The sequence below is a fragment of the Mirounga angustirostris genome, unplaced genomic scaffold (genome assembly GCF_029215605.1).
Source record: "Mirounga angustirostris isolate CCGP_5_RB_7025 unplaced genomic scaffold, mMirAng1.0.hap1 SCAF_6, whole genome shotgun sequence".
Taxonomy (NCBI): Eukaryota; Metazoa; Chordata; class Mammalia; order Carnivora; family Phocidae; genus Mirounga; species Mirounga angustirostris.
In genome coordinates, this window is record NW_026991714.1 from 75,425,836 (window position 1) to 75,547,731 (window position 121,896).

Here is a 121,896-nt window from a genome sequence, read left to right on the forward strand (position 1 = left end):
CACATGCTCAACAAATGCTGGTTTATTTCACTTTATCCTGTAGACCAGGAGTGGGCGAATTTTTCCTATAAAGGGCAAGATAAAAACTGTAGGTTTTGCAGGCCAAAAAGTTTCTGTTGCAACTAGTCAACACTGCTGTTATACCACTAAAGTGGCCATACACAATAAACAGATGATTGTGACTGGGTTCTAACAAAATTTTATTTACAGACAGTACAGGGGCTGGATTTGGCTTGCACACCGCTATCTGCTGAGCTTTGCTGTCAACCAATGTTTCCCAAACGTTGCATCAAAAAACCAACCAAACAAGAAAGCTCAGTATACGACATCACAATGATGCCCAGAAAGGAACCATTTAACTTTTAGTACTCACTGATGGAGAAAATACCTAACACATAACTCATACATGTACTCTCACTGTTCAAGAAACTTCTACATACATATGAAAAATAGTAGTACTTTACATATATATCATTTATTCAGCCTGGAGATCATTGGAGTGTGAACTTTAGGGCTTTTGCAATGATGTGCAGCTTGTCACGGTCAAGATCAAATGGAAGAAGGTGCAGAGTGTTCAATTTGTGCATTTAGAAGGGTAGGGTAGAGGAGAGATTGAAGGAAGGGCATGATCGATATAAGGTTTTGCTTTCAGAGCATTTCCTGATGTACAAGTGAATGCAGGAAACAAGCAAGAGAGCTAATACTTCAGCAGTCCTTATAAGTGTGAGGTCATGTAAAAGTCAATGATTTCTGGGTCTATGAGCTGGAAAGCCCATAGAATTTGAATTTATAACACTAAGAATAAAGAGAGGAGGAGCCTAAGGGCGCCTGGGTGGCTCAGTCGGTTAAGTGCCCAATTCTTGATTATGGCTCAGGTCATGATCTCAGGCTTGTGAGATCAAGCCCCGCATGGGGCTCTGCACTCAGTATGGAGTCTGCTTGAGATTCTCTATCGCGCTCTGCCCCACCCCCAGCTCAAGCTCTCTAAATAAATAAATAATATTTAAAAAAAAAAAAAAAGCAGGAGCCTTAAGATAGTAAGCCTGGGCTTCTGTGTCTTTAGGAAATCATACATCTAGGGAAGCAGAAACCAAGAGCCACCTGGTTCCATTTTCCACATTCAGAGAAAGTAACAATCATCTTTCCCATTTGATAACCAGGTACCTGAGGCTGCTAGCAGTTAGGTTAACAAGTCTAAGGTCAAGAAGGGTGGGAAAAGGATGAGGAATCTCTCAATACAGTACACAGCTTACTTTTCCTATTATATCTGAATAGAGAGAAACTGAGGCAAAACCAAATAGTGCTGGGGGTATGCCAGCGCTAACCTGAAAAAAAAAAAGCCATCACTGTTCAATTGCCTTGGTCTAAAATAAACACTCTTCTCTTGTTGTTGTTGTTTTTTGACACCATCAAATCACCACCTTGGATTTGATGAGGACACTGATACACATGGAGTTTAAGCAACTTAGGAGGTCACGTAGTCTATGTCTGATGGCACTGTCTACCTCTGGAGCATGCAGTACTGTTATCCTAACAACCTCTGGAAGTGTCTGGGTTCCAAATGACTTTTCAACCTTTTTGTGTGTGTCAGTTTAGTATTCACAGGTATCAGATTCTCATCCATGCTATTCATGTTCTTTAAACATGCATCTGCATCTGTAAATATATGACTGAATGAACAGGCGAAGAGAGGCATCTGCAAGTCAGCAAGCACCATGAGGATTATTCTTGTAAATCCAAAGACTGAAGAACCTGTAGAACTCTACACAGCTGGAAATATCTAAACTCCCAATGTCCCACTTCAACCAGGATCCACTTCACATCCAGATTCCGCTTGAAAATGAACTCTGTCTGGGGTGGAGCAAGATGGCGGAGGAGTAGGAGACCTGGACTTCATCTGGTTCCAGGAATTCAGCTGGATAGGGACCAAACCATTCTGAACACCTACGAACTCAACAGGAGATCAAAGAAAAGAATAGCAGCAACTCTCTGAACAGAAAAGCAACCATTTTCTGGAAGGTAGGACGTGCGGAGAAGTGAATCCGAGGCGATATTCAGGATAGACGGCGGGGGGAGGGGGCCTCCATTGGCCCTTCTGGCAAGTGATAGAGCCCGCAGAGCACAAAATCGGAACTTTTAGAAGTCGGCTCCACTGAGGGACGTCGCTCCAGTGGCTAAGCAAGGGGGGGGCGGTGGAACCCTCGTGGGACAGTGTGGTCTCAGGACCCTCAGGGTCACAGAAAGTCCGGGGGTGCCTGAGTACAGCAGAGCTCCCAGGTACTGGAACAGGAAAGGCGGCTACAGAGACGGAGCCGAGGCGTGGGCTCTCAGCTCGGGGTTGTCATAAACTGTGATCCCGGCACAGTAGGACCACTGCTCCTCCAGCAGGGACCCAACAAGCGGCAGATCCAGGGAGACTCACCTTCCTCTCCCGGGAGGAGCGGCGTGGGAGTGCACCGCAGGGATCTGCTGGGTTTGGAGACCCCACACAGGGTCGGGTGCCAGAGATAGAAACGCTCAGTCACAGGCCGGGTAAGCACGGAGTGTGGCCGGAGACTGGGGAGACGGGAGTGACTGACTGCTTTTCTCTGGGGGCACACTGAGGAGCAGGGCCCCAAGTTCTCGGCTCCTCTGGGGCGGAGATTGGGAGGCTACCATTTTCACTCTCGGCCTCCAAAGCTGTACGGAAAGCTTGCAGGGAACAAAACCTCCTAAGAGCAAACCGGAGCAAATTACTTAGCCTGGACAGAGCAAGGGCGGGGCAATTCCGCCTCCAGCAAAGACATTTGGGAACCACGGCAACAGGCCCCTCCCCTAGAAGATCCACAAGAACAGCCAGCCAAGACCAAGTTTACCGATGAATGAGAACGGCAGAACTCCAGCGCTACGGGAATACTGCACATAGAATCCATGGCTTTTCCCACATGATTCTTTAGTCTTTCAAAGTTAATTCTTTTTAACTTTTTTTTTCTTTTTCCCCTTTTCAACTAACATCTTATCAATCCCTTTTTTAAAAAACATTTTTATTTTTCATTTTTAGAGTCGTATTCTATCCCTTCATAGTAGTTACCCTTATTTTTGGCATATATATAAGTTGTTCTCTCTTTAAAATTTTGAGATAGTTTCTTCTAACAGATCAAAATATACCCTAAATCTCTAGTGTATGGCTTTGTTCTAGTCTCCTGCCTGATCACATCTCTCCTTTTTTCTTTTTTTTTAAATACTCTTCTTTCTTCTTTCAAACAACTTATCTTATCAATTCCTTTTATAAAATCTTTTATAATTTTCATCTTTACAATCATATTCTACCCCTTCATAATATTAACCCTTATTTTTGTACATATATAAGTTTTTCTTTCTTTAAAATTTTGGGAGGCACTTTCTTCTAACAGACCAAAATACACCCAAAATCTAGTGTGTGGCACTGATCTATGCACCAGCCTGATCATATTTGATCATATTCTGGTTTTTTTTTGTTTTGTTCTGTTTTTGTTTGTTTTTATCTTTTTCTTTTTCTTTTTTTCTCTTTTTCCTTTTTCTTTCTTTCCCTTTCTTTTCCCCCGGTTTCAGGTCTCTTCTGATTTGTTTAGAGTATATTTTCTGGGGACATTGTTACCCTGTTAGCATTTTGTTCTCTCATTCATCTGTTCTCCTCTGGACAAAATGACAAGCCAGAAAAAAATCACCTCAACAAAAAGAACAAGGGGCAGTCCCAACTGCCAGGGACCTACTCAATATGGACATTAGTAGGATGTTGGAACTAGAGTTCAGAACGATGATTTTAAAGATACTAGCTGGGCTTGAAAAATGCATGGAAGTTATTAGAGAAACCCTTTCTGGAGAAATAAAAGAACTAAAATCTAACCAAATTGAAATCAAAAAGGCTATTAATGAGGTGCAATCAAAAATGGGGGCTCTAACTGCTAGGATAAATGAGGCAGAAGAGAGAATTAGTGATATAAAGATCAAATGATGGAAAATAAAGAAGCTGAGAAAAAGAGATAAACAACTACTGGATCACGAGGGCAGAATTCGAGAGATAAGCGATACCATAAGACAAAAAACACTAGAATAATTGGGATCCCAGAAGAAGAAGAAGAAAGAGAGAGAGGGGCAGAAGGTATATTGGAGCAAATTACAGCAGAGAACGTCCCTAATTTGGGCAAGGAAACAGGCATAAAAATCCAGGAGGCACAGAGAACCCCTCTCAAAATCAATAAAAATAGGTCAACACCCCGACATCTAATAGTAAAACTTACGAGTCTCAGAGACAAAGAGAAAATCCTGAAAGCAGCTCGGGAGAAGAGATCTGTAACCTACAATGGTAGAAACATTAGACTGGCAACAGACCTATCCACAGAGACTTGGCAGGCCAGAAAGGACTGGCAGGATATATTCAGAGCACTAAATGAGAAAAATATGCAGCCAAGAATACTATATCCAGCTCGGCTGTCATTGAAAATAGAAGGAGAGATAAAAAGCTTCCAGGACAAACAAAAACTAAAGGAATTTGCAAACACCAAACCAGCCCTATAAGAAATCTTGAAAGGGGTCCTCTAAGCAGAGAGAGAGCCTAAAAGTAACACAGACCAGAAAGGAACACAGAAAATATACAGTAACAGTCACCTTACAGGCAATACAATGGCACTAAATTCCTATCTTTCAATAGTTACCCTGAATGTAAATGGGCTAAATGCCCCAATCAAAAGACAGAGGCTATCAGATTGGATAAAAAGACAAGACCCATCCATATGCTGTCTGCAAGAGACTCATTTTAGACCCAAAGACACCCCCAGATTGAAAGTGAAGGGGTGGAGAACCATTTACCATGCTACTGGACACCAAAAGAAAGCTGGGGTGGCAATCCTTATATCAGACAAATTAGATTTTAAACCAAAGACTGTAATAAGAGATGAGGAAGGACACTATATCATACTTAAAGGGTCGATCCATCAAGAAGATCTAACAATTGTAAACATCTATGCCCCTAACATGGGAGCAGCCAATTATATAAGGCAATTAATAACAAAAGCAAAGAAACACATCGACAACAATACAATAATAGTGGGGGACTTTAACACTCCCCTCAGTGAAATGGACAGATCATCTAAGCAAAAGATCAACAAGGAAATAAAGACTTTAAATGACACACTGGACCACATGGACTTCACAGATATATTCAGAACATTCCATCCCAAAGCAACAGAATACACATTCTTCTCTAGTGCCAATGGAACATTCTCCAGAATAGATCACATCCTAGGTCACAAATCAGGTCTCAACCAGTACCAAAAGACTGGGATCATTCCCTGCATATTTTCAGACCACAATGCTTTGAAACTAGAACTCAATCACGAGAGGAAAGTCGGAAAGAACTCAAAAACATGGAGGCTAAAGAGCACCCTACTAAAGAATGAATGGGTCAACCAGGAAATTAAAGAAGAATTTTAAAAATTCATGGAAACAAATGAAAATGAAAACACAAGTGTTTAAAATCTTTGGGATACAGCAAAGGCTGTCCTAAGAGGCAAGTATATAGCAATACAAGCCTTTCTCAAGAAACAAGAAAGGTCTCAAATACACAACCTAACCCTACACCTAAAGGAGCTGGAGAAAGAACAGCAAATAAAGCCTAAACCTAGCAGGAGAAGAGAAATAATAAAGATCAGAGCAGAAATCAATGAAATAGAAACCAAAAGAACAGTAGAACAGATCAATGAAACTAGGAGCTGGCTCTTTGAAAGAATTAACAAGATTGATAAACCCCTGGCCAGACTTATCAAAAAGAAAAGAGAAATGACCCAAATAAATGAAATCATCAATGAAAGAGGAGAGATCACAACCAACACCAAAGAAATACAAACAATTATAAGAACATATTATGAGCAACTCTATGCCAGCGAATTCGATAATCTGGAAGAAATGGATGCATTCCTAGAGATGTATCAACTACCAAAACTGAACCAGGAAGAAATAGGAAACCTGAACAGACTTATAACCACTAAGGAAATTGAAGCAGTCATCAAAAATCTCCCAACAAACAAAAGCCCAGGGCCAGATGGCTTCCCAGGGGAATTCTACCAAACATTTCAAGAAGAATGAATACCTATTCTTCTGAAACTGTTCCAAAATAGAAATGGAAGGAAAACTTCCAAACTTGTTTTATGAGGCCACCATTACTTTGATCCCCAAACCAGACAAAGACCCCATCAAAAAGGAGAATTACAGACCAATATCCTTGAGGAACACGGATGCAAAAATTCTCACCAAAATACTAGCCAGTAGGATCCAACAGTACATTAAAAAGATTATTCACCACGACCAAGTGGGATTTATTCCTGGGCTGCAAGGTTGGTTCAACATCTGCAAATCAATCAATGTGTATAATACATTAATAAAAGAAAGAACAAGAACCATATGATCCTCTCAATAGATGCAGAAAAAGCATTTGACAAAGTACAGCATCCTTTCTTGATCAAAACTCTTCAGAGTATAGGCATAGAGGGTACATACCTCAATATCATAAAAGCCATCTATGAAAAACCCACAGCAAATATCATTCTCAATGGGGAAAACTGAGAGCTTTCCCCCTAAGGTCAGGAACACAGCAGGGATGTCCACTATCACCACTGCTATTCAACATAGTATTAGAAGTCCTAGCCACAGCAATCAGACAACAAAAAGAAATCAAAGGCATCCAAATTGGCAAAGAAGAAGTCAAACTCTGTTTGCAGATGATATGATACTTTATGTGGAAAACCCCAAAGACTCCACCCCAAAACTGCTAGAACTCATACAGGAATTCAGTCAAGTGGCCGGATATAAAATCAATGCACAGAAATCAATGGCACTCCTATATACCAACAACAAGACAGAAGAAAGAGAAATTAAGGAGTCAATCCCTTTTACAATTGCACCCAAAACCATCAGATACCTAGGAATAAATCTAACCAAAGAGGCAAAGAATCTGTACTCAGAAAACTAGAAAATACTCATGAAAGAAATTGAGGAAGACACAAAGAGATGGAAAAACATTCCATGCTCATGGATTGGAAGAACAAATATTGTGAAGATGTCAATGCTACCTAGAGCAATCTACACATTCAATGCAATCCCCATCAAAATACCATCCACTTTTTTCAAAGAAATGGAACAAATAATCCTAAAATTTGTATGGAACCAGAAAAGACCCCGCATAGCCAGAGGAATGTTGAAAAAGAAAAGCAAAGCTGGTGGCATCACAATTCCAAACTTCAAGCTCTACTACAAAGCTGTCATCATCAAGACAGTATGGTACTGGCACAAAAACAGACACATAGATCAATGGAACAGAATAGAGAGCCCAGAAATGGACCCTCAACTCTATGGTCAACTAATCTTCAACAAAGCAGGAAAGAATGTCCAATGGACAAAAGACAGTCTCTTCAACAAATGGTGTTGGGAAAATTGGACAGCCACATGCAGAAGAATGAAACTGGACCATTTCCTTACACCACACACAAAAATAGACTCCAAATGGTTGAAAGACCTCAATGTGAGTCCATCAACATCCTAAAGGAGAACACAGGCAGCAACCTCTTCGACCTCAGCTGCAGCAACTTCTTCCTAGAAACATCGCCAAAGGCAAGGGAAGCAAGGGCAAAAATGAACTATTGGGACTTCATCAAGATAAAAAGCTTTTGCACAGTAAAAGAAACAGTCAACAAAACCAAAAGACAACCGCCAGAATGGGAGAAGATATTTGCAAATGACATATCAGATAAAGGGCTAGTATCCAAAATCTATAAAGAACTTCTTAAACTCAACACCCAAAGAACAAATGATCCAATCAAGAAATGGGCAGAAGACATGAACAGACAATTTTCCAAAGAAGACATCCAAATGGCCAAGAGACACATGAAAAATTGCTCAACATCGCTCAACATCAGGGAAATCCAAATCAAAACCTCAATGAGATATCACCTCACACCAGTCAGAATGGCTAAAATTAACAAGTCAGGAAAGGACAGATGTTGGCGGGGATGCGGAGAAAGGGGAACACTCCAGCAACTGTTGCTGGGAATGCAAGCTGGTGCAGCCACTCTGAAAAACAGTATGGAGGTTCCTCAAAAAGTTGAAAATAGAGCTACCATATGATCCAGCAATTGCACTACTGGGTATTTACCCCAAAGATACAAATGTAGGGATCCGAAGGGATATGTGCACCCCAATGTTTATAGCAGCAATGTCCACAATAGCCAAACTGTGGAAAGAACCAAGATGTCCATCAACAGACAAATGGATAAAGAAGATGTGGTATATATATACAATGGAATATTATGCAGCCATCAAAAAGAATGAAATCTTGCCATTTGCAACGATGTGGGTGGAACTGGAGGGTGTTATGCTGAGCGAAATAAGTCAATCAGAGAAAGACATGTATCATATGACCTCACTGATATGAGGAATTCTTAATCTCAGGAAACAAACTGAGGGTTGCTGGAGTGGGGGTGGGGGGGATGGGGTGGCTGGGTGATAGACATTGGGGAGGGTATGTGCTATGGTGAGCTCTGTGAATTCTGCAAGACTGTTGAATCACAGATCTGTACCTCTGAAGCAAATAATACATTATATGTTAAAAAAAGAAGAAGAAGATAGAAGGAAGGGAAGAATGAAGGGGCGGAAATTGGAGGGGGAGATGAACCATGAGAGACTATGGACTCTGAAAAACAAACTGAGGGTTCTATAGGGGACGGGTGGGAGGATGGGTTAGCCTGGTGATGGATATTAAAGAGGGCACATTCTGCATGGAGCACTGGGTGTTATACGCAAACAATGAATCATGGAACACTACATCAAAAACTAATAATGTATGGTGATTAACATAACATAATAAAAAAAAAGAAAATGAACTCTGTCTTGTTTTGTGGGTTACTATATCTGTTACAGTGGAGAGGACATAATAATGGTGAAAATATATCCAAGATGTCTGTTGGGTCTACATGTTTCTAATATAACCGGCTAAAGTATCTCTAAAAATCTAAGAGCTGCTTTAATTCAAACAAGAGAGACTGAAATACTAATTGTGAAGTTTCTATTTAGATTCATTTTGGGTCTTTCCTGGTCCCGTTTCCTTTGAACTTGAACCTGCAGTCTCAACATCCACTCCATCCTATTTCCACGTGCCATACAGCACCACATGGGGCGACCAAACTTCCCAGTTACTCAGGACACAGGACTTTGAATATTTTTTTTTAAGATTTTATTTATTTATTTGACAGAGAGACACAGCAAAAGAGGGAGAAGCAGGTTTCCCATGGAGCAGGGAGCCCAATGCGAGGCTCGATCCCAGGACCCTGGGATCATGACCTGAGCCGAAGGCAGATGCTTAATGACTGAGCCACCCAGGCGTGCCAGGACTTTGAATATTAAAACCAGGACAATCCCAGGCAAATCAGGACTATTCGCCACACTGCCTATTGTTCACTGAAAAAAAGGCTGGTAGAAATATGGCCACAAAGGTCCCTTCCCCAGGGAGCCTGATCCACAGAGCTTGGTCCCATTGCTGAGAAGTGAGCTGACCTACAGTGAAAGGCTGGGATGAGAAAAGGAAAATAGTGCCTGGATTCCTGATGGTTTCCTGAATTCTCACTTCACTACAGGAGGACCAGCTGCATCTCTACCTTTTAGTTACATAACACGCTTGTACAGCAAATTGCCTGGGTTTTATTTATGTATTATTTTGGTTTAAATTAGTGGAGGTAGGTTTCTGTTATTCAGAACTAGGGTAACTTTGGTCATTATAATATCCATCACCAGCACTGTCCAAACAATTAAAAACTTTTTTTTTAATCTCATGCCCCACTGACAGGTCAGTAGTACGGTGTTTGCGAACCAAAGGGAGAATTATTAATAGCTTCTGGAGCAGGAACAAGGTCTATCCATTAATGCTTCAGAAAGAGAAGCACTAATGGAAAAGTGGCACCTCATTTCCAATTTTCTTCGTTAATGAGCACATTTCATTCTCAGGCCAGCAATGACTAGTTCAGAGTCCCTGGTGCCACGAAAGCTCTAATCTAAAGGCTAGCTCGCTCTGTCGTGAAATCACAGTGCAGATAAATGCTTAGATGTCCAGGCTTGAAAACAGATCAGGAAATTACAACTACACAAATGTTTTAAAAAGTGTTATCTCCTAAAATCTCAAGTCAAGTGCAGTGATATTCGGTGAAGGAGAAGAAGATAACAATCATTTATGAAAATCTCAGGGTCTGTCTGAGCCCTGAGTCACCTCCTACTCGCCAGGATTAAAGCCGGTTCTCCTCCTGGTCCCTGTTGCCTGCCTCAGTCTCTCCCCCATGAGGGTAGAGGAGTATAAGTCACAAAGAGACAAAGAGAAGGCCCAGGGTGGCTGAGTGAGCTCTCCCTTCCTAGGATAAGGCACTAGGGAAAGCAACACAGTTTGAAGTAGGAATTGATCATGAATCTCACCATTTTGCTGATACCAACACAGTGCACACCACGATCATCCCTCGGTTTGATAGCAATGACCTCCTGATTCATTCCCCTGCTCCCTCCATTTCCCCTGAAGCCAAGCCCTCACAAAAGAGGCAGACTATGATCTTTTGAAGCCAGACATCAGACTGTGCCTCTTGGCTTCTAACACTCTTGAGTCCCCGTCATACTTGGAATAAAATTCTAACTCCTTACAATAGCTTATAAAGCTCTATGCCTGTGGCCCCTCCTCTCTTTCCCCAACTGTGACTCCTACCATTTTGCTCCTTGCTCACAGTGCTTTAGCACCCTGGCTTTGGTTGTACTTGAATGTGCTGAGCTCATGATTCTTTTAGGGTCTCTGCACGAGCTATGCATTCGTCTGGAAGGCCCTTACCTAAAAAATTTGCAGAGATCTTCAGTGAGTTCTCAACTCAGCTGTCACTTCCTCAGAAAGAACTTTCCTGCCACCCTATCTAAAATAGCACCTCTGCCCCAACCCAGTCACTCTCCTTCCCCTTATCCTGCTTATATTTTACAGATAGCATGCATTTCCTGATTGCTTATACATATATGTGTGTATATCATCTATGACACAGACACACACACCTTTTCTGGGTCTGACAATACAAGCCACTATTCTAGGTAGTGTGGGAAAAGCAGAGCATGCAAAGGATTTTGGTTGGAATTTAAGTTGCTGTTGGTATTGTCTGTCTCCCTCACTAGAATATAAAATCCATGAGGGCAAAACCTTGCCTCCTCAAGCACTGCCATAACCCCAGCTCCCAGCACACAGTAGGTCTGCGATCGAGGGAGGGAATGAATGACTACTGGAATGAACAAAGAAAACACAGCCAAGTTCAACAACTAGCTCTTCCACTTCCGGCCATGTTGCCTTTAGCAAGTTACCCATCTTCCCTGGACCCTAATTTTCTTTACCTCTAAACTGAGCATAATTACCTCCTCCTTCAAGAATTGTCATGAGGAATAATTGAGATAATTCACCTAAATCCTCTAGAGAGTGAGCTAGAACTTAGTAGGTGCTTAACAAATGTCCTGTCCCCTCACTCATTCCCCCACCTTTCCAGGGATACCAAATCGGAGTAAAGCAATGCTTCACAAGTCAACAGAGTAGCTACTGGGTTATGCGTCATGAATTCATGAATCCACCCAAGTACTGAAATTCTACCATTTATTCAATTAGATTTCCGTGTCCCTGCCTAGTCCTATAAAAAAATGCAGATATTCCTGGAAGAAAGTATTCACAAGGTTATCTCCATCTTAATAAAAATCATTTTTTGAATGATTTTTCTTTATGACCGGAAGTCCTGCAGGAGAAATAGAAATCAGAAACCAAAGATGCCAAAGAGCAGCTTCCTAGATGCCTAGAGGGTGTGCCATCTACCATCACAGCCTGAAATCAGAGTCACAGCTAAATCATCAGAGATAAAATAACTGATTCTTGGACAGGAATGATGAAAGAGATTTGTCTTCAACACGGATATCCCTCAAGGTTGGTAGGTTGGTAGCTACCCCACCAATGGATACTCCTGGTGGAAAATTCCTGAGTGGCTGAGCCAGATACAAACTGAATGTTTTATTGGCTAGAGAAGTGATCATATTAAACTAGCGATGACATCATTCCAAAAGACCTTAAGGTTTCTTTATAATTTAGCCAAGATGGCCCCAGTCCTGCTGTGATTCAGCTTTATACTGATGCCTTCTGTTCTGCTTTTACTCCTAGAGGGAGAAGAGGGAGGAAGAGGCCCCAGTCAGCTACTTTCTTTCTTCCCACCATCCCTCCTACCAAGATGCACTGAAACAAGCTCACCTAAGGCACTCCAGGACACCACTAGAACCTCTGACATAGTCTGAACCTCTGATGTTGGTACCCTCTCCTCTCATCTTCCTTCAATGGCCCTGAAGTATCTCACCAACCTTGTCTTTTCTGGCCTTATAGAGTCAGTAGCCTCAAAATACCTGGACTCCCTGGATTACAGAGAATTTAGAATCCACACAAAGTCCCCAGAAGCCTATCACCTTGTGGGTCGGGTCTATGACACCATTTCAAGGACATTCCTTTTATTCATTTAATCTCCTTCAATGATGTGCTTCCTTTCCCCACCTCCATCTACCACCCCCAATCCAGATAAGCTTTTGAAGTTGAAAGTCCTTTAGAAAATAAATGAAATTCTATCATTTTATAAAATGTATTCTGTTTGCATTCCAAGATATGTTTTTAAGTCTATCATATCCAAATATGTGTCATCATGGGTAGATTATTACTAACCAACCTGGTTTGGCTGAGATGTCGTAGCTTACTCTTGGTTCCCTACATAATCCCTTGTGTAGTTTTAAGCCCAAATTCCTAAAATAAATGGCTCTGGATTCAGTAAACAGACATAAATAAGACTGATCTTTGGATAAATATAAACTTTATTTTTATGGAAAGTGTCGTTCACATTTGACACACCCATACCTGAAATCCAGCCAAGACAGTCTCCTCTCTTACAGAAATCTGTGTAGCTGCTATTTCTTAGAGAAAGAATTCTAAATCAGGGAGCTCAGAGGAATGACCTAAAATTTCATCAGTGTCCTAAATTCTGTGCTAGTAATTTTGGAATCATAATTTTAGAACATGAGATTGCACTGATAACTAATAATACTACAAAAACTTGTTGCTATCTTTTCTAAGCCTAGATCAAAGGTTTTATAAGCAAGGAACATTAAAGCTCCAAAAAATTAATCATTACTATGACATTTGCAGGAAACCCAGGTTAATCTTTTGCTTTGAGGGGCCACCTTGTCCTATGTACTAAAAGCAGAAGAAGTGGGGATGGACAGCAAAGTCTTGTTTAATATCAGCTTACTTCAATGGTTAAAGAAAGATTTTTCAAGTAAAAATTTCCTGACCTGTGGCTTAATATTGTGTAAAAATCTTCCTTGCTGTTTAAACTTTGCTGATGAAGAGGAGAAGAAAACAGGAGACACCTCCTGGGGTCATTTATTTAAAGGTCTTCCTGAGAACTCTTGTGACACATCAGTGACAACTGTGCCCATTGGTTGTTTTCTCTATTTTCAATTCATTTTGTCAGTAATTGAGTGTGTGCTAGAGGCCAAGCATTTTGCTAGGGTCTGAGGGGCAAGTTGACCCATTCCTACTCTCCACATAAGAGCTCAGTCTTAGAGCTCGCTTGTTGTGACCAGTGCCCCAGTGAGAATGATGAAATCATCATTTGCTTCTGGAGCCCACCCACCCTCCTCTCAGTGCTTTGCTCTCTCCAAAGTCTCAGTTCTAAAGCATTGCTTGGAAAATAGTTCATACTTATATGAGTAAATCCATCACTAACTTCTCCTTTCTCTTTACCTACAATCCATCTTCCCCAATAGACTAAGAATTTACCATTATGGAAGAAATACAGTAATACATGAGTACTGTATTTCAAGGATAACACTTTTTAAAGAAGACCCCAAGAGAGGATAAAGTTTAGCTCAGCAAAGAACTTTCAGGCTATGAGACATCTAGTTACCTGGTGCTTTTCATCTCTTCTAGTCACAAGAAGTAGAAATATACTAACATCAACACAAAGTAGAATTAATAAGTACACGCATTTCATGGACCAAGAGCAGAAAGTGAAGAATAGATAGCCATTCGGTGGCATCCTAAATGGAAACTGGAATGATCCAAGGCAGTTACTGTTCTCCATCCCTCTCTCTCTCTCTGAGGGATGACAGGATTTCTAACTCCTGTTCCACTGAGTTTGGTCCATCTTGTATCCTCAACCAGCTTCTTCTTATAATGCACCTTGTGTATGGCTCCATGTGGCCAGCAGGCCTAACTCCATTCAGTTTCAGCCCTTCTACCCATCACCAACTATTATCAGTCTTAGTTCTTCCATCCAAATATGAAGGAGGAAAACAGGAAGAGAATATATGAGTCAGGGTCTGACTGGTCCAACTCATCTCTTCAAGCCAAGCTATAAAATTTTCTGACTAACCAATGCGCAGGCAAATACTGGATAAGGTATTCACTTCTAACCCAATTATCTGGACCCAGAAAGTATCAAGAGATCAGAGTCTGTAGGGCTGTCTACATGGGATCTGGACAGGGCAGAATGTTCAAGAAGTCTGGATAGGGGCAGGGAATGAAACATCCTTCAGTGGACCCAATCTCTGTATTCCTAACCATGAAATATCTGTAGGATGTTATACACCAGGATCAGCCCCTCCTCTCTTCTTCCTTTCCAATTATTACAGACTTTTTTGTTGTTGTTTAAATCCATTTCACATCTGTTTGCTTGCCTCCCACATCTCTTTTGTTCTCCTTTACTTTAGGCTCTCAACCTTCAGAACATACTTAGTATTGAAACAAAGCAAAATCCACATGGATCATCCAGCAACCATGATTGCCTACTTCTGTAGCAATCATGACAGAGGGTGCTCAGAAAACCTCCGTCTGCAGTTGGCCATAACATTGAGTATCATTGAGATAAGTGGGCAAAGAGAATTGGATGTCCCCAAATGCCCTTCACAATGGATCCAGAGAGGAGCCCAGGGGTCTCTGCATTGCCCTCTTTTCAGCTCACGAGATCATACTGACCCTGCCTCACAACAATATTATTTGGTTTCTTTTTTATACCTACATGATCTCTTTAAGTCCCTCTCTCTCTTTGTCTTTCTCTCCCTCCTGCCAGGATGTTAGCCCTAATCTCAGTTATTGAGGGGGAAAGAATTTATTGCTGGTGGCAAGTTCTCCACTTGCACACAATACTATGGCTGGAAAAACTATGCCATGGAGGACAGAAAATAAAATCTTCCCTGATATAAAACCCCATTATAAAATGTTCCACTATTCTACAAGTTCAACTATCCTTTGGTGACATTGCAAACATCATGTAATAGTGATGCACCTGATGCTGTGGAAAACTTGCAAAGTAAACATAATTTTTCTTCCCTTCAGATGGGACTTTTTGATGGATAGGAGTCCCTTGAATATTAGAGGAATGCTAAACAGAGTGGAAGGTACTCAACCAAGTTCCCTGGCTCCATTATTGGATCTATTATTGACCAATCTTGTGACTTTGGACAAATCATCTAATTCCTACTGCAGCTCAGTTTCCTTGAAAGTCATGTGCTGTGTTGCATGCTAAATCAAAGACTATTGGTTGCCAGGAGTAATTCCTCTCACCACCTCCCCCCGCCGCTTTCTTGCTGGTGGAGCTCATCTCCCACAATAGAGGCTAAAAATGACCATCTCATTTCTCTAGTCTCCTCTGTAGTTAGGACATGAGCATCTAACCAGTCTTGGCCAAAGGAAACTGATCATTCTGCCTGGGGTCTTCTGGGAAAGGTGCTCCTTCCTACTAAAGGTAAATTTCCCTCCTATATGCCTTTGGAGGCTCTCATGCCCAGAGCTGTGGTAGCCATCATGACACAAGGACAAGGAAGAGAAGAGGATTATATAGAATCGGATCCACAGCCCTGCCCCCTTGTGAATTACCAACCCTAGAAGTTATTAAACAATTTGTTCTCATTCTATTCTCAGCCATTTTCACTTGGGAATTCCATTGCTTACAGCCAAAATAGATCCTTATTGAATAGATGCCTTGGTCTCTAAGACCTCTTCCAACTTTAACAACATATGATCAAGTTGTCCTCTTGATAGATAAACTGCAAATCTTGATTTTAAGGATCAATAGTGAAGAGACTTCAGAAAACAATACCAGACTTAAAAGCATTGAGAGCAGAGAGTTGTTGGTATGCTGTGGCTTGAAAAGCCCAGACATGAACCCACCCCAAACATCTCCCACTGTCTTTATACCTTGGTTGGGGGAAGGAGCATCTATAAGTCCATATCCATAATATTCTGACTGCCCATCATTTGAAAACTCTTCCTATTTTAGGAATCTGTCTCCCACGATGGAAGCCCAAGAGAGATTTACCTTCTTCCTATCCCTGGCTACCAGAGTAAGAGAAGATGACAAAGGCCTAGCCAGTTGAATGCTTCTACACAAAATTTTGAGTCTTGGGAAGTGGGGATAAGGGGTACCAATGCCATACTAAAGCTATTGACATCAGAGTCCTTAGTCTTGACAGGGCAGTGAACCTATCACCAGTGGTGACTCCCCAACCAGACTATATCTGTGGAACTTGAATAAGAATTCCAGATGCCCAGTCTCCCTTGGTCCTGCCTGCATTTTGAGCCTGTTTTTTCCAAAAGCTTCTGGGAGCTATCCCCAGTATATCCCCATAATTACTGTTTTCTGGTTTTGGCTAGCCAGAGCCTGCTTTTGTTTATCATAATCAAGAAACCCAACTGACACAGAGTCAAAATCTTGAATGTGAAGAAATATATCTTCAAAAGTCTAGATTTCAAACAAATCTGTGAAAATAGATTTTGGAAGAACAGCTAAAATGTTTGAAGGACATCTAGAAATTTACAATACCTCTGGTCCTACCAAGAGAGGAATATCAGCCTTTGGAGGCAGTGAGGGAACGAAGTCAGACCTCCCTGAAGCAACCTCGAGCATCCCTGAGAACAGCCTCCCCAAAGACTTCAGAATATCGTTAATGGTCATTTATGATGTCAGCAAACACTCTCATTTCTCATTGCCTCCCTTCAGGGAGAATCATGATTGTCCTTCAAAAGTGTTTTTGACAAAAACTAATGATGTATTGTGTGGTGACTAACATAACATAATAAAATTAAAAAAAAATAAGTCTGGGCATAGGATGCACTTCATGAAAACAGTAATTGTGTCTCTAATAAAAACATCTGTGACTTGAAAAAAAAAGTGTTTATTTGTTTTTTTTAAAGATTTTATTTATTTATTTGAGAGAGAGAGAATGAGAGAGAGCACATGAGAGTGGGGAGGGTCAGAGGGAGAAGCAGACTCCCTGCCGAGCAGGGAGCCCGATGCGGGACTCGATCCCGGGACTCCAGGATCATGACCTGAGCCGAAGGCAGTCGCTTAACCAACTGAGCCACCCAGGCGCCCCAAAAAAGTGTTTTTGACATATGCTTAGTGAGATGTGTGTATTTGGGAACCAACATTGAGTAGAATGACTTTTATTAAGAGTGACACCTACAGGGACTCCTGGGTGGCTCAGTCAGTTAAGCGTCTGCCTTCAGCTCAGGTCATGATCCCGGGGTCCTGGGATCGAGTCCCGCATCGGGCTCCCTGCTCAGTGGGAAGCCTGCTTCTCCCTCTGCCTGCCGCTCCCCACTGCTTGTGTTCTCTGACAAATAAATAAATAAAATCTAAAAAAAAAAAAAAAAGAGTGACATCTGCAGAATTGTCTGAGGACAAAAAAACCTACACATTCTCCATTCACGGTGGAGTGGTTTCCCTATCCCTCAAAGACCAGACTTCCTGCTGCAATTATAAAAACAGGTTACAAAATTAAATAAAACAAAAGGAAAACGTAAATGGGAGCTATATCAAAACAAAGATAGTATGTCCACTGTAGGCTAACATTGTTGGTAAAAAATACAGTGAACAAAATAAGAGGGAAAAATATTATCACTAGAGAGAAAACAGGAATCAGTACAGTTGAAATAGAATATAGTGAAAGAAAAATAAAAGATTCAAATCGGTAAAAGAAATCAAAAGATCGGATTAAAATGAATAGTGAAAAGGAAAATAAGGTCACAAATAGAAATCCAAAAGGTAACCTGAATCCAAAAGGAAGCACTATTTTTAAAAACTCTAATTCAAAACAAGAAAGTTTATCAGTGGATGCAAAGCCCTAAAACGTGTGTGTGTTTTAAACAAAAGCCACTCCATTCTCAGTAAAGATAAGGAAACAGCAAAAATCAAAGCATTGTCTTTAGAGGAAGCTTTAGTCTCTTGAATGGCCTTCAGGAACAGAGACCAAGGGGGACAAAGAGTAAAGCAAGGTCCATCTATAACCTCCCAGGACAACTATCTTGTTCGTTCGTACCCAGTTAGGCTAAATGCTCTGTCTCAGTGAAACACAGCCCCGACAATTAGGCAAGCATACAGCCATCTTAATGTTTGCTTTTGCTGTCACCTTTCAGTGAGCCCCTACTGTATGCACGTGAATATGAAGCCAGTCACGTTCACGTAAGTTCTCTCGTTTAATTCCCTCAACAACCCCGGTTCACTGATTGTCAAGCACTCTCCACACACCGGGTATTAGTTTGCTATTGTTGCTGTCATAACTTACCACAAATATAGTGGCATTAAGCAATAACCATTTTTTTTCTTATAATTCTGGAGGTCAAAAATCCAAAATGAGTCTTATAGGGCCAAAATCCAGGGGTTGGGGTCAGCTGGTTCTTTCTTCCTGCCTTTTCCAGCTTCGAAAGACTGTCCTCATTCCTTGATTCCTCAAGTCCTTGGTTCCTCAAGTCCTCATTCCTTGGTCCCTGCCTCAAAATGCCTATTCATTCTCTACTCCCACCAGTGCGTTGTCTTCTCCAATGCTGAATTTTCTTCTCCCATCCCTTATGGTTATAAGGAACTCGTGACCACATTGGGTCCATCCAGATAATCCAGGAAAATGTCTCCATCTCACAATCTCTTAGTACATTTATGTGGTCCACTTTTTCATAGAAGGTGGCATCCACAGGGTCTGGGGGCTTAACACGTGGGCATCTTTGGGACCATCATTCAGCCTCCCACACACCGGTTGTGTCAGACTTTTTCGAGGGGTAGGTAGGTTAGTTAATAGTAACCGCATCACTTTCCCCATTTTAATGATTATATTAAAATGAGATGAGCTGTCGGCATCAGGAGAAGCCGGATGAGGGGCATACGCAAAGTCTACTTTTGGTAACATTTCTGTAAGCCTAAAATTAGTGAAAAACAAAAGGATATGAACAAAAACAGCAACAACAAAGATTTTCCTGGGAGTTTTATGAAAAACAAAGGTCCTCGGGTCCCTCCCAGGATGATAGAATCGCATCTCCGAAGGCAGAGCCTAAGGATCTGCAACTGAAACAAGCACATGATCCTGTTTCACAAGAAACTCTGAGAACTGCTCATTTGAGATTCTGCCAGGGCTCCTCAAAAGGTTACCTGGCATCTTTCAGAAATGTAAATTCTCAGGCCTACCTCTGACTGACCAGTCAGAACCTCTCCTGGGCATGGGGGTCTGGGAATCTTGTGTTTAAACACATTCTCCAGGTGATTCTCTCGCACAACGTACTTTGATAAGCACGTGACTGCACGCTTTTAAATGGTAGAATGTAACTATTATTATTAGCAGTCACTTCTAGCCTGAGATTGCTGAGGATCAGTAAATAAAATACTGCAAATAAGGTAGCTACTACATGTCAAAACTGGAACAAAATTCCAGGTTCAGCTGAAATCCTCATCAAATTGTCCTTTAATTCTGATAGTTCACCTTTAAGTGTATAGCATTCAAATCTTTCCCAAAATGAAAATATATTACTCTGCAGGAACAAATCATTAAGATGAGCCAATTACAGGGGCACCTGGGTGGCTCAGTTGGTTGAACATCTGACTTTGGATTTCGGCTTAGGTCATGACTTCAGGGTCGTGAGATTGAGCCCTGCATTGGGCTCTGTGCTCAGCACAGAGTCTGCTTAAGATTCTCTCTCTTCCTCTCCCTCTGCCCCACTCATGTTCTCTGTCTCTCTGAAATAAATAAGTAAAATCTTTTTTAAAAAATGAACCAATTACATTCATTAATCACACATGAATGAGGTAACCTATTACAACCAGACTTGAATGAGACTCAGGATCGTAGGTTTTGGTTTTTTTTAAGATTTTATTTATTTATTTATTTGACAGAGAGAGAGAGAGCACAAGCAGGGGGAGGGGCAAAGGGAGAGGGAGAAGCAGACTCCCCAAGGAGCAGGCAGCCTGATGTGGGGCTCGATCCCAGGATCCCAGGATCATGACCTGAGCCGAAGGCAGATGCTTCACTGACTGAGCCACCCAGGCGCCCCAGGATCGTAGTTCTGACAGCCAGAGGGAAATCTGATATCACTGACCCAACCATATATGTCAAAACTATCAATCCAAATAGTCCTTCCTGCAATTATTTATTCTACTGTCTACATAAGCATACGCACACCTCTCAGATGTAACTCCCCAATAATGAGATCCAGAAATGAGGTGAATCTTACTTCTGGAGGGATAGACGAGGAGGCAGTTCCTATGTGTGCCGGAAGGAAGAAACTCTTCCCACTCCAAACCCACTGCCTGCTTCTTGGGCCCAGCACACTGAAAGGCCTAGAGACCAAAAGGGCACTTGGTAATGCAACTCAAAGCAAAGAAAGAATATGTCACCAAAAAGTACTCTGAGAGATTGACCATCGCAGCAAGTGCCAGGTCTGCTCACAGGTCGGGGGCATGCCTGCAGGGTCTGAGCACCTGCTCAGTACCACCATCCACCTTGGTCTGACCTGGGTGTAAGAGATGGACCCTCATGATTGGCAGTCAGCACCAGAAGCGAGGCAGGGCCCCAGGAAAGCGGAGATAGACACTTAAAAGCTTCCAAAGGAAGAAAGAAGTTTCCACCAGGACCTTGAGCAGAGTAGTGAGCGGTGGAGTGGGAGTTTGAGAGGCAAGCCGAAGAGCCACGCACACCCACCACCTGCCTGCAGACGCCATGTGAGTTAAAATGTACACATCGAGCCTCAGTTACGTTTTGCTGGACCTGGATGTGTCCGACTGACTGCAAGGATGTTCACTAATGAGCCAAACCCCCATCCCACCCACAGGCAAAGACAGAACTCCGAATGGACAGAAGGACAGGAACAGGTGTGGGCCAAGCCCTGAGCGAGCTTCGGTGGGAGAAGAAAGTCAACTTCTACAGAGCCTCTGGAGGCTCCTTGGGGGAGCCCAGAGTCACTGTGTGGGCCTCAGTGCCAGGCCATGCTCTTCCTCCAGATTCCAGAACTTGGCTCTGTGCATGACGTGGGAAGCTGGCCGGCCTCCCACTCTGAGCACTTGCAAATACTAGAGATCTTTCAAAAACTTGCTGATTTCAGATCCCCATTTTTCCAGCCCATAAAACCTCAGGCTATAGAGAAAAATCTATGGATTTTTTGAAGGAAACAAAGGTGAGGGAAATAAATTCTGGAAATGATTCTGGGGTCTGTTTGATGGTGGCTCAGCAACTTCCATCAAAACCACCTACAGCCCGATTTGAAATAATTTTAAGGTGTTTTGTAAACACTCAAGTCCTTAGCAGCTCTTGCCCGAGGGATGGAGGCCAAGAGCCTCCAAGCAGAATGCAAGGAGGAGAGAAACATGCTCTCTCTGCTCTCTGAGCTGTCCTGACTTGCTGGCCCGCTTCCAGACTACCTGATTAAATCAGGACCTAAATTTGTCACTGACCTGTTTTCCCATCTCTGGTGTAGTCAACTCAAGTAAGCCCAGTGCTCTGCAGTTATTTTCGTGTGAAACTCAGGTTTAACCTATGCTGTCTTTCATACCTGCATTTTGCAAACAGTAGCCTATAACTAGTTATGGTCAGAAGTGGGGAATGACCCAATGGTGTGGGGGCCAAAGATGCCCAGGAGAGATCCAAGCCAAGAAAACAAGATGCCCTTCCAGGAATGAGCTCATACACGTGCTATTTCCAGATCCCTGCTGAGGACACAAAAGGCTAAGGAGAAATCCGAAAAATCACGGAGCTGACCTGATTCCATTCAACATTTTTGAAAGTTGTAGCTCTGCACTGATTGAGAACCAATCTCAGCCCAGCACCGGCCCAGCCCCTGGGATTGAGAGCTCTTTGGTGAGTTGTTCGATGCCTAGAATTCTAGAACAAGGCACACAAAAATAAAATACACGGCTCCCAGCCCCCAAGAATGCCCAGGCCGGCGGAGGAAAGACGCGTGAACGTTGACAAGGGGACGCAGCAAGTGCCTTGTTGGAGGGGAGCCCTCGAGGGAGGAGCAGGGATGCTGGGCGGCCGACCCAGACTGAGGGGGTGCGAGAGCTGAGAGGACAGTATACTCGGAGGGAGCGAAAGGGACCGAAAAGGAGAGAAATCCTACACCACGAGGACAATGGTTGCCAAGCCTCAGTGGGCAGAAGAACCTCCAGAGGGCTTTTGTCAAAATGCAGATTCCCAGGCCCTCCCTCCCCCGACTGTATTGTTCACTGATGCCTCAGTGCATCCCAGGAATCTGATTTTTCACAGCCTTCCCCAGGGGATTCTCTGACACCTGGTCCTAGTCCCCATTTTGAGGAATACGTTGCCGAAGCCAGTCCAAGGTCACGGCCAGTGTGGCAAGCGTGATGCTCCAGCACCCCGCACAGAAAAGGCGTAAGGACTGACTCTGCCTGTCGTTTCTGGTCTTTCAGCCGCCATCCGCTCACACCCCGCTTCTGGCCTCCCAGGCACCCTCAGGCCCTCTGGAACCGAGGCCCTCGGCACCCCAAGGTCAGGGGAAGGTCTTGAGTTACCTAGGACCAGGATGAATTCGTTTTTCATCCTGACCTCCGAGGAACAAAAATCTGTGTCTTTAATGAAAAGACTGTGAAACATCCTCAGGGAGGCAGGACTGGTTTGCAGGAGGGTCAGGGAACCTTTCCCGGGGAGCAGCAGAATCAATCGTGCCTTGCGGGTGGCCATTTATTCAGCTTGTGGGGAGAGTTACCCCAGGGCTGTGCGGGCGGCCGGCTCTTCAAGGGCTCACCTAGCCCACACCCGCCTCTCAGGGCGTGTGCGCACTGAGGGGGGCTGCATCTCTGTGCCGCCCAATGAGTTTTAGGTCTCCCTCCCTATTTTTAGACGATAAGGGGTGACAGTCTCTGATAAGGCCCCAGGGATTCTCCCCAAAGGGTGCTTGAGCAGGTCTGCACTTCCCTGAAGCATCCAGAAGAGGAAAGAAGTTTTGAAGGGCTGATGCCAACAGGAGCCTCCCCCCAGTGGATATCGCTCTGTAAGACAATTCACACCGACCACCCACCCTCTAAGGAAAAACTGCTCAGGACACACCCCTCGGCACTGCTTTCCCCAACCGGACTGGTCGTATTTCTTCTGTCCGGTGCCCCCTTTGCTGTATCATGTCCCTCCAGGACTGATGCGCTCTCCGACACGGATGCATCCGCCTTCCCAGTCTCTTCCACTCCCATCCTTCCGCCTGTGCTCCCTGCACAACCTGCCCCTGGAGCCTCCTTACAGGTCTCCGGGGGCCCCGCAGTAACCACAGGCTCGGAACCAGCCTCCTGACTCCAGTCCATCCCGCCAATGCTGTCAGGCGTGTATCTGCTGCCCACAGCTACCGGCTAGGGACTCCTCGGCGCAGGGGTCCCCCAACACCTCCGTGAAAGAGCTTCTTCCCCATCTTCACCCCACGTGGCAGCCAAACAGATCTTCACGCTGGTTCCTTCCAGTGCCTTGTTTGCATTGTTGTGGCTGCTCTTAAACTTTGTTTTCAGGGCGCCTGGGTGGCTCAGATGGTTAAGCGTCTGCCTTCGGCTCGGGTCATGATCCCGGGGTCCCGGGATCGAGTCCCGCATCGGGCTCCCTGCTCCTTGGGCGCCTGCTTCTCCCTCTGCCCCCCCCCCCTCTGTCATGAATAAATAAATAAAATCTTAAAAAAAAAAAAAAACAACTTTGTTTTCAGAAACGTTCTAAGTGCAGGTGGTCAACAACCAAACAATGTAGAAGGTAAGAGGTGAAAAGTACGTCTCCCTTCGCCACTGACTCCCCTCTGTGCACCCCTCCCGGAGGTAAAAATGCTGCTGGTTTTGGAGCTATTCGCTGCGTCTATGTCTCTGTGGATACATGTCCCCCCTTTCAAAATAAATAAGAGCACACGACATACACTGTTCTGCACTTGGCTTCTGTCACCTAATAGTGTCTTAGGGATTGTTCTGTATCAATACATAGGATCAGATCACCTTCATCCTGTTCAGCAGCTGTGGAATATTGCATTATAAAATTTATCATAATTTATGTCACCAGTACTCTAATAAAGAATTTGATGAGTGCAGCCTTTTGGTACTAAAAATTATGCTAACCCATACATCTAGCCCTAGTCAGAGGCAGGTTTACTGAAACTAATGAAGCCCAAGCTTCCGTGTCCCCCCGTCGCAGGGGTCCTTCGGTATATTTTTTCCCCATAAAGAGGGAACCATGAAATTATATATATGCTTCAAGACCCACAAAATCTGGAGCAGCACCTGGATGTAGTATAAATTGTCTATGAGAGCAGAGGCCAAGTGTGTATTTTACATTTGAAAAATGTTGCTGAATTCCAAAATCAAGTCCGTAATCCATGTTCTTGCCACCTCCCACAATGCCCCTGGGCTTCTCTTGACACCTCTGGTGGGATACAACCCTTTGCACCTTGCTTCAGTTACTCAGTTGGTTGTCCTTTCTTCTTCATGGGGCTGCAAGCACCCTGAAGTCAGCACTCAGGTCCTCTGTCTACTCTGCCCAGCACCCATCATAGGGCCTTTGCCCAACAGACACTCAAAAATGGCTCCATCAGCTTGAAGTCCTTTTCAGATGCGATAGATATATAATCAGTCAACAAAATACGTATTAGGTGAATATTAATATTCTGCATCACCTTAAATACAATTTAATTTTAGATCGTGTCCATGAGATACCAGCTCTGCCAACTTTACGGATTTAATGACTATGCTCTTTCTCATCATTAAAGTCACATAAAAAGTAGTATACAGTGGTGGCCCAAGGCCAAAGACCTACAAAATATTACCTAATATATTCCTTTCCCCTCTTCATTATTAATATTAAGCCACTGATATTGCAGTCTAAATAGAACCTTGCAAAGAAATTTAATTTGCAAATATGAAGAAGAAAAGCATATTGAAGCCGACACAGGCTGGCTACCCCATTCTCATTATCTTCTATTACTTTGCCATGGAGGCAAATTTCATTTGTTAGACATAGTTCATTCTTGACAAAACAGCACAAGGTATTAGAAAACTCTTCAACTTGTTTGCACTGTTTGCCAATAAGTTTGGAGGCATTCACGTTAAGGTGACCAGAATATGCAGGCATTCAATTGGATGGGATACATCATTTCTCATTTTAAGCAATATTAAGTTTAGCAATGTTGGAATCTGTGAAGGCCTCATTTGTCCTCGATCTAATAAAAACTGACATTAGAGTATCCCCAAATTCCATTTTAGCATTACTGTACATTAATCTGAGCCTCTTTGACTATCATTAGATATTTACCTGATTCCAACCCAGCCAGTCCCTCCGCACTTCCTAAAATCTTTGCTCTTTCATTAACCCCAGTATCCTGTAACTTTGATATGCCTCATCATCCCCTGGGAAGTTTCTTAAAAACACAACCTCCTAGTCCCAACCCTACAGTGTGTGACTCAATAATTTCTCTAGTCAAAGTCTAGTCCCTACCACATAGTCTTGACATCACCTGGGAGCTTGTCAGAAATTCAGACTCTCAGGCCACACCACAGCCCCACTGAGTTAGAACCTGCCCAGTTAACAAGATCCCCATGAGACCCATATGTGCACTAAATTGGGAGAAGCACTGTGCTATACCCCTCTTCCTTCCCCTCTTTTCTGTTTGTCTCCTTGACTCCATCCCCTGTCGTCTAGTCAAAGACATTATTCCCTAAATCATGTCTTAATTTTCTTCTGTCTTCACCATGTGAGGTATTGGAAGCATAGCAGTAAGTGAGTCAAATAAAGGTTCTACCACCATGGAGTTTATGTTATCTTCAGGAGGACAGGTAATAAGTAAGAGCAACAGATGAAAGAAAATAGGGAATGACTGGGATTGGTTAAGAAAGAAAGAAACACAGCAGAACGAGAATGAGTCAGGAACCACCATTTCTATTTTATAGATGAGGAAACGAAGGTCAGAGGTGACAGAATCAGGAGAGGGTCACACAGCTAATAAATGGCAGGTCTCTCTAAAACCAGAGTCTACTGTCGTGACACCTCTGCTAATATGGCGTCATGTAAAACCAGGTGGGATTCATCCATACCCCCTTGTTGCTCTTATTTTCCCAAGATTTCTGACCCCTCTGCTCCTAATTTCATGGTGGGGAGAAAAAAAAACCCAACCTTTCACCCCAACCCCAGAAGGTCCAACTGTCCCTCCCATGCATAAGGAAATTGACCATTTTGTTCATAATTTAAAAATTCCATCATCTTATCTCTGGGGGGAAAAAAAAAACAACCCTGCTTCTCTGTATCTACAATAGTAGACATATCTGTATCATCGAGAGTGTCTCCTTGAATCTTTTCCCAGAAGTGAGGCAGGTAATAAACTAAAATACACCTAGCTTACAGAAGAGATCCCAACTCTTCTCTCTTCCAAGGTAGAAAAACTCTAGGCCAATACCAGTCAACTTTAGGCAAATACCTTCACAAAGAGGAGTGTTTCATTTTCACAGGTACTATGCTAAAATATCCTCATCCAACTCTGATTCTCTGAAATGTTGATATCATTTGTGATCCAATAGAAATATTCAGGGTCTAGAATATTTTAACAAACCAACCACAAACACCATATGTGTTTGTTCCAAGAAAGTCTTTTACAACTTTGCCCATATTTAAATGTGACGACTACAAATAGATTTCATGCACAAACACCTAAAAGAAAATTTGGTGCTTGGGACGCCTGGGTGGCTCAGTTGGTTGAGCGTCTGCCTTCAGCTCAGGTCATGATCCCGGGGTCCGGGGATCGAGCCCTACGTTGGACTCCCTGCTCAGCAAGGAGCCTGCTGCTCCCTCTCCCTCTGCTCCTCCCTGCCCTGCTCATTCTCTCCGCCCCCCGCAATTAAATAAATAAAATCTTTAAAAAAAAAAGAAAATTTAGTGCTTGTTGAATCAGGTAATGGGAAAAGATTTTGGTTTCAACAATAGTATTAAACTTTAAAAGTGTGCCTTGAAGGAAATAGTGCCTTGGCATCTTTAGTTCAATGCAAAGTAAAAGAAAAGCATTGTACAGTTGCCTTTCAACATTTTTTCCATCTTTCCCCCTTTGTGTGAGATCCCATGTGGTTTTCAAATTTGACCCTGATTACTCTTAATCATGAGTATTGCCAATAATTGGCTTATAAAACCAGACATAAGCCATGAAGTAGATGGCTTTTCCCTACAGACAAAGGCTAACTGAAGAATTGGCCCATGAAGATCTTTCTCTTCCTCTGGATGTTGCTGTGTGAGGATGTGAGGCCTGAGCCAACCTACTGATAATGAGTCTGACACATTAAACCAAGAGTGTTGGCTGAAAAATGGAGCCAGAAGTTCTAAAACAAACCAAAAGCCTACGCTATTTTTTATCAAACGCCATATTTTATCAAATCTAATGTGCCATCCACTGTAAGATACACCATTATTTTATGCACCACTAAGAGACATCTCTATCCCTGTGACATAATGCTTTCTTACATTTAGACTTTTTCGAAACTCTGTTATTGAAATAGTTCTTTTAGACTTATTTGGGCATAGGTTTTCAATATATCTCCTTTTAGACATAATAATAGGGTGCATGGAAACAAATTTAAGGTCATCTCAACACTTCACACTTAGTCTGACACTCCTTAGATCTACTTTTTCCGTATATCATCCTTTTCTGGGCCATTAAGCCCACCGGTGATGCATTTTTTTTTAAAGGAATGGTCCACTACTCTCTTCAGGACATTCCTCCAACCCAGTGGCACCCATTCTTCAAACACTGATACGCACGTCAAGCAATGACTACGTCACACTTATTGCCTGGCCACCAGCGACTATGAAACACATGGAAATATTAATATATAGAAAAAGTGTGTCTTAGAGTCACTGGAATACAGTATATGTGCCAATTCTTGTCCTTTTTGTTGTCGTGGACCCTAACCATCAACACGCAAACATGACCACCAAGAGGCCACCTTTCCACCTGCTATCACAGACTGCTAACTGCAGCTTCAGAATCAGGTCCAACAACTGGAGAGGGAGGGCCAAGAAGAGGGTCTGAGTCGCGAGATCCTATAAGGCAACAGTGATTTACTGCTTGAATGATGAATCATTGGTGAAACTCTACACTGTATCAGAAAGCAGTTCTTCAAGGCCATGGAAACTGGCTGGCAATCAAGATTATAGCCACATTATAATTCACTGTCCAACACACCCAACCTGACTGAATAGTGTCTGACATTATTTGCCATAATACAAAGAGGAATTTGGTATTACCGGTTTAGAATACAATGTTCTTAAGTCAGTGTAGTAAGTGATGGTCTATGTTCAGAGTCATTAAAAAAAGATGTGTTTATCACAGAGTATGAGGGGTGCCGGGTGAACAGAACTTGGAAGCAATCTTTATAAATTAGAATACAATTTAAGAATAAATATATTCAAGCTGATAATATATCCACAATTAAACGTCCTCCAAAATCAGTTGTGTGCAGTGAATGAGTCCTCAGCTTGTCTCCCTATATTCCCTATTCAGTCCTCCATTAAAATAAAACACTTAAAACACTCGACTATACTTTGGTCTCCAGAGAAGAAAGGGAATAATAATAGTGATAATAAAAACAAAAAATATCATGTCCTGAGTTCCCTGTGACAGGCATTGTATTATACCCTTAATTACACAATGCCCCATTTAATCTTCATGTGTGAGGTGGGCAATTTGAATATCATCATTTCCTAAAGGAGAACACTGAGGCTTGCAAGTGTTAGGGAACTTGCCTGAAGTCTCTAGCTGGGAAAGGGCAGAGCCATGATGAGTCAAGCCTGGTCTTTCCGTTGCCTAAGCCTAGTTGCTTTCCCTTACACCTCACTGACCATTGTCGCTAATTTATAAGGTGATAAAATAAAACCAGGGGTCCCAACTGAGCCTTTAATGAAGATCAGAGGGGTGTTTTATTCAACTCTCACCAGGAAAGTAGAGTCACCTGCATTGATTTAAATATGTAGCTTACTCAGATTTTGGAATCCCTCATGTAAATTGGGATATGTGAGAAATGGTTGGAGGATGCATAATTTACACATTGCAGGAAGGATTGACAACACTTAAATATTTTCTTCAGATTTACACCAACTCTCTTATCTCCATTGACAACAATAGACAGTACCTGGTTGTACGGAAGTATAAAGAAAGAGAAAGAGACAAGGAAAGAATGAATCATGGCAGTGATGACAGACATATGGACATAACCTATAATTAGACTTTTTGGAGAGCCTTATTGTTTTTCTCAGTAGCAATATTCAGGGCTGCCTATGGGCATAAAGTGAGGCCATCTTGCTTACTGGCTGTGTAACCTTGGGCATTATCTATAAAAGAGGTAATAATGTCTTCTTTTCAGAAGTTTAGGACTGGTGTATGGGATGTGCCGTACACAGTGTCTGACCCATCTTGCACTCATTCATTCACGGATTTTTCCACTCCATGTTCGCTGAGCACGTACTATGTTTCAGGAATGTCTCTAAGTACCAAGGATACAGCAGTAAACGATGAAACAAAATAAGACACATACCCTACTGTGATGAGGTTCGGAGTTTCGTGAGGAAAACTACATTAAATAAAGAATTAACTGTGAAAACTATGCTCAAACAGAATAACTAACTGAAAAAGCTCCCAAAAGCAAAACCTGGAAAAACAGGAGCAAGAAAACAGTATTTGATTATAACCCAAAATATAAAATAAATATTCATGAATCCATACAGATATAAATGAATGAATGAGTGAATGGGGGAGAAGAGACAAATCTCCCATGCAGAAGATTTCCAAATACGGGATCCTGGGTGGCTTAGTTGGCTAAGCAACCAACTCTTGATTTTGGCTCAGGTCACGATCTCAGGGTTTTGGGATCAAGCCCTGCACTGGGCTCAGTGTGGAGTCTGCTTGTCCCTCTCCCTCTATTTCTCCCCCCTCCCACCTCTCTCCTCTAAAATAAATACACAGCACATTACCTCTGTGATCTTCCTAAAAACACATCACTCTAGTCTAATCATGAGAAAAACTTCAGATAAATTCAATTAAGGGACATTCCACAAAATTCTCAGATTTGTACTCAAGATTGGTACTCCTCAAGACTGCCAAGGTCCTCAAAAAGAAGGAAAATTAGAGAAACGGTCCCAGCCAAGAACTTAAGGAGACATGATGAGTAAATGTATTTGGTATCCCTGGGTGAGATCCTGTGACTGAGAGAAGATTAGATCAAATTTAAGGAGATCAGAAGGAAGTATTGATTTTTATTAGAAATAATTTATCAATATTGGTTCATCAACTATAACACATGTGCTATATTAATATAAGATGCTAGTAATAGTAAAACTGGGTGCTGGATACATGGGAAGGTACTGTCTTCACAACTTTTCTGTAAATGTAAAACTGTTCTAAAACTAAAGTTTATTTGGGGCGCCTGGGTGGCTCAGTCATTAAGCGTCTGCCTTTGGCTCAGGTCATGATCCCAGGGTCCTGGGATGGAGTCCCACATCGGGCTCCTTGCTCGGCAGGAAGCCTGCTTCTCCCCCTGCTTGTGTTCCTGCTCTCGCTATCTCCCTGTCAAATAAATAAATAAAATCTTTAAAAAAAAACCAAAACAAAACAAAAAAACTAAAGTTTATTTTAAGGAGCCGGGCGCCTGGGTGGCTCAGTTGGTTAAGTTTATTTTAAGGAAACATTTGTAAAAAATCCGGAATGCACTTGTTCTAAACTCTAATAATCATTCTTTTAAAAGCTTTCTTAAAAAGTGCTCCTACAAAATAAGTCAATCAGAGAAAGACGTGTATCATATGACCTCACTGATATGAGGAATTCTTAATCTCAGGAAACAAACTGAGGGTTGCTGGAGTGGGGGGTGGGGTGGGAGGGATGGGGTGGCTGGGTGATAGACATTGGGGAGGGTATGTGCTATGGTGAGCGCTGTGAATTGTGCAAGACTGTTGAATCACAGATCTGTACCTCTGATAATCTGTACACAAATAATGCAATATATGTTAAGAAAAAAAAAAAGAAGATAGCAGGAGGGGAAGAATGAAGGGGGGAAATCGGAGAGGGAGATGAACCATGAGAGACCATGGACTCTGAAAAACAAACTGAGGGTTCTAGAGGGGAGGGAGGTGGGGGGATGGGTTAGCCTGGTGATGGGTATTAAAGAGGGCACATTCTGCACGGAGCACTGGGTGTTATATGCAAACAATGAATCATGGACCACTACATCAAAAACTAATGATGTAATGTATGATGATTAACATAACAATAAAATTTTTTTTAAAAAAGAGAGATCAGTGTCTAACCCGCTCCAGGATGCCCTGCTGTGTCCACCTATACGGAGAATTGCTGGCACCTCCTGTTTAAAAAAAAATGTTTAAGTTTTGCCTCACCTGCCATGTCATTACTCAGTAAAGGAAAATAAATAAATAAGTAAATCATAAAGAAATAAATAATAAACATTCAAGGCCAGAAAAAAAAAAAAAGTGCTCCTAAAGACAGGCCTCTGGAAGTAGGAGAGCAGGCAATTGCTAGATTTGACTTCTGACTTCTGTTTTTGCACATTTATAAATGATTTTCCTGAGGCAGTGTTGGAAGAGCTGAATTTGGGCTCATTAAAGAGTAGCTAATGTTTTAATTCTAAGATTTGCTTATTTAAAAAAAAAAAAAAAGATCTCCTTCCTTAGCCAGAAATCCTATACCACTCACTACTGGAGTCATTCCTGTGAGTCAGGCTTGCCCAGGGCCACTGCCTGGGGGAGGGGACGGTGTCCCCCCCAGAACATGATGGTTTTGTCCAAAATGCTGCCATTAATTAGCCCATCAGCCTATGAAGGAAACTAACGTGTATTAAATGCCTGCATGCTCAGCAATGATGGTAAGGTCCTCAGTCAGAAAATCCTTGCTCTTTTATAGCACTTCTGAAGATAAGTATGAAAACCCCCATTTTACAGACGAGGAAACTAAGGTTCGAAAATGATGAGGCAGACCAGCCAGAGCTGGCTCCCTGCTTTTTCTATCTGACGTGGAATAACTGTTTATTTTACATGCCACAGGAGAGTCCTAATGAGATGGAATCAGTTTTAAAGGCCTGTCCTAGCTACAGTCTATATGAGAATGTACAAAGTTCACAGAATGGTAAAAATGTCAGTCTACTTTTCCTGCTAAAATTAAAAAAAAAAAAGAAAGAAAGAAAGAAAAGAAAACAGCTCCTCTAGCAGAGTCAACAGTCAGATGTTGGAACTCAAAGAACGCAGCAAAGTAGGTCTTGCTGAATTAAATGTGCCTTTAATTGGTGTTTTGGTTGAATGTCCCTTTTGCAGCAAAAGGAATCCAAAGTAAGTGCCATTAACATGGAGCTCGTTTTCCAACTGAGTGAACAGAACTGGGGGAGGTTGTAAAGTTTGGTTGTTCTATTTTCAGTGGCGCTCTGTTGTGTGAAGTTAATGGATTAGAAGTAATTTGTGTGGACAGGCCAAAGTATTCCCAGCCACCATATCCAAAAATATCCTAGCTGGCCAAAGCAAACAGAACCTGTTCTGCATTTTACACCGCGAGTCACCTTCTCTTGGCCCAGGGCTCGGGCATCACAGCAACCCCCCCACCCCCAAAACCAGGCATGCATTGTGTGTTTTGACACAAACTGCATATACTGTGAGCCCTGACAAGGTCTCTTTTATGTTTCTGTCAGATAACAGTATAAAGGAACTCTTCCCTTCGCGCTTCATTAGTAAACCTTTCAGGATAGGGAAGTAAATCATTGGAACTCCTGTTCTGCTTCAGTAATCTATAGCTAACATCCTCTGAATATTTCAGAGTCTGCCAGACAAGGGGGAAGCACTTTCTATAATTATTCTCAAATTACCCCGTTTTAGAGAGAAGGAAATTAAGCATCAAGAACATATGGGCACCTGGGTGTCTCAAGGTGGTGAAGCGTCTGCCTTCGGCTCAGGTCATGATCCCAGGGTCCTGGGATCGAGCCCTGCATTGGGCTCCCTGCTCAGCGGGAAGTCTGCTTCTCCCTCTGCAGCTCCCCTTGCTTGTGCTCTCTCACTCTTTCTCTCAAATAAACAAACAACCCCCCCCCAAAAAAAAGAACGTAAATAATCTCACCAAGATTTCACACTAGTGGATGAGAGAATTGGAGTCCCAGGAGGCAGGAAATCTGGCTCAGGCACCCCACCATCCCACCAGGTATGACGGCTCCGCCCCGCACCCCGGTGAGTCCCATCCTGACCTCCCCACTGAAACCACAAACCAACAATTTCTGAAGTTGGAATTCAGGTTTGGGAGCTGCTTCTCCTTTCACCAACCTCGCGGGTCACTTCGTTCTCAATTTTTCAACTTTTAGAGGAGAGGGTCAAAGACTCTCCAAATCTCATTCTCTGTCTCTTCTTCCTGCGGTTGGGAGCTGCGTCCTGGATGCTCCACTGGGAAATCGGCTCTGAGCTTCTGGCTCGCTAGCCTAGAGCTAGAGCTAGAGCCCCCCCTGCATGCTTGCCCTGCAGGGGCTCAGATTACAAAAGAATCAGGGATTGTTGCTGCTGGGAGGGAAGTTAACACTGAAGTGGTGAGGTGATCTCTGAGGGCAACACCCCCCTTCCAGGCTCTCTGTAGTGACTGCCATTCCTGGGACAGAAACGAAATGTAAAGCAAGCCCTCCCGCCCTCTGCCCTTCTCTTTTCTTTATGCCACTGCATTCCAACACAACAAATTCAGTTTTAATACATATTTTTTTCCACCAACCAGTGTATTTAGCGAACACTTCACCAACAGCAGTATGTAGATTTTACCTTAAAAATAATTACCATTTTAAGTAACAACCAAATACATTCTTATTATCAAAATGCAAGTAATACTGAAGTGTTTTTAGCTGCCCATCATTTCTCATTCATGGTGACCTATTCTTTGTTTTAATGAATGCTAATTTCTATCAGATCTCTCCGAGGGTAGTAACTCTTGGACATTCTATGTTCTGAATTGGCTGCTTCAGCATGGAGCTGCCTCTTCTCAAATGCTTTTGGACCCTGACTGTTCATTTCTTAATTTCCTCATCCCTGTTTTATGATTATTGAATGTCTAATGTAGGTTGTATGGTAGCAACATCTAGAATAATGTTTGACCAAATATCTGGGTACCATGGCCTAGCCAAGTTGACCTATGAAATTAACCACCACAAAAAAAAATCCCTAGGTGGATGCAGATAAGAGAATTGAGATTCGGAGACGAAATTTCTCCCCAGTGATTCGATTACTATGTATACGACAGTATGTCCCTCGGGATAAAAGTCCCATGAAAGCCGAGACTGTGCCTGTTGGCTCCAGTAACCCCAGTACCAAGTGTGATGTGAGCACTCAATGAAAACTGTTCCTTCTGCTGCAATCCTATAGGCTAGACATCTTGATAAACTTCTCATTAGGGAAAAGACTAGTTACCCACCCGAAATGTGTCTTCGTAGTAAAAAAACTTTATCAGATCTGGGGCAGCCTTGGAAGGACAGTCCCCCCACATAGAATCCGGGCAAGGCCATATGACCAAATTTTGACCAATGAGATATAGCCAGAAGTGTTGAATGGGGATTTGGGGATTTAAGAGAGGGACACAGTGTCAAACCCCTTTCTCTACCTTGCAGTCTGGATTACATAGATGATGATGAGCTCAGTCAGGATCCTGGCACACGATACTGAGGGTCATGTCCTAGCTGAGGGCAGGAAGGAGGCTGGGCCCCTGATCAAATCTTACAGCCACCCTGGCCCCACTCACTGCTTCCTCTGGACTTGAGTTACACAGGAAAGAAAGAAACCTTTATCCTGTTTAAATCACTGCTATTTCCTATTATAAGAACCCAAACTTAATTCAAGTTCATATAATTCCCACTAAAAGATCTGGCAATGTGGATATATCAAAGCACATTCATGTAAATGCATAATTGATCTCACAAGAAAGAATACAAATTTAAGGTGGGTTAAAAAAAAAAAAGTCAGGGAGCCAGGACTCTTAAATGAACTGCACCAACCAAAATGGAACATAAACTGGAAAATATTTGCCCCCTGGCAAAGGGAAATGAAAATGGAATTTGTCTCAAGCTTTACTCTGAATGAAATACAATTTCTGCTATTTTTAACCCCTGACCTTTCCTTACATAAGTGTTAGGATATATATAAGATGTATCTTACATCTCTCCATAAAATATATATACTTACACGTACATGCACATGCACATATACGTATATTTCATCTACATTCCATGTTGGCTCAGAAATCCCAAGGGAAGAAAATTAAGATAGAAATGTGTCCCAGAGAAAGCAAATGCAAAACCTCTTTGGAGGGACACTCTCTCACAACCCAGTGGGCAAACTCAGGTTGCCCAGGATTCCCACATATAAAAAGCACCTACTGAATATAACCTCACAACTTAAAATGACAAACTCCAAGGACAAAGGACACTTTCAGAGAGCAAGGACAGAAACAATTCGACTGCTAATCGCCTCATATACTGTAATTATCATGTATAGTCTATAAAAGAAATATGTTCACCATGTTTATGAAATAAAAGATGGAATTTAAAACAAAGAAAAATAAACAAGACTGCACCGCTCTATAAAAAGAAACTAAGCAGAACTTCTAACACGCATGCATGCACGCATCTACATTTATGCAGATTTATTCAGCCAAGTTTAAAAACTCAATGGATGGATTAAATGGATGGTTCTAAAGCAGATCACAGTGTGGAGAAGGAAATTCATGAACTGGAAGGTGTATCTGAAGAAGTTACCAAAAGGTATCTAATCCGACTTGTAAAGAGACGAGAGTCGCTCGGTCCAGGGACACCTGAAGACATGAAGATCAAGAATGTTATAGAAATGAGGGAAGGTGTGCATCCCCAGGTGTGGGAAGCAGAAGGCTCCTCCAGGAGTCTGTGTGAAGACAGATCTGGCACTGGAGGGGCCATGCCAGAAGCCAGGTCTGCCCCACCTGCATGGACCATGGTGTAGCACAGTGTCCTGGAGAAGAAAAAGAATGTACAAAGTGCCGGGCACGCACAAACACATTGCTTGTTTAGTCCAAACGAAGTATGGTAAGCCAGAGATCATCAGTCCCATCTCACAGAGAGAAAACTGATGATGTTCAAAGACATTAAGGAACCTTCCAAAGCCACTCAGAGTAAACAGTAAAGGCCCGTTCCTTTTGCTCCCACCCTGTGCCATTTCCTGGTGTGAGACCCCTTTGCACAAAACATGAAACCACTTATTATCTCATCTTCTCTTCTTCAGAACAAGAGGAAATAGCCCTCCTGCCCTAATCGCTTCCCAGAGTGGCTACAAGGATAAAACACAAGTATATACAACATCTTAAATCCTAGAGATCTGTGATTCTCAAAGCACATTCACGTTGTTGACCCTCCAATGTAAATGCATGGTGTTGCTAACCAACCGTGATGATGATCTTGGAGCTCCTCATGCAAGACACTGGTTTTCAGAGCAGTGTATTTTGAGGTCTCATAAAAATCTCAGTTTTCAGTTTGCTGGGATAACGGAAGGACAGTTAACCTTCAAGACTCCTTATAAAACTGATTAATATAAAATTAATATAGATAAAAATTTTCTATGAATCTGGCTCTGAGCTAAGCATTTTCTGCATCTTCTCTCTTGTGAGCCTCACCTGGACCTAGGAGATAGGTATCACTCTTGTCCCCATTTCCAGACAGGAACAGAGCAGCTCAGGGAAGTTAGAAGACACACCTGAAGTTAGCTCGCTAGTCAACAGTTAGTTGATATTTCAACCCAAGCGACTGGACTGTAAAGTCCATGCATGTCCTTAAACATTATACTCCACCAACTCCTAATACTGACTTGGTTCTTGTGAAGACCCAACAAAAGTGCTCTGCAAATGGCAAAGGCATACTTGAAAGCTAAGTTTCCATTCTGTATAAACCACAATGAACACAAATTAGGAATTAGGCCCATTACGGCCACAACCTCAATTTTGTTTGAAAAGTTAATGCTCTCTTTACAATAATCTTGCCATTGACTTCAGTTTTATCATTTGAAAAGGTATTAATGCACACAATTAGCATTTTATTATTCTACTTCTGTTATTAACCCCCAAGTTCTTCCAGTCTTTACCAAGAAAATTTTTTAAAATCACCCCTTTTATGGACTCTGAGAAACCAACTGAGGGTTCTAGAGGGGAGGGGGGTGGGAGGATGGGTTAGCCTGGTGGTGGGTATTGAGGAGGGCACATTCTGCATGGAGCACTGGGTGTTATGCACAAACAATGAATCATGGAACTCTACATCTAAAACTAATGATGTAATGTATGGTGATTAACATAACAATAAAAAAATTTTTTAAATCACCCCTTTTAGTTCATTGATCAATGTTTTCTTTTTTTTTTTTTAAGATTTTATTTATTTATTTGAGAGAGAATGTGAGACAGAGAGCATGAGAAGGAGGAAGGTCAGAGGGAGAAGCAGACTCCCTGCTGAGCAGGGAGCCTGATGCGGGACTCGATCCCAGACTCCAGGATCATGATCTGAGCCGAAGGCAGTCGCTTAACCAACTGAGCCACCCAGGCACCCATTGATCAATGTTTTCTTACTTGGATGTGGAAAGCCTGGGTTTGCTGAGTTAGCCAGAGGTGGTTTTTTTTCTTTGTACTGTTATGTTAATCACCATACATTACATCATTAGTTTTTGATGTACTGTTCCATGATTCATTGTTTGTGCATAACACCCAGTGCTCCGTGCAGAACGTGCCCTCTTTAATACCCATCACCAGGCTAACCCATCCTCCCACCCCCCTCCCCTCTAGAACCCTCAGTTTGTTTTTCAGAGTCCATCGTCTCTCATGATTCGTCTCCCCCTCCTTTTCCCCCCCTTCATTCTTCCCCTCCTGCTAGCTGCTGCTTCTTTTTTTTTTCTTCTTAACATGTATTGCATTATTTGTTTCAGAGGTACAGATCTGTGATTCATCAGTCTAACACAATTCACAGTGCTCACCATAGCACATACCCTCCCCAGTGTCTATCACCCAGCCACCCATCCCTCCCACCCACTCCCCCACTCCAGCAACCCTCAGTTTGTTTCCTGAGATTAAGAATTCCTCATATCAGTGAGGTCATTTGATACATGTTTTTCTCTGATTGACTTATTTCGCTCAGCCTAACACCCTCCAGTTCCATCCACGTCGTTGCAAATGGCAAGATCTCATTCCTTTTGATGGCTGCATAATATTCTATTGTGTGTATATATATATATATATACACACCACATCTTCTTTATCCATTCATCTGTCAATGGACATCTTTAGCCAGAGGTGGTTTTATTGCAAAAAAATTCAAGATGCCCTATATAATGCCACATATAACTTCTCAGGTCCTTCGTTAACCTGAAGAATTCAAAATATCAGTTGAGCATGAGGAGTAGTGTACTTGTGTGAAAAGGGGGCAAAGATTATGGTTAGGCCTGAGGTGTGTGTGTGTGCGTGTGTGGTTCACACACGCACACACAGATGTTTATGTGTTTTTAAGTAAATAATGACATGATCATTAAAAAAAGAGATGATCTGGGACACGTGGGTGGCTCAGTCGGTTAAGTGTCCGACCCTTGATCTCAGCTAAGTCCAGTCTTAATCTCAGGGTCATGAGTTCAAGCCCCATGTTGGGCTCTATGCTGGGTGTGGAGTCTACTTTAAAAAGAGAGAGAGAGAGATGACGTGATAACCCTTCTGAAGAAATTATCTGAAAGCTAGGAGAGATCTTTCTGTGGGAAGTTTTTCTTTACAGTAGAGAAAATAGAGCACAGCAAATTAAACAGATTAAAGACCTAATGACTGGTGTTCTCTAATATTAATAAAGGAAAATACCAGATTGGTACCAGGTTTTTTTCCTAAAATTGTTCTTTTACAAAAACCAGTATTTGCTTTTGCTTTGGGGCTGAACTAATAATATTGCTTAAAAAAATAAAATGATGCAACATCTGGAAACTCTAATTTCAAGATCATTCACCAAACCCAAGAATGACTATGAGAAAGAACAGGGACCGAGAAGAGGAAGATACTCCACTGATGTTTAAAGGACAGAGTGTGGCGTGTCCCACGTGCTGCCATGACTTTTAGAGGGAATCTGGACTAAATAAATCCTCAAGTCATTGTTTGTGCATAACACCCAGTGCTCCATGCAGAACGTGCCCTCTTTAATACCCATCACCAGGCTAACTGTAATATGACCTACAATTAGGTCATATTGAAAACACTATTCAAAGGTGTCAGGAGAACCAAATGCTATTTCCTAGAGCACAAAGCAAAGGAGCGTGTGTGCGCGTGTGCGTGCGCATGTGCGTGTGCACATGTGCATGTTTTAATCAATTCAACACTAGATGGCTCTAGTTACAAAACCAATGCGTTTCACAAGTCTAAAATCCTGAGATGCGATAGCAGAGAACAGACGGATTCTAACCTTGTAGATCAAATTCTGCTCTCTTCCCAAGTCTTAGAGGGATTAAGAGCAGCACCAAGCTTTCGGGTTTAAAACGCTGGGCACCTCTGAAAGAGCAGGCTTACCTCCTCGAAGTTCTTATTTCACAGATTCAAACTCAGCACTGACATAGCCTTGAGGATGTAGGTTTAATTTGCTCTGTAATTATTCCACTCCGCGCTCTGATAGTACCCTAGTATTTTCAAATCACTTTCACATATGCCAATTCATTTGACCCTCTCCATAACCACGGGGGAGATGTTGTCCTCATCAAAGGCAAGGACACTGAGACTCACACAAGGGGCAGAAACTTGCTCAAGGTTACTCCTGTGTGATAGGTCATAAGTGATACAGCTCATAAATGATAACGTTAGCACTGGATTCCCCAAGTCCCAGCTCCTGGCTCCGAGTTCTTTCTACACCATAGACAAGAAGAGAGAATTAGACGTTCGCCTATATAGTGTGTCTGGCATGGCCCTTTCATTTTTAAGAATACTCCATTCCAATTCATTAAATACCCCCATTAAATACCCAAAATGTATTTTGAACTCTTAAGAAATTGAGAACAGTGAAGAAATCTTTTTTTTTTTTTGAGGTAGGAGAGGGAGAATTTTGGCTAGGAGGGAAACTTCTTGCTATTGGTACTCTTTGGTTTTTAATTACATTTGAAGTTTTTTAAAGCTTTATGTTTTACCTAAACCATCAGTAAATAATCAGTGCTTTTTACCCAAAAATTCCAGCTCTGCAGGGTGGCAAAGTCAGTTGGATATTTAAGGCAAGATTAGTTAAAATCCATAAGCCAAATAATTCACATGCAAATGATTGCTGAAAACTAGCATTTAATGAGCATTCACTATGGACCACTCTGCATATTTCTTCCTTCATCCATTCTTTCTTGCTCCAGTTCCACCAACCTAATCTCAACCACCATTACTTGCCACCTCTCTAACTGGTCTATCAAATACTTCACCTGCCTCAAATCCAAATCTCTTTTATTTGAATATATATGTGAATAAATGACTCTAAGACAAGCACATATTGATTTTTTAAAAAGGAAAGAGGTAGGCAATGTTATCCCACAACAATTTATTCTCAACCTTACAGCCAAAATATACAAGTAGATCATGTGGTTCGCTTTCTTAAAATCCTTCCAGTGACTTCCCATTGCCTGGGGACAGCACTGGAAGTCTGTGGATCCAGTGTCTTTCCCTCACTTGCCCCTTACACCTGGCCTTCTATCAGTTATCTGAATGTGCCAAAGTCATTCACACCGTGCTATTTCTACCTGCAGTAATGCCCACCTTCGCGCCTACCCCCTTCAGGTCTCGGATGTTCTGGAAGTTTCCTCAACTCCCTCCCAGGTCCACACTAGCTTAGGTCCCTATGTTGAAAGCTCTGTTTAGCATCCTGTACTCCTCTTTTGTAATACTTATTCCAACTCTATTTAATTAAGTATTTTGGGGAGTATTTGCTTAATGTGTATCTTCTGCATCCAGTTTGTCAACTCCTGAATCCCCGAAGACTAACATACTATTTTGAAGCTTTTAAAATCGTGCTTCACAACAAATTTTAGATCATAACCAGTACACACACAAAAAAAACAGAAAAGTTTCATGAACATGCCCCTTCTGCATGCAATTCACTTGATAATTTCTACTCTGTTTTAAAAATGTTGGCTACAACTCAGTTTATTGAGTTTACAGCCTGCTAATAGATTCAACCCTCATTTGAAATAACCACTCATCTAACACAATGCTCAGCAGATAGTAGGTCCTCGGTGATCATTTATAGAACAGACAAATGAAAAAATACTTACCAGCTACTACTTAAAATGATTTGTTTTTGTTTGCATTGGATAACGGTTGACTGATTATGGCTTTGTCCCTCCCTGGAGAATGGGGCCCCAGAAGGGCTAACCCCAGCCATTCTGGGTACAGTTATTTCCCTTGACTGGACTGATGGGATCAGGGTCATGGGGTGATTTCCCCTTGTCCCCGTGCCACAGACTGTCCCCTTAAGTACCCTCCAGCAAGAGAGATTGTTCATTATTTCCCTGTTTACTGTGGACTGTTATATCCCTATCACTGCAAAAAGAGAGGATTTAGAAAATAAAAAACTTTCCAGCAATATCCTAATGACACCAAATGCATTACTGTCTTTGCTCTTATGATTCATATGTCAATTGTCCCATTTAATTATCAGGCTTTAGGGCTATTTTAACTTATTTTTGAACACTTTGGTTTAACATGAGTACAGCCCTATCTTGTTGAATGCCAGGACCCCTCAAATAAGAAACCAGTTCTTTTTATTAACTAGTTAATAAATGCCTACTTGTACCTGTTGCGTTTTTCTGTTTCCACCAGACACCTAAAATCCCGGGCTTTTCTCCTCATCTCTACTTCTCACCATCCGGCACCTACCTTGCAATATGACAAAGAAAACCCTCCCAGGACGGACAGTTTTAAAATATCAACCATTCTCTGCAGGACCAGGCAAAGTCAAGGTCAGGATTCCCCATCCATGTGGGAACTGTTGGAGCCCAGGCTGAGCTTTCTCCGGAATAACCAGGGAAACTACTCCATGGGGGGTCCGGTCCCAGGGGCTTGTCCAGGGGTGTGTCCTTCATGCAGCAGTGCAGCTACAAGGAGCTTGAGTCCTCCCCCTCAACCCCTGCAGAGCTCACTCCCAGGGCACAACTCCAAGGCATAGTGTGTGTTCTGTCACCCCTGGTCACGCATCGATTTGGGAGAAGCGGAAGCAAATCAAGGCTTCCACAAGTCTGAGAACTGAAAACTGGAAGCAGAACGAACATTCCGGCAACAAGCTTTACATCCAGCATTTTAGATTCCCACGTGCGTGTTTGACGCCTCTTCCTCTATGTCCATATTCTGGAAGGATTGTTCATTCTGCACTTTCCTGTGGCCCACGTGCTTCTGTTAATAGTTGGCTCCTAGAAAATCAGACTCCTCTTATTTGAACTGAAACCAAGTGAGGGTAGCCTCTAATTCTAGGGGGCTGGTGGCTTCTAAACCCTTAAGCCAAAATGTACTCAAAATTGGGAGGGCTTTGAGTTTTTAAATTTTTTTTTAGGTGGGCTTTATACCTTTAAGAATTTCCTCCACACACTAGAGCTCTTACCAGAGAACTTAGAATCTCGAGGTTAGATCTTTGAAAATGTCACTTCCTTTATTCTTCAAGAAACACAGTTACCACTGAGGTTTCAAGCCATGAACTTCAAGCTTCGGATCTCCCGTAACCCAGTCCACAGCTGACAGTTACGCTTTCACAGTAATGGGCCCTCTTAAAATCCGTAGGAGCAGCTTGCATAAAAAAGAAGCCTGTTTTCCCACCCCAATCCGACCCTATTTACTTGGTTACATAAATGCTTTGGGTATTTCATTTTTATAAGCCAGCATTTATCTGCATACTTGACCTGAAACTCCACACTTTACTCCATGCAATACAGTGATATAAAAAAGCATGAAAAAAAAGGAAGAAAGAAAGACTCTCCCAAATTTACCTTAGCCTTCATATCCCTTTGACGGAACAGAAAACAGGGAAGCTCACATAAATAAAAGCATAGTTACCCAAACTGCAGCGAGTTCTGCTTTTTAAATACGTAACTCGCAAAAACAGCTTCAAAAGCATTATTCACATCAACTGTTTTTAAGGCAAAATATACTTTAATGTTGTAAACAAAGGAGCCTGGCTGTTTTGTAGATTCTGCGGGCTGTAGTGACCCAGTTATCTGGTCAAAGGGCTGTATGGATGAGAGGGACAGAGCGAGTTAAAGTTTAACTTTCAGGAATTGTAAACCAAACCTAAAGCCACTGAACCTTTGGAGTTTGATATGTTGATTAGAGCATAACCAGAGTGACACGTTGAATTCTCCATAATCAAGGAAACCTTTTCCGGGTGGGGATCTCTGATCACTCAGGTACAGTCCATGTGTTTTGCTTTTTCTTGCTTCAACTCTGTGAAACTGTGCAGTGTGGCTCAGTGGGAATGCAATGAGAAGAGCTTCTATCCTCTTCTATTAGAGAGCCTAATGCAGGGCACTTTCTGGCTGGTTTTTATACTAATGGAGCAACCTGAAAACAAGAGAATATATTGGAAGAATCATATAATCTCAGAATGAAATGGCAGCCATCTTCGGCTTCTTGATGTAATCAATTTCTGGGGCTAAAGAGTAGATTTACCGCCTTGGGTTCAAGAGCAGGGCTAATGTTTCCGAGAAGTTTATTTAGCAATGGCCAGATAGCTGGGAGCATTGTGGTTGACTGTTTATCCTGGTCCTAGGACCCCTTGGAAACATAAAAAATGTAATTAAAAGAGGAAAAGCATTAACATCACTGGCAGATTCTGACTTCTCTGTGTAGGTTGTAATTCCTATCATACCTTAGATTTCATATTTTCAACTCTCTCCTTCCCTCACCTTTGTCCTTCGCAACCACCCGAAACCAAAATCTAAAACACAAAAGCCCACAGAAAATAAACCCACCCAAAATCACCTTGGTGAATTCTTGCTATCTCATTTCCCAGGATCCTACTCACCAAAGGAATGCCTTAAGCTATTCGCTTTTCATTCTAGCAAAGAAAAAAAGAAAAGAAAACAAAAACAGACATGGAAAATGACTGGCTTTGAATGTGTTAAATCTCAACCTTGGGGATAGCTAATTATTAGATCTTTTTCTTGGGTTGGTTTGGGCAACCGTGCTGCTGTGGATATATTTTTCACATGATCATTTTGTTCACTCCAGAAAGATGATTCACAACCAAAATACGCTACGACTGTATCTTAAGGAAGGTGTCAGAGCACTTAACAGGAACATCCATTCTTACCAAAAATCTCTTAAACTCTGATTGAAATACTTTTGTTCCATGATTATGAAAACGAATTCCAAGGAGAATGGGCTCAAAGTTAAACAAGTGTATTTACGGTAGGACTGTTCAGATGTGTACTGTGTATCTTCAAGAAGGTGAGGAACACAGTATTATTTGTGCACTGTGCAGGTTTAGTGTTTTGCAAAATATACACTGACAAGCTCAACTTTTGTTAGAATTTAGAAGCTTCAAAGGTGTGTTGGTCTGGTCTGAAATATCCTTTATGATAATGTGCTGAAGCATATACGGTAGGAACATAAGTCCGGAGATAACAGTGCTTACTAGAATAAGAGCATTTACTTGTTAAAGGGCCAAGGCCTTCCCCTGCTAAATACAGAATAATAGACAAATGACATTGGTTCATATTTCAGGGCTATATTTTCTGGAATTATATTGATACTGCCCATTTGAGACAATTCTCACATTTTGCTGTTCCAATTTATTATTTGCCATGTGTAAGGGAAGGGGGAAGGGAATTGGGAAAAAGAAAGGGAAAAAAAAAAACTTAGTGGGCAGGGCGCCTGGGTGGCTCAGTTGGTTAAGCGACTGCCTTCGGCTCAGGTCATGATCCTGGAGTCCCAGGATCAAGTCCCACATTGGGCTCCCTGCTCAGCAGGGAGTCTGCTTCTCCCTCTGACGCTCCTCCCTCTCATGCTCTCTGTCTCTCATTCTCTCTCTCGCAAACAAATAAAATCTTAAAAAAAAAAAAAAAAAAAAACTTAGTGGGCAAATATGAATTGACAGGATGGATAGGAAAAATGCTGAATATTTATTTATTATTTTTAACTGGGCTAATAATACCAAGTTGTTTTGTGTCATTTCAAATATGACATTTCTTACACTTTATTCAGTGGACATTAATAATGTGGCTCATAAAAGGTGACCCTGTTGTCAAGTTGAGGAAAGTAGACACTTTAAAGCAGGTCTTGTTATTAGGTGGACAATACTAACAATGACAGATGTTGATTGAGCATTATATGGCCAAGCGTAGTCCTGAGCACTTTCCATGCATTCATCTATATTATTCTTAAACCAGTCCTATGAGGTAGATACTATTATAACATTTTACTAATGAGAAAATTGAGCAGGGATTAGTTACCTAGAAGGCTCCACATCACCCAGTTGGGAAGTAAAGAGCCAGATTCCCCAGCCAGGTGGTCTGACTCCGGAGCCCACACATGTCACCATCGTAAGTGTCCTCACAGGGACTGAGGATTTACTGTGTGTGTAAATGTATGCACTTCTAAGCATCTAGGACTGAGATGTTTCATTTCCTCAGCTTCATTTATAACAGAACATCTTTCAGGAACATCTATTAACATGTCTCTGAAATGGGATTCCTCAGAACACAGTTTAAGAAAGAAAAAATCCCTTTTAGAGCTCCCATCCAGCATTCATAAAACCAGAACCAACTGAAATCACCACAACTGAAAACATCTGAGGGACCTGATGGCTTAGCTGTCTTCCATCAAACAGGACCATGCCTCTCTCAGAGACTTTCCAGATTAATTCTAGAAAGAACAACAGACTCATCTCCTGACAGAGCGTGGCTGGAAGGCAGGTTCCCAAACTCCTGGGCTGTGTGGCCTCAGGCACACTACTTAACTTTCCTGAATCTCAGATTCCTGGAGTGTGCCATGAATCCACCCTGCAGAATTCAGTGAAGATTAAATGAGATGACATAGCAAAATAGTTAAAGCATCATCCCTGGCACTTGGCAGGAATTTGGCAAAACTCTCTTCCCCTTCCCATTTCTCTATTTGTAATCATCTCCAAAAAAATATCCTGAAACTTTCCAAACTTACCCATTAGCTGCTCTTTGTCAAAACTCTACTGATACAATAATAATAATAAAAAAAAAAACTCCACTGATATAGTAAATCAAAAACTACACGCAAATAATACAATCCTGATTAGTCACAGGAGTAAATGTATTCTTTTTATCCAGACAAAAAAACAAAACCTCTTATTTTCTTTTATTCTAAAAAGACAGCAACAACAACAACAAAACATAGTATGCTTTTATTTTAGAGAATGTTGCTCAAGGAAACTCTTAGCTAAATGCCCAATGCCCTTTTCTCTGAAACCCATGGGGCAGCCTGCGGTGGTGGGTGTTCATTTCATCACACAGCCAGTCGATGTTATAAATCTGTTTCAATAACTGTCTTTTAAAATCCTGTCATCCCTCAGCAAGCTGGGGAGTACGCTGGGTACCGTTGCACAATTGTTGTCATTACCTGATGTGTCTCTAAATGACTCAATCAGTTTAAACAAGACGGTACTGATCGATGGAGGATAAACACCATTTGATCTTATTCATGGAAACAGTAACCAGGCTCCTGTAAAGTGCAGTTCTAACAGTTCCAACGCCCCCCGGGGGAAAGCATCTGGAAAAGGATAAGCACCATTGCAGTGACATTACCTATTAGAAATCTAAACACCATCTGCTTCTTGGCAGATACTGTAAGATGCAGGAAGTTCTTAACCAATGATTCCTGCTGATTGGATCAGGAGAGCTGATCTACCATTGGAGTGCATCCAACTCAATCCAACCAGAATCTCAGTCTTAAGAACTATGTAGAATCTTTAACTTAATAAATTAAGGTTTTTGTGTTGAATATTTTTGATTCATCCAAACCAAAAATTTAAATATTTCCTTTTATAATCATGGCTGCCTTGACTAAAATATGCTGGTACTTTGAGCTCCCTAATTTGATTTTTTTAAGAATAAACTTAGCTTCTTTTTTTCCTTATACGGATATGTATGTGCAATTTTATCTATGTAGGGTATTAGCGACCATGTGGAAAATATTTTCCAGGTTTGTTTCTTCCAATAGGGCTCCGTCCCTGGTAATAGTAGGAGGAAGGGCATAATATGGACTAAGATAACCCCCTCCAGTCTGCAAGGGTATGCACAGTGTTCTGCCCCCAGGAACAATATGGCTAAGAGAATTTGCACATGACAATCTGGCCAGATGGAACGACTAAGTGAGCAAACTGGTTTGCAGTTCTATAAAATCCCAATTTCAGCGATGTAGTAATGTCTCCCCTTCTTCCAGTAGTTAAAAATGATCATTGTTTTGGGGATGCCCAACTGATTCAAAGAACACTACACTTAACACAGCAGAATTAACTACTGTTAATACCTTATTTCTATAGGATATTCTAGTTTACAAAGCATTTTAAACAGAAGCATCTAGACTTTTTAAAAAAGATTTATTTATTTGAGAGAGAAAGAGCATGAGCAGGAGAGGCAGAGGGAGGATCTGAAGCAGACTCCGCATTGAGTGCAGAGCCCAACGCAGGGCTCAATCTCCTGACCCTGAGATCATGACCTGAGCCAAAATCAAAAGTCAGACACTTAACCGACTGCACCACTCAGGTGCCCCTAGACTTTTTTAATGCCAAATTTCTTCATGGTCAATTCAGCATGCCTACTTTCTTCAAGGTAGCTCAGTCATTACAGCTCATTCCAGTTGTGCAAAGCTGTTAACCGCAAGATGCTCACGCAGAGTCTAGAAGCCCAGCTGGGCTCACGCAGCAGAGGGCGGATTACATAGGGAGCTTCACCTACTGTACTGGACATAACTGCCCCAGTGATGAGTAACTAAGAGGTTAGATGAAACTAGGAAGAGAGAGGGTGCCTGGGTGGCTCAGTCGTTAAGTGTCTGCCTTCAGCTCAGGTCATGACCCCAGGGTCTTGGGATCGAGCCCCGCATCGGGCTCCCTGCTCAGCGGGAAGCCTGCTTCTCCCTCTCCCACTCCCCCTGCTTCTGTTCCCTCTCTTGCTGTGTCTCTCTCTGTCAAATAAATGATAAAATCTTAAAAAAACAAAACTAGAAAGGGAGGATGAGAATCCCCATGGAAGGTGAGAGGAAAACTCGCCCCATAGGAGTCCCAGAAGGAAACGATCCTACAAAGATTCCGAGCATGGCACGTGAAAGAAGTGAAGGGAGGGATGCCGGACTATCTCCTGGAACACTGGCTGGGTGTTTGCAGGGTTTTAGGTATCAAGGCAATTTTCTTTCCTTCCTCTCAATTCACCTTTACATTCTTCTATCCAGCTTTTCTGTTAGGATTGCGTTTAGTGCTCATCTTTCCAGCTCGGGGCTTCTGCATGAAGTTAATTGGCTTCTTAGATTTGTTTAAGCCCTAGTCCCTCTGGTTACTTTCCATGGCAGTCAGAGGTCAGACGCTAGTACCATGCAGCAGAAGTCTGTGTTGGCACATGGAAATGACCAGGTCAGGAATCCTCTTGCCTGAAGACACCCCGCAGTGCCTCACAATGCGGGCAGTGACTGCCCACTGGTTAGAATCAGCACCCTATGATGATGATGATGATGATGATAATGAAATGAGTAATAGCTCTTCCGTGCTGACATAGCTCCTGCCACAGCAGGGCTTGGAGCTTCACTCCTTCAACCCTGTGGGGTTCTGTGGAGTGGGTGCTATTGCTATAAAGAGGTCAAGTCTTAGGACCATGGAGAAACTTGCACACGGTCACATAGCTAAAAAGTGGCGGAGACAGGAGTGAACACCAACAGTCTGGCGCATACCGCTCTGCAGACAGGGTGTGAATAGAACATAGAGAAGCACTGAATCTTGGAACTGGAACTAAATTTTGAGGTCCTTTATTGGACAGAGAAGAGCTAAATGAGTTTCCCAAGGATAAAAGACAGTTTTTTTTGTTGTTAGGGTAAGAACCCAAGTGTAGACCCCCAGCCCTCAGTAATTGCCCTGAATGACTTGGCTTCCTAACGCCTAAATTCTGCTAGGGTCTGAAGACACAGCACCTCCCACCTGGAGGCCACACCCTTTTCCCCCAGGGAAAGAAAAATTGGGCTGCTAGGTCTATAAATGCTCAGGGAGTCCCATATTTAAACTGCCCTAATTTGGAGCTTTAAATGGAGACCCAGATGTTCCCAAATAGCAGCTCCACTGGCCTCAATGGAATTATTCATTTAGGATAATAAGAGTATGCTTCCAGAAGTTCCTTGTTAACATACACATTAGTTGAGAGACAGGGTATGAGTGATAGGGACACTTTGAAGTACTGACATTCAGGAACACATTAGCCTAAAATCACTTAGCAAATTAACTAGCCTGGCAAAGCCATTCCAAGAAGAGCATTTAGGACATGTAAGTTGTGATGGTAGGGAAGAGAAGAGGGAGAAGAGAAATGGCCAAGGATGGAGGTGTTCTAGGGAACAAGAAGAAAATTTAAGGTATTTGAATGACCGCTATTTGTCTGATCTTTGAGGAAGAATTTACTTATTAATTTTGAATGATTATTAAAGATATTTGAGCATCACAATTACCAGATTCCTCCATGTTTCTCCCTCACTATAGAACAGGTAGTTAAGACAGGTGCACTGCCCAGAATTGGAATCATCCAAGAATGCTAGTACCTGGCCCTTTAGGATATAAGACAGGAGAAAAACCTATAAAGTCTAAAAACTCTTATTCTCACTTGCCTTTCAAAACAAGCTATAATGTCAAATACTTCCTATAATAATTTAGTATCTCAATATTTCAAAGGATCCCCTAAAGCACAGTGATCTAAAGGATGGATTCATAGCATGGCATATGGTAAAGAGAAGACATCTGCACTGCTAAAGAAGGAGGGTCCAGACCCAGAATGCCTGGGCTTGAATCCTGGCCCCACCACTTCCTAGCTGTGTGACCTTCAGCAAATTATTGAACTTCTCTGAGCCTGTTTCCTCTTCCATAAAATCAAGGTTACTTTGTGCATTGGATCAGAAATTATACATAAAGTGCTTAGAACAATAGCACTCAAGTGTGCACAAACCTTAGCTAATGCAGCTCTAACAGTCATCTCATTCCTGTGTTGCTTTCCTAGAAGAACATGGCTAGAAACAGAGAGAGGCTATGAGGTGAACATGTAGAAAATTGGAGGTCAGGTGGCTGAGAAATAACTCTCCCCTGCACTGGCCTGTGGAGCAAGTTATGGACAATTTCTCTCTGACACTGTTGCAGTTTTTCCGAGACAGAGATGTTCTCCATCACAGGCAGGGGCTCCTAACTAAGTCAGTATAAAATGATTAGAAGGAACCTGGGTCATCAGCAAGGTAGCAGAATAGAAATCTGGATCTTCACACCAGAGGGCAAGCCTCTTGGCCTGTGTTATTTTCATGATTACAACAAAGAACCCATCAGGACTCGAAGCCACTTACGAAGATGCAAATCAGTCCCCTGCACAAGCAGGACAGCAGACCTCAGAAGAGAAAATTATGGGGGGAGGGGCAAAGTGGAGCATCAGGACTGAGGAGGAAGGGGTTGGGGATTGGAGTCTACCTCAAGGGGAGTGGCTGGATGGAAGGGCAGGAAGGAGATCCCTTGGGATTACCGCATTAATCTGTCCACCAGGACTGACTGAGGGACCCCTTGCTCGAGTTCAGCATTATTCTAGACGCTGTGTTAGATACAAAGATGTATTGCACTTTTGTCCCTAAATTCAAGGGGCCCATGAAGGGTTCCCCAAGGGCCCCATCGCAGTCTTAGGATATTTAACCTCTCCCTTCCTTCTCCAAACTCTCTTACTTCGCTGGAAAATCAATTCTATTTACTATGCTACATTGAGGGTTCCTGAAAGGCAAAAAAGGTATCCTATTTCTTTTTCAATGCACAGACCTAACACACTGCTCTGCACATAACAGATTCACCCTATTGTTTGCTGAATAACAGAGCCACCTAACTGGGGAGAGCAGGACAGGAGGTAGAAGAGACCAAGAAAAACAGCATTGAGTGCCCTATATCCTACTCTGCTATGTACTTGTCCTATCTCTTTGTATTACTATGGCAACACAATGAGGCAGGCATCATGATCCCTAATTTCAAAAAGAAGAAGCTGGGATCTGGGTAAACAACTTGATCCAAGTTTATGAAGTTCTTAAGGGTAGAGCTTCAACATTGGAATCTGAGTCAGTCTGAATCCATGATCCCATGGTATCTCTACTGGGCCACCCTCCTCACTTGGAAATCAAGAATGAACAACAAAGGGCAAAATACTGTGTGTTTTATCATGTGGTGACACTAGAAAATTAGGACAGAGAGAACCAAGTCTGGAGTAGTCAGAGAGGCTGTATGAAATTTCCACTCAGTCTAGCAAATATGTATGATGAAGTGTCTACTAAGTGCCAGGCTCGGTGGAGGGGCTGGAAATAAAAAGATGAGTGCCTGTCCTTGGGCAGGGGATGGTCCTCCCTCTCTTCATTTTCTCACCTGTCCCTATACTAGTCCTTCTGCTTCTATATATTCTCAGCAACACTCAAGGCGTCTCCTTCCTAAAGTGCACAGGTGAACCTGTTAGCGTTCTATGCTGACTTAGTAATAAAGCAAGGACACTCCATCATGCATTCAGCATCCCATCCATACTCAACTCCCCCACCACCCAGGCTGTCTTCACTTCTACCTCTGTCCTCTAGAGTCCCCATCTCCCTTCTTCTCCTGATTCTTAGGCTTCTGGACTAGTCTGAGTAGAGAGAAGCTATCCACTGGAAGTTGATATAAAGTTGGGTACGTTTGATAGGTGATGACATTGGTTGACAGGGTTGTAGAATATGGAGCCATGGAAAGTCTTCAAATAGAAAGTAACATAATAAAATGGTCAAGAAAATTAACGAGTGTTACGCAGAGGATGTTAGAGTTAGAAAAAAAGGCCAGAGGTCAAGGTAAGACAACAATCCAGGTATGAAATGATGGTTGCATACATGATAATTAATGGCCGTGGGAATTCAAAAGAAAGGCAAAGTATCAGAACTCAGTGGCAGACTAGACATAAGGAGAAAGAACTTATAAGGACAATTTATGCCAAGGCATGAAAATTAGCATAAAATCAGAACTTCCATAATCCAGTTTCTTGAAAGGGAACATAAGGCTGCCTTTCATTACGAGTGTCAGATCACCTCAGGGCTACTGTACTACAGAGCTTTAGATAGCTGGATTTTTGTAAGCTCCACTCGAGGATCAAACATATTTTATTAATTAGTGGTTGGCAATCTTGGTGAGAATTGAGTGTTCAATCTAATTTTTCCAAATTGGTCTGAGGAGACCAGATGCAGCAATTAAGTTCAAAAGGACAATCTCCACTAGAAAAAAAGAGACATAATAACATGAATACAAGGATGAATGAAATACAGCACTCATAGCTCATCAGGCCCCTATAATCTGCCACACAAATAATTGGTCCCAGGGCTATTGAATAAACATCTGCTTTTAGACTGAGAAACATCTACATGGCATGCTGTGATTACCACTTTCCCAATTTGTAAGTCAACTTAGAAATTAAACATAGATGCAAAGACATTCTGTTCTTCTTAAACTATGCCATCCTAGAATTTCTAACCTCTGCCAATTCTCTTTCCCAGGGATCCTTAAGAGAGTGGGACATGGTGGGAAGAGTTGGGTATCATTACTAAGTGAAGAGAACACAATAGCCATCTGTAGCCTGATCTTACAGTTACTGGGCACATGACCACCCTGAAGCCATTTATGTATACGTATTAGCCAGGGTTCTCCAGAGAAACAGAACTGGTATTCCAATCAGTACATATACAAAAATGGTTCTGTTGTTGTCATTGTTCTAGTACCTGTAAGATACCAGTACTAGTGACTAGCACCTCTCAGATATATCTATCTGTCCATCTAAAGGGATTTATTGTAAGTGGTTGGCTTGCATGATTATGGAGACTGAGAAACCCCAAACCCTGAAGTTGGCAAGCTGGAGACCCAGGCCAGACGATGTGTATTTCCAGCCTGAAGCCAGCAGGCATGAGACGCAAGGGCCAGTGTTTCAGTAAAAGTCCAAAGTCCAGAAAAGATGGATGTCCCTGGGAAGGCAGAGTTCTCTCTCACTCAACGTTTTTGTTCTCTTCTGGTCTTCAATGGATTGGATGAGATCCAACCACATTTGGAGAAGACAATTTGCCCTACTCAGTCTATCTTTAATCTCATCCAGAAAGACATTTACAGACATACCCAGAATAATATTTGGCCAAATGTCTAAGCACCCTGTGGCCCCGTCCAGTTGACACATAAAATTAGCCATCAGAGTAGAACCTTAATGGGGTATAGAGTTCATATGTTGTCTGATTGTAAAGCTCTGCATTTCTTCCTCACCACCCACTCCACCCTCCAACACATGCAGTTTCCACCTGCTGTTAATGATTTCCCAAATCATTTTTGGATTAAAAAACGTGTTCATCTCTCGATCTGCAGTGTTACCAACAACTGGTCACTTATGAGGGTCTTTCAGAGTTTCTGATCATCTTATTCAAGCTGAGCTGAGGCTGAAGGATTTGGAAAGGAGTTTGTGGGGTCAGAGCCAGTGACAAAAGGAAAGGGGTGTATGGAGAGGTCTCCCGTGTGATATCATGCTACCAACACTAGCTGCCAGGAGTTGGGTCACATCCATGTGTATATACACATTCATGTCCACACACACATGCTTGGGAGTTCAGACATATATACACCCATATAACTACATCCTCCCAGAGGGAGCAGCTTGAGTTTGTCTCAGCCAGGGAGACTGTGGAAAGCAGCGTGGGAATGAGGCCCAGCAAGTCACAGTGGGAATATAAACAACTTACTGGTCAGTGCTCATAGAAAAAGAGTTGAAAACAAATCACACTTGAGCCAGAAGCTAGTAAGAATGTGATTTTTTTTTTTTTTTGGCATTTCTAAACACTAGCATTAGGAAAACATTTATTCATTAGGAATGATGAAAATGTAAACAATTATTAGAGAAAATATGGAATCATTCCCCCTTTTGTCCTATCATCTAGTGTCTACCTTTCTTTCATAGGCTTTTTTTTCTCTTTAATACAATGTTCTTTACATATCTATCCCGTCTCTTTAGCAGATGGGATAAATTCAATTACTGTTCATTGTTTTGTTTTGACATTTAACACGTATAGACTTGAGCTTCATTCAGCAGTTCTCAACTCAGCTGTCAATCAGTACCACTTTGGAGGCTTACAACTAACCATTTCCAGGCCCCTCTCCCAGACCAGGTGAATCTGAATCCCTCTAGGGTGGGGAGGATGCTGCCCCAGTGCAAGTGATTATTATGTAAAGCCAGGCAGGGAGTCTGCTCTTTCTCCATAGCTCCTGCATCTCTTATCTGCTGTCAGCTCGTGTTGACAAAAGCTATTCTTAAATGATTTTATTTTTAGTGCCAGTTTGGAGTATGCTGTATAGTGGTACGATATTTTAAGGATAGGGCCCTGCTTAGCAAGTTATGGCAAGTCACGATTAAGGAATTCATTCAAACTGGACACATCCTCTGAGCAGAAGATTACAGTAAAGTTGTTTTTTGGAGCATGATAAGGGGTGCCTGGGTGGCTCAGTCGGTTAAGCGTCTGCCTTTGGATCAGGTCATGATCCCTGGGTCCAGGGATCAAGCCCTGCTTGTGGCGGGTGGGGTCCCCGCTCAGCAGGGAGTCTGCTTGTCCTTCTGCCCCTCCCACCCACATATCCCCACTCGTGCTCATGCACGTGTTCCCTCTACTAAATAAAATCTTTTTAAAAAATTCAGGAGGGGGAGATTTAACAGAGTGAATATGACTTGCTAAAATCCAGGAATGCTTGCAGTTAAATCTGAAAGTTCTATTTTGACAAAGCATGTGTAGGTTAATGATTTCTCATCTGCGTTTCCTTGCGTAATTTACAGTTTCAAGCTAAATCCCAGGGATTTAATGGCTTCTTGTTGATAATTTAAAGGGCATTTTAAGCAAATAAATGTGAAATGTCTTTTGAAGCAGATCAAATGTTCCTACTCTATTCTATCTACTTCAGAATATGCTAAAAAGTGGGAGGTATTCCCATTGGAACACAAATTATGCAGTTTTAAATACAGTTTTTAAATGAAAATATATGGTTCTATTTGAAATTAACTTCCCCTCAAACAAAACGAAATGGATGTCTAGGTGTCAGGACTGTTTTGCAAGAATGATGATCTGTGCACCAGATGGACATGCTTAACTCTCCCAAGAGTTTGGGTAACTTTTTCTTTTCAAATGAGATTGTATCTGATTCCTGATTTTGAATTAGTACTTAAGAAAATAAAAAGAACAAAAAAATTAGAAGGACACACCTCTCACTCCTTGCATGTTTGTAATGCTGAGATTTAGTCCAGGCGAGTGTGTGTATGTAGATAAGTATGTATATACATATCTGCCCAGACAAGGACACACACAAAAATTACAATACAGTCATTTGTCTATTATACGTCTGCTTATTCCTTTTTTCTGATAACTTTAAGTCAGTAGTTCCAATGGAATTTTTTCTGGTATAGTTTTATTTTCTCCATAGATATTTTTACAACAGTGCAATTTCCCTAGTGCCTTAGGTTTTGCTATTTTAAGTTACTCTATCTAGGACTTCAAATGACTCCAAATAAGATGGTATATAGATTTTTTTTTTAAGATTTTATTTATTTATTTGACAGAGAGACAGCGAGAGAGGGAACACAAGAAGGGGGAGTGGGAGAGGGAGAAGCAGGCTTCCTGAGGAGCAGGAAGCCCGATGCGGGGCTCGATCCCAGGACCCTGGGATCATGACCTGAGCCGAAGGCAGACGCTTAACGACTGAGCCACCCAGGCGCCCCTAAGATGGTGTATAGATTTAAACATCAACAAACAGTCATAAAAGTATCACCTGGCCCAAAGTTTCTTGACAAAATTGCATCTATCAGCATTGCTCCTCTACAGCTGTTAACACCTTGTCTTAAAAGTAGGCTATACCTTTCAGGTGGAATCAGCAACCTCGTTAGTCAGGGCTGTCACCAAGGGAGGAGAGAGAACAAAGTCAAGGATTAAAGAGAGTAAGAGATGGGCGCCTGGGTGGCTCAGTTGGTTAAGCGACTGCCTTTGGCTCAGGTCATGATCCTGGAGTCCCTGGATCGAGTCCCGCATCGGGCTCCCTGCTCAGCAGGGAGTCTGCTTCTCCCTCTGACCCTCCCCCCTCTCATGTGCTCTCTCTCTCTCATTCTCTCTCTCAAATAAATTTAAAAATCTTTAAAAAAAAAAAGAATTTAATAAATAAATAGAGTAAGAGATAGGAAAAGAGGAACTCTATGGACATTTGAAGGTGGAGGCAGAGGGACAGAGAGAAGACCCCACCCCCAAAGTTGTTGTGTTTGGTGCCTACTGGAAGTCCTGTGTGGGTTAGCCATCAATGCCCCACATCAGGTGTCTGGCCCATAGGGGCGCCCTCCTCTCTGGCTATCTACAATCCAGAAGAGCTAAAAGTCAAGGAGAAAAAAGAACCAATGCTTTAAACTTAAGAATAGAAATTAACATGGAATCCAAGTCACATCCTGCCAATGATACATCACCTGGTCTTCTCTGAAGGCTCCACATTCTGCCAAGGAGCATGAGGAATGAGGTTTCAGGGGGGTATGACCAAGTGCAGAGCAGAGAGCTGGCAATGACCATGTATCCATTTTGGACCATGTCCAAGGGGTCAGGTCCTGAATGTGTCCAGGTGAACCATCACACAGTCTACCCTCAGCACTACTCAGATGATAATAGCTCATTTTCTTTCCAGCAAAGAGGCTAAGTTACCATAGTGCTTTAGATGACCAAAACCATTTGTCCCTATGGAAGAAGACACAAACTCACAGTAACCGCCTCATCGGTTTCCTTGTGGTATCATGGGGTTCCTCACAGAAACTCTTTAAGAGAAGCTGGATAGATATGATAATCTCCCTATTCCTTCTGCACCATTCACCTATTTTTGAATATAGTAATGAGGAGCACAGACTCTGGCCCGAGTACCTGGGTTCAAATTATGGGTCTGCCACTTGTTACCTGGGTGACCTTGGACAGACACATTAACCAACCTCCTTCACTTTATTTATTACCTGCATCATATGAATGATAATACCTACCCCATTAAGTTTTTATGAGGATTAAATGAATTTGGTTTAAAGTTTCTGGAATATAGCATATAATAAGTGTTTAGGAAAGGTTAGCTCTGTTTATTATTTGATATCTTTTCAAATTTTGCTATGTAATAGGCAAAGCCAAGGTATCTTGGTTTTTTGTTTTAACTTAAATTTTCTGATCTGATGACTATATTTAAATAAGTTTACAAACTTTTTTTTTTCTGTGAATTGACTGCTTGTGCTCTTTGCTTATTTGTCCACTGATGTGGGCAAATCATTATTCAATCAATTTTCATTATTGATCTAAAAGTACTCTTTGTATATTACAGATACTGATTCTTAGTCTATTATATAAAAATAGCAATCGTTTTCTTCCTGTCAGTGGCTTCCTTTTAACTTTTATTGTACCATTACAGATATTTATAATTTTTTTTAAGATTTATTTGAGAGAGCATGCGCGTGATGGGGAGGAGGAGCAGAGGGAGAAGGAGAGAGGGAGAATCCGAGGCAGACTCCCTGCTGAGCACAGAGCCTGAGACCTGGCTCCATGGGGGCTGGATCTCATGACCCTGAGATCATGACCTGAGCTGAAACCAAGAGTCAGATGCTTAGCTGACTGTGCCACCCAGGTGCCCCAAATCTGTTAGTCTTTTCATTTGTGGTGGTTGATATGCCTGGTTAGAAAGCCCTTCTGCATCACAAGATTATTTAAAAAACCATTTTTTAATTAAAAAAAAAAACAGTTCCCCCATCTTTTCTTCCAGTAGTTATACAGTGTTTTTAAAGATTTTTTCATTAATCCACTTACAATTTTGGTATATGCTGTGCCATGGTAGGCCAGCTTTTTTCTCAAAGTGTCTGTGATCTATCCTTTGAAATAACACCTATCAGCAAACTCCAACACAAACAAAAGTATAGGTCTAGACTTCTTTTTTTCTTTCCATTAATCTATTTGTCTATTCCTACGTCTGTTTTAATTTTAACTTTTAATGAGTCCAGTTCCCAGGAATGTTATACACTCAGTACATGCTGTGGTATTTCCTGAATGTTTTTCCTGCAAGGTGAACTTTAGACCCAATATGTCAAATTTAAAAATAATTTTATTGAGATTTAAACTGGTTTGCCTTAGATTAATAATATGGGAAGAACAGATACTTTTCAATAATAACACTTCCATGTATCCAGGCCTTACATCCTTCAGTATAATTTTATCATTTTCTTTGTAGAGTTTGGATACTTCACATTACGTTTATTCTTACGAGTTTTGTTCATATTGTTCAGATCTTCTCGTTTCATTTGCCATTTCTGTTTCAATGACAAACTTGTTTTTACTGTTCTTGTAGTATTCCTTTATTCTAATTGTTCTGCACAGTTGATTTGTCTTTAATGAGAATGAATGATTGCTGTACTTCCCTATTAAGTTTATTTGCTGTGTGTTTCTAATGTTCTTCATCAATTTAAAGATGTTTTATTCTATTACTAACTTAACAAGGTTTTTTTTCCCTAAACCAATAGTGGGTGTTGAATTTTATTAAGTGCCAGTTTTAATTTACTGGGATGATTGTGTTTTTTCTTCCTTGTCACTGAAATGAATTAATAGAATCCCTAAAATTGAATAATCTTTGTATTTTGGTGATAAATGCATTGTGTTTATTGTATATTAGTATTTTGATGCTTTGCTGTAGTTTATATCTCAACTTATATGTGATATTGGGGTCTATAGTTTTCTATTTTGTGATATATTTGTCTGGCTTTGTATCAGAGATATGAAATTGACAGATTTAGTATAAGTTCTCCATTATTTTGTATGCTTCAAAAGCTTTATATAATGAAATAATTATTTGTTTCTTAAATGATTTGTAAAACTTGCCCAATAAAACCATCCAGACCTTGTGTTATTTAGGAAGAAGACAGTGAGTTCTTTCATTACAAGTGTGTGGTTCTTAGCTTATTCAAATTTTTATTTCACCCTCGAGTTTTCTAGGTAACTGATCATTGCCTCCGTATTTGTCAATATATTGATAAAAGTATCAAGAGTCAAGAGTATCTCATCTGTGGTTATACCCATTTTTCCCACCTGTTTTTTAAAATAGATTTCTCCTTTTTACTTTGTCAAGATGGCCAGAGGTGCTAACTTACCAGTCTTTCAATCAGCTCTCACATTTATCAAGTCTACAGATTTTTCTGTCTTACTGATTTACTTTTGATTCCTTCTGATTTCGTTACATCTACTTTGTTCTGTTCTTCCTGGCCTCTTTAGCTGGACCTTTGTCGTAATTTTCAGTATTTTTTTCTAATTAATGATCAACAGTTTCCCCAGAATAGAATCTTGGCCACATCTTAGTCTTTGATGACTTATTCTCATTGACAATTCATTAGCATCACTTAGCTTACTTTTTATATTATTAGAGTAAGGGCTATATATTATATAAAGCTAAAAATAGTCAAAGGAGAATGGCAAACTGATTTGTTTACCTAGTTAGACTTTTATAATGCCTTACAAATATGAAAATTAACAAAAGTGAAATCAGACTACACTGCTGTTTTTAACCTTTTTTTTTACTTGATTCTATTCACAAATATCTATCTGAATTATATATTCTACTAGAACAGTTGTTTTATTAGATGCACTGTACCACCACTTATTCAAATATTTCTTAATCACTGATATTTAGATTGTGTCTAATTTTCATTACAATGCTAATGTGCTCTATCACACACACACACACACACACACTGAAGACTTAGGGATATTTCCTACTGAGAAGTGACAACAAAGACAAGAAACAACCAGATCAGTTATGGAAGCAACATGAAAGAAGTCAATATAACACTTTCAAAACTGCATTTCTCTTTCCCTCGGACAGTTTCTAGAAAGGAGAATAGCTTTGCAGAAGAACCCAGATGATGCTAAGATGAGGCAACCAAAGCAGCAGACAAGGAACAAGAAGGAAATATTTAATGAGCATCTTCTGAATGCCCAGGACTTTATTAGGTGCTCTCATATCCATTATCTGATTTATTTGGTTCTTTTGCTAAAAGACCAAAAAACAAACCAACAATACCCTTCAAGTTTAGGTATCAGTGCTCCTGTTCTTAGAATAAGAACCAGGGTCTTAGAAAAGTTAAAATCATGAGGTGCCTGGGTGGCTCAGTTGGTTAAGCGGCTGCCTTTGGCTCAGGTCATGATCTCGGGGTCCTGGGATCGGGTCCTGCATCGGGCTCTCCGCTCAGCGGGGAGTCTGCTTCTCCCTCTGTCTCTGCCCCTCCCCACCCCGCTAGTGCTCTCTCTCTCAAATAAATAAAATCTTAAAAAAAAAAAAAAAAAGAAAAATTAAAATCATGGTGGCCGGATGGAAATTTCAACGTAAGCTTGTCTTTCTCTGAAGACATGTCAGCCTAGTATAGAAGGGGGATTTTTTCAATAATTTCAAGTTACTATATCTACTATGAAAAACTATCATTTTTCTTTATTTTAAGCCTTGTCTAGGCCCAAATTGCCCAGGCCCAAATTAATGTATGATTCATTACTAATGCCTTAATAACAGAGAAGGAATTCTGGTTAACTTAATTTTTTGGCTGATAATATACTGATTTTTTTAAAGATTTTATTTATTTATTTGAGAGAGAGAGAGAAAGCAGGGTCCCAGGACACTGAGATCATGACCTGAGCTGAAGACAGCCACTTCACCGACTGAGCCGCCCAGATGCCCCAATATATTGATTTTTAAAAATAAGATGCCACATATTGGGACTTGGTGGGATGTTTTTATGGCCACATTCTGGAATTTTATGTACGCATATTCTCTGTTAATTTTGCCATGGTTCATGATACCTGGCCAACTAAAGAGCTATCACATGAATTCACTTCCAAAGTAAACTTAAGACCGATTGTAAACATTTCCAGGGAGAACATTAGAGCTAGTTTCTATTTCTTTATCAAGTAATGCACAGTAATATTTACTTAGCATCAGTAGGCAAATGCATAAACTTTGGTCATCAATCCTTCACAGGCCATGTCGATACAATTGGAACTCCTTCTGTGTAAAATTCCCAGGAGATATTAAATGCTTGGAACTCGTGATAAAACCAGTTATACAATTCGCATGCTGTGTGAGAGTTATTATGCAACATGGGCGCACAAACACTGGGGAAGCCCGGATTGGGTCTGGAGAGGTCCCAGTGGCCCGTGAAGCCATCACCCACCTTGCTCGCACAGACCCCAATGCCTCCCACTCGGTTATGGAGGAACGTCTCTCCTCTGCTTACCAAGTCAGAAACAGTCTTTCCGTCCACTCCATGCCCTTATTCCTCCCGTTTAGAAAAAGTCCATAAAATACATACAAAAACTTTAACATTAACAAAACTCTATTTCCTGACTAAATCGTCTAGCACAGTGCCTGGCACATAGTAGATATTCCTTTAATACTTGTGGACCTTTTTGTTAAAGTTGAGGATAATTACTTCATTGCATTTTTATTTTAAGATTTTTTTTTTATTTGAGAGAGAGATAGCAAGAGAGAGCATGATGGGGGGGGGGAGAGGGAGAGGCAGGGTCCCTGCTGATCAGGGAGCCCGATGTGGGACTTGACCCCAGGACCCTGGGACCATGACCTGAGCAGAAGACAGACGCGTCACCGACTGAGCCCCCCAGGCACCCACGTTGCATTTTTAAACCGAGAAAGCTGCTAACTTGAATCTCTGTCTTTAACCTTCCTCTCCATCCTGCCCCTCTTACCTTTGTCTGTCTTGCCCAATTTACTATTTTAAAAATTTTCCCACTTTCTCTGTTGCCAACAGCCACCAACTGATGCTCCGCTAGGGCGTTCGTCTTCCAACACTGTCTAACTTCGGGCAAATCTAGATAACAAATAGCACTTACAATGCCCTCATAGTTTTCCTTCCACAAATTGCGAGCCCAATTTATAGGTACAATTTTTCCATATGCTTTTCTGCTTTATAGCCTGGGGTTATAAAGAATGGGCGGCATACAGTATCCCCCTCACAGCTCTAGAAGCAGAAAAGTCAGCTTTTGCTCGCCTACCTGCTTCTCTCCCTTGCCTCCTTCTTATCTTTGTCTCCCTGCCACCTTCCCTGAGCCAGGACCCGCTGGTACCTGAAGCCACCAGGGTCAAGGGTCAGGAACAGCAGCTCTGACCTTGCCTAACAGTGAACTCTGGAAATTTCTACTGAAAAGTGTCAACCAAGGTGAGATGTTCATTCCAATCCACCTGTGACTTTCAGGAAGGCAGAAATCTTGAACCCTCAATAACTTCTAGGCTCTTCTTTTCTGGATCAAGTAGGCTCCAGTGTTGCAAATTTAAAACCAGAAAGGCATTGAAAAGAAGAAAAGTGAATTCAAATGTCAACTCTATTTTTCAATCACTTTGTACTCTAACTTTTACTCTTCTTGTCTCTCTCCCAAAGACAAGAACGTATTTGTAAATGCAGTGAAACCACTGACATCCATTTCTCACAGAACGCAAATTCACTCCAGGACAGAACTTTCTGGAAGTGAATGGAACAAGAAGAAAAATAAATAGTAGGAGATTAGATGCAGATTCAATTGACTTCAGATCAAGTGTAAGTTACTGTCCTTTATAAAATGCTAGTCTAAGGCCTTTCGTTTGTTCTCCAAGTTATTTATTGAGCACTTAGCATAATGCCAGGCTAAGCCTTCTGGGCAAAGAAAGAGGAGTCCAGCACAGTCCCCACACTCAGGGAGCTCACAGTGTAGCGAGAAAGACAGCCGTGCAAGCAGATAATTACAACATCATGTGCAACAGTACCAGCCTGTACGAGCTCACTTGAGAGCATGAAGGTGGTGGCACCCGATGTGAGCCAGAGAGGGTATCGAAGGAAGGCTCCCAGAGCAGGCATTTCCATCCAATTTAGAAGGATAACAGGGCCAACACAGTGAAGGTTAGATGTGGGAAGGGAAGGGGGAGGAATGATATTCCAAGCAGAGAGCCGACAAGTGTAAGACAGCATGGTAGCCCCAGTGGCAGGGAAGGGAATGAGATGGCTGGAAGAGAATCTAGTCCTGGAGGGACGATGTCTAGTCCTGGAGGGACGATGGGTCATGCTAAACATGTGAGACTTTACCTTCCCAGAAACTGATTTTGAAATTTTACCCCTTGGAATTAGAGATTAATTATAATAAGAAGTAAAATAATCTAATAGGTAACCCTCATTGGGCAGTTATCAAATGCCAGGAACGGCTTTAAGTATTTTCAATCTCTTCATGTTTAATCCTTAAAACAACCCTGTGAAGTAGGAACTATTATTATCCTCATGCTTTATACGTAAGGAAATGGAGACTCAGAGTCTCCGCTAGAATGACTGGAGGCAGAGGAACAGAAGAGGGGAACATCTTTATACAGCAGGTTTGCTGATGAGCATCCCTTTGAACCAAGTATCCCTTTGCTCAGAAAACACACGAAGGACCAGGACACATCAATGGCAGAGGAGAGAAATTTGGCAGACCTAGAAGAGTCCTCCACTTTTCTGGATTGTGAGCCCCTCCCTCACCCTGTTTTCAGACGGAATACAAGGAGGAGGGAGAAGGGAAGGGACCTGTGCAGGGTCCTGCCTCTTCCAGAAGTGGCGGTGGGGGGGGAGAGTGGGGGAGGGTTGAAAGCTCTTTCAACACATTTATTCACATAATACAACAACCCTGAGAGAAATACTACTGCTTCCTGAGTTGAGGATGCAAGGATGCCAAGAGGTTAAGGAACCTTCTGGGCACACAGTCAGAGGCAGAACGAGGATTTGAATCCAAATATCTACATCCCTATTCAGGCTTCCTCTTACTTGACGTGATAGGACGTGCCCATCTCATCACTCATTTATTCTCAACATCCTTTCTTTACTTGGCTTTCCATCCACCTCCTCCTCCTGATTCTCCTCCTGCCTTTCTGGCTGTTCCAGCTCATTCTCCTTTATGGGTTCCTCCTTATCTCCCTGACTTCCAAGAGTTGGAGTGCCCCAGAGATCAGTCCTTGGACCTACTTTCTACACGCAGCTCATAGATGATCTCACCCAATTTCACAGCTTCAATATCATCTCTAGGCAGAGAGCTTCCCAGAGGCCCAGATCGTATCTCCTGCCTGGAACTCTCTCAGGAAATTTCAGCTCGTGGATCCAACTGTCCACTCAGCCTCTCCATGTGGCTATCTACTGGGCATCTCAAAATCAGCATGCCAACAGCAGAGCTCCTGCTCTTCCCCAAATTTGCTCTTCCCCAACTCAGCTAATAGCAGTTCTATTCTTCTAGTTGCCCAGGCCAGAAAACTGGATGTCATCCTTGACTCCTCATTTTTTTTCCCTCATGATGCATCCAGTACATCCAGTACAGATATCCATTCTTCACCACCCCTGGCCCACCACTGCTCCCTCTTGCCCAGAAGGTGCAATGGTTTCTGACTGGTCTCCCTCCTTCACCCCGTGAGCTGTCTGCGGACCAGAGTGAGGTCAGAGGTGAGTGAAGCCCTGCCTCGAATGCAACATGTAGGAGCATCAAAAAACTCAGGAATCAAAACAAGTGGTGTTTTCATGCCATATTTTTTCAAATCAGAATCCATGACAAAAATATCCTAATGAACAAAATCACAAACTCTTTCATGAAAACAGGACGAGAGTGTTGGCATCACTCCCCTCCATCCCGGCCCTGCCCCAACTCTCTTCAGTGTTAGAGGGATCCCGTTAAACATCTTGTTGATCCTCTGGCCTCCCATATCAGAGCAAAAACCAAAATCCTCACCGTGACCTGCAAGATCCTTTATGGCCTGGGCCACCATTATCTCTCTGATAACTCCCACTTCTGACCTCGATCCCTCAACCCGATCCCTTCCACACAGGCCTGCTCCCTCTTCCATCAGGAAGCTCCCACCTCAGGGCCCTCATGCTTGCCGGCTCTTTGCCCAGAATGGTCTCCTCCAGACACATCCCTTACGTCACCAGGTCTCCTCACAAATCCACCCATCGGGATCACACCATCTAACATTTCACTCCCTCCTCCCACCCACACACTTCATATTCCTTATCTCTATTTTTTTCTCCTCAGAAACTATCCTTAGGACCTGCATATTTCACTTGTTTATGGTTCTCTCTCACCCACTAGAAAACTCTGTGAAATTTTTGGGGGAGAGGGATTTGTTTTGTTCTCTGCTATTTTCCTAGTGTCAAAAATTCTTGAATGACAGTAGGTACTCAGTACATTTTTTAATGACTAAGTAATACTTACTGAGAAGTATACTCATATACTTACAACTCCTGAGTGTTCTCCTTTGGCGTCAATGTTCCTAATGCCTACTTTGTATCAGTTTTGAATCCTACTGCCTCCATAAATTACACTGGGAACTACTCTTCCAAAACGCAGTGGTCTGGGATCTGAACAATTATGGGATATTAAATTAGAAAATGTATTGCACAATCTTTCTTCCAAACTGAACAAATTTAAGAGAAATGTGACTTGCTTAAAAAAAATATTTATCTGGGATCCAAGTTCATCCCTCAGATTAGATCAGTGTTGGGAGAGGAGATTGCTTCTGAGAAATAAACATTGAAGATGAGGTGTCTCTTATAGCAAATTCTGAATTTTATTTCTATGCCCTGATTTCTACGGACTTGACGCTATATCAAGATGTTATAGAGATTTTCTCAACGATGTCCGAGTGAGTTTCTGTGATCAAAAGACCTTTCTGACGTAAAAGTGTCTTCAGTTACCTTTACTAATCATTAACCAAAACTGAAGGTAGGCCTTGCAAATAAAACTTGTCATTTCACCATGAACTGTTATGTTTTGATGGAAAAGATGAAGCTCAGCAAAGAGCAAATCTACAACTTGGCCAAAAAACAATAGACTTTGCCTTCAAACATCTGGAAGACACACAATGACCAACATGACTAACCTCACCAGACTCCAGTCCACTGGTGGCCTCCCTGCTTTTGCGGGTTAAATCCAGTACAGGGGCGAGGCAGGGGGGCGGTTGAGAATGTCCTGTTGAAAAGACAATTTTAGCAACATTTGGGGAAAGTGCAAGATTTACATGTTGTCCTAAAGGCTAGTTTCTTTGGAAATCTTCCAAATGTCTTTTGTAGTTTTATTTTTTAAGAGGATTTATACTGTTTCATAGAGATTTCTAGAACTGTAGTCAGCAGCCAGTTAGCCTAATAAGCTGAATACAGGTTTCCTTTCACCCCTACCCTGTAGCATCCATAGAAAGAGGATTTACACTATAAAGTTTTCAGTAAAACTCCGTGTCCTAACCTGGATGCTACATGTGTATCAAATCACCAATATCTGAAAAATAGTTTCAAATTTGTCTTAGCCAAGATATAAAGTTAGGATTAGAAAAAAATAGAAAGAAAGAAAGAAAATCACTGCCTCTTGCCAAGGACAGCAACAGAAACCGATAACTTAATAGATGTCCCTTAAAACGGGTTGGGAGGGGTGAAGCTGATATGCACACAGCTCTGACTTAATACTACTTGAAAGAATGAGTAAAGACGGAATTGGCCGGGGTTAGAAACAGGCAAGAATTACTAGAACTATCAAGGGCAGGAATGGCCATGCTTACATGTGAGGCATGAAGTTATTCTGTCCCTATAACAACTGATGAATAGTCTCTCTGAAATCTCCTTTTTCTCTTGTTCTCTATATTTTATTGGAAGTCTTACTTTCTAGACAATGCTAGACGCTGCTTGTCTATGAGTTTGTCTATTAGTTATTACCTTAATAGAATACGTTGAATCTTTTATTGACACGACCACCTCTGCTTTACTTTTCACCCAATTTTTTATGCGTTTCCTATACTAGTAATGGCCCATTTATCTGAATCTTTAAATGACCACCAAAAGTAGTGTAGGAAAGCTCAATGCACAGCAAAGTCTTAAAAGGGTCTATGTTGAAAGCATTCAATCTGCATGTGATTCAAATCACTGTGTAACACCGTTCTTCAGTCTTGGTTGGCAGAGCCCAGTGGGCAGGGTGAAAGCCCAGCACAGAACCTTCCTGAGCCCTGACACTAAACAAGCAGGTCAGTGCATGGGAGCTTGCCGAGCTCTGTGCAAGGGAGCTTGCCGAGCCCCCATGCCACCGCGGCCTGGACCATTCAGGATGACCACACCTTTGCCCTGTGAACCTCTAACTAGGAGCAATTATCACATTTGCAATGGGGTTCAAATTATGTCCCCAAATAAAAAGCACAGATGATAAAATGCTGAAACTGCATCTTCATATCTACATAAGCATGGAGATGTGTAAACTTTTAGAATTTCTACATTTTTTTGCAAAGGCCTTCCTGTCCTCTCCTGAGTGGTCTAAGGGATAGATGATCCAGGTCCACTTTAAAAAAAAAAAATTGTTGTTGTTTTAAAACCCACATGACACCTTTATTACACAGACTAGTTTGCATGATGACTCCTATATAGCTAACACAAGCACACCCTATTCTAGAAATTTCTCTTTGGAGATTAAGTAGATAAGTATTTTAGGTAACACATTGAGTAGACAGATAAAGCTCAATCTCTCAGGATCTTAATACTCTATCCTAGTTGGTTTGGAACCACGTTCTCTTCCCACATCTGCAAGGACCATTCTGCATATTTTTAATTGACATGAGCTAATTTGTTTTGAGCATTTGGTGACATTCTAAAATAATTGGATTGAGATTTACTGATCTGTGTTCTAATTGGAGAAGGGGTATTATTCATTTGTGACTTCTAAATTCCAACTAAAATGGAACCTTTTTCAAAAAAACTCTTTTTTAATGAGGACATTTCACCAGCCGTGTTTGTGTGTGGCTGTTCGTTGCTCTAACCTTAATGACTTATTTATAGAGAATGTTTCCTAAAGATGCCCTTCATGAGAAGGACAAGTTTGGCAACAGTAATTTACTTAATTTATCTTAAATTTGGTTTCAGTGAGCAACCCTAATTAACCTGATTTTTTGCTGATAATCACTCTCAATGGAATCAAATCACAAATCCGGGGATGGATTGAGCGGCACCCAGAAGGAAGCAGCTCTCCGAGCACTGATCCAGCGCACAGGATATAGCTTGGTCCAGGTAGGAACTTCTTGTGACATCTGCTGAGATCCAGCACTGAATTCACTGAATGGTGGGAATATTCGTGGTCCTAAGATGCAAAATGTGAAAGGTCAGCTGTGTAACTCTTGATGAATGTTCTTCCCCGGGGGGGGGGGGGGGCAGGGTACGGGGATGGGGGAGAAGTCACATCATTTCAGTGTTGTAGGTGACCCTGCAGAGGATGTTCTTTCTACCTGGGGTTATCAGCTTCACCTTACTGGTCATTTGAAAGCAGAATCCTCGTTCACGGTCATAGAGACTATCGTAGCTTTAAAAAAACCACTTTGGTACATGAAAAGGCAATTGGAATTTACTACCCAAAGCTTTCTATGAAGTAGAACCATGCTAGTATTTCAAGAATCAGCAGAGAACAAACTGTCCCTGAACTAGCCTTAGTTTCCAGAGAGATTTTCTACTTCAGATGCAGGAAGATTTCTGGATGTGGGATCCCAGGACTGACCCTTTGGTCACCGTAGCTATTCCATGATGTTTTCTCATAATACCTACCCAGCCAAGTTTAGGATCTGTACTAATTTCTCTCCATGTTCAGCATTTTTAAAAAGGAAAAAGAAAAAGTCCTAAAACTGACTATTCATAGTTGTTGGTTAAGAATTATCTATATATTATTGCTGTTTGTATGAAAGCCTCCTTTAGAGAGGTTAGGACACATAGAAAAGAAAGCTAGTACTAGGCATATTAATGATCTTACTTGAAGAAATAATGCTGCCCTTTTTACAGTAAGACAAAGTATTTTAATTCCCAGCTGTAGTTTTTCACCCACATACTTTTCAAACTTAACCAAACCCATATGCTATTACAAATACAAATTTCATCTGGATAACAATAAAACATATAGCATCCTTTTATTACATATTCCTTTGTCAGATTGTTACAAAGGGTACTACATTTAGTTATGTTAGAAATGTTACCAAAAATACTTAAACTTTTTTTCTTTTAACCTTCTTTGTATCTGAAACACTCATGCAAACAGTGGTAGTAGAAAGCACTTAAACCCTTTTGAAAAGCAATTTATTAATATTTATACATAAGGATGTTTGCCTTCTGGAAATAAATCTCTAATGGTCCAAAATATAATGATAGGAATACATATAAACCTGTCTAGCATGGCATTATTTTTAATACCTCAATATCACAAACCTAAGTGTATAAAAGAAAATTATTAAGTAAACTATGAATATCTAATCATTACATTCAACAAGCAGAACTTTATGAGAATTAACCACAAAACAATGTAAATTATTCAATTTTTTTCAAAACACTAGTTCTTCCTTTCCCCCCAAATGAAATTCAGGGCAAGTCTGATGGCTTTTTGGTAACTTTTAGGTAATAAAAAAATCTTCCACTAAATAATAATATGTCTAGTGCACTGTAATAAAAACTTCAAAGTTATAGCTATTTTCTTTCCCAAGTATGTCAGTTAGATGGTGATTTCTATGTTCTTTTATGCTTTCAGAAGCATAATTTCCCATGCCAGTCTGCTAATTATGCGTTCTGACTCAGAGCTGAGGCAGAAGGAAGGGATCAAAGCAAAAGAGAGGGGGCAGAGTGTGCTTGACCCAGTATGTCAGCACTGGGCTCTCTGGGCTCAGCAGGTAGGCAGGATCATCAGAGACGTCCTTAATTCCATTGTTAGGCATCTCTCACCTGGCTTCGCTCTCCTCTGGCACCACTCTCCTGGGCCTCTAACTCCTTCTGCAGAGCTCTTTTGGACACTCTAAGCAGCCCTCCTGGGGAAGAGGGAAGATAACCCCTGATTCCTCCATGTGGCCAAACTCTAGTCCCCCGAAAGTACTCACACATTCTCTGACCAGTAAAACCTGGAGGGACGGTTGCCACAAAGCAACCACCTCTCCTTCTCACCAACATCAAAGCAGGAGAACCCACTGCTCTCACCATTAGGTATTTCAGGAATGAGTTAGACCCACCAGCCTAGTGTGTTCCCAAACACAGAGGATGCATATCAAGCTCTCTGAGTGGTTTCCTTATTTCCCCTGCCTCAGATAAATTGAGATGCACCTCACAATTCCTTTCACTTGGGGGAGATTAGAATCCACAACTCACCAGCAGTGGTCTCCAAATATCTCTGAATGGACTCCCAAACCCCCTCTCAGACTCCCTTACTGCTTTCCTAAACTCAGGGATGGGGAGCGGGAAGGAGGTGTTCTGTCAAGAATGTAAAACAATTATAGCAGCTTCTTGCTACCTCCTCATCCTGCTTGGTGGTCCAGTGACTTGATTTCATATCCAAGCCAGAGGCCAAAAAGAGTTCCATCCATCTTAAAATCCTGTTGCAAATTAAATAGCATTCGATCATTAAGTAATCATTTTAAAAAATTCTGCGGGACAGAAAATTGTAACATATTATTACAGCTATGTAAAAAGTTTACAGATAGAATATTTTTCAAAGACTCAAATAGTGATGGAGATAATTTTACAAACCTAATGCTAGGATTTAAGAACATTTGCAGTATAAAGGAAGAGAAATCAATAGGGCTGTTTTACTTTTATAATTAAAAATCTTTCCCAATAAAATAACTAAAAATATATGGCCTATCAGCTTATTACTTTGAACTTACATATTCAATTACATGCAGAAAATGTCAATAATGAAACCTCAAGTTAATAGCAACTAAATAATAGTAAACATTTAGTGGGCACTTCCATTCTAGCTGCTTTATATAAGTACATTCATTTAATCCTTACAACAACACTATGATCATCTCCAGTTTCCAGATAAGAAAAACAAGGCACAAGAAGGTTAGGTACCTTGCCCATGATTTATAAGCTATAATTCCACTGCTATTGGTCAGAATTTCTGGCAAGATTTACAGAACTAAGAGCTGTTATAATATTATCTTTATGACTGCAATTTTAGAGATTAGCATGATAGGGCATGCAAAACTATTTTGTTGAGCCTAAACTTTGTAACATGATTCACTTTGAGTAGTACTATTTATTTGTTAGCAGAACAACTAATTGGGTCAGAAATTCTTCCATAATGTAAAACCTAGAATTCTAAAACCCAGCTATCCAGATCTAAAGCCTCTAATTAAGGTCTAAATACATAGATGACTTGGTTCAATCATTTTGAATGAATTGGAAAATCCCTCCTGATTTTGGCTGCAAAGTATAGGAAGTCACCCAAGACTTCAAATGGGAGACCTGTGGTTTAATACACTCCTTGCCACATACAAGTGGTATGACCTTCAGCATGTCCTTAACCACTCTTGGTCTTAATTTCCAGAATACTGGCTAGGTCCTGCTCCCACTCTGCTAGTCATGATGTTGCAATCCTGGGATCTGCACAATCTAGTCACTGGTCAGCAGCCCAGATTAACTGGCTGGAAAAGGAGAACAGCATGTTGGAGGCACAGCCTCAGCGCTTTGAGACTTAGGGGAGACTCTTCAGTCTTCTCCACACTTCAGCCTTCAAAAAGAGGGCAACATCGGGTTTCCTTTTTTAAAAATCTCTGTACCAAAAATTAAGATAAAGAAACAGCTTAATACAATTCTGGGAGCATACCCATAAAAAAACCATTTAAAATTTGATGGTATTTGCTAAATTAGGTTTTGAAGGATTTCTTTTGTTGGATCTTTGCAGCCTCCGAGGTTGAACGTTGAATACTTGCAAAAGGAGAACTCAAAAACCAGAGGGTGACTAATTTGTGCTCTGTTATCACTAGCAGGACAAATACAGCTGTCAAAAATAGAATTTTGCAGGTTACTTAATAACGTGAGCCAGTCTTTTATATCCCAACTGATGCAACACTTTGTGCCTGTGAGCCTTTGAATTATTGTAAAAAAAAAGAGATCACAAAGTACATCTTTCGATATTGATACCTGGAAATTTCATCAAAATACCTTGGAGAATAAAGGAAAGTTAATGCCATACCCTGCATTTAGTAGACATTCAATAAATATTGATAAAAATTTATTGAATTTCAACTTCACACTTGCGTTAACACCACATAGAAATATTTTGGAAGGAAGTATGCTGCAATGTTGTTACTTTGTCAACAGTCTTTGCCTCCAGACAATGGAATTATGTGTGGTGCTTCTCCCCTTTTTTCATTCTTAACTGAACTTGCCAGATTTCCTAAAACAAGTATATTTTTGAGAGTCAAAGAAAAAAAAATCAGATCCTGCTGACCCTTTCTTCAAGAATTCTTTAATGATGTGAGTCATAAACTCTGACCTATGATGATCCTTCCATCTGGAATTTTCTCCTTAATGCCAGAAAAATACATTTTCATAGATGAGCATTTTCAGCCAACTTCCCACCCAATGTGTGATTAGTTTACATCAATTTTAATTCTAGTAAAATTAAAACTAAAAATATATTTAATAAAGATCACCCTCGAGTAGTCCAAATATTTTTAAAAGTAGACTACTTTATCATATATTTTAAAATACTTATATTTATGTATTTTTCATACTTAAATATTATTTTTAAATAATTCAAAATATGGTGTGTATTAGCACTGTTGTCCAATTACCCTGAATCTATTTTCTAAAAATTATTAGGACACAAATTTTTATAAATTATGACAGTCCCAATGCTTTCTTAATCCAGTGGTTGTCTTTAGTATGCATAAAGGATTTTTTGTTTTTGTGTTTTGTTTCCTTAGTCCCTCTTATTGAACACAGTGTGTTATGGAAGGCCTTGGGATTATAGAAGTAGAAGATGTAGCATCTGCCTTAAAATGCATATAAAGTAGTTGTGATGAAAGTGAGTTTATCCAAAATTAAAAATGGTAACATAAGACCCATTGAGTGAGCAATACAGCTGTGGGTGCCTCCTTTCTGTATGGAGCTATCAAATGGACCATACCCTGACCTAATGAGTGGGGACAAATATTCAGATATAAGGATGTTCATCATCCTGGAATTTATAATGTCAAAAAATAGATCTACCCTAAATGTCCAATAAAATATTACTGGTCACAAAAAAATATGGTCACCCTTCCATTTCCCAATTATATAGTCATGTAGAATTAGGATTTCAAAGAAAGACATGGAGAGACATCCAAACATGGTTGTTGACCTAAAAATGAGAGTGCAAAGCTATATATAGCTTCCAAATAATATTCTGAGAAATTCTTTACACACAGTAAAAATACTGGAAAATAATAAAATGTGATCTCTGTTTAGAGTAAGTTTTTCTTACTCTACATAAAGAGAGCTTGATGCTCTTTTCTTCCAAAATTTCTATAATGAGTATGGACTATTTTTATGATAAGGGGAAAAAAAAAAATCTCATGAAGTGGAAAAATGTTTAAGCAGCATTCAGTCAGCGTCAACAAATTGGGACATTTTCATGGAGAAAACCTCATTATTAAAGGTTTTCTTTAATAATATTTATATTATATATTATTTATATTTATTTATATTATATTTATATATTATATTATATATTATATTATAAATATTTATATTATAATAATAATAACCATTATTAAATGTACAGGATAGGTCCCTGGGTTCATTAGGCTGGTCTTTCAAATCTTTGTAATGTTTGAAATTTGCTTAATATTGATATCGTCCAACCCTTTAATTTTGCAGTCAGAAAACAAGCCCCAGAATTCTACAGTTCAGTAGAGACATGAGCCAGAGGTCAACCAAATGAGCCGAGACTCAACTTTGTCTACCGCCTGTTTTTGTTGTGATTTTAGATTTTAGATTTTTAAGTTGTCGTCTTTTAACAAGCCAAAAATATCAACCACCTGGCCCTTCCCAGAAAAAGTTTGCTGACCTCAACTCTAATGCTTACTCTGGTACTTTGTGTGAGAAGCGAATCCACAGTTTTTAAAGAAAATTCCCCATAGCATAAATGAGTGTTTAAACTTCCTTAAGAGAAGCGGGCATACCCTCTTTGTCTTACCCACCCCAGCCAGCTCCCGCCTGAGCCTTATTCACTCATTCATTCATTGACTCCACAAAGAGGGCCAGGTTTCCTGCCTTCATGAAGGTTATTCAAGGGGAGGCAGAAAATAATCAAGTAAAGAAACCAAAAAATTGCAGATCGTGGTAAGTGCCATGAGTATCATAAACTGGGTGGTGTGACAGAGCATAACAGGGGAACCTCTTCAAGCAAGAGGACACTGCAGCTGGAACTTGGAGGGTGAGCCCAAAAAAGAACCATGCAAGGAGCCAGGGACAAAACAGCATCTGTGGCAGAGGGGGCCACAGCACTTCTGAACAGCAAAGACATTAGTGTGTCTTAATTCCAAAGATCCAGTAAGATTGCACCAGATAAAGAAGAGAAATAAGTGGGCTCCCTCCTTCCCTTCCTCTATTAATCAACCATGAGGCTAGGTTCCTGGGAACGGTTCCCTCAAACTAGGAATAAAATGTAGCTTCATTCCCACCCTTCAAACTTTGCTCACTGTGCATGTTCTCTAATGTGGGATTTCAGTACAACCACATATCTTCATTCTAATTTGCTCATCTCCTCAACAAAGATGTACAAGTCAGAAGGCAGAAAGGATGGTGCCAGAGCCACATACATGGGATTAGGACACCATCCTTCTCCTAAAGGTGCCCCAAAGTAACTCCCTTCATCTCTCTGGTTTTGTCTTTCCTTAATTTTACTTGGTAGTTAAGTTGCAATTTTTTCTTATGAATAATGCAAAGAAAATAAGCAACTTAGGATCCCCGTGTTTACAACCGGCTTCATCTAGATGAGCACAGGGAGAAGCAGATGGAAGAACACTGTGGCGTTGACATTCTTTTCCAACCACCACACAGAAATCCTAGGGACAGAAATAGGAATTCGATCGACTTCATGGTAAAATATAGCTCCCAGGTCCTACTTTCTCTTCCATTGCCTGGTACCACCTGCTCCTGTCCCTGCTATCCAAGGACTTAAGTCATTCACCAAGTGTGTTAATACTAATCCTTTAAATAGGTAGACTGAGCCTGAGAACAGGATGGGGCCCATAGATCATCACAGACACGTGTTTCCCTAAGCTTATCACCCCAGCCACCCACAGACCAGCTTTAAACTCCTAAGAAGGCTTTGCTTTTACTAGCCAGAAATGCCAAAGCATGGGGTGGAAGCCTCCACATGAAGGAACAGCTCTGTGAATCTTTTTGTGGAAAATGTATGCCTGTATGCCTGACAGGTGACGGATGGGAACTTCAGGATCCCAAGAAACGGAAATGGATTCCCGAAGCTATTTTCAAACAGCCATGAATTTCTCCTCAAATAGCCTAATAGAGAATTGGTTATATATGAGCTCTTCAACTGAAGGTTCAAAATCTTTGCAAACTATGCCTGAGAGTGTTTTCCCTTTAACTAGAAGCACGTGGGGTTTTCCATTTAAAAATAGGTGTGAATTTCATGACTTAAATATGCAGAAACATGAACAGCTCTTTGGGACTGTGGACTTTGCTTGTGGGCAACTTCAGCATTTCTTCAATTGTTACCTGTTGAATACTGATCAAAATAAGTAGTATTACCCAAATAACTATAAAATACGGAACCAAAAATAAGTGACTCTTCATCTTCAGAACTGAAAACTTTATCAGGAGATTCAAAGCTATGTTAGCTATCTAACATAAGCAAGGACAAAAACAGTGAGATCACAATACCATACAATCATGAATTTGCATAGGATGTCAGTAGTTGTGGGGGTTTTTTAACATTGTTTCAGAGGTGCAGGGTAGAGAGGGGAGACGATGTTGAATGGCACATTGACACAGCATTAAATGACTTTGAATCTCAGAGTAAGAATTATTCTACAGCTGACCCTTAAACAACATATGGGAGTTGGGGTGCTATTCCCCCCACACACAGTCAAAACTCTGCCTGCTAACTTCTGACTCCCCCAAAACTTAATCACTATTCGCCTACCGCTGACCAGAAGTCTTACCAATAACAAACAGTTTATTAACATATACTTAGTATGTTTTATTATATACTGCCTTCTTACAATAAAGCTAGAGAGATGTTAAGAAAATCATAGGGAAGAGAAAATATATTTACATTACTGTAAAAAATCAGCACATAAGTGGGCCTGTGCAGTTCAAATCCGTGTTGTTCAAGGATCAACTGTACTTTGGATTCTCTCTCAAACTTTCTGATAAGAAAAGTTAGCTGTGGGAGATACATCTTAAACACCTCCCCTTAAACACCTTCTTAAACACAGAGAACAGGACTCGGGCTCAGAGGTTTTAGCAAACAAGCCTACCTAGAAGGTGATCATGATTTCCCACTTTGCAATTATTTTTATAATCACCTTCAGTTGCGAGAAAGGATCCTGATATTTCACTTATAAGAATGATTCACTTCTAAGAAACTTAGAGAAAAAAGTTTCTTTAAGAAAGGAAATTGATGCAAAGAAAGTCATTTAGTAATAGAATAGGTATCAAGCAGACACGCAATTGGAGACACAATGATTTTTTAAATCCCTACAACATTCCCTTTAAGGGTCGTTTTGACTCACAAAACAGTCTCTGAACATTTTCCCACCTTCAGCTGTGGGGTCAAGGGCAGCCTCCCTTTCACCAACATCCTCCCACCCTCACAAGCCCCTTGTCATCACCCAGTCAGCCCTGTCCCTTTATAAATGAAGAATTTAGTCAGGAAAGGTTAAACGTCTTGCCAAATCCCTCAGCTTGTCAGAAATGAAAATTCATGGGGGATTTGGTAAGGAGAATAATTACCGTATAAAATTCCTCATGCCAAAACACAAGTGCATTAGGCAGAATTCTTCTTGGCCCATGTTGAACTCGGTAGGACAGGACAGGAGGGCAATCACCCAAACCAATGTTCTTCATTGCACGTGGACAAATGTCTTTATCTGTATGTGGATGGCTTTCTATAATTTAACTGGATCTTCATCCACTATAATATTACTCAATTCGAAAGGGCAAATTGTATCTATAATAAAAAGTGGGCTGGGCCGCTTGAATAAATCCCACATTCTGAAAGGTAAAAGCCCCCAGTGGATAAAGGAATCACCGAAGCTTTCACCCAGTTATGTCTTGGTGGGGATGGAGAGGCTCCTCAGACTGCAGCAGTCAACAGACATGCGCGGAGCTGGAAGCCAGAAGTGAGCGTGAGCACAGCGAATCCATTCCCCCTCCAATAGATGCTGTGCGGTCCCTCATTAGCTGGACTTCCTTGCAGAAGGTGAACACAGGGTCTTAGAAGCGACTTGGCATTTTACTTGTCCTCTTTTGTAAAAACAGATACACTCCAAAAAGTTTTTCTGATTTTGAATTGTAAGGATACCCTTGAATTTAATAGTCCCATGAATTGGCCAAAAACTAGTATTATAAAGAGCTTTACAGAACACAAGCTATGCTTAGAAGCCTGTTTGCTTTTGAATACTTCAAATATTGAGATACTGAATTCCGAAAGTTTGCCACACGTAATCCTTTAGGGGAAAGGGCAAGTATTACAGATTATTAAATGCATCCTTTGATAACACAAATTAGTTCTGCCTCTAAAAGACAGTGAACAACCCGAGATGATATTAGGAATATTTTGCTAGGCAATAGGGCTTCAGTAGTCAGCTTTCCAAAGTGAAACAAGAACATGATTCCTAATTTGCTAAAAGTCATTTTCGTGGAAGAACCGTATCATACCTTTTTTTTTTTAAAGATCAAATGGAAGGGCTCCGTGGAGAGTGAAACAAAGACTTGTCAAGAGCCAGAAGCTGTGTGCATTTTTCATTGTGATTTTGCCATAAACATGTGCCACCAATAATTCTAATCAGAATTCATTACATCAACTATTTCTATTCAAGTTAATTTTAAAAGTAAATTTTGCTCACTTATGTAAATGGAAAAGCCACAAGTTTTATACGGTAATTACATGTTTTCTAATGTACAATAAAATGCATGACTATTAAGATAAACCAATGGCCTCTAAACTACCTAATGTCTCACACCCTATACTTTGAGAAACACCAAGCTACAGGAGGATAAAACTAAATTTATATTTGCCTGTTATGTTCATGTGTTAGCTTTTCCTCCCGGTTTCCAGATGTAGTCTCACAGTTCTATAAATTTTAACATCCTGTTTATTCAGCCTTTACATCACAATTATGATTGTTCTTTATCATTAGAAAAATAATACCTGACCTGCCTATTGGATATGCTTGGTAAGGACTGTAAAAAAATATAGCTAATAAGGGTATTGTCAAGTTCCACAGTATATAAGTTTTTTGTTCTTGTTGTTGTTTTATTTATTTATTTGAGAGAGAGAGAGAGAAACAGCATGAGAGGGGATAGGGTCAGAGGGAGAAGCAGGCTCCCCGCTGAGCCGGGAGCCCGATGCAGGACTCGATCCCAGGACTCCAGGATCATGACCTGAGCCGAAGGCAGTCGCTTAACCAACTGAGCCACCCAGGCGCCCCACAGTACATAAGTTAAATAAACTCTGCTTTCTAAAATTTCTCAGCCTAAAAGAGATTAAGCCAACCTGAGGTCACTGATCTTATGATGTAAAGGCAAATAAATAATACACAAGACAGATCATTATCTTTATATAGAATTAACAAAATGAGTATTCCCCATAGCACTGTCTGTTGGCCTAAGGGGACAAAAAGGTCATAAGCAGACCAACGGCAAAAATCACATCTAAGAGGATGCTGATCTCTGTGACATGTTGAACTCTATGACATAGGAGATATATAGATGGTATATAGGTGGGAATAGAAATACTATCTAATAGAGAACTTTATTCAATCTCACAAATCAATAACTGGGGAAATATGGTATTAAGTCACAAACTTCAAAAGACACAGTCCCGAAACATGTTCTCCATACACTGACATAGTCTGTTGAGAAGAGTCTCCAAGAGTCTGGCCATGGGACCATTGTCCCGGGCATGGCCCTGGTGACTGTCATGCTTGTGAAGGTGACAAATGCCACCGAGCATGAGTGGATTGTCCAGCACTAACACAAACAGAAATAAATATAAACACAGCCCGTTGGAAAATGGGCAGGAGAACATCTGAAAGCAGTTTAGTAAGGGAATATACACAATTTCTTCCCCTTGGCAAGAAAAAACAAAGGACCAAAGAGAACCACAAAGAGGATTACAGATGATTTCCAAAGAATCGTTCAAGCAATGGAAATTACTGCTCAGGAAACTTAAAAAAAAAAAAAAAAAAACCAAAAAAAACAGACTGCATGAGGATTTATTAATTAATCTCCTTCTAGTTTATAAATGGGCTCACTAAGAGGAGAAAACCAACCATCTGGTCTCCATGTTTGGTGAAACTGAAAATAGGCATAGCACAACACGAAGAATTATGAGGCTCATAAGCCTGAAAAAATTGCCATCATGACTTTGAACAGTATATATGCCATGAAATTCACCAGAATGAGAATCACAGGACCCTCATTCTAGTGTTTTGTGCAATAAATTAAATCAGTGTGACTTTAAGCAAGTCACATAATATCTCCAGTGTCAGTTTCCTTATTTGTAAAATGAGCATATTGGGTTAATACAAAAACCAAAGAAAAATATTATTACAAGCGTGGGCTTGGGATTCAAATTTTGACTCAATTAGGGTCAACTGTTGTGGGGGTTTTTTGCTGTTTTTACTATTACGTGTAAGTAACAGAAGTCCATTCTGGCCGATTATGCAGAAAAGGAGTTTATTAAAAGAATGTTTTTTGTGGAAACTTTGATTTGGAAAACTAGATTTAAGAGTAAGCTTTCAGGGAGGTTTTCAAGGTTTTTAGGAAGGTTTTAGAAAACCACATCGCAAATCTGGAATGATAAGAAAATGTATCATGAGGTGTTCAACATTGAAGTCTGCACCATTATGATTTCTGCACCAGAACTCAATTTTACTTTATTATAACCATGACTATCCCAGCAGCAAAAGAAGTTGGAATAGCAAGTATTTGGCCTTTTTTAACCCCTGTAGGAAAATGCAATTTGGCTCAGATTCCCTGGATGTATAAAAAGGTCAGATGCCAGATGGCCAAAATGAACTCAATCCTTTTGACCTCAAGCTAAGATTTATTGCTTACAATCATTTATGAAAGTTTGAGTGGTTTTATTCATCATCAAGAAGATGGTATACATCATTTCTTAAAGACTCTATGGTTCCATAATGAAAGGGCTAAAATATCTGTGACAGAGAAACTTCCAAATACTCTTGATATATAAACTGAGTTACTAGGTGGGCTCAGTATCCAGTATGTGAATTACACCCACTGGATTTATAGTTAGAATTAGGTCTTCAATTTTTAATTTACATAGTTGAAGTTTTCTATCTATTTATGTGCTACGAGAGACAGTAAATGGTTTCCAAGTCTTCGATTAGAAAAATAGAAGTTCCCAGAATTTAATGAACATTCTCTCATGAAAAACAAAAACCTATATTCTTTCTCTCTGAACTATTAATACATTTGTACTACTGGGGGAATGCATCCCACGAGAAGGACATCAGCCAGGAGGGGAAAGAGCCATTATAACTGGGCTTTATCTATTTTAAACTCAACTATAACAACAGTGCCAAAAATACCAGCAAACCAGCTCCCAACTGTCCTTTCTGAGTAATGGACAGCTATTCTAATCCCATGACTACCGCCCAGCGCTGTCTTAAATTGGCGTGTTCGGCCACCGCTGGTGCATTCCAAGCCCAGTGGGTGGTTCGTAGAGCAGATCTCCCCCGTGCATGAATTTCGTGGTGTCTCTGAACCATCCAGACTCTGTGATCCCAAAAAAATACCCTTGGGGAATTTTTGTCAAGTGTTTATAGAAACCGTAGAAAGATGATTAATAAGCTTTACTGCCCAATTATTTTGGCTCATAAGCAGATGAATCCTCCTATTCACGTGATGAGCACAAAATAGTTCCGTGATATTTTTAGCAATTATAGCAAGAAAGAAAAATTTAAAAGGTCAATCTGTCAGTTGCCTATTTTCAAACTATCAGACAAAGACTGTCAAATCAGAAATTCTGGAATAGCTACTTTAGTATTATGGGATGAAAGTTCAGTTTCTTCAACCTAAAGAATAAAACTACTACCAAATTTATACTACGTTTATTCCAATAATCCATTGAATAGACCTCTAGACATTTAATATAGATCAAAATGGTCTCAGAAGGATCATCATCAACCAAATGGTGAGCGTCAGACCAAGCAGGTGGATTTTAGTTTGGCAATTGAAATATGTCTCCTTATAAGCAATAGACATCAGATATGTCCTTCCAAAATTTGTGTAATAAAATAATTGGAAAGGATTTTAAATGCAGCAGAGTGTTTGCAATTTAAGGGCATGATAATTTTTTTCACAAGTGAGTATGTAAAGGAATGGATCTGTTATAAATGATTATAGACTTTCATATAACAAGGCAAAATGTGGGGATTAAGCGGATGGTCTCTGAAACCAGATGGCCTGGGTTCAAATCCTGGCTTTGCCTCTTCCCAACCATGTGACCTCAGCAAATTACATAATCTCTCTGGGCTTCAGGGTTTTCTGTAAAAGGAGACAGCAGTAGTCCTTAACCTCGGACACTGTTGAAGCCTTATGACAGTGTCTGGCACATGGCAAGTGTCATATAGGTTTTTGTTAGAAGATAAGTAGCCAGAACTTTTAATATATCTCTGAAAATATCAACTTCATATTTTTATGAAAATTCTTGATTGAGATAGAGCTCATTGAATTCTTAAGGCATTTTTTCCCCTAGAAATATAAAACATTTCATTTCTCAGTGCTACAAAAGTTCTGCTGCTAGGTGATTATGCGAGAATATAGGGGAAGAAAAAATGCAAGAACTCTTGAGGCAAATATTTAAATATTCAGTAAAATAAATAAACACCTGGTTGTTGGGGGCAAAAAACAATCAAGGCAAGGTAGAACACGCATCTGATACCTTTTTTTTTTTTTAATTTAAAGCAATATTATAGAAACTAGGAATAAAAAAGTGATCACAACTGGAGACAAAATTTACACTGTGATCCAAAAACCTTTGAGCTAATACTTACAAAAGAATTGAGAAAATCCCAAGTTGGTTTATATAAAGATTTAACAGTGAAACTGGAAGTTGTTCTATGTTTGATTTTAAACAAACTATCATATAAAACAATGTCTTTAAACAACTAACATATGACTTTTAAGAACACACATAGAAAAATATTTGGAAAAACAAACAAATTTAACAGGAACTACTTCGATATATGGGCAGAATGATGCACTGGCAGATGTTTCTCTTAATCTTATACATTACTACGTTTTTCGCCTTCTGCATTACAGTTTTTTCCAACAACATGTATCATTTTGTAGTATAAAACTTCTTAAAGTATTACTTGTAGAAGTTAGCAATGAATGCTGATATTTGGTCCCTTATATTCACTTTTCTTCAAAAACCGCAGTAAAGTCTAATGACCAAGAGCTCTGACTACACCTAAGTGGGAAGTAAGTGTACCCTTCCCCAGAAAATATGCTATTGCAGATCAGCAGCAATGGATCAGACCCATACTCGACTCGGGGCCCCTCAAGTTGCTTTCAGGTCTTTAACCTCTAGAAAAAATAAAGATAGCACCGGTGTCTTTAATATCTAATATCTAATAAAGAGAAGAACCAGAACTACTCCTCCCCATAAAATGCCAAGGGTTTTTACGAAGGGCTGGTTGGTTTTACCAAGGGTTGATATTCTATTTGCACTGAGAACCGTATTGCTCCCCACAAGGAGATCAAATATCAGTAAACCTCTCTCACCATCTTGTCGGCTTTGAAGACAGATTTAAGTCCCCCACTAGCTACCCCAATATTAGCCAGTCCACTTCTTCAAATGTTAATCTTCAAAATGTTTCTATTTAGGGGCTTACGTGGCCTTGCTGGGCACATGAGGCAGCCCAAATCCAAGGAGGCAAGAAAAGAATTGGTAACTGTTGACTATATTATCACATGCCTAGAACAGTGCCATGCGTATTTGATGTATTATCTCCTTTAATCAAAAAGCCGATATTATCCCCACTTCATATGTGATAATACTGAGGCTCTAAGAAGCTAAGTCATTTGCCCAAAGCCCCATAGCCATCGAGTCATGGAGCCGGGCGAGCCCCACTCTGACCCCTTGCTGGCACACCATAGAGACTCCATGTTACAGCAGAGCCCTGGATTCAAAGTACAGTCAGATCCTGTGATGATCAGGCATTGGTGAGTTTGAATGACAATAATCATGATTAATTTGTCCAGCATGTCACATGTTTTCACAACACTTATCACAAGCAAGTTGCTGAAGCACAAAGCATGGTATTCAAATCCACATAAAGGAGACCTTGACTTTATCCTCTGACCAGGTCACTATTACTCGTCAATGATAAATAGGTTCCTTTTATGATTTTGAAAATAACTGAGGAACTCAAACTAAAGGTTTTATTGTTTTCTTCTCTGCCTCATACAATCCACCCGGGATTTGCAGGAAAATGGACAAAGAAAATACGGCGGCCCTCCACCGGGCTGGGATGCTGCACCCCCAGAAAGAGGCTGTGAAATTTTTATTGGAAAACTTCCCCGAGACCTTTTTGAGGATGAACTTATACCATTATGTGAAAAAGTGAGTCCAAATTTAATATCTTTTCTTAGCTTTCAGGGTTAAAAATACTACACACTTTGTTTAGTGCTCATTCTTCTTGGTCAGTGATGGCTTCTCTTCCAATAGCCATTCTTCAACATGGACAAACTCAAAACCTTCCTGTTAGTGGCTGTCCCCTTATTGTCACGGCCTTGATGTAGCTCTTCCTATTCCTGATGGCTTGAACTACCGCTGCTGGTAACTTTCAAGTTCTGATCCTGAGTTTGCAGCAAGATAGCCATCAGTCTATACTACTACTACAACGACCTCTCCAAAGTAAGATATTGCTCCAACTTGACATTTTAATATGGTTTTCTAAAGTGTACCATTTCACATTCAAAGAGTATGTGTATGTTTGTCATGGCTCAAATGTATACCTATACATATTGATTCAGAATGAAATTTCCTTCTACAGGTTTGATCTGCTTGCCCTAATGCATTAACAAGATTAAGAATGGGGTTTCTCAAAGTCATTATATAATTAAGGAACACATTTCCTCAGTTTTAATTCCAAATCTTATATTGTTACTAAACCCAAAGTTACAGGGAGAACAGAAAATTAAAATTTTCAATATTTTACCAAGTGGTGCTTCAATAACCACATTCCTGGAAAATTTAGAAAAGCTAGAGTCTTGCTATTTCTTTCCCTAAATGCCAAAATCAATTGTGTGTATGTGTATAGCTCAGCCTCTGATTCAGAACTGCTCCTAATTTTATACAAACAATTTCACTTGGCATGTGCACAAATTATGAGGATTTAATTCTGTAAGAATTTTATATACTGAACTTGAAAATGAGCCCAGGAAACACCTGAAACAGATGAAACATGCTTGAACTCTTTCTTAATGAGCCCTGGATAGATAGGTGTCCACCACTGAATACCGTAGGGTGGGGTAGGGTGGGGTGAGGTGGGGTGAGGTGGGGTGGGTGGGGTGGGGGAGGCTGAGCCAAGGGGTAATCAACCACCAAGAAGCACACATTTAATGACACCTCTTCTCCCTGCACATGCCTGTCCTATCTATTAGGGCCACTGGTCATACAGCAGCCAGCAAGAATAAATTACTGAGTCTGGGTTGCTGGAAAACATTTGGGATAGCAGGAAGGAACAGTATATAGGCAAAGCAAAAGAGCTATAGTCAGAGGGATAGAGTGCCCTCCTACTGTGGAGCTCCCAACCTTGGGCCGATTGAGTAAAACAAACATCTACCTTCAGCCTACAGATCAAAACAACAACAGGAATCCCCAGATCATCCTCTGAAACACATCTTCCCTGGGTATCTTGAGGTCATGGTGGGAGAAAGATAAGAAATCAGTTAGAAAGATTCCAAGTGGAGAGTGTCCCGGGTCAGTGGTAGAGTATGACCAAGCAAAGATAAAACTATGGAAACTTGAGAGGCCAAGGTAGAGGGCAAGGACAAATCTATCGTGAAATTGTATTTCTGATGACAAATGCATTCTCAGGTCCCAAGGACAATGGATAAATCCACAGATAATTGTGTGATGAAAGGCCATTTGCTCTGTCGAAAACATATTCTGTTAAGTCAAGCTGAAATGCACTTGTATACGTTTTCTTTATTTAACTTGACTTTGGCCGTGAGTCAGATAACAGATCTGAACCCAGCATGAAAATATGCAAACCATTCCACATGGGATGCAAATGCCAAATATGGCAGAGATAAGACTTCAGAAAATAGTGTGTGTTTTCATTTGGAAGTACAAATGTACAAACGTGAATTCTCTCTTTTACTTGTAGATTGGTAAAATTTATGAAATGAGAATGATGATGGATTTTAATGGCAACAATAGAGGGTATGCATTTGTAACTTTCTCAAATAAACAGGAAGCCAAGGATGCAATCAAGCAACTTAACAACTATGAAATTAGGTAAGATCCACTTCTTCTGATTAAAAGTGAAGCAGACAAGCAAAATAAGTCAATCAGAGAAAGACATGTATCATATGACCTCACTGATATGAGGAATTCTTAATCAAAGGAAACAAACTGAGGGTTGCTGGAGTGGGGGGTGGGGTGGGAGGGATGGGGTGGCTGGGTGATAGACACTGGGGAGGGTATGTGCTATGGTGAGTGCTGTGAATTGTGCAAGACTGTTGAATCACAGATCTGTACCTCTGAAACAAATAATGCAATATATGTTAAGAAAAAAAAAAAGAAGATAGGAGGGGAAGAATGAAGGGGGGGAAATCGGAGGGGGAGACGAATCATGAGAGACGATGGACTCTGAAAAACAAACTGAGGGTTCTAGAGGGGAGGGGTGGGGAGATGAACCATGAGAGACTATGGACTCTGAAAAACAAACTGAGGGTTCTAGAGGGGAGGGGGGTGGGAGGATGGGTTAGCCTGGTGATGGGTATTAAAGAGGGCACATTCTGCATGGAGTACTGGGTGTTATGCACAAACAATGAATCAGGGAACACTACATCAAAAACTAATGATGTAATGTATGGTGATTAACATAACAATAACAAATAACAAATAGAAAAAAAAATTTTCATCCAAAAAAAAAAAGTGAAGCAGACAATGCACCCTGTATCTGTTCTTCCATCAAACTTATCTAATATGGTATATGCAAAAGACAGGCAAATCAGAAATAAAAAAGGTTTCTTTTCTTTGGTGAAAATCAATTTGATAAAATATGTATTTAATGTCAACACTACATAAGGTGTCAAACTAAGTTTTGTGAAATGCTCAAAGAAACAAAAATCATTAATTCATCTGTTTCATGAATATGTTGATGGGCACTGTTCAAAATATTGGAAATATCAAGATGCCTTTTCCCATCCTCATAGTAAACAAATGGGTATAGAAGATTTTTAAGAGTATGAAAATCCATGAGGACTCTAAAAAAGCAAATAAAACAAACAAAAAGCAGAACCAGACCTATAAATACAGGGAACAACCTGATGGTTGCCAGAGGGAAGTGGGTGGGGGGATGGGCTAAATGGGTGAAGGGGAGTGGGAGAAACAGGCTTTCAGTTATGGAATGAGTCAGTAATGGGGATGAAAGGCACAGCACAGGGAACGTAGTCAATGGTATTGTAATAGTGTCGTACAATGGTGAATAGAGTGTAATATACAGAGAAGTCAAATCACTGTGAAAGTAATGTCACATTGTTTGTCAACCACACTCAAAAAAAAATTTAGGTATGAAAAAAATCAAACCACCTCTAAGGAGGGGGCTACTCTAACTTGGTGTATTTAAGAAAATACTCTCCAGGAAAGTACAATTTTACCTGAGACTTGAAAGAGTCAGCCATGACAGCCATATCTGGGGGAAGATTATTCCAGAGAATAAGAACAGCATGTGCAAAGTTCCCCAAATGAGAACAAGCTCGAGGTGTTAGAGAACAAAGCCAATGAAGTAGAAACAGAGAGGAGAGCTGAAGGCAATGTACTCTGAGAGACTTACACTCCATGATTCAAAATTTGCCTTTTATTCTAATAAAAGGGAGAAGACATTTCATTAGATTCATGCTTTTAAAAACATAACTCTGGCTGTTGGGTGAAGAATGGACTGTAGCAGGGAAAGAGGGAAGCCAGAGGGAAAGCTACAGCTGAGAGTAGTCTAGGTCTAGACAAGGGATGCTGGCAGGTGCGCAGGGCCTGGTGATACAGGTGGCCAGAGGGGTCGGACCTGGGGTACGTTCTGGGGGCTGAACAGACAAAACTGGCTAAATAATGGATTTAGAGTGAGAGCGATATTAGAATTCAGGGAGGAAAGCTAGGATGTTGGTCCCAGTATCTGTGGATGAGATAGGGTCATTGAGATGGGAAGACCTGGAGAATAGCTGGAAACTCGAAGAGCTTAGTTTGGGGAATTTACATGTGAGAGTCACATTAGACAGCCCCAGGGGAGCTGTTGAAGTGGTGATTGTATGATATTGGAGCTAGGAGAGAGGCCTCAGAGCCAGCCAAACATAGGTAATATTGCAAATCATGGGACTGGTGGAGGATTCCAGGGCATAACTGACCTGGTGCAATCAATAGCTGGTTTTTAATCAACTAGAAACAGGGCTAACATCGTGAAATTGCCTGAGTTCTAAAACCTTCACCTAGAGACGGAACTGTCCTAAATCATCTCTTAAAGGAAGCCGTGGGGCACCTGGAAGAAAGATCAGTGACGCAGTTGAAAAGCAACAGGTTTGGGATCAGACAGGCTTCACCTGAGTGCCAGCAAGTGGCTTCACCTCTCCAAGCCTCAATGTGCTCATCCCTAAAGTGGGGATCCTACAGACTTTTAAATGCTTATCCCAGTGTTTGGAACATGGTAATAGGTCAATAAATGATAGAACTCTTACATATTAGCACATTCAGCAATTCTAAGATATAATTTTCATATAGGTCCTTTCAGCATCTTAAAATTAATGTCATCTTAATGTGAATACAGAGAGATTTCCTACCATTTACTGTCTCTCACTTCCTACAGGCCCCAAATAAGTCCTGCATTATCCTGAGAATTCTGTAAGTCAATCAATTACTAGGTCATTTTTCTTAAACCCCTTAGCCGCAAAAAGATGGACTCGATTGGCAACCGTAGTAGCCTAGCCACTCAGTCCCAAGGTCGGATCCAGGAACAGAGTTTTGGAGGAGAGTATAAAGGAAGTTTCCCTCCCACACAGGCCTCCACAAATCGAAAAGAACTCTGTCTGGTATGTGGAGGGTTGTCTGGTGTGGGAACCAGGCGACCAGAGAACAGGTTTCTTCAGACAAATCCTGGGACCATCAGCACCTAATTACTCACACCTTCTCAGCATCTGTCATAGGAGATGATGTACACTGAACTGTTTTTGGAAAGGGCTCCAGAAAGCTCTATTTTAATATAGCTTTTTAATAGGACAGGTACAAGATTTCAGGGATCAGTAGAGTCCCCATTCCTTGGTCCTTCATGGAGCCTAGACATCTGGAAAGTGAGGGTTATTCTCAAAATGGCTTTTAGTTTGAGATGGATGGAGACTTGGCCACACAGGGAATCAGCACGGTTTGCTGTATGTACTCAACACTTTGTTACACACTGGGGCCTGTCCACGTTTTCTGAGAACAAATAGGGTGTGAAAAACGAGCACAATCAATCCATTCTAGTCACTCATATGTAACACTGATACATCTCTGTGAATTTCAGTGTCTTCATCTATAAAAGAGAAAGATACTTACCTCATAGGGGTATTATGAAAAATAAATAGATAATGCAGGCAAAGCTCACGTGGTCTGTGAGTGTTTGCTGAGGATTACGGTGGAGGAGGGGGAGGAGGGTGGGGAGGAGGAGCAGGAAGAGGGGAAGGAGAAATATTACAAAGCATTTGGAAAGAGCAGGCTGGTGGCCACATTCCAGTCAAAGTTCAGGTTGGATGCCAGAAACAAAGGGGAGGCACAGAGGTACTTTTAATCAAGGTGTAGGATAAATAGAATATGAAATAGTAGCAGAATAGATATCCCAGAGCCAACGTCCCCTACTTCCACTCCATCCTAGATCAGTCCTGCCAGAACAGAGAACCTTGCCTGCAGAGAACAGGATAATCTTCGATTTGCTTTTAGCCACTATTTCTCGGGGGATAGATAAGGTTCTTATCCGGAAAAGACCCATCATTGTCCTACCATCCTCCTCATCATCAAATATTTACTGAGATTTGTCTAAATGCCTGGCTTCTGGAGACATTAAAGCCATGCCCTCAGCGTGTGAGAGATGGCTTTTCGTCTCCAAGCAGTTCTGGGAAAGTGCCTGACTTAACCACACAGATTTAAAAATAGGACACAGAGACTCCAGACTCCACCTGCTGGTAACCGATACCTGACTGGCCCTCCTTCAAAAATAATAGAATTTCTAAAGAAATAATATTTTGGAATAGAGGGGTTTTTTAAGAAAACAACAACAACAAAGACAAAACCCCTGAAAGATGACTTTATCCACCCTTCCCTACCCACAAGGAAAAGCACATTCCTTGGGCGACGTTCACCAGACTGTAACAGACCTGTCGCAACTCTGCTAGGAGGTCCTCAGTTCTTCTGCAAAGCACGGAGGACAGGTAGGACAGGGGCCGATCCTGGTGAGCATACCTGCCACCCCACTGAGCACCGCTACTTCCGAGAAACCAGAGCAACCTCCCACTCACCGAGCTGAGCGCCTCTCTTCACGACATGCAGGGAGTTTCCGTGAAAGGAACTTTACCCATTTTAAGAACTTTAATAACTTTGTGTTATTATGAAAGTCACACAACAAACGGCAAAAAAAAGGGGGGGGCAATTAAAATTCAAACCATTCCTCCACAATCCCATTGCCCCAAGATAATCACTATGTCAGCTTTTTACTTTTTAGTATCTTCCTAGATTTTCGGTATGGTGCTCATCAAAATGGTCTTCTCATATACTTATCTTGAAGTCTTTGTTTTTTAAGCCAGTAGCATAGGGTGAGCTGGTTTTTTAACCAATAAATATTCTTCTGCATTACCACGTTGAAATGACTATCGAGCTTTCTACAGTATAAATGCCCAGCTTTTGAGTATCAGTGGTTCTCAGCCAGAAGCAATAGTGTGCACCCCAGGGGACATTTAGAAAGATGAAGAGGCATTTTTAGATGACCTGACAGGTGACTATTAGCATTTAGTGCACAAGAACCCGGGGTGACCAAGATACTGCTGTGCACAAGGAAGAAAGATCCAGCCCCAGAGTCATTATGCATCTCAGCCAAGATGCATAAAACTGGTCCTGGATGGTGGGATATTTTGGTTATATCCAATCTGGGGACTACTTAAATAACAGCAGTGAATATCCTGATACCAAAATGTTGGTTCATCTCTTTCTTAAAGACACTTTCCCAGAAGGGGCACTATTTGCCCCCAAAATTATATACGAAAGATTTTTGATACATTTTCCCAAGTGTCCCCCAGAAAAGCTTGACCTGCACTCTGCAGTGAAGTGAAAGTAGACATGAACTTGCTCATGAGCAACACTGCGCAGCAGAATCAGGAAGGAACAGAGAGTCTGGAGGCCAATTGCATCCCTTAAAATCTACAAAAGCTTAAGCAAGTCATTCAATTTCTCGGGGTCTCAAGTTCTTCATCTATAAAATGGAAACAGCACCTGCTCTACCCATCTTCCTTGTGTAGGCCAAGTAAGAGAACACGTGAAAGCCTGTTCAGCATTAGGGACAATTTCTAAGGGCCATCATGTTAAGTTGCTTCCCTATTTGGCTGGGAAGGAAAGGGAGCTCACAACTGTCTGGGGCCAGATAGCCTACGTGAATAATGGGGGCAAGGTGCACAGGCCTCGGGGTCAGGGATTATCCTGGGCAGTGAGGAAACAACAGGAAAAGACCAAACATCCCACATCCGCAGACCGTATCAGGTCCAGGGTCAAACATTTTACAGCTTCCATCTTAAGCCTCAATCACACAAGGATTCTTGCTGAGCAGAAAGAATGCTTTTTTTTTTTTTTTTGCAGAAATGGGCGTCTCTTAGGGGTGTGCGCCAGTGTGGACAACTGCCGACTGTTTGTGGGGGGAATCCCGAAGACCAAGAAGAGAGAAGAAATCCTAGCAGAGATGAAAAAGGTCACCGAAGGAGTTGTCGACGTCATCGTCTACCCAAGCGCTGCAGATAAAACCAGAAACCGGGGCTTCGCCTTCGTGGAGTACGAGAGTCATCGGACGGCTGCCATGGCCCGAAGGAAGTTGCTGCCAGGTTGGCACCCCTCCTCAAAGAGGAGACCGCCCCCCCCCCCCTGCTGCTTGCCTGCCCCAGGACGCTGTACACCTTAGCGAAGGAGGCAGAAGCTGGGTGTTGTGTGTTTGCTCTGGAGCTTTGCTTACTTGGTACTTTAAACCCCTTCCCCTCCTTATCTATGTCACAGTAGATGCAGCTCCCTGAAGTTTTCACTGACTAGTTCTGAAACGTATGCACGGAGGCTAATGAACGTGCGCTAACCCCGTGATGAAGTGTTACAGTGAAGAATCTTCTCAAAAGTGAATATATCTGCTGTTTTCGTATACAGAGGTTGTTAGCAGGCTTACTAGGAATGGAGTAGATTGTCCATTACGATGTCGAATAAACCTGGGAGTGACACATTATCCCAATGACAGCTAAGTGACATGAACTTGTATTAGGACTCCCCAGGGTCTAATATTTTCTAATTTGGGGAGAATAGAAATAATAGCGCTCCACAGAAAGGCACCTGTTAGGTACTACCACCACGGGGTGGGTCCCCTTTGGGCAACGACCATCAATTCCTGAATTTAAAGGACTCTACACCAAGACCCTGATCAGCTTTAGGGAAATTGTTGAAAATCCTCTGCTCATTCTCAAATATTCACTAAAACTTACACAAAGTAATTTATTAAGATGAATCAATATTAAAATGGTAAGAGGATTTCAAGAATGACAGAGTGGAGACATTGGAATCCACTCTTCTCTTGACCACCATGGAGAGCCACCAGAATTAAAGACAAACCACCACCACCTAAATTTATATTGTCCCTTAAAAACAAACTATGAATGAGTAAGTCAGGGGATGAAAGGTACAGCATAGGGATATAGTCAATGATATTGTAATAGCATATGATGACAGATGGTAGTGACACTTGTAAGCAAGAGAGAATCTTAAGCAGACTCTATGCTGAGCACAGAGCCCAACATGGGGCTCAATCTCGCGACCCTGAGATCATGACCTGAGCCGAAATCAAGAGTCGGTTGGAAGCTCAACCAACTGAGCCACCCAGGTGCCTCAGGGAGGATTTTTTATTAATATTTTCACGAAGGCAGGGGCGCCTGGGTGGCTCAGATGGTTAAGCGTCTGCCTTCGGCTCAGATCATGATCTCTATCTAGGTCCTGGGATGGAGCCCCATGTCAGGCTCCCGGCTCAGCGGAGAGTCTGCTTCTCCCTCTCCCTCTGCCTCTCCCCCTGCTCATGCTCTATCTCTCTGTCTCAAATGAATTAAAATATTTTTTTTTTCATGAAGGCAGCTGAAGTGAAAAGATAGGAGATAGCCCCCAAAGTTGCCAAATCCATTAGAGAGATGGGTATTTTTCATACTTCCTTTCACTACTGTCACCACCCGATAGTCAGATCCTGGGCCACACAGGTGCAGAGAATCCCCTGACACTCCTCCTGAGGTGTCCTTAGCCCCTCGGTGACCTGAACTTAATCTTTGGTATCCTCTTCAACTCCCCTCTTCAACAGTTCTTCCATGAAAAGTCCCTTGTATCCATCCTGATCTCAGACCATCGTTGGGGTCTAAAAATATATTTCCAAACAGAGACTGTTTTCAAAAACTCCAGATTATTCTCCCAGCTCTGCTCTCTTTTGGATGTACCCCACTCTCTGCCTCTTCCATCCTGAACATCCCCACCAGATTAGCATTCCCCATATATCAGGTCATCCTTTTGACAATTCTGGCGAATAGTGGGAATTTGATCTCTACGTGTCGGTGGGCTGAATGGTGCTGCTCACTCATCGGTTCAACAATAATCACCCACTACTTGCTGCCGAGGAGACCGAGAACAAACTGAGCCTATTGTTCAAGGCTCCAGTCCTTTCCAGACATATTTCTTACCTTCCATTTCCCAACAAAACCCTTCTTTCTAGCAGGATCAACTCCCCTGTGTTTTAGGCAATGCCATGCTGATCATTGTCTCCTTTATCCCGAAAGCTGTATCTCCCACTAGAATGACCTGCACCCTCCCCTCCTCTGCTGACCCATGGCATTCAAGGCCCCAGCTGAGCTGAGTTTCTTCAGCTGCGTGTGAGTCTGAGGGCGTCCTCAGCAGACGGACCATGAATGAGCAGACCAGAGCCGACTGTTCATTGCTGTTGTACCTCGTGAGCAAGTCGGCTACCCACTTGGACACCCTACTTATTACCTCACTGTCGATTCAACAACAATAGAGGATTTGGGTCACTGGCAATCATCTGGAGAGTCTAGTTTGAAAGAAGGTGATCTTTAGCAAACATGATAAGAGCCACAAGCAGCTCCTCCTTCTTAACTGATCCAGACTTGGAGACAGAAAACTGTTGTCTAATGTGACGTGTTGCTCCCCCAGCCACCTACCTCCCCTGCAGACAGTGGCAGCTCTCTCCCAACACTGTATCCTTGCAGAGGTGTGTGTGTGCAACACAGTCTTGGCGTCCAACCCCGAGGCTAGCGAGCATCGTGAGGACGCTCTGAGGAAAGTTCTTGCAGTGGTTCCACCATCAACCAGCGCGGAGATCACCTGGAGGGCTCGTGAAAGTGCAGAGGGCAGGGCCCACCCCCAGAGTTCCTGACTCAGTTGATCTGGTGTGGCGCCTGCTCATTTGCATTTGTAACGAGTTCCCAGGATGCTACACTACCAAGACCCAAGTTTGAGAACCCTTGATCTAAGTCAGTGGCTGTCCATCGTGGGCTGCAGATCTGAATAACCTGAGAAGGTTTTTAAACAATACCAGAAACCAAATCAACCTCAGATCAGCTGAATCTACTTCCCTGAGGTGCAGAGTAGGGCCCTGGTGTTTTAAGTTTTCCAGATGATTTTGTTGTGTGGCCAATGTTGTGATCCACAGCTAACTCCATTGGCTCAGGATACTGGCTGTCACCTGCTGGGGAGGTCAGTAAGAACATATGGAGGAGTAAATGGGAAGGTCACTGCTAACCATACCTCCTCCAATTCTGCCCACTGCAGCCTTCTGCAGACCTTCAGGCCGGCTGACGGCTTCCTGTGGTCCCAGGCCAGGATGGCAAAGGCTAATGGGCTAGAATAGGGTTCTCAATTTTGGCTGAATTAACTGAGGTGCTTTCAAGAATCCTGAGGCCTGTCATACAGGAATTCAGTAAAGTGGCAGGATATAAAATCAATGCACAGAAGTCAGTGGCATTCCTATACACCAACAACAAGACAGAAGAAAGAGAAATTAAGGAGTCGATCCCATTTACAATTGCACCCAAAACCGTAAGATACCTAGGAATAAATCTAACCAAAGAGGCAAAGGATCTTTACTCAGAAAACTATAAAATACTCATGAAAGAAATTGAGGAAGACACAAAGAAATGGAAAAACGTTCCATGCTCATGGATTGGAAGAACAAATATTGGGAAGATGTCAATGCTACCTAGAGCAATCTACACATTCAATGCAATCCCCATCAAAATACCATCCACTTTTTTCAAAGAAATGGAACAAATCATCCTAAAATTTGTATGGAACCAGAAAAGATCCCGCATAGCCAGAGGAATGTTGAAAAAGAAAAGCAAAGCCGGCGGCATCACAATTCCAGACTTCCAGCTCTATTACAAAGCTGTCATCATCAAGACAGCATGGTACTGGCACAAAAACAGACACAAAGATCAATGGAACAGAATAGAGAGCCCAGAAATGGACCCTCAACTCTATGGTCAACTCATCTTTGACAAAGCAGGAAAAAATGTCCAATGGAACAAAGACAGTCTCTTCAACAAATGGTGTTGGGAAAATTGGATAGCCACATGCAGAAGAATGAAACTGGACCATTTCCTTACACCACACACAAAAATAGACTCCAAATGGTTGAAAGACCTCAATGTGAGACAGGAGTCCATCAAAATCCTAAAGGAGAACACAGGCAGCAACCTCTTTGACCTCAGCCGAAGCAACTTCTTCCTAGAAACATCGCCAAAGGCAAGGGAAGCAAGGGCAAAAATGAACTATTGGGACTTTATCAAGATAAAAATCTTTTGCAAAGCAAAGGAAACAGTCAACAAAACCAAAAGACAACCAACAGAATGGGAGAAGATATTTGCAAATGACATATCAGATAAAGGGCTAGTATCCAAAATCTATAAAGAACTCATCAAACTCAACACCCAAAGAACAAAGAATCCAATCAAGAAATGGGCAGAAGACATGAACAGACATTTTTCCAAAGAAGACATCCAAATGGCCAACAGACACATGAAAAAGTGCTCAATATCGCTCGGCATCAGGGAAATCCAAATCAAAACCTCAATGAGATACCACCTCACACTAGTCAGAATGGCTAAAATTAACAAGTCAGGAAACGACAGATGTTGGCGGGGATGCAGAGAAAGGGGAACCCTCCGACACTGTTGGTGGGAATGCAAGCTGGTGCAGCCACTCTGGAAAACTGTATGGAGGTTCCTCAAAAAGTTGAAAATAGAGCTACCATACGATCCAGCAATTGCACTACTGGGTATTTACCCCAAAGATACAAAAGTAGGGATCCGAAGGGGTACATGCACCCCGATGTTTATAGCAGCAATGTCCACGATAGCCAAACTGTGGAAAGAGCCAAGATGTCCATCGACAGATGAATGGGTAAAGAAGAAGTGGTATATCTATACAATGGAATATTATGCAGCCATCAAAAGGAATGAGATCTTGCCATTTGCAACGACGTGGATGGAACTGGAGGGTATTATGTTGAGTGAAATAAGTCAAACAGAGAAAGACATGTATCATATGATCTCACTGATATGAGGAATTCTTATTTGCAGGAAACAAACTGAGGGTTGCTGGAGTGGGGGGTGGGGTGAGAGGGATGGGGTGACTGGGTGATAGACACTGGGAAGGGTATGTGCTCTGGTAAGCGCTGTGAATTGTGCAAGACTGTTGAATCTCAGATCTGTACCTCTGAAACAAATAATGCAATATATGTTACGAAAAAAAAAAAGAAGAAGAAGAAGATAGCGGGAGAGGAAGAATGAAGCGGGGGAAATCGGAGGGGTAGACGAACCATGAGAGACGATGGACTCTGAAAAACAAACAGGGTTCTAGAGGGGAGAGGGGTGGGAGGATGGGTTAGCCTGGTGGTGGGTATTGAGGAGGGCACACTCTGCATGGAGCACTGGGTGTTATGCACAAACAATGAATCATGGAACACTTCATCTAAAATTAATGATGTAATGTATGGGGATTAACATAAGAATTAAAAAATTAATTAATTAATTAATTTAAAAAAAAAAAAAAGAATCCTGAGGCCTGGACCACTCCTATCAAATTCAGGAAGGAGAGTCCTGGGGTCAGGAATGAGCTGGTCAATCTTTCATAGACAACTCCCGGGGAAAATCCAAGCCCTGACTTGTAACATTGCAGATCCCCGTGGAATGAATGGTACCACTGTGGCTGATTCCAAGCTACCAAGATGGCCTCAACTGATTTATAAAACTGAACATGTAACTGTCTAGTATAGCAAGTGGAAAGGAATTGGGTCCAGCACACCAATGAGTGGGACTCAGGTTGGGTATTTCTTAAAGCTCTTCCAAAACAACTAATAAAAAACACACAAGATTTCCAATCAAATTTAGAAATTGAGTTGACCACCCCACCCTACTTCCCCCCCACAGAGTGACTATGAGCAGGAACTGAGGTAGCAAATGGAAAACACAGTATATAGGGCAAGATGCTCAATAAATTGCAACTTTAGAAATACAAGAATAGATGTAGTCATGGGTAACGACTACCCCTTCAAAAAGAATTCAGTTTCTCATCACAGACCCTTCCATTGCTGTCTTCTTGAATGCAATAAAATATTTTTGTGCAGATTCCCAAGTTGTCCATGTGCTGTCAGGAAACTGGAGGGAACACGGCAGATGAGAGCCCTGACCAAGTGTAGGGTACAGAGAACAAACTAGGGGTCCCTGAGCCCTGCTCACTCCTGCCCACACATCAGTTTTTAGCTCGGTGGTGGCAACTGGTCATGCAGCTCCCAACAAGAGCAAACATACTTCCTAATGACCTTTTTAATGCTTCATGAAGTCAGACTCTAGGTCAGAGCCCTAAATCCATGTTTTCTCCTTTCTCCCGTTCTGCCACCTCCCTTTCAACAACTACCTCCCCACACCCTGCGAGAGCTGGCCCAAGACCCAAACCTGCCCATTGCTGCCTCATTTCTGTTCCATTTCAAACCACATCCTAGTTCCCTTTATGCTCAATTATTACAATAAGCCATCTGTCACACAGGACTCCCTTCTGGCTAGTTCTGCCATTTAATTGGAAGTTTTCTTAAAATCAATCATCACCTCTTATAATATTGGTTTTCAGGCTCCATCAAGATATGCTCAAAAGCATTGGTTGCATTTAAAAGGCCATCTCAGCGAACCAAGATGATATTGTCCTGATTTCTGTGTAACTAATCATACTTGTGATCCTTCTGAACAGGAAGGATTCAGTTATGGGGACATCCTATCGCAGTAGACTGGGCGGAGCCCGAAGTGGAGGTGGACGAGGACACAATGTCTTCGGTGAAAATCCTGTACGTGAGAAACCTGATGCTGTCTACCTCGGAAGAGATGATTGAGAAAGAATTCAACAATATTAAACCAGGTAAGACACACTAGAGAAGATTAAGTTTTCGAGGAATACTTTAAAAACACTTGTGCTTGAGATGACTTCCCGTGACTTTAAACAGAATAGCTTTCATTTAGCATTCCTATAATTGCATGTGGACTACAAAAACCATATTCCAGCCCTGGGATTAGAGAAAAAGAGACACATGGTCCTAAAACGTTTACCGACATTATAACTCTACAATTATCTGTGTGATTACTTAATTAATGCACATTCCCTTCACTAGACTATAAATCCCATAAAGGTCTTTTGGCTTCTATCGTCTCCTCAGCCCCTGTCTCCGGGCCTGGGTCATAGTAGATGCTCAATAAATATTAACTGTGTTGATGAATGCATGGCCAGAACTATATCTAAGGCAGGGTTTCTCAGCCTCAGTGCTCTTAACATTTTAGGCCAGATAATTCTTGGTCGTGGGGGGTCTGTCCTGGGCATTATAAGAATCTTAACAGCATCCCATACCTCTACCCTCTAGATGCCAGTAACAACTCCCAAGACATAGTAACCAAAAATGTCTCCAGACATTTCCCTGGAGGGCAAATTTGCCCCCAGTTGAGAACCACTGGTCGAATGGAATATGATTACGACTTCAGGTACATAAATAGGGAGGTGAGAATTAATTCTAGGAAACTCATTTGGGTGAAAAGGAAGGGAAAAGAACAGAGGGAGTGGAGGGGGATAATTATTGCTGCTCATCTTGTCACTACTTTGCAGTATCAGTTTTATACCATGAGATTCATCCCTCGTCCCTTTTTTCTCCTATAGGAACTACAATAGTGAGACAGGTAAAGCATTTCAAGAAACAATGTCCAAGTGAGCATTTCCCAAAGCCAGTTCTGCAGAACATTAATTCTGTGGACTGTTAATAGATGCTACTGATAAAAGGGGTCCATGGTCAAATAAATCCATAAACACCAGATTCAGGGCAATTAAACAGATTCTGTTTTATTGCAGGACTTATCAGAGTCCTTGAACTTCTAATATGCTTTGAAAGTCTCCAAAAGAAAATGTAGGATGGCTCCTTTCCCAAATTTTTGGACCATGGGTCTCATTTTTTGACCAGCCATCTTGTGGAATTAGCATGTTCTGGAACACACTCTGGCCTTAGTTTATCACTGTGGTAGCATCTTTCCACTTTCACAGCATGAGTCACCTACTGAGCACCATGATCCTAGGATGCAGGGTCACTTCTGCTATTATAAAGGTGAGAAAACCAAAACTCAGTAGTTACATTGCTTGCTCAGGGTCATACAACTAGCAAGTGGCAAATCCCACATTTGAATCCAGGTCTGGCTAAGACCACGTTCTTAGCCACTCTGTGACCTCCATGCCCCATCCTCATTCCACTCACTCACTCCTTCATTCAACTATCATTACTCTAGTAGCTCCCATGTGCCAAGCACTGTGGGAGGAGCAAACAGGTGTGCTGTGTGTGTGGAAGGAGTTTAAGATGTTCCAGAAGAGCCTCCCCCACAGCCAGGATGGCTCAGCCAGTTAAGTGTCCAACTCTTGATTTTGGCTCAGGTCATGATCTCAGGGTCGGGAGATCGAGCCCCACATCAGGCTCCATGTTCAGCAGAGAGTCTGCTTGGGATTCTCTCCCACCCTCTTCCTTTGTCCCTCCCCCCCAAAAAAGAGATGCTCCAGAAGAATAACAGCCCTGACAGCCTATCCTTGGGGCACAGAAAAGACTCATGTTTAGGAGAAGTGACGTGTGAGCTGAGATATGAAAGTTGATGCTTTTGTGGGCAGAGGAATGATATGTGCATGTTTAGATGTTACTCTGCTGCCTCCCACTCTGTGTTGACTTCCTACCTTCTTATTTTTATTTGATACTTCCTTTTGTTTCAGTCTTTTCAATAAACTGTATTGAGAGAATGGCATGTCCACATGCAAATAATAAAGTTGGTCTGAATTTATATAATAGGCAAAGTTAACTCAAAATGGATCAAAGACTAGCAAAAAAAGCTAATATTATTTAAAAAAAAACACTAGAGGAATATATAGGGTAAAGCTTCATGACATTGGATTTGGCAGTACACTCTCCGATGCTATTAAAAGTACAGGCAACAAAGAAAAAATAGATTAACTGAACTACATCCAAATTAAAAACTGCATCAGAGGACACTTTCAACACTGAAAAGGCAATGCACAGAATGAGAGAAAACATCTGCAAACAATACGTCAACCAAAAATTAAGTAAAACTTCAAATGTATATTTGTCCAATGAATACTGTGCAATTGTCATAGACACATGGTCAACACGCACATTAAAAGATGTTCAACGTCACTCGCTATTCACCCAGGAAATGCAACCCCTAACCGTTTTCCACCTGCCAAGATAGCAATAGTAGTAGTAGTGATCATCAAAGAAGATGACACAGATGTTGGGAGAAGCTGGAGGAATGAGAACCATGTGCCCTGTTGATGGAAACACAAAATAATGCCATCAGTGGAGGAACTACACGTGGGGTCCTAAAGAACAGATAATCACCATATAATCTGACAATTCCACTTCAGGGCATACGCACAAAATGAATAAAAGCAAGGGCTTGAACAGATAGTTGCATACCGTGCTCACAGCGGTATTATCTGTATCACCCAAGATGTGAAAACCACGCGGGAGGGGTTGGAGCAATAAAACATGGAATGTGTGTGCAGTGGGGACCAGCACTCACACCTAAACTGCAGGAAATTTTTGAAACATACGACATGGATGCACCTTGGACACACGCTGTATGGCGCCAGTTATCCGAGGTTCCTGAAGTAGGCATGGTCCTAGAGACGGGCTGCAGAATGGTAGCTGCCCAGGGACAGGGGAGAAAGAACTCAGAAATGATTATTTAATAGATACAGGGTTTCAGTTTGGGTTCACGAAGAGGTTCTAGAAATTCATGATGATGACAGTTGCACAATATATTTCTTCCTTTTATCTAATTAAAACATTCCTGTTTTGTTTTGCTTTGTTTTTGCCTTTTGGAAAAGTCTGGAATGAGACCTCCAAGACTGCTTCCTTTCCTGGTCACTGGTCATCAGCTTATCGCGTTAAAGGGAGACATGTGCTTGGGTCCTCCTGGTTATAATGAAAATAATAAATGCGGGCTCTCTCCCTCTCTCCTTCTCTCCTCTCTCCCTCTGGTGGCACAGCTCAGAGCTCTATACTGATGTGTGGCACCTTCTCGGCACTCCACCAAAGAATATGAACTATAGAGGGTGGAGAACTAGCAGACACCTGCTGTATTAGGAAGAAAAAAATCAGAGCTAACCAGTTTATTTTCCAGTGGAAAGGGTGTGTTTATACTTATCTAGGAAAATTTTCAGAGAGAAACAGGAAAATACCGCTTTAAAAACCCTATTGAAAGTTTGGATCCCTCAGAGGAGCCCGAATATTCCCGGCAAATATTTGACCCTATTATTTTAACCCTGATTAACCTGAAAATACTCTACTGCCATTCAGAGAAATAAGTGACAATCAGAACAGAAACTGGGGCTGAAAACAGGTTCATCCCCAGTGTAGCCTAAGGCTCTCTGCTGAAATTCCAATTATAGTCATTCTACAAAATCTGATTTCCCTAAAACAGTTTCACATCCGAATCACCTAGAGGGCATAAAACAGATTGCGGGCCCTTCCCCCGGGACATTTCTGAATCAGCGGGTCTGGGGTGGGTCCAGGCATCGGCATTTCGCCTAAGTTCCAGGGGGAAGCTGATGCAGCTGGTCTGAGGACCACACTTGGAGAACTGTGGCCCTCTGATCATCTTCCCTTCAGATAACAGGTGTGTTTCCCTTCTGCTAATTGATGCACTGCTGACAAGTTGACCATGAACACAGTAGTATTTTTCCAATTCCCTGTATTATGACTTCGGAGTCTTTTGCAACACTGCTGATGACGACCACTGATATTTTATCGCTTCTACCCTCTGCCAAACAACCATGGGTAAACAAACTCTTATAGACTCAAGAAGGGGCATATTATCATAAGCCATGTGGTGAATACGATTGTGGAGAAAACCAAACTCTCACTTTCTAACTTGTTTCACGAGGCTAAATCTTCATACATTAAGATTTCCAAAGTCAGGTGCAGCTGAAGAGTGCTGCTTAAAAATGCAAGCCGGTTTCATTATTTGCGAGCAGAATTTGGGGGCATTTAGAACCATTAGCTTCCGAAATGCCACCTTTGCTAGAGTGTGAATTGACTGGTAATATTTGCTCATTCCATGTATATTTGTAGAGAGGCATCTGTGCACACGGTACTAGGTAGGACCTGGGTGATGCTAATACCAGGACGCCCCTGAAACAGATCCTGTTCTCAGGGGGCTAAGGGTCGAGAAGAGCTTCGATGAAGGGCAGCACTGAAGAATGAATGGAGCCAAGACTGGAAAGATAGAGACCCTCATTGCCCCCCCCCCTTCACTTCTCAATGACCAGGACAAGCCATAAGGTTGGGTTTTGATAGTTACACTACCTGACACTGAAGGACTAAAGAGACCATGCTGGAAGGTCAGTTAATTCCATGTCCCCTGCTTTGTGGTCTCAAATACCTTTATGTATTTCCTCAGCCTCGCCAGACAATTGGGCTCTGGACAGCCACTGCCATAAGAAGTCAAGGGTTGAATGCTGAGGGACGAGAGGGATGCCACAATGGTTTTAAATGATCCCTACATTACAGCCCTACCATTATTCCAAAAGACAACTTAGAGCCGTTGAACCATGTGATTGCCTTTGTAACCTTGAATCTAAGAGGATAGATAACTGAACCTTGATAGGGAGAGGACAATGGAGAACCCTTATCTGCTCTTCTGGTCCTCCCTGGGGAAGGGTCCCATCATAGGTTATGTCTGGTGATTAGGATAAGAGAAGAAACCCAGTCTCTCGAGATACACCCGAGTCAGTGTCACTGAAGGAGGACAATTGGCACGTTAACTGCCAACTGTTAAACTGTTAACTGCTAACAAGTTGCACAAGTGTCCATTTCACCTTCCCTCCAGGAATAACTTTTTTTTTTTATTCTTATGTTAATCCCCATACATTACATCATTAGTTCTAGATGAAGTGTTTCATGATTCATTGTGCATAACACCCAGTGCTCCATGCAGAATGTGCCCTCCTCAATACCCACCACCAGGCTAACCCATCCTTCCACCCCCCTCCCCTCTAGAACCCTCAGTTTGTTTTTCAGAGTCCATCATCTCTCATGGTTCGTCCACCCCTCCGATTTCCCCCGCTTCATTCTTCCCTTCCTGCTACCTTCTTCTTCTTCTTCTTTTTTTTTTCTTAACATATATTGCATTATTTGTTTCAGAGGTACAGATCTGAGATTCAACAGTCTTACACAATTCACAGCGCTCACCATAGCACATACCCTCCCCAGTGTCTATCACCCAGTCACCCCATCCCTCCCACCCCACCCCCCACTCCAGCAACCCTCAGTTTGTATCCTGAGATTAAGAATTCCTCGTATCAGTGAGATCATATGATACATGTCTTTCTCTGTTTGACTTATTTCACTCAACATAATACCCTCCAGTTCCATCCACGTCGTTGCAAATGGCAAGATCTCATTCCTTTTGATGGCTGCATAATAAGGAATAACTTCTTTTTAAGGTTGAGTCATCAACAATATTTTCTAGCAACATTTTAATAATAAAATGTAAAGTTCAACCATTTTGGTAAAACTTTTTTTATATATATAAGTTACCACCAACATATGCAGCAGCTCCTCAATATGAAAATGGGTTAGGTTGATTTGTTATTTGTTTATTACACAAATAATACCAATCAGCATTGCAAATGTTTGCAGAATACTGAAGCATATAAATTAAAATATGAAATTTCCCTTTATTCTCTCCAGTTTTTCTCCCCGTTCCTAAAGTTACCTCTATTTTAACAGTTCTCTTTTTGTGTGTGTATTCCTATTTATGTGTGTATATATTTGGGTTGGAATTTTAAAAACATAAATGTTACAGTATTATACTTACTATTTTACAACCTTTCAAATTTAACAATAGGTCTTAAATCTTTCCACGTAAGTATACATAGGTCTACTTGTTCTCATTTTATTTGATACGAATGTACTAGGTCTAATCAATCTCATGAAAATGGACTTTAAGTGATTTCATTTTTGCTATTTCAACAGTGGTAGAGTTAATGTCTTTATGCATGATCCTTTTGCATATAGGAGTGCTTCTTTAAAAGACATTCCTCAAGGTAGAATTAGTGGATATCTACATTATTTCCAACATGTAGATATTATGAACAGCATGGTAAGGAACTATCTTGGTTCAAAAGAATATCAGATAAGCAGTTAAGAGATTCTGTGTTCTAGTTTCTAGCTATGTCAACTCTTATGAATCTCACTTCCCTTGTCAGAACCCTAGATTCCTAATCTTTAAGTTAAAAATACATACATGAAGGTCAAATGAATTTTTTAAAAAACTTAAAGTACATTATTGCTGAAGTCTCTCCTAACTCTAAAGTTGTATTCCATAAATCAAGAGATAAAACATTTTTCTGGGGGAAAAGCCATAAAATTGTAAAAGGCAATCGCCTAAGTATAGATTTATAGGATGACCAATAGTTAAGTTCAAATCACTTCAATGAATATTTCACCAAGTATAAGTTACTATCTTTTACACTGTATGCCAGACAAAATAAGATACTGCTTCTATCCTTAAAGATCTTATAATCTAGGAAGTGGAAAACACAAATTCATAACAGACAATAAGGCAGAATACAGGGGATATAAAAAAAAATTACAAACAAAAGCTTCTGTTGAACGTGTAGAATTCTAAACCTGGACATAGCGAATATTCTCAATGAGATCTTTACCTGAGTAATGAGTCTCCAAAAAAAAAAAAAAAAAAACAAATAAATAAAATCATTCTCAGGGCTCTCTCAGGTTTGCTAATGGGGCTACTTTCCGTTTCCAGGTGCTGTGGAGAGGGTAAAGAAGATTCGAGACTATGCTTTTGTGCACTTCAGTAATCGAGAAGATGCAGTGGAGGCTATGAAAGCTTTAAATGGGAAGGTAAGGTAGGACAATACACACACACACACACACACACACACACAGGTTTCACCGAAGTGTGGTGTGGAAATTTTATTCAGAAGAATGATCCCGCGAGTCTGTGTCACTCAGGCTTTCTCCACCTCTGACAAGACTGCCTGGGTCCATGAAGATGAACAGAAGAGAAGTGAAAGAAACACAGTGGAGATGCGCTCACGTATCTGGCTCTCTCTCTAATTTTGGGTGATTTGAACAAGTCACCGACCCTCAATTTCCTTACAAAGTGGGGGATTGGAGTACATTATTTCAAGGTGTTTTTCTCAGGCCCTGTTTTCTCTCATTACTTCAAGAGATTATCACCTCGCTAATGCAGTATGTTGGAGACTGAGGACCAGAAAACCGGTCAATTCTGTTGTCATTCTGCCCTCAGAGTTTGCACTCCCTACTCTGGAAGGCTCTGGATCTCTTCCCCTTGCCAAGAGTGGGGCCTGGGGAAAAATGAGCTTCTAAAATCCTTTCTCCTGACTTGTACATAGAGACCAAGATCATATTTACTTATCAATGCAATAAACATTAAAACCCATCTATAGACCACTTACCTTGCTAAACAATGTCTGGGACACAAAAAAACAAAGAAACTTGCCAACAAGCTAGAAGTCTATGGAGGAATAAGACGAGTACACAAACATCTTTCATAGTTTAGCCAAATAAGTTCAGTTTCATTAAATTTATGGATAGATAGAGATCTATCTATCTCTCTATCTATATAAATAGAGAGAGAGCGAGGTGAGAAAGTCCAAAGGAAGGAGGAGCAAATCAGAATCAGAAAATCGTCATGGAGACGAGAAGATGGTATCCATGAGAAGCCATAAAAATTGGGCAGAATTCTCAAAGGAAAAAACCACAGAAACAGAGAGACAGTCTGAGGCATGGAATTTGGAAAGAGCAGGAAGTGACTGAGGAACAGTGAAAGTAGACCAATTCGGTTAGAACATCACGCATGTAGGGCTGTGTCTCCCATCAGGCTTTGCACAGTTAGTGCTAACAGCAGACAGATGGCGAAGGGACTAAGTACAGAAACGTGAGTGTAGGGAAGGGGAATCAAGTGGAGGAACCAAGGCTCGCAGTGCTACCAGAGTCAAGGCGACGGGGGGGCCAGAGAAGTAACCAGAAACCTAACGGAGAAAGGACTGTGTAGAGCAGGTCTCCTTGGGAGAAGTAGGGATCTTTGGCCAAAGGACACAGCCAGGGGCCAAGGGAGCATCTCCCCGAGCAGGTCCTTCAGTCACAGGTGGCTGGGCTTAGGGGCCAATCCGGGGCCCACACACACGTTTGGGCTTTGGAGGAAAAAACATACTGACTCCAAAACACAAAAAGAAAACTGTAAAGCAAAAATTGAATGCAAACTTAAATACATGTCCATCAAGCAAAACATGATTTCATCTTCATTTGTGATTACATTTAGTATGATAAAACTGTTATTACCTTGGGAACAATTTGTAGGTTAGTTTCTCAATCTGAAAACATTCCTGAGGATACATGATGATTGCAGAGAAGGGACAGTCAGTCATAAATTAAGTGCTAAATAATTACATTGAAATAATCACAATGGAAAAATATTCAAATTGTTCCCAATTTTAACAGCTAGAAATTTTATAGCAATGTGATATAAGGTTAAATATATATTCAATATATTAAAATATATACCAAATATTATATTTAACTATAATGTTGTATGGGAAAATCAAAAGTAAGTTTGCCTAGAACTATGCAAGCTTTGAGTATGCATATGCATATTAAAAGTTAACTTATTAGACAAGGTGAGACTGAAGCTTTTTGTGTAATGGAGTAATGATCACATACAATTTAGAGAAATGAATGTACTAAGAGTTGCAATTTTATGGAGTAGGAAGAGACATGTCATTGGTACTATTTCAAAAGCTACTACAGTCACCCAAACAGGAAGAAATAGGGCTTGAGAAAGGGCAGGAATAGAAAGTAGGATAAAGCTCCACACGGGGCTATGGGGGATGAATTCAAAACACCCAGGAAATGATTGGATGTTGGAGTAAGCAAGAGTCATTAGTTTTCAATATGGGAGACTGGAGACAGTCAGAGAAGCCAGGAAAGGAAACCTATTTAGAGGGAAAGGTGATGACCTGAGCTTTACATTTGATTGTTCATCTATTCTAGAAATACTTGTGAATATCTGTGATGTGCAAGGAATTTTGCTGGGCTTGGGAATATACCGATTAATAAGATATCATCCTAGCTCTTGAAACATCTAGACCAAATAACTAAAATACAATACTGAGTTTAAACCACTATTACAGGGGCAGTTGAATGCAGCACAAAATCTATTACAATGTGAAATCTGACTTTGCAGTAAAGAATCATTCCATTAGAAATGTCTCCTGATATGGAAGGGCCTAGAAGCAGAGACCTATTTGGGTCTCTCACTTTCCTCAAGACAGGACTGAAGATAAAGAATCTTATATGTAAGACCACCCCATTCCTTTGGATACTCAGGTCTGTTTCTTCTAATTACATCAACACCAGTGTGAGATAGTTGAATATGACCAGGATTCTCTCTCCCGGTGTATTCCAGCTAACATGTTGGATACAGGCTCCCGCTCTTAAAAAGTAGGGCAGATATATGAAACTAGGAACAAGTGACAACCAGGAAGTACAACTTTGTCCAGCAGACTTCAGTGATCTCAGAACCCCTGAAGCACTCACAAAATGGCAAGCTGCCGTGAAAGGGAATTCTTGAGGGAATGCTTCATATTACTTCTTTTCTTTATAAAAATAGAAGCTTATAATAGTCTTATGCAGAAGAAGCTACAAACGCTTCCTCACAACACCTTGTCCCATTGATAAGAAATACCTCAATCCATCAAGCGTTCGTTGAGAGCCATCTTTGTCTCGTGCGTGTGCAAGCAATACGGAAAAGTGAGTCACGCGTGTAGCTCTACACATAGCCTTTTTCTTCAACATCTGGATCTGTTTGCAAACTGTCCAAAACTTGCATCAGAAAAAAGCCTCTCCAATAATTCTTGAGGACAAATTTTAAGAAGTGCATGACTTGAGAAATCTCAGTACTGCCCCTGCTATCCCTGCCAGTTCCCAGCTCTTTAGCAGGTCAAAAAGCTGCTTCACAGGTACCTCTGGGGAACAACACTGTAGCCTCTACAACACAGTAGCCTCCTTGATTCTCTTCCTTAAATAGGGCCCCACTTCTAAGCCTCTCTTCTCCTTCAATGAAAACTTACCCATAGTGTGGCTGCTCGAAGGAGTAAACCATTTAGCTGGCTGGGGGCCAGAAAGACCTGATGAGGCTACCCATGCCACAGTGTCAACAATCGATAAGATTTCCTGATTGGTGTCCTTCCACCTTCACTTTGCTGCGCTAAGATGTAGACATTATATTCCACCCATTAGTAACCTAAAAGGTCTTAGAATTATATAATATGTAACTTAAAACATATATCGCATAAAACTATCACATAATTCTCTGTCACAGTGACTGTACCACATAATTTATAACCAGTATGTCAGTGGTCAGTGGCCAGTTTGTTCCTGTCAAACCTGTTGCATATTATATGCAAAAACCACTCAGGAAAACTCAACTGACACACAAACATGAACTCATGAAGAGACAAGATACATGTAAGTGAGACAGTCTGTGAGCAAAACAGCAAATCGACTAACACTCAAGAGCCCAGGGCTCAACCACACTTGGTTGTCTTCATATCTTCTTGTGTTGCTTCTTTTTTGCTCTCTGTGACAGGTGCTGGATGGTTCCCCCATTGAAGTGACCCTAGCCAAACCAGTGGACAAAGACAGTTATGTTAGGTACACCCGAGGCACGGGTGGAAGGGGCACCATGCTGCAAGGAGAGTACACCTACTCTTTGGGCCATGTTTATGATCCCACCACAACCTACCTTGGAGCTCCTGTCTTCTATGCTCCTCAAGCCTATACAGCAATCCCCAGCCTTCATTTCCCAGCCACCAAAGGACATCTTGGCAACAGGGCCATTATCCGAGCCCCTTCTGTTAGAGGTAACGCTCATCAGCTCTTGCTCTAGAATAACTCTACAATTTCAAATGATTTGTATTGCAATAGCCTTAGACAAATGGGATGGACCCACTGGGAGAAAAGGACTGGAAAAATCGTTTATGAAAAATCAAGTATTGTTATATCAGTAGTTGTCCTTCCATAAAAATTTTTTTTCACATTACAACTGGTTATTGAAAAAACTTGGTCAGAATATAGCACAAATGAGTCTAATGCATACATTTGATCTTTGCCTGGGCCCATAAAACTTGTGCAGACTAAGTAGTTAGCTTCTCCCTTACCATTGGACCACCATATTGCAGTCATATGTGACTCATTAGAAAACCTAAGTGAGGGGTGCCTGGGTGGCTCAGTTGTTAAGCGTCTGCCTTCAGCTCAGGTCATGATCCCAGGGTCCTGGGATCAAGCCCCACATTGGGCTCCCTGCTCAGCTGGAAGCCTGCTTCTCCCTCTCCCACTTCCCCTGCTTGTGTTCCCTCTCTTGCTGTGTTTCTCTCTGTCAAATAAATAAAATCTTAAAAAAAAAAAAAAGAATGAAAGAAAACCCAAGTGAAAGCAGGATGGTCCAATGGAAACCAGTTATCTCAAATGGCAAAAAACAAGTCAAGGCACATATGTATTTAATGGTAACTCAGTGGCATCATATTCATACATAAATCACAAATTATCATACATATTCTAACAGATATATGAGATACTTTCATCTGACCTCCCCCTAGAAATATGTGCTGTGTCTTCTAAGAAGCCCCACTATTGAGGAAATCAACTTATTTCTCCAGGATATGGAGAACTAAATAGTAAAGTCCAAATAGAAGAAAGACTGACTACCATACAATAAATCTTTCCTATGTAATCCTACAAGAATTCCAAATGTTCACACAGTTCTCTGGGCTCAGTTCAAGCAACACAGACAATAAGGAAAGCGTTTTTTAACTTCTATTAAACTAGTTTGTCTCTGCCTAATGGAATCCTTCAAAATAATACTGCTAGGATAGAATTAATGCCAAAAGAATCCCAGTTCTATTTTCCAAATATGACACCATTCTGGGCAATTTGGCAACCAACTGTATTTAACTCTGTCCCTGGGTTTTACTTAGAAGCAAAGGGACATGTCCAGGTTACTGTGAAAACAATTATCTTACTGCGTTTTACTATTTTTCAGGAAAACTGAATTGACCATCCTAGAAGTTCTAGTCTTCAACAGCCTTAAAATTTCCATAATCGTAATAAAATCACTCTACCCAAAATTATAATGCAAAAGAAATCATCAGGTTTTCCTCCAGGATAATCTATGGCAAATTATGTCATTAAAGTATTGTGCATTTATAATCTGAAATCATATTATTAAATAATTTATATATTAAATATAAATTGTCAACCAGTTGTAATGTAGGAAAAAAAAACAAGCTCCACTCCAAGGGAAAAAATACCTTATAGCAAGAAAGGAATCAATGAATGATATTCATGGATGAAGGGTAATCAACTTAATTTTTTTATCACTTTACATCACCAATAGGAAATCAAAGTATCAACATGGCAAAACAAAAAATCAATAGGAATCTACTAATGAAACTCAATGGAAATTTAAGCCTAACATTGTCTGATTATAAAACAGAAAATAGTGAACCTATAAATATGTTTTCTAAATGTTCAAACATTTCCCAACTGATCCTTGGGGATGGGATTATTGGGGAAGCTAAAATCCATTTCTGATTTACTGATCAATGATAAGAATGCAAGACTTATTTTAATACATGTGGTCATACCATGCTGGGATGTTTAAATACCTTCCCAACGTTTATTAGTCTATAGAGAAATGTCAACAAAAGGTCAACTGAAGATAGAAATTGCAAATTTTTTCTCTGTGTCGAAGTTTTAAAGTTGCTCATGTACTTATCAATAGCTTTGAGAGTATGGCTTTCTTTCACAGATAGTAAAAAAAAAAAAAAAAAGGACAAAAAAATAAACAAGACACTTACGGTAAACCCTATGTTATATTGAGTTTCATTACATTAGAATCCTAGAGTTTTCTATGCATCTTGAGGGCAATGATCAATGTGACTTGGGCTAACTTTTCCATTACAGTAATATTCAGGGTGATCTTCTGGTGGTTTGATTCAGTTTAATGCCTTCTTACGTTCCTAGAAATTTACATGAATGTACCTGTAGGGGCCGCGGGAGTGAGAGGACTGGCCGGCCGTGGCTATTTGGCCTATACAGGCCTGGGTCGTGGATACCAGGTCAAGGGAGACAAGAGAGAAGACAAACTCTATGACCTTTTACCTGGGATGGAGCTCACCCCAATGAATCCTGTCACTTTAAAACCCCAAGGAATTAAACTTGCTCCCCAGGTAGGTAATGTTATTCCAGAGATAGTTTCCTTAAGTTAGGCCAAAGACCATCAACATTTGCCTTTCATCAAATGACCTGACTTGATCCCTACTTGGGCTATTGTTTTGTTTTGTTAAATAGGTAAAGTGGCCAATCAACATAAGGTACTATGAGAGAATGCTAACTGCTGAGGGCCACTGTTCCATCACAGGCTTTCTTATATTTCCTAAATAATCTGAACTGGAATGCAAAGATCCTGAAAGCCATTAAGAATTATCAACCGATACCTTACATGAAAATAAAATGAAGCAAAGACTCAAAGTAAACGCCTACTGTGTAGGAGCTGGCTAATGGAGAGTATTCAAGACAGGGAATGAATAGGCCACTTAGGACATCTTTTATTGGAAACACTGGGTGTGAGAGAAAACACCATACCATCCATGGTGATATCATGGACTTGTATTAATGATAAGATGCCATCTATCATATCCAATTAGGTCTCCCAGGATGATTATGCTTGGGGAAGGGCATGATGGTGAAATTTTAATGCTTTCATTCCACAGCTCCAAGTTTCCATATTTCTGCATGAGGCTGTGGTTTTTATTATCGGAAAATCAGAAGTTATAAAAGCTGTTCCAGGATGGCAAGTGAATAACAGGGGTAAAAATAAAACAAAACAGGATCTATGTGAACCCTGAGCCTATTCCCTGTGGGTGTGCAGTGCATGCCAGGCTTTCTGTAGAGAAACTGGCTGAAGAAGCCATACCTAGTTGTTCAGAGATATAGTTTGTGGACCCTCAAGGAAACATCCCTACTCCAGGTCCAAAGGTATAAGCCCCAAATGTATGGAAGTAGCCTTATGATTTCTAAAAGCTCATCGTGAGTATTATTTTTGTAGGATCAATGGCTGTCTTATACATACCAATTAGCTCATCTCAGGTTTCTGCTAACCCTACCCAGGCAATTAAAAATAAGGATGCCTAGCAGAGTGGCACACAGCATTCATTTGTTTGTTCAAAAGCCATTTATTGGGCATCCACCATACACCAAGTACTGTGTCAGGTGCTGGGCATGGAAAAGGGAATATAATGCAGTCCTTGCCATCAAAAATCATATGGCAATCCAGTGAGAGGATACGGACACATCAACAGGCCATTATTGCAAATTCTACTGAGTGTCATCGTAAAGCTTTGCTCAGAAAACACAAAAGCTTGTCATCCAGTCGATCTTGGGTTAAAATAAGGAACCTCATTAAGGACCTGGAATACTTAGAAATCTTTAAAGAAAATAAAAAATAATAATCATTATAAATTCCATATAATAGTTCTAAGAGCTGCCACAGTGTGATGAATAATCTCTGCTTCTTAACATTAAACCCAGGTTAGAAATTGGTCATGGTTTATAGAGATATGTAAGGAACTACCTCTCCAAACTAATGAAAGTTCTTTATTTAGTCTCTGAATCTCTACAAGGTCGGCTTAGAAATTGAAGGCTATGCCAACCCAAACCAATGTAGATGGAGCCTTAACAGCCCCATGGTGGGGTCGTGGGCATCCGACAAGAGCAGGGAAACACCACTCTGCTGCCCAGCAGAGTCTGGAGTTAGAGTCTGTACTCTTGGAGCTTGTGTTTGCACAACGAGAATGTCTGCCAGCTATAGGAGTCTACTGGTGCCCAGGAACCTTTGGGAATGCTTTGTAGATGACAAGAGATGCTACACAGCCAAGAGCAGTAATAAGAAAAGTCAGTAGAGGAAATAGGAGCAATCCACAGATTTAATAAACCAGAAAAGGCCCTGCAATTGCAGCTGGATTCGTGTCAGAACCAATGAGATAAGAAGCTCCATGGAGTCAGCCCAGGGCACTGTTCTGTCCCCAAGTCTTGTTCTTTTCAGACTTAGACCCTGTTTTGCACAGTTTCCTGAATCTGCTGACTCATGGGAGCATTGGGGCAGGTGGGCCACTGAAAATGGCTTTGGGATGAAAAAAAAAATTGGGTGCCTTTAGACAAGATTCAGTTTGGAGTAGCGATAAAGGCAGAAAAAAGCATGCAGGGAGATTCTGAAACTCAGATCTTTGTAAAAACAGCCAGAAGTGGTATTTTGCCAAACAAAGACACTACAGCTGTCAACATCCATCTATTAATGCTCATCAGTGACTAGTAACCATTAAACTGTTTAACTCGATTTTTTATGAAAATGTGAAGTTAAAACCCTATGACAAATGACATGAAGTTAAGAATATATTCTTAGGTTATTTTCTCTAAACCATTATAAACAGAAGGATTGACGGTAGTCATGAGGGAGTCCAGCCACACAGTGCTGAAATGTCCATTTTTTTAATGGAATAAATATATCAAACAAATCATAAAATTAAACTATTGGTAAAAAAGTTACAGCTAATGGACTGAACTAAAAACATATTAGAATAAATGGTGTGAAAATGATTTTTATGAATTAGTCGATATAACATTTTAAATGGAGTTCAAGTTGAGTTCATCTTAAATTTTATGAGTCATTAAACCATATGGCATTTTATATTTTCTTACATTAGCTTAAGCACTGAAGATTAGAGCTTTAAATCCTGAAAGCTGGAGAAATAATGCAAATGTGACATTTGAAACAGAAATCACTTTTTTTTTTTTTTTAACTCCTGTAGATACTAGAAGAAATTTGTCAGAAAAACAACTGGGGACAACCAGTGTATCAGCTGCACTCAGCCATTGGACAAGATCAAAGACAACTATTCTTATACAAAATAACCATTCCTGCCCTGGCCAGCCAGAATCCTGCAATGTGGGTAACATCTCCAAATTCCTAATCTTTTAAGCTTTTTAGAATAAGAGTCTCTTGTAAATCAAGTCTCTTGTAAAATCCATATTTTATCACTATCCAAATAAGAGAAACACTTACATCTACTACTTGCTCATTTTTCATTAAATGCAAACGTTGAGATGTGTAGTTGGGATGTACATGCCAAGTGGGAGACTGGCATCTCAGGGGCCCTGAATTTCACACAGACAATGAAGATGGTGTAGTATAACCAACCAATAAAAAACTACAGACATAAAATGGAACAGGAATCAGATCTATAGCCCATTATTTTATCTATGTAGTATTTAGTTTGAACCATATGAAATTGCCATTTTGTACGTGACAACACCATGCCCAGTTACTTATATTTTGGATCAAAGATCCTCTCTGTTGGTGGGTATCACCACCTCAAGCCTGCATTTCTACATATTTTAGGAACCATCCTGTCTCACCTGTACCTTAGAAAAGCTGTGTGATGAGTTACAGGTGTGCTCCAGGCATGTCCTATCAACCACCGCTGTCCTGGGCCAGGTCACAAACATCCCTACGTGCATATACCTGTAGAAGTCTTCAATGCAAAGAGAACGAAGACCACACACATAAAATTCCATCATCTGCTCATCTTAGCCCATGAACAGCGACTTGGGTTTTCTCCCATCTCGGCTCCTCAAATGTAATGACTGAATATGCCTTGCAGTCACCCCTTCACGCCTCCGAAGCTAAGTGCCTACGTGGATGAAGCAAAGACCTACGCGGCCGAGTACACCCTGCAGACGCTGGGCATTCCCACCGACGGGGCCGATGCTCCCACCACGGCAACTGCATCCACTGCCTTCCCAGGTAGGGAAAATGGCACCAGAAATGGCACCTGCCCCGGGTGTTTGAGAAACACCCCCTTGGTACCATGAACTCTGTGAGTGTTCTTAAACTCCACCCACAATAAATCCAATTTACACCATCTGTGACCAAAAACACTGGGCAGATGCGTGAACCATCAACGTTCCCTGAGGAGCGGAAGTGGGGTCTAGTCTCAGCTTGGCTTCAGCAGCTGCATGACCTTGAAAGAGCCAGTCTCTGCGTCAGGTTGGGTGGGGTTTTTACTTTTTAGGTAAGAAAGTTTGGAACTACCTATTAATAGTTGTTTATCTGCATGCCAGGTGTTCCCCTAAATGCTCAGTGTGCTTTATATTATGCCAGCAACGTTCATGATGCCGCAAGAGGTAAGTTGTAGCATAAGGCTCCAGTTGAAGGAACCAAGGACAGGAATGATTAAGGAATTTGGCCAAGTTCAATGGCTTTTAAGGAATCCCTGGACTCCCTGCACAACCCCAATCTTCGACTCAACTTGACTTTTATTGCTTTGCTTTCTGAAAGAAATGTGTAGGTCACATTTTTCTTAAGTTGCTTTAAATCAAACACTCTGTGTGTGAGAGAGACAGAGAGAGAGAGGGGGAACCGTTCAATATTTAAGATAATCAGCTCTCATTTATGTGTTCTATAATTTGGGACTGGAGCATACATGGTTTGCTCAGAATAAAGCCTATCTGCAGATCGCCTTCACAGTCCCATTTAAAAGACTTCTCCCCATTTGTGATGTACCTACAAAAAAAGCTAATAATTTAAAAAAATGAACCCTCTAGAGATTAAAAGTGACCAGGCAAGAAATTTGTTTTGGAAATCTTTCCTTAACAGTTATTCTGAATAACCCTATTCTTTTTTAGCAAGCAAAGTTCATTTCTTTTGAAGACATTGGTCACTCCAAAGTGTCATTGTGTCGACGTACCTCCCTTAAGACCAGTCCAGAGATCTGACTGGACCCAGACACAAGGTGTTTCTATCAATCCATTCAGTCATGCACTGGTCACGTTCAGGCGTGAGAACTGCTGTATTCCTCCCATCCATAACACCTGGGCTCATTCTCGTTTTCTCTTGTTTCCCAAAAATGGCAAATATGTTTTCCATCCTGGCAGCTAACCACGCTTCACACACGAACACGACCTCAATTCCAGCTTTGTTCTGTAGAACTTGGGGAGGATGGGTCGTGCGCCCCTGCGAGGTTACCACGGCCCCAGCTGCCGCCACCAGAGGGCAGCTCCCCTGGGCTGCGCTGGGGCCACCAACCCTGGGCTCGCTTTCCACAGAATGGGGTGTTGAAATGTCTGTCTACTGGGGACCTGTGCCTGGGTTTCTCAGTTCTTGGAGAAAGGTGAGCCCCTGTCTCACTGAAAGCTGCACCCCAAAGACAGCTAACTAATGTACTATAAAAATAAATGAGCCCCTGTCAGAATGTTACAGTTTGCTTGCACATTGGAAAGGATTCGCTTTCACCTCAGAATGTTTGACATTTTCCTCCCTTCTGTTTGCTCCTGCAAGAAGTAAAAAATATTTAGGGCATGGGAGTTGTCTTGGGAATGCCTAAGAGTTTGAGAGCCTCTCTTATAACTTTGCTGTGGAGTCAAGCAAAGGATAATAGGCTCCAAGGGAAGAATCTGTTTAAAATCCAAATACTTTTGCACTTAAGAAAGTACCTCTGAAACAAATAATACACTGTTAAAAAAAGAGAGAGAGAGAGAAGAAGAAGATAGCAGGAGGGGAAGAATGAAGGGGGGAATATCGGAGGGGGAGACAAACCATGAGGGACCATGGACTCTCAGAAACAAACTGAGGGTTCTAGAGGGGAGGGGGTAGGGGAATGGGTTAGCCTGGTGATAGGTATTAAAGAGGGCACGTTCTGCATGGAGCACTGGGTGTTATACGCAAACAATGAATCATGGAACACTACATCAAAAACTAATGATGTAGTGTATGGTGATTAACATAATAAAATTTAAAAAAAATAGCCAAATTGAAAAAGAAAATTCAAAATCCCCAAGGATAAAATCTATATGACACATGCACATATGCACACACTCTCACACATGTGTATTTCTTACTCACTTATTTAGAAATACTATTTCCAAAATCATAATTGGTAACACATTTCTCACATCCTTGGAAAACATACCAGACTTCAGTAGTGCATTAGTCAGCATTACTGGCCAAAGTGCCCAAGCCAAGGAGTGGATTTAATTTTTAAAAAAATAGTCCAGCCAGCTTCCTGCGTCCGCTTCCTGAGAAGCCACCAGAAAGAAATCAGTGTGTCTGGGTTTGGGATGACTGCCACAGCACATAAACCAAATGGACTGTTTTGTTGTTGTTGTTTTTTAAATCAGGTCCCTCTTTGTTGCTTAAGTAAAATTTTCCCCTTTTTCTTGTCATCTTCACACTTTTTTGGATCATCTCAGAAATAGCTTAATTTTGATCTAAAAGATTAACAGGGAAACATTGCTTTTGTACGATAGCGGTTATGCCCTTTTCTCTAAAAGTGAATGTCAATCAGCCAGACATGATACTAATGTGACCGCACATGATGGTCTCCTTACCATGCAAAGCCCTGGGCTGTCTGAAGGTGAGGACGAGCATCATCCGAATACACCGGACAGCTTGGTGGTGAAGCAAGAGGTCTTTGCCCTTCACGGTTAGGTCTAAATGTAAACAGGCCAGGTATTTGCTTTTATGGCACTATGTAGAAATGTAATAAAACTTTCCAAATTTTTCCTACTGGTCTACCCACTCCCTATATGTCTTCGGTAAAAGTAATGGTTTTTAACATTTCATTTAGGTGGGGGGCATGGGTACAGAAGCAGACCTGCAGAGCCCCACCCCTCAGCCCTGCCAACCCATCAGTCACCTCCCCTCCCTTATAAGCTCTGAGAGCCTCTGAAAAAGTTCTAAATCTCAAACTTTAATTACCTCGGCATCCTGTTAAGTTTCCATTTCTTGGACTCTCTCCCCAGTGTTTCCAGTTTTCTACGCATGAAGTTGTTCTGGCACATGCGGCTGACCTCACTTTGAGGCACGCTGTGCCCTAATCAATGAGTCTAGATATTAGGTCCCCTGAGTTCTTTTTTTTTTAATGTGCATATTAACTTTTGGCTTTAAGCGAGGTTAACTTTTCATCTTCCTAAGAGAAGACAATAAAGCAAGAGGGAGCAAATGTGAATGGCTTTTGATGAAGTTTTCTCTGCCTCTCCTCCAGGATATGCTGTCCCCAGTGCAACGGCACCCATGTCCACAGCCCAGCTCAAACAAGCAGTGACCCTCGGACAGGATTTAGCAGCATATACAACATATGAGGTCTACCCCACTTTTGCAGTGACTGCCCGAGGAGATGGATATGGAGCCTTCTGAAGATATCTTTCTTTTAAGTTAAGACACATGAAACTCTCTCTAGAAGGGATAAACCTCTCATTCAGTTTCCTTACGATCACAAGTCCTACTTTTCCTAAAGAGATGCCTTTCTTGAGACTGCACAGCTTATATTAATGGTAGAATCAGGATACAAGGATGAATTCCCAGTGAAATCAAATGTCAAGAAGCCTTTTGTCTGCCAGAAAACTTAAGAGCCATTGCCCCCAAAAGCTGGTTCTCCCAGGTTCCTGAATGACTTGGGCATGCATTACGCACCCTGATGATGTGGAGAGAGATCTCTTAACCAGCAAGTGTTCAGGGGCTGAGCAGACCTGGCCAATTAGGGGCAACAAAGGGAGGCAAGTAAACTCCAGTCTTAACCGCAGCTCACAGCTGCTTTTGTGATACACAACATTGCAAACAGGCAGTGGGAGGGTGCGGGGATGCTTTTATAGAAATGTTTTCCCTGTTGCCCACCACATGGAGTATGTTCTGAGGCCTGAGCCTGTGAAAGACAGCCCAAGGTTTGATGGGGCCAACATCGCTTCTGTCTGAAAATTCTACCCAATCAATCTGTCCTAGGTCACCATTTCCCTGCCCCCTATAGCCCTCGGGGACCGCCTGGAAATCAATGGGATGTGTTGCGGATAAGGATAAAATGAATCCAGGCCCACTGTTTATTAAACTCATCAGCCTGCACCTCTTCTTCCCTGGAGCCCCCATCCTTCCCAAGGGTCCCCCAACACAATAATCACCCCAACTTAAAATGGCTTCTTCTCATTTTAAACGTTTTGACTTGTCCACCTGGATTTATTTTCGTATCAGTCTCATTTTCCTCATGTCAAATACCATAAAAAAGTACATCCAATCTATAGAATATCACATAGGATGCTTTCTCCTATTCAGCAAACGGGCTGAAAAGTCATTTCAAACAGAGAAGTGAAGGTCTACTCTCGTTTCTTGGGTGTTTTTACAGCACCCAGACCCCATCCGGCATTCAGAGACAGTTCTAGTAATGTGGGGTCGGCCTTGGACTGTCTAACCCACTTATAGTCAAGCTGCCAAGAAATCTTCTACCTTGCCTTCCTTCTACTTTCAACAAATATCAGACAGTTTTACCGTATCAAGCCCTTTGGTCTTGAAGTGGTCACAGAAAACCTTACACCCCCCAACTGCTGATTAGAAGCGGATTCTTAGACACCCAGCAAGGGTTGTTAGTGACCAAAGTTCCCTAGGGCTTTAGGCCTCTCTCCAGGAACATCTCATGAGGATGTAGGAGCTACAAAACCTGGGATGGAGGAAGCAGAAGGCACTACTTTCTTGCCATACTTGTAAATGACAGCTTTTTGTTCAAAACAGAAATATTCGAGGTCTGAACTTCAAATACCAATCACCACTGCTTCTGTCTCATTAGTGGTTTAAGACATACAGCACCAGAATTTCCAGCTAAAAAAAATCCCTGGCACAATTCTACAGGACTCAAAGGAAAACATAAATACAAAGACAGAAAAATTTGTCAACTCTTGATTGGAATCCTGTGATCCAACATCAGCCCAGATTCCAGTCAAAATCAGCTAAATTCCAGTAACAATTAAAAGTCCTTATAACCTTTCAGTTCTGTTAACTCCAATCAGACATCAAAGGCCTCAAGGCTACAGGTCACACTCTGAAAGTCTGGGTGCTTTTGGCTTTACGTGTTGTTCCTCATATGCCCTAGGCTAGTGGTTCCCAAACTTGCTGCACTTTAGGAATACCTGAAGTGCTTTTCAGACTGCCAATGCCAAGATGGTGCCGGATACCCATTTACATTAGAATATCATGGGGAGAAGCCTGGCCTCAGCATTTAAAGATCTTAGGTGATTTCAGTGTGCAGCTAACTTTGGGAATGGCTATAGTCTTTCTATTTCAACCCTACCCCCTAATGTTTTCCTTATTTATTTCACTTTCATTAAGTAGAAAAATGCAAGAAAAAATTTGTCTAAGTTAAAACAGATAGCCAAATAATATTTTTATAAATATTCAGCTCATAAAAAGTAGAAATTTAAATATAATTCATATTGGCTTCAAACTAACTCTTGGACCAAACTAATTTTAAAAATGAGAAAGTGAAAAATGCCTCCATCAGCAATTCTTAGGTCCAAATCGACATTCCCCTACAGACCTGTTTTTATACTCAAAAAGAGTAATGACATTGGGGCAGGCAAGTTCCTACTTAGTCCAAAAAAGCATTCCAAATTCCAAGAGCAAAAGTTTTCATGTTCTTTAAAATCTTTGAAAATAGAAAACAGTGCTCTGGATGTCTAGCCAATGCCAAATAGAAGGTCTGATCCAGAAGAGTTTTAAATGTAATCAGAATGAACAGTTAATATAGGAATCTGTTATGAGAAGAATCTTTATTCCAGATTAAATCATTATGATTTTTTTAAAGGCTAAGAACAGAAACCTAAATATACAAAAACATCACAGTATCAGGAAAATTGCCCCTGGACCACCATCTCATTACTTGCCTAAGGAAACACAAGCATTTGTACATTTACTTCCTAAGGACTGATTTTATTCAAGTGAGTAGATGTGGTTTGACTTATTACTGAAGTTTTACTTCACTCTAGTAAAACCTAGAGAATACTTTGAATTCCATTAGAACATATTCATAGAAAGTATCAATGTGTCTACTGTGCCATCTGTATTTACTTTGCCCAAATTAAGTACTGTAGGGCAACTACACAGCCCTATAAACTCATGATACAGCTATAATGAGTTTGAAACTTTAAAAACTGGGATTTTAAAAAAGTATGTGTAGAACCAAAGGTTTATTTTGCATGATGTTTA

The 121,896-nt window shown here is 41.2% G+C and overlaps 1 protein-coding gene across 1 annotated transcript; it reads left to right on the forward strand.

Moving 5' to 3' along the window:
- The first annotated feature begins 43,682 nt into the window (after positions 1–43,682).
- On the forward strand, positions 43,683–119,435 carry A1CF (APOBEC1 complementation factor). The gene is made up of 12 exons (XM_064593532.1): positions 43,683–43,767; positions 68,548–68,691; positions 84,134–84,268; positions 86,040–86,170; positions 91,739–91,977; positions 98,423–98,587; positions 105,538–105,635; positions 109,405–109,678; positions 111,840–112,045; positions 114,683–114,819; positions 115,535–115,677; positions 118,916–119,435. The coding sequence occupies exons 2-12, from the start codon at positions 68,593–68,595 to the stop codon at positions 119,065–119,067; spliced, it is 1,779 nt and encodes a 592-aa protein (XP_064449602.1). The 5' UTR covers positions 43,683–43,767; positions 68,548–68,592; the 3' UTR covers positions 119,068–119,435.
- The last annotated feature ends 2,461 nt before the right edge of the window (positions 119,436–121,896 follow it).

Excerpts from the sequence above, each read along its gene's own strand:
- A1CF (XM_064593532.1), top strand. The coding sequence starts at position 68,593 with ATGGAATCAAATCACAAATCCGGGGATGGATTGAGCGGCACCCAGAAG. Across the intron at positions 86,171-91,738 it reads CTTAACAACTATGAAATTAG|AAATGGGCGTCTCTTAGGGG; the intron begins GTAAGATCCACT and ends TTTTTTTTGCAG. Across the intron at positions 115,678-118,915 it reads TGCATCCACTGCCTTCCCAG|GATATGCTGTCCCCAGTGCA; the intron begins GTAGGGAAAATG and ends CCTCTCCTCCAG.